Raw genomic sequence first — 129,431 nt, forward strand, 5'->3', positions numbered from 1 at the left:
TGATGCCATCAAGCTTTGTAACCCTGACCTCGACCTGTGTCCTTGGTCTTCCACACATGGGGTAGTTAGGTATATGTTGTTTTTTTTACGGATGTGGACTTGGCTTGCCCCATTGAGGCTTCATTCTGCCCTGTCTTTCTGCTATTTCTGCCCCTTCTCTCATGGGCAGATGCTAGACTCAAGATATTAGGACTGAATATGCACAGTGGAATGGAATAAACAAGTATACAATGTAAGCATAAGTATGTCATGCTGTTATAACTATGAGTAATGTTTATGTGAAACTACAATGAAGTTTTGGTGGGAATTTGGCCTCAACGTGGAAGTGTGCGTGAGACCCTTAGCCAAGAGTGGCTACAGCAGGGTCTCTGCCGTACTTTCAGCCCAAGCTCTACCATATCGGGGTCTGGTTCAGTGACCATCTTTTCTTCCATGTTCCTAGCTTTTAATATATATCTTTACTGCCATTCCCTCACGCCAAAGCTGATACACTAAGTGTGGAGAAGTCTCACCCTCTGTAACAGTGTATAGTTCAGACTCGAAGGTATCAGTTTCTAGTTACATTCCCATCGGCCTGTCTGCCTTGCAGCACCTGCTCAGGTCATTGCAAACTCTTCGAATACAGAAAGTGACACTTTCCCCTCGATATGCTTATTAACCTTGGGGAATGACTTCTTCCTTTTTTGTCACCAAAGTGGATGAGGTTTTGTGGCCTTGGTTTGGCAGGCAGAAAACAACCTCTAGGTTGAGCTCTATCTGAAAAACTCTCCCCTTTATCTAGAGCCACTGGTCTTCAGGTCCCTTTCTAGGTCACACAAGGAAATGCCCCACCTTGCTAAGATTTGCTGATGAACTCTTTCATACCTGTTTAATTGTGTGGGGTGCATTAGCATATGCCATGATTAGTTACAGCATAGTCACTCTTGTCAGTAAATCTTACAGATGGTTCTTTTTCTTTCCAGAAATGCACAAGTGATTGAGCTCTGAGAAAGCAGCCTCTTCAGGAGGGGTTTGGCACTCTGGACAGCTGCCCAAGCTTGCAGTCTTGTAGATAGCTTAAGTTTGAGCAAACAAACCTGGTGATGGACCTTCACACGGAACTCAAAATCCAGGGCAAATAATAGAACTTAGAGAATCTAAAGTGCCTCTTTCCTAAAGGAAAATATTACTTCTCTTCTGCAAGAAGCTGACTGCGTAGAGGGAAGTAAGAGCCCTCTTTCCAGTGTGAGAAAGTTTGGAAGCCAATAAATGCTCACTGGCTATCCTGGTTCCCCAGTTGGAGCTGGTCATGCTTCAGGATGGCATTGCGTCCATGTCAATGGATCTTACTGGCAGCAAATGGCTCATGGAATGAGACCCAGACTCAAGACACAGCCTCTCCAGCACCACAATCTTACCAAGAGGTGAACAGCATTTTCTAGAACAGTAGGCCTCACCTCAGCTGCCCAAAGAAAACCCTTGTCAACATTCAGGGGCCCCGAAACATGGAAACTATGGGGCAGTCTCCGTTCCTATAAATGAAAGACAGACCTTCCAAAGGATGAAATGGCAGGCTGGGCTGGAGTGGGAGAAAGGGGTCTGATGGCCATGGAATGGGCCTGCAGCTCTGTAGCTCTTCAAATGGTGGAGCCAACAAAGGATTAAATGAGAGAGCAGCTGCCGTGCCTTGTAGAGAGCTATACAAATGCAAGCAATTATTGTTATGCTTATATAATTATTTTGTGGTGACTGTGACAATGTCCATACTTTATCATGGAGGACACAGCTGGCAGAGGCTTAGGAAACCCACGTCTTTGATTATTGCCGTAAACGTAAGCCTCCACGGCACAGGCCCCATTCACATTTCTCTCCCCTGTAATGCTAATCCTTTATTTCCAGGCTGCATTAAGGAATACTCTTTGCCTTTTCATTCAGCAGAAATCTCGGTGGCTCTATGGACTGGTTCACTCCTTAGATAAGGTTACCCTCCTTGTGTGTGATGAAAGATGAGCTATATTTCAAAACAAAGTGCTGTGTTGTAATAATTTGCCTGGATTCCCAGGGCATCTTTTATCTGACTTGATAACAATGTAGCTCATTAGCAGACTTGGTTAACTGATAACCTAAAGCGGTAATGCGATACTCATAAGCAATTTTCTGTGTGTAAGATAGAATAAACCATCTTGTAAGGTATCTGTTAATTGATTTGCTTCTTTTAGCAGCATTTTAATTAAGACAGCTGGTTGTGAACTGAAGGTGAATGCATCTAGATTCTCAGTAATCGTTTTAATTTCTGTAAACTCAATAGAATGTGGGATCCTTTCCACCATCCCACTTCATGACATATTTTCCCAGCACCACTCCCGGGCTCTGGTTTTGTTTGTGCCCTACACAAGGTCTCCTGTGTGAAGAACACAGAGAAGTATGCTGAAGACCAGTGCTTTCTCCTTGGCTTATAAAGGCAGACATGCCCTGGGAGCAGCTCCTGGGGATAAAGGTGCCAATGGGCAGGAGCCCTTGGACATGTTTTTGAAGCAACCGCAAGAAGTCATTGTGTCTGTAGGTGCGATGTCTTGAGCAAGGGCCGTTCCTCCTGCCCCACCCTGTGGTTTGGGAGGATGCTAGCAGAGGCCTTCCCAGCCCAGGGGCCCCCAGAACACATGCAGATCCCAGACAGCCCATCTTAGCAGGCAGAACATCCTGCCCAAAGGGGAAGCGACAGATGGTACTCAAATACCAGGAGGAAGAGTTAGCCCTACACAGGGGGAGTGAGCTGCAGATGGCAGCAGCCAGCCAGGATCTAAAGGCATGGCTGTGGTTTGCTGCCTCCAGGGCTCAGGACCTGGAGGAGAAGGTAAGATGGGATTGGGTTATCTGGCAAGATCAACAAATTAGACATATGTATCAATCTCTATGTCGTTAAGTTAAAAATATATTTGACATGTAATCTATAAATCAACACATAAAAATTAAATAAATATGTGTATATACTCTTCTACTTGTGTTAAAAGTATACATATTGTGGAATTCTAATATATTCCATCATAGAATATATGGGGGTTTGAATAAGTAGGTGGATAACAGCTCTTTTTATCTTCCAGGTTTGGAAATAGCTGAGAGGCAGACAAACAACTTAGGCAGATGGAGATGAAAGTATCAGTTATTCTGATTTTTGAATGAGTCATGACATGTCAATATCACTCTGCAGGCCCTAGAGTCCAGATTGGTCCTTGCTCCAGTCCAAGCAAGAGGTGAGCATGGCTGGGGTTGGAGTGCCAGCAGCAAAGACGCAGAGGATGGATGGGTTTGGGATGGGGTTTAGAGGTGGAGATGCCAGGGCTTGCTCACATAGATTCGAGGGAAAGAGTGACTCAGCCTCAGTGCTAGGGTTTGGTGCCATTTATGAGGATGTGGAAGACCCGGGGAGTGCTAGCCTTGGGAAGGGTCTGCAGCTGGTCTCAGGTCTCATGAATCAGCTCTTAGGGAGCCAAAGGATGGGCTGCACTTGGAGAGAGAGCGAACCCCGCGTTCCTACAGGAGTTCAAGCTTGTGAACTGGGGTTAAAAACACACATGTCGGAGATTGTTCTAGAATGTGCTCTGAGATCCATGAAAAAAGCAGGGGAGAATCAGCCTGGAGGAGCCATAAGGCTCTTTTATGGTGAGATGGAGTGTGCAGAGGGGTTGCTTAGGCAGAGGGAAGCTGAGCTGAGCTGAAGATGCAAGCAGAGCGGGTAGTGCCTGTGACATGAAGCCTAGAAGGGCCAGGGCCAGGCTGCGCTCGGGGCTCCTCCCACTGACTGATTCTTTCTCTTCCGAGTCATTTGTCATAATCCCAGACGTGCCAGATAAATTAAGCATCCTTCAAAGAATATGATTTTTCACATGGACATTATCATTGGATGACAAAGAAGTCTCCCAGGCTGTGTATGCAGACTGCGGCGAAGTCATTCAGGCCTGGACGTGAGGAGTTTATGAGTCAGGGAGGAGGGCAGAGCATTCTGGAACCTGGTGTGCCAATACCCAGGAGTAGAAATGACCACGGCAAAGCTAAGACAGGGCAAAACAATCACCGTGCCCAGGCTTAGCCTGCGTGGGAGGAGGGTCAGGAAGTCTGTGATACACAGTGTCCTGCCATTCGGTTGTCTGGATTTGTAAAGTCTGTTTTCTCTTTCATGAAAGTAGTTGCAGAAAGATGGTAAGCGATTATGTGAACTAGAAGTTCAGAGTCATGAAGGAAAGATCCAGAAGTCCTACTCATTTATGAGATGTTCTGGAAGGGAAGAGCAAACAGAACAAAAACAGGGACATATCAAAAGAGAGAGAATAAAATTGACCAAAGTTGCAGAAAGATACTAGAACACAGCTTAAAAGGAAGAATGCAGCGAGACAAATGCAAACCCCACTATATACAGCAAAATCAAAGTAAAATCTGAGAGTACCAAGAACAAAGAAAAGCAAATGACCTATAAAAAATGGGACTGTGACCAAAATTAGACTTCTCATTGGCAGAAGTGAATGAAAGAAGATAAAGAAGCAATATTTTCAAAATTCTCAGGGGATATGATTATGCACCATAGTATTCTCTTCCCAAACAAACTATCATTCAAGTGAAAGGAAAAAAAACCTCAAAAACTCAGAAAATTTACTACCCCAAAATTCTTTCTGAAAAAAATGACTGGAAGATGAACTTCAGCAAAATGAAAAATGAATTTAAGAGGAATGTGTGAGATAAAAGAAGTAGCAGTGAGTAAAGAAACCGGTAAAATTGATATTTAAATTTAAATAAGTAGGGATTATTTTAAAAATTACTATACATTGCCATTCCTGTACATTGAAATCCCACATGATCTCAATATGGGAGGTTGTATGGGAGACAGATATGAAAGCATTATATTGTTCAGGGACATAATATATCAATAGAATATTGATTAATTCTCAGCAATGATAGAAAAATATAGTACTGAATTTGTGTAACGTAAATTCAGGAAGAGCTCCTAGAATAAAAAAAATGGTGGGGGGCTTCCCTGGTGGTGCAGTTGTTGAGAGTCCGCCTGCCGATGCAGGGGACACAGGTTCGTGCCCCGGTCCGGGAAGATCCCACATGCCGCGGAGCAGCTGGGCCCGTGAGCCATGGCTGCTGGGCCTGCGCGTCCAGAGCCTGTGCTCCGCAATGGGAGAGGCCGCAACAGTGAGAGGTCCGCGTACCGCAAAAAAAGAAAAAAAGGTGGGATGGAAAACGTCAAAGCAATTACAAGCATTTAGGGGAAAAGAAAAAGGAGAAAGAGAGGAAGAATTTGGAGGAGGAGGAGGAGGAGGGGAAGAGGAAGAATGAAAATTCTTGTGTATACTCTTTTGGCACAGACATGAGAATTTCTCTAGGGCAGATACAATTTTTATTCCTAAAAATATAGCGTACGTGTGGCATGGCCAGTGTGAGATGATCTGAGCGGCAGTACTGTGTATAATGGTATCATTATACCATTTGGGGAGCCTGGTCTCCAAGGCTGCTGGACCCAGATATCGCAATGGAAGCACATCCCTCTCTGACCTCTTTGCCCTCGTTTGCACCTTAGACTTGGCTCCAATGCCAGACTGCCCCGGGAGAGAGTAAGAGAAATAAATGCTGTTTCTGCCAGCCTGAGAGGGTGGCCTCCAGTGGTCTTGGCCAAGAGAGTCCTCGGGTAGGGGAGCAGACAGAATGAACTGTGAAACCACTTTGGCAGCAAGGGCAGCAACATGGTAAAAATAAGAGTAGGGGACAGGACAGCCCAGTGCCTGGTGAGGCTGGTGAGGCAGAGGGTGGGGATGCTGTGAGGACAGCTGCGGGTATGGGCTGAGTTAGGCTGAGGGCGACCTGTGGGTGTCAGGAGAGGTAGAATAAGCAGGAGGAGGGGCAGGGCTACACTGATGTCTCTTCTCCGGTTTGGGAGGAGTAGCTAGCGTAGAGATGAGGGCTGTTATTTCCATCAGTTGGATGGACTCATATGGAACAGGCCTTCAGTATAGGAATCTCTGAAGTGATGGAAGGCACAGAACCCAGACCTTCTCACCTTGTCATGGTGGCCATTCGTTTATTAATGGTTCATCCCTAAAAGAACCATCAGTGTTGTAGAGGACCATGTGGAGGGTCTCGTGCACCTGAATTGCGGGTGCCTCCCCTGGTCCCCAAGAAATTCCAGGCAGAGGGGTGGACTCCACTTCCCCAGAGAGGGAGGGGGGCAGATGAGGAGAATGGTGGGAAGGGAGTTTGCCCTCAAAGAGAGTTTTTCCAAGCAAATGAAAGCTTTTCAGAGGAAATAATATCTAAAGAAGCTTTATCAGAAGTTGAGCCATGTAAAACCCTGGATGTACGGATAAAGAAAAATGAGTGCCAGCCAAGATGGGCATGACTTGGCCTCAAGCAGGCTAAAATCATCTCCTTTCATCAGCTTCTTAAATGAGGATGGCAATGACTCACCCAGATGAGGGAAGAGGGGTGAGAAGGGGGATGAGGGATGGGCACAATCCCAGGGTGGTGACAGGAGCTGACGGACGCCTGAGCCCTGCAGCTGGGGGCGGGTCATGCTCTTAGACATCACCTGGTCCTGAAGGAACCCCTCCACCTCCTCCCCCATTCTGAGTGGGGATCTTATGTCTGAGCTCTGAAAGCAATGAGTGGGAGGAACAAAAGGTCAGATTTAGGCCAAGGACAAGAGAAAACTTAAGTGTAGTGTAACTTCTAAGCTTCAGCTATTGTTCATGAAATCAGCTAGGCATTTTGTCTCTCCAAGGGAAACATCTCTTCAAATTAATGATAATTTACAACATGTCTTAGCATTTGCCTGGCACGATTGAAAATAAACATTGTAAAGCTGCCTTAGCCTTTGCAAGATGGAAATGACGCCAAGGCTGAGGCTCACACTAGCTCTTTAACGGGCTCAGTTGCTCAGGACTGGTGGATGGCAGGTGGGTGGAGGAAATGTGGGAAGGGGCAGGTGTCCAGAGCGGGTGGGAAGGGAGATGGGGAAGGCACTGGCAGGACTCTGGTGGTCGCCAGTGACAACCCGGCTTTCTGTGATAGGGCAAGCCTGTGCTGTGCCGACGTGCACAGGTCCTAGTTTGGACACCTGGTTCACAGCTCAGCAGCTACTTCACCTTGGGCAAGTTAGGCAAATTGGCAGGAGTGGAAGGGCTTGGGGGTTCTCCGGGACCATCATAAGGATTAAAAGACATGATGAAATGCCTTGCTCTGTGCCGGGCACATGGTTGGTGGTAGATAGATGCTGATTCTTTTCTGTTTATGAACTTGGGGATGAGAAGACAGAATCTGGGTGATCTTTCCTCCCATCCAAGTGACTGGAACAGCTAATTCAGGTCTCAAAATGCCTGAAGGCCAGTCATACGCAATTTCCCCTCTCTCGCCCCCTCAGGCGATGCGTGGCTAGAGAGGCTGCCCGGCCCTGCCCCCAGGCCCGACCCCGCCCCGCCAGCCCCCAGCCCGCCTACAGCTGCCCTCTTCCCTGAAGTCGGGGCCTGCTTGCCCAGCTGGCTTTGATCAGTCTCTCGCTGAGCCACTTTTCTGTTTTCATTCGTCCTTGTTTATGTTTCCTTGCAAACAAATGTCATGTCTTTCCCACGGGCTTCTCTGTAGCCAGTTTATTTTATCCTTGTGTAGATAGGGCCAGGTTTCAGCCCTTTGCCCCAGCCGCATTTCCTGCGCCCAGTGAGCCAAACGCTGCTGCCTTCTGACACCTGTCCCGAGGTCCTGGAGTGAGGGACGTGCCCACGGGACCTGGTATGACGCATCCTGGGGATGGATGGGCAGGAAGTGTGGGGTTTCGCAAAATCTTACTTGTGAGCATATGTGTGTGTGTATATATATATATATATAATATATATCTATATAAATATTTTTTTAATTTAGTATTTTTTAAAAAATCATTAATATTTAAATAAAACTAGAAGTAATTTATTGCTTATTTTCTTACATGTTTATTGTACAAAAATTAGAAAATAAGGGTAAGCAAAAGGATGGGAGAACCCCTTTCCAAAGATAAATGTTGCTCACTTTTTGGTATGTATCATTCCAGACTTTACATATGCGAGCGTGCATATATATATATATACTAGGCTTCCATAACTGGGATCGTATGGTACATTGGACCCTTGAACAACACGGGTTTGCATTATGCAAGTCCACTTATACGTGGATTTTTTCCAATAGTAAGTACTGCAGTAGGTTGAATCCGTGGATGAGGAACCTCCGATATGGAGGGCTGACCTATTTTTAACTTGTGGAGCATGGGTGCCCCCAACCCCCCCCCCACCCCCCCGCCCCGATGTGTTCAAGGGTCAATTGTATATGGTTGTACTTCCTATATTGGGAACATATTTTCCTGAGCTCTTCATGAACTGCATTGCATCGCTTTTTTGGTTGTCCCATATTTTATTCTCAAACTCTAGCAGGCATCTGAATCAATCACACAGAGGGCTTATTTGAACCCAGATGGCTGGAGGCACTGGGGTGGAACCCAAGAATCTGCATTTCTAACAAATTTCCAGGTGAGGCTGATGTAACCCAATCAATTGAACCTCCTTGCTTGAGACACTGGTTGCTTCTGAGTTTGTGCGTATAAATAACACCATATTGAAAATAGGCCAGAGAAATCTTGGCATATTGTTAACTTCCTCAAAGATAAAGTTCTAGAAGTGAGATTGCTGAGACTGAGGGTATCACAGGTTTAAAGTTGTTGCTATATATTGGCAGAACATTTGTTTCAATTAATATTTCTAACCAGTATACCAGTTCTGGACCTTGTGTTTATTTAATTCTTTTTTTAAAGCTAAAATGTGTCCATCTGATCTAGCTAATCTAGCTAAGGAAGCTGAATTCCCCTCCCACAGGCTGTATGACCCCAGGAAACTGCACCCACTGCTCCACGGCTGTTTCTTCATGTTGATAGGGAAAGGATACTCCTTTGCCCACAGGTCTAGGTTGCTGTGAGAATCATAAAATGATGGTGGGAGTAAGTGCTTTTTCTATACTGTGACCCACATGCAGGTGGGAGGGTCTGAGCACTTCCCTGAAGGATTAAGAAACAGCCTCTATTGTGGAAACTCCCAGAAAGTTAGAATTACTGGGGGAAATTTGCCTAAAGGGCTTGTTTTCCCAGCCAGAACTGTGGGCTCCACTAACTGAATGTAGGAGCCTCCAGTGGTGCAACGGTACATGTTTAACAACCTGCTCCCTCCCTGGGGTGGTGGTGGGGTCCGGGGTGGGGGTAGGGGTGGTAGGAAAGGCCTTGACTGTAGCCTTTGCCAGTTACCATGGTGTAAATCCACCCTCCAAGCCCTCTTACAAGCTGCCAGTGTGTCATGAAATGTAGTAAAATAGTTAGGAATTGATGAGTTCTGAATATTTATTACTTTTGTGTATAATATAATCTATTTAATTGGAAGTTTATAAAATTTTAATTGCGATAATGGCTATGTTTCACAATTGGCTTGCAAAAATTTTTGAAAGATTTATTAATTGGCTTTCCTTAGCCAGTCCTAGGTGGCCCCAGCACACCACTGGATGCCCCTCTTGGCTGGGAACTCATTAAAAATGCAAGTCACTTTTCCATCTTTCTGGAGGAATAATGCCTGGTTATGCTGACTTCAGTTTTTACATTTGGCTGTGGGCAACAAACTGGCAATCTGAATTATTTAAGGTTCCAAAGGTTTGGCATTTATATATTAGAATAGTCCAACATTAAGCTGTGCAAGGACTGAGGTCTGGGGTCCTGCTAAGACGTTTGGCTCTCGTGCAGGGCTGCCAAGCTCCTCCTGCATATGTCTGGTACAGAGAGAAACCCAGCAATGTGGGAGAAGCAGGCTTTGTTTCCAGAACCTCATCACTGATGTCTTGAGAGATCTGTTTTCAGTTGCTGCCATTCTTGCCTTTTAATTATCTTTGTTTGGGTTTATTGTGATCAATTTAATTTGTTGTGCGTTGGGTGGTGGATCCTACAGTGTGACTGCTTCTTCTCACATTACTAGTGTTCGTGGCCCGTCATTTTCCAAAAAGCCGACTTGAATTTATGTATACATTGTGGTCCAAATACGAGCTAGTCATACTTCTTTCACAAAGGCAGGTAAATAATATGAAACATTATTTTGGGGTCTCTACAATGCTATTTCACTGTCATGCACCACTGCCTGTGAATTTGTGCTATGTCAATAGTCTATTATGTGTTGTAGCTAACAAAGTAATAATATATTTGCTGGGTTATCTTCAAATTTTAGGGAATCATTTAAAACTATAACTCAGGGCTTCTCTGGTGGCGCAGTGGTTGAGAGTCCGCCTGCCGATGCAGGGGACACGGGTTCGTGCCCCAGTCCGGGAAGATCCCACATGCCGTGGAGCGGCTGGGCCCGTGAGCCATGGCCATTGAGGCTGCACATCCGGAGCCTGTGCTCCTCAACGGGAGAGGCCACAGCAGTGAGAGGCCCGCATGCCACAAGAAAAAAAACCCAAAAAAAAACTATAACTCAAAATTTAAATAATATGCAGATCCTTTTAGTCTTCTCTTGCAAACAATAAAAAATTCATGTATGCTCCCCTCCGATCTTTATCATATTTGTTGAATTTCTGACAGCCAGAGTGGACTTGGGATGGCATCTGTGGAGAGCTGTCTGTCCCCTTGTGAAGTGAATCAGCACTGACTTCCTTCTCACCAACACTGGCGGGGCTTCTCTTTCCTCCCCAGGATTGGTGCTCATAGCGCCAAGGATGCTGGCTGGTTCAGGTGACAGGTAGGAAGCGCACTGATCTCGCTGCTTTCTGCCCATTCCCTGTGCACTTGTGGGCGTGCTAGAGCCCAGTCCTGCCTCCTTGACCCTGAGATCCTCCACTTCACCCACCTGGACATGCTGATCACATGAAGCAGCCTGTCTACCGCAGCAAAGCCAAATGGGGTTTAACCTGGGAAGGCAAGGGTGGTTCAACATTTGAAAAATCAAGCAGTGTAATGCATCACATAAATAGAATGAAGGGACATAATCATGTCAATTGATGCAGAAAAAGCAATCCACAAAAATCAACATCCTTTCATGATAAAAGCACTCAGTAAACTAGGATTAGAAGGGAACTTCCACAACATGAAAAAGGCCCTATACAAAAGCCAGCGATGTTCTCAACGGTAAAAGGCTGAACGCTTTCCCTGAAGATAAGGAATAAGACAAGGATGCCAGCTTTCAATTCAACAGAATACTCAAGTTCTTGCCAGAGCAATTAGGCAAGGAAAAGCAATAAAATGTGTCCAAATTGAAAAAGAAGAAGTAAAACTAGCTCTATTTGCAGATGACATGATCTTACGTATCAAAAACCCTAAAGAATCCACACACACCCCAAAAAACCTGTTTGAATTAATACGCAAATTCAACAAAATTGAATTTTAATAAGTCATATTTCTGTACAACGGTAATGAACAATCTGAAAAAGACATTAAGAAAACAGATCCATTTACACAGCATCCAAAAGAATAAAATACGTAGGAATCAATTTTAATCAAGGAAGGCAGGGTTTGTACGCTGAAAACACACAGACACAAACCCCACTGTGGAGGGGGAGCTGGAACCAGTCTCACCGCACTGCGGGGGTCAGCCAGCAGCAACGGGTGTGGCTCAATGGGCTGCCTCACATGCCGGCCCCTAAGTCTCGGCCTTGGGTTCCTTTCTTGGGAACTTTCCTGTGGTAATTTCACGCAGCCTGATCCAGCCTTCCCAGAAATCCCCCACCTTACCGCCACTGCATTCCCGGAAGAAGGCATGGGATCAGCTGCAAGGCTTTGGGTGGTAGGTTGGGGAGAGACAGTGGCTGGTTTCCCCTGGGACACCTCTACCATCCAATAAGCAACTGCATCATCTTACAAAAGAGCCACTTTCTCTGAAGGACTGGGCTAGGAAAAGCCAGTCTTAAGACAAGAGTCTGCAATAGCCATTCTGATTATGGGGATAAAAATAAATCATCCTAGTTCTGCTCTGGTGATCCGTGAGCTGCTTTTCAGCAGACGTGCAAATACCTTGGATGTTGGCTGAAGGCTGCATGGGGGTAAGCCCAGCACGTTTAGAAACTGTGCTAACTCACTGTTGGTCTTTAGGGTCCTGGGATCTCCCCTTCCATGTGGGAGCCATGCTTCCAGAAGGTTCACTCAGTACGAGGTAGCAGCTGATGTCCTCAGAGCTGGGTCCAGGGTGACCTATGGCCAGCACATTTTGGACATAGAGAGAAGGAAGACTCAGCCCTTTCCCCAGAGCTCTCCACGTGGCTCTCTAAGAACATTCAAGGGGGAGAGACCAGCAGCTGCGATCCTAGAGCTCCTGGGTCACATGCATGGCCTTCAGCTGGGATGTCCTTCCTCCCAGCTGAGGTCACCTTTCCAAGGAAACACAAGTTGGGAAAAGACACTTCTGAATCCAAAAATCTCGTTGACCCTTTGCAGTTCCATGGAGCCAGAGCTGGGGTGGAGGGGCTCTGGGCCAGGTTGGGGCTCTGGGGCCTGGAGCACAGCCAAGGACATGCCTGAGGGCCCTGCACAGGTGTCCCTCACCCTGCTCCCTGATGACAGAGAAGTCCTAGGCTGTTTGTGTGGGTGTCCTGAGGTTAAGGTCAAAACCCTGAGACAGTTCCAAACAAACCACAGAGAAGCAGCAGCCTGTTATTAAGTCTGAAGGAAAACAAAAGCAAAACTCCCTTCCCTGTTTGCTTGAGGAGACTGAGGGAGAACTCTTCGTATTATATTTCTCTGTGGCTGGGTTTTCCCTTATGCGGTCCACTGACTCACTTCTTTTTAAATAGTGACAAGAAGCAACAGAAAATGAACTCGAAAGATGATACTTCCCTACTCTGATCCTCAACTTATCTTCTGGCACTTTCTCTGCAGAGTTAGCACAGGCTGAGGCCGTCAATAATTCCTGGGAATTGGCTTTCACTGGGATGGACTCCCAGGCTGGAGGTCGCCCTATACCTGGCCCGCAGCATCTAAGGCAACTCACCACTTCCCCACCTCCCTCAGTGTTAAGTCTGATAATAGGAGTTTTTCGAGAGAGGCAGCGACAAGGTGGCTGATGTCCCCTCAGGGGGCCCTATTTTCTAGCGTGAAGAGAGGAGTGTTGCCCACTTTAAACACTTTACACAGCGGCTCAGCCGCAGAAATGCTGCGACCGGTGCACCACCCCAGGTAACATCAGGCTCCTTGGCCAAGTGGACAGGCTATTTCTGGAGGCGCATCGGCTCTGGGATGAATGATCTGATTCTCCCTGTAGCCTGGATTGTGGCACAAGCCCATCTCTGGAGTTAGAAGTGAAGGGAAGCAAGAGGTGGCATCTCTGCTTCCTGCTGGGACTGTGGCTGGTTCATTTCCTGTTAGCTTCTTCTCAGCTAAGAAAAAAATAAGTGGGGGGGGGGGGTGCTGAGAAGAGGAGGTTTTGGAAGAAAAGTGGAGACTGGAAAATCCTCCAGGCCTTCTCGATGAGGTTTAAGACTCACATGTGATGTGTGAGATGAGTTGGCCAGGAGTCAGAGCTCCGAGAAAGTGCTGCGTTGGTCCTTTTGGGGTTTTGCACACCAACCCTGCCGGCTTCAGCAGTGGAGCATGAACTTCTTGGCTAGGCTGGAGACCCAGCTGGAAAACTGAGGGGGCTGGGACATAGGGGGCTGGGTGGGTCTGGGCCATAACACCCCCACCCCTGCTTTTCCCCAGGGAGGGCAGAAACCCTGTATGGGTGGCCTTGGCTAAACATCTGCTTGGAGCAGGAAGCAGGGCTGGGACAGAGGACCTTCTTGTGGCTGGAAGCAGCCCAGAGCCCACATGAAAGTGAAGGACAGTGGCACACTTCGGTGGGGCTTTGCTCTAAGCCGCCCCTGCGCAGCAGCCAGAGGGGGACAGCATCGGACTGTCTGACAAAGCAGCCCTGCCTCTGGGGTGAGGGGTCAGCACCCCACCCTCCTATCTCCTGCCTGTACTTCATCTAACCCCTTGGCGTCTCTACCTCCCTCTGAATATGTGGTTAATTGTGTCTCCCTGGTGGGATTGTTGAGAGGGTTAGAAGGAACATTTGCACATTCTGGGGCAAAAAGGAACTGACCCAAGTAACTTTGGAAAATGGTGTTTTCAACTAGAAACTATAAGGCTAAAGGCAAAAGGAACTGTGTGTAAACACTGTACTCTAGTTGGTAAAGTAGTTTCCCAAGGGCTAACGACTTTGAAGCTGTTATACCTGCATAATGGGGTTGAACAAGTGGGTAAATGGACAGTGGGTGGTGGGAGCCTTCCTCCCAGGTAGTGCTGGGGGCCAGCGCTCAGCTGGGCCAGGATGGTGCACTGCAGTCCAGACGCTGGTCGGTGAGCTGTCTCACTAGAACATACTTAAACATTGCATTGAAAATCAAAGTCTGCTGAGTAACAGATTGCCTCCAAATTAGTGTGTGAATCTATGCTCCCAGTTTCTGAGGGTCAGGAATTCAGGCAGGAGATGGCGGAATTCAGAGGTGGTGGCTTACCTCTGCCCCGAGATGCCTGGGGCCCCAGCTGGAAGATTCAAAGGCTGGAAGTTGGAATCATCTGAAGGCTGGTTCATTCACATGTCTGATGGCTGGCTAGGACCTTTGCCGGAACTGTTGGCTGGAACACCTCTATGTGGCCTGGGCTTCCTTACAATGTGGTGGCTGAGTCCAAAGGAGAGTGGAGAGAGAGAGAGAGACAGAGAAGGAACCCAGAGGAAGTCATATTGTCTTTTATGACCTAGCATTGAAAGTCTCCAAGCCTCACTCCTCTACATTCTGTTGGGGGAGGTAGTTAAAAAGTCCACTCTGGTTCAGGAAGAGGGACCCTGTCTCTCGATGGAGGACTGTCCACTTCACACTGTAAGAAGAGCACATGGGATGGGAGCACTGGTGTGGTCATTTTTGGAAAATACCTACCATCTCCCGTAGCCCCTCCTAATTTTCCCCTCCCCTGAGGTCACCACTGTTCCCAGTGAGGTGTGATTATCTCCGCTGTGTCTTTGCATTCATAGACAGTATAGACTTGGTTTAGGGCTTTTGGGGGAGGGGATACATATTTAGTTTTTATATAAGTGGAATTCTCTTACATCTTGTTTTTTTCACTTAACATGGATTTACTTATTAGTACATGTAGATCTCTTTATTGCAGTATAGTCTTCCACAGTTTGGTTATGCTGTAATTTATTTAACTACTTCTTTATTTGGATGGCTCTTTGAAAAGTTTCCTTTTATTTTCTAGTATGGATAATACTGTAATAAATATTTCTCGATGTGCTATTTCACCCACATACACAAAATGTGAACGTTTCCCAGGAAGGAGGTGTTAAGTAAATTGGTGAGTTGAAAGAGCCCACTTTTTTAAAAAAAATTTTTATTTATAATCATTTTTATTTGGCTGAATGGGGTCTTCATTGCTGCACCGCAGGCTTTCTCTAGTTGCAGAAAGCAGGGGCTACTGTTCGTTGGTGCACGGGCTTCTCATTGCATTGGCTTCTCTTGTTGCGGAGCACGGGCTCTAGGCACGCAGGCTCAGTAGTTGTGGCTCACGGGCTCTAGAGTGCACGCTCAGTAGTAGTGGGGCATGAGCTTAGTTGCTCTGCGGCATGTGGCATCTTCCCAGACCAGGGCTCGAACCGGTGTCGCTTGCTCTGGCAGGTGGATTCTTAACCACTAGGCCACCAGGGAAGCCCTAAAAGAGCCCACTTAGAGTTGTAATGGGTGCTACCAAATTTCCTTTGAGAGAGGCAAGTCATGCACTTACCAGTAGAGTCTAAATGTGTTCATTTCCTTTTGTTCTCACCAGCACTTAACAACTGTCAATCTTTTAAATTCTTGCTTGCCTTGTGGGTGAAAACAATATACTATATAGCATGTGTTTTTAATTTGTAGTTTCCTTCCTAGAGTTAGGCTGAACATCTTCTCATATGCTTATCAGCCATCTGCCCTTGTTCTCCTGGGAATTGCCTGTTCATTTCCTTTACTGAACTGTTCATTTCAGTTTTACTGAAAAGCAGAGAAATGCAAATGTAAACAGTGAGATTTTTTTTTTAGCAATGAAATTAAAAAACACTGACATGTATATACACTGATGTGTATAAAATTGATTAATAAGAACCTGCTGTATAAAAAAATAAAATAAAATTCAAAAATTAAAAAAATAATAAAAAAGATGACAAAGATTCTCAGTGCTTGTGATTGATACATTTAAGTTTAGAAAAGCCACCCTATAATTACAAATGTTAACTTATATTTTCTTTCTAAACATTTTAAATTAAAAAGCAACCCCAGTGCCATAAAAAATAGTCTTAGTTGTCTTATATGAGGTGATACCAAAGTTGATTTTTTTTAAAATGAATAAAAGTTTTCAGCATCGTTTTTTTTTTCTCCCAGACTTTTGTTATTTACTTTATCTCTTAAAAATTCAAATACGTCATGTGATCTTTTTCTGGACTATCTTTGTCTTCCATTGATCTACTTAATTTTTGTGCTAGTACCCCTTGTGTAAAGGCAAGTCTCTTAATTTATTAGGCAAGAAAGAATACATTTGCAGTGTTTCCTCTTCCTGCCAGGGAACATTGTCTCTTTGTAGGTGCAAGTGTGACTTTCCATTGCTCAGTAAAGCTCTGTGGTATTTTGCTTTACATAGTGGCTTCTAGTTCTGGAGAGGAGTATATTCCTAGATGCTGGCTGTGCCGGTGGTGTTGGTGTTGCTTTCAGGATATTGGGATTGTTTTCAATCTATCACCTTTCGAGCTGTTGAGAATTTGAGATTCAGAGGAATCGAGTTGGTGAGACTGAGCAGGGGTTGGGGGGGTATGGGGAGAAGTATTCTGGAGGAAGTGTCTTCACATCCTAAGACATCCTGGAGCAGAGAGAGATGGCAAGCTGGAATATGTGCCAGAGTGATGTGTGTGGAGTGAGGTTTGTGCAGGTGGAGAAGCAGGAGGGGACTCCGAGTTGTGGGGTGAGAACCAGCCTGCCTTGGGGCTACAGGGATCTGAGGGGTAGAAAGAAGGCAGCTCCCCTAGGCAGGCAGGCCCCTGTCAGCTCATCCAAATACTGTCCAACGTGTTCATCATTTATTTATTCATTAATCTGACAATTATCTCTAGAATGCTTGTTAATGTGTCAGTGTATTCCAGATGCTAGGGATATAGAGGAGGAAATGAATGACATGTCTCTCCTGGAGCTGACATTTAGGAAGAAGCAGATGAATGCAGGGAAGTTGTTATGTATATACATGCATATGTTATATAGAGTCTGAGGGTGATGGATGCTAGGTGGCTCTGATAGGTGCTGTTTCAGCAGAGATTGCAGTGACAGAGTGAGCCATGCGGGCCCTAGGGGAGGGCACTCCTGGCAGAAGGTAGGGCAAATGCAAAGCCCAGAGGCAGGAGCATCCCTGGTGTGTTTGAGTCCCTGGAGCTGAGCGAGGGTGAGCACAGAGAGGGGAGACTTGAGGAGGTGCCTGGGGACGCAGGCCACGGAGCTCCAAGAGCCCTAATGAGGCAGCAGTGGCGACTCTGGAGTGGTGGGGGGGAGGCAAGATTTCAGGTCACGTGCTGCTGCCACAGTTCAAGGTAGGCCCACTTTGATGTTGGGTGATGATAGTACGTGTGTGAGCATGTATGTGGTTAAGTGAATATGGTCTGAATCTGTATGTGTGTGTATGTTTCTGCATGTTTAAATGTGTGTTTATGTATGTTTGAGTGTATGTGTGCCTGAGTGATTATGTGTGTGTTGGTATGAGTATACATGTGTTCACATGTGTGTAAGCGTCTGTGTGTGTGTTTAGGTGTTTGTGTCTATTTGTGTGTACATGTGTTTATATGTGTGTGTGTCTGTGCTTTATGTTTGAGTCCCTGACAATACACAAAGCAGGAAAGGTCCCGACAGGGAATGAGATCCTGGTGGGGAGCCTCTCTTGGCATCCTGGCTGGGTCTCTGTCCTTGCCATGGGTCACAGAACAGACCAGTGTCACTGATGAGGTCACAGAATAAAGCCAGGATCCTAGTGACCACGGACGCCTAGAGGCCACTCGGCCTGGGGCCAGCGGAGGGCTTCAGCACTGCCCGAGCCAACTCTCACCCAACAGCTGGAGCTCTGAGTCCCTGGGCACTGGTGTCATCATGAAGCGTCACTTCACGGACCATAGGGGAGAACAGTCACCAACGGCCGGGACCGTCCTCAGCCTGGCCAGCCCAGGGTCCATGGAGGAGAGCGTGGAAGTGCACTGGTCATGTAGCTCGAAAGAAGGGGTGTGGCTGATGTGTCCCTGAGAGGGTGGTCCTGGAGGGGATGGGGAGGGGAGGGCACCAGATTGTCACCAAAGTGCTTTGTTGACCATAAAAATGGACGTGGGTCTGACTGAGGCCGCTGTTGTGAGCACATGAGGTGATTTCAGAAGGTATGAGGATGAAATCCTAAAATGTTAGTCATATATTTTAATGTGCTTTGAAAAAAACAATTGACATGTCAGTTCTGTGATTTCAGCAGTGATGTAAAAAATTCCTTTATAATAAATAGATTAAAGTTAATCTAGAACATCAATTTGAAATGACCATGGGCAGCCCCTAAGGGTCACACCGGCTCTTGGGACTGAGTGAGCGGCACCAGCTCTGGCTCCATCAATCATTTCAATGCTCTGTGCCTCAGTTTCTTACTTTGTCAAAAATCATAACAATGGAATTTCTTAGGTTTTTTTTTTTAATATTAAATGAGTTAAAATGTGGCAAGCACTTAGCACTTATATGGTGACGGGATCCAATGGATGTTCAAGAAAAGGGTGAGATGCCCCTGGGGGAAGACGAGACATGTTACAAATGCCAAGGGGAAGGTTGGGCTGAGTGGCCTGGCCAAAGCACTTCCCAAGTCTGGTTTCCTAAACTGGCTTTACTGAGCTGTGATTTAAATACACAAACCTCACCGATTTTGTGTACAGTTTGAAGAATTCTGACATGTACACATTTGTTTAACCACCACAAAGATCATGATGCAGAATACTTTCATCACCCTCTGAAAGTTCTTAGTGACCCTTTGCAGTCAGTTGCCCTGCTGCCCTTAGCTTCCGGTAACCCCTGTTCTGTTCTCTCTCCCTATAGTTTTGCCTTTTCTAGAATGTCATCTAAATGGAATCAAATACTCTATGACCTTTTTACCTGAGTTCTTTCATTTAGCAGAATGCATTAGAGACTCGTCCATGTTTCGCATGTAACAGTAGTTTATTCCTTCTTATCAACAAAGAGGGTTGCCCTGTGTGGGTAGGTGTCCCACAGTCTGTATTCAGCAGTTGATGGCCTTTTCGGGTTTAGTCAAGTGCTTGGATATTACATTCATACATTATTTGATCCCCGTCATCACATCCATAACTTTAAGATATATCTGTTTATACATTTGATCTTTATCCTCGCCCCAAGAGAAAGGCATTTCATCCCCACTTTATGGGGAAACAGGTACAGGGAGCAGAAAGTACCTGCCCAGGGGCCCCTGGAGCCTGCATCCTTTCAGAGACCTGAGGTGGGTTGTGGCACGGATCCCTCAGCACCGATGAAAATGTCCTTCCGCCTCCCAGGGACCTCTAAGAGAGAGGAGCCGTCTCCGCGGCCCGGCCTGGCCGTTTCCCACGAGGAGGACATCTACTTCTCAGGCAAGGGTCGGGGCACGCTGGGCTGGAGCAGCTCGCCATCGTCCCGGCCCTCCTCCGAGTATCAGTCCTACTCCCAGTACCAGTCTTGCTCTTCCAGCACGTGTGGTGGCGAGGACACTGCCCGGCAAAGCATGTGCGCCTTCTACACCCATGTGTAGACCGTGCAGGGTGTGGCCGTGGCCTGGGAGACCGACTGTGGCTTTGAGCTGGTCAGTCGGCAGCCCCGCATCCACGAAGCAGAGTTCATCAAAAGGCAGAGGCGGAAAGGCTCCTCCTTTGAGATGGCTTCCGACACCGACCTGCGCTGGGAACTGGAAGATGGCAAGAACAACACCTGCCCAGAGCCGGACGACACGGAGCTGCTGGTGCCCCTGGAGTGCTGCCTGCAGGAGCTGCGGGCCACCCCGGACTGGCTGGTCACCACCAACCACGGGCTGCGGTGTGTGGCCTGCTGCCGGGTCTTCCCCACGCTGGAGGTGCTGCTGGAGCACGCCCAATATGGCATCCAAGAGGGCTTTAGCTGCCAGATCTTTTACGAGGAGTTGCTGGAGAGAAGGTGGGCCCGGGGCCAAGTGCAGGAGCAAGTCCCAGAGGGGGAGGGACAGAGCACTTTGGACAGGAGTGAAAGTCCAAGACCCCGTGTCAAGTTGCTTCCGTCACAGTCACGGTCAGAGAAGCAATGAGCTGGAGGTGATGTGCCCCGCCCTGCGCTCACCTCCGGCACCGCAGCTGCTCCTTTCCCGGCCATCAGGACCACAGCCACGTGTGCAAGGAGAGAGGATGAGGGCCGGGGAAGGAAGCGTGCCGAGATGGGAGGGCCGTGAGAAGGGACGGGGGACGCACCCTCCAAAGGGCACAGCGTTTCAGCTAGAGTCCATTTCAAAACCCGAATCAAGTGTTTCTGACGGTGGGTGCAAGACCTGAAGCCCGCAAGCGTGTGGCCAAGGCAATTCTTATTTTTTCTGGTGGGTCTAGCGGGCATGACTCATAGGAGAGTCAACTGCAAATGAAGCATCAGCCCTATTTTTTTCATTGTTAGGAACTCATCATAGGCCCTAGTTCTATGTCTTATTTTAATGGGATTAAACTTGAATAACTCAAAGTTTAAGGCAATGACTAACTGAGTGAATCATGTTATTGGACCCACCGGAAATTGCCATTTCTGAAGGTTACACACTGGCACGGACATCCCGAGACAGCAGGTTCCCAGGGGCAGAGATGGGGGCTGGGTAAGTCCTGCTGATGCATGAGTTCAGATATGTCAACTCTGTTTTAAAATGTTGCTACAGAATTTTTCTTTGCCCTTACAGGGGGCTGCGTTCATTCAAGAAAATACATGGATGGCCCACTGTGTGTTAGGCATACTGATGAGACATGTACCCCAATCGTGCAGTGAGAGGCAGGTAAGACAGACAATTGCAAGCCAAGGGGATGAATCACCTAAAGGAGGCTTGGGGAGCCCAGCGGAGGGCCCCCAAACTCATGCTGATTGTTGAGGAAGGAGAACGTTCCAAAGAGGTAGGTGTTCACAAAGGCTGGGAGGACAGGTAGAATTAGTGAGAACCAGGAGTTTTCTTCAGAGTCATTAAAACTAAGAAAGATTGTTTCTAGGAGCGGGTGAGCCATGTTAAAAGTGAGAGTGAGTGGGAGTGAGCTGAGGGTAAAATGTTTGCTTTCATTTGGCACATGGAGGTTGCTGATGGCTGTGATGAGAGCAGTGCCAAGGACTGAGGGTGGCAGAGGCCAGGTGGGCATGGGGCAGTAGTGGGCACACAAAGAACCACTGGACACAAACATTAGACAGCTCTGCTGGCAAGCTTGTCTGAAAAGGAAAGCAATGATGGCTTAGCTGGACAAGAGGAGACTACACAAAGGCAAAGGTGGGGAGAGAGCACGTTTATTTGTAGTGAGAACGATCCGAAAGAGAGAGGGAGGTGGAGAATGCAAGAAAAATGGGGAAAGAAGAGCCAACTAAGAGGAGGCTGGATCCTGACCAGATACGGAGAAACCAGCCCCTGACGAGAGAAACTTCATGTTCTCTGTCGTAGGTAGGTGGGAAGTTAGGTCAAGTAGGGTTTGGGAGCCAAGAGGACGGAACTTGAATTTTTTTCCCCTGAAAACTGCAAGGAGCTCCTGAGGAATTTTCAGCAAATCAGGTTGGCCTTTGTGAAAGATCTCTGTGGTGAGCAGGGTCAAGAATGGATGAGAGAGCATCACTGGTGCCAAGGAGCGCAGTTGAAGAGCTGTAGGCAGGGTGAGTTCAAAGAGATTTAGGAGATGCGAATCACAGGTTTGGGCTAGTGTTTGATGAGAGTGGTAAGAGGAAGTTGTCCACAACAACTTCCAAGTTTTTTTTTTTTTTTTTTTTTTTTTTTTACCTGAGTGGTTGGTGAATGTGGGTTCCATTTTGGAGCACCAAAGGACAAGATTTGCTGGGATGCCCATGAGCCCACTTTTAAATAAGCTCGGTTCATGATAGAAGCCTTTGGAAGGGAGCTAGTTAGAAGGATCTGGGGCTTTGAAGAGTGTTAAACGGGATAGAGATAGATTTGTGGTCATCTGTGTGTGTGTGGTTACCATGGCCCTTTCCGTGGCCTGGTGTTAGATGCATTCTCTGTACCAGTCCCAGTGCAGCAGAAGCTATGGGATCATTTTGGAATGGATGTCAACTGTGGGGATGATATTGCAGCACCATTTTCAAGATGCAGCAGAGTCACAGACTTTCTCAATTCACTGTGAATAGGGCTGGAGGACCTTCAGGAAGAAAAGAAAGGATAGGACAATGGTCCAAACTTTGTCAAGCTCTTCTGAGAAGAGCTGTGTGGTGTTGGAGGGAGCTCAGTAGGCAGGTAGAATCCAAGCACTATCTAAGGGGAGAGGAGGCAGCTGAACCAGAAATAGTGAGCACTGGTGAGGAGGAGAACATTTCTATTTAGAAATCAGTTGCAGAGCGAACAAAATGAGGCATGGCATCTAAGCTCTGGAATTTCAGCCTTTAAAAGACAAGTGTATTTATGTGTTAAACATGGATATTCTAAGGACCAAGCATTGTTCTAAACACTTCATGAATAATAAGTCATGTAATGCTCTCCACAAACCAATGAGGTGGGTCCTAGGATTAGTCCTGTTTTATAGGTGGGTAAGCTAAGACCTTGTCAAGGTCATAGAGCTGGTGTACAGCAGAATCAGTCTTCACACCCAGGCAGCCTGGTTCCAGAGCCTACACTCTAACCATCACACGAAGAAGCAAAATTTTAACATAAAGACAGATGCGAGATATTCAGAATAGCAAACATGTCAACTCCACAGGTTGTATTTTCTTTAGATTAAGCAGTAGCAGCTGCAGACAGGGGGAAAGATGATGGGCATTAAGGACAAATGAAAGATGACAAGAACATTGGGGAAACAAATTTTTAATGTAGAGGATAACTTCAGCTGACATGGATGGAGGAAGGAGGGGATAAAATTGTTCTTCAGATAGTGACTTATTTTTAAAACATATCTCAAACTCAGCTGAGGTAAGTATTCATTCATGGTTTAAACTCATCACTTTGTAGAGACCTGGGACCTCCACCAAATAAGACAAGGATCAGGGTGAGTAAGGGGAACCTTTCCAAAGGATCAAGGGACCTCAAACATTTCAGATCTTGAACCACTTTACACCCTTTATTTTCCCAAACTACAGAAAGAGATGGAACTTATTTTATGAAATTTACAGAAATGTGACAACAAAGCCTGACAAAGATGGCACTAAAAGAGTAAACAATATATTGATCTCACTTATAAACACAAAACGATATCTAATCAAATTTATAGAGTGTGAAAATAACAATTCACCATGATTTGAGTTTGGGCATCTCATGACTGTAAAGACAGAAATTGTTAAATCTAACAATACTTCATATTGAAAGAAGGATCTTATGATAGTCTTAGTAGATATTAAAAAGAAAAATATTCAAAAATAACCCCATACATTTATGGTCAATTGTTTTTCACCTATGGTGCCCAGATAATTCAACAGGGGAAAGAATAATCTTTTCAGCAAATGGGCTGGGACAACTGGATATCTGTATGCAAAACAGTGAAGCTGGCTTTCTACCTCATACCACATATACAAATTAAAATAAAAAAGATCTAAATGTAAGAGTTAAAACTATAAAACTCTTAGAGGAAAACAGAGGTGTAAATCTTCATGACCTTGGATTAGGCAATGATTTCTCTTAGATATGACACCGAAAGCACAAGCAAACAAAAATTATATAAATTGGGCTCCGTCAAAATGAAAAACTTTTGTGTTCAGAGGATACTATTAAGAAAGTGGAAAACAATCCACAAAATGGGAGAAATAGTTGCACATCGCATATCTGATAAAAGTCTGGTATCCAAAATATGTAAAGAACTCTTACAACTCAACAATAAAAAACAAGTATCCCAATTTAAAAATGGGTTAAAGATTTGAAAAATATTTCTTCAAAGGAGATATACAAATGACTAATAAGCATATGAAAATATACTCAATATCATTTGTCTTTAGGGAAATGCAAATCAAAACTACATGAGAAACCCACCAGGATGGCTATAATAAAAAAGGACATAATAAGAAGAGTTGGTGAGGATGTGGAGAAATTGGAACCCTCATACAATGCTGGTAGGAATGTAAAATGGTGTAGCCACTTTAGAAGACATTCTGGCAGTTCCGTAAAAAGTCAAAAATAGAGTTACTAGACAGCTCAGCAATTCTGATAATTGAAAACAAATGTCCACGCAAAAACCTGTACATGAATATTCATAGCAACATTATTTCTAATACAAAAACGTGAAAACAACCGACATGTCCATCAAGTGATGAATGGATAAACAAAATTATTCAGCCATAAAAAGAATTCAGTACTGATCTATGCTATAACGTGAATGAACCTTGAAAATATTATTCTAAGTGAAAGAAGCCAGACACAAAAGGCTACAAAATGCATTATTCTATTTATATGAAATTTCCAAACAGGCAAATTTATAGAGACAGAAAGCAGATTGATGGTTGCCTGGGATTCAGGGAAAGGAGAGGAACGAGAAGTGACTGCTAATGGATATGGGGTTTCTTCTTGAGGTGATGAAAGCATTCTGAAATTAGATAGTAGTGATGATTACACACTTTGTGAATAGACTCTAAACCACTGAATCGCATGCTTTAAAGAGCTGAATTGTATGGTATGCAAATTATATCACAATTAAAAATGTAGTAAATACAACAATAATTCCTATATTATTTTTAGAAATTTTCTTCAGATGAGATAAAGTATTTATCTTAAACCAAGTAGCAAAAAATCTACAAGTGTTCCCACTGAAATCAGGTAAAACATGGCATCTATTACAATTTTTTATTTAACATCATTCCGGAGGTTACAACCAATTCAATAAAACATGAAACAGCAATGTTATATATAATGGACAGAAAATTCTGTTCGTTTTTTTAGAAAAAGACAATATACTTACCTTGGAAACTCAAATGAATTTCCAAAAAAAAGAGGTAATCGAAGGATTGAGACAAAATATATATCGAAAGATTTCTTATGTACTAAATGTGACTGATTAGGAAATAACATGGAAAATATTCCATTCACTAGATACACAGATATTCTTGGAAATATTGCAAGTGCAATGAAACATCAAAGTGATTATCTCCAGTTGATAATTGTTGATAAATTTTGGTTTTCCTGTAACATGCAGTATTCTTTGTTTTCCATTTGAGGAAGCATGGCTTTTATAATAAAAAGGCAATAAAACATTTAATCAAACATTACCTGAGGTTAGAAGTGACATGTCCACATTTGTGTCCACATTTGTGGTCTATTGACCACATTCTGAGAAGCCCAGCTCTTGACATCTTAATCCTTGGCTCTTCTGAATCAAATTAGCTTTGATTTTAAGAGGACTTTATAATGAATGAGGACTCAGCCAACTCAAGAGAGTTAAATTACAAAGCTCTTTTTGTGGTGTGTCCTCATTTCTTATAAAGGTTGAAAGCTGTGAGTGAGAGGGAGATCTCATGAGAAAACTGTGGTGGGAGCTCAACAGCAAGAAAGGGTAAAAGATAGTGAAACTGGGAAGAAAACAAGATCATGAAAACGGGACTTTGCAGGGAGACAGAAGGGGAAAGAGAGAAAGGGCAGATGTTAAGGAGGATACTTCGACAGGGGAATGTGACGTCACAAAGGTGGTCCAGGTATGAGGCTTGGGTGGGGGAAGATGAGGGTCCATCAAAGATGTCAGAGTCCTGACTGACCTTTCCATGGGAGTCTCTGAGGTGCTCAGCTATGGATGCTGTCATGGGCTGAATTGTGTCCCCCTCCCCCAAATTTAAAGGTTGAAGTCCTAACCCCTAGTACCTCAGAATGTGACCTTATTTGGAGATAAGGTCTTTAAAGAAGTAAGTAAAGTAAAACAAAGTCATTATTAGGCTGGGCTCTAGTCCAATATGACTGATGTCTTTATAAGAAGAGAAGATTAGGACACAGACACACACAGAAGAAAGACCACAAAATGAAGACACAGGGAGAAGACAGCCATCTGCAAACCAAGGAGTGAGGCCTCCCAAGACACTAACCCTGCAGACGTCTTGATCTTGAACTTGTCCTCCAGAGCTGGGAGATAATACATGTCTGTGGCTTAAGCCCCCCTGTCTGCAGTGTCTTGTTATGGCAGCCCTAACAAATGAATACAGATGCTGAGGTGGCAGCCAGGAAGGCTTGAGGAGTCCCTGTTTCTGGTGGGGAGGCTTCCGGGTCTCAGGCCCTCAGGAGGGCAAGCACACAGTGAGTGCTTAATCAGTATTTTGTCGATTTATATGCCCAGAATGGCATGACTGAATTTGGGACCCAGAGGCTGACTTTTGGCAAATACGGAGTGGGATTACTGGCCCTGAGCACTCAGAGTGCTTTGGGCTCCCATCAGAGGGGATCTGGTGTGTGTGTGTGTGTGCGTGGTGGCATGTAGGTTGGTTAAGAGAATACAGTATGTTCCCTTCCATTCTCTTCTAAGTCTCTACTGCTTCCCCTGTCAGTGAGACTGACGGGAAGCCCCCACCTAGAAATGAGCTGGGCCAGGGATGATAAGGACCAAGATGTGCTGAGCTGTAGGCAGGACGGAACAAGAGTTCACAAAAACAGTTCATGAAAATGCCATGTCTCGAGCTCAAAGCACGGCGCCAGGAGCCAGACCCTGTGTGTACACGTAAGCACGTGTGTGTGCATTTGTGTGTGAGTATGTGGTATGTGCTGCTGTGCACTGGGCCGTGCTGTGCCTGGCTGGGGTGCAGCACAAGGACCTGCAGAGAAGGTCCATGAATGATGCTCTAACCCCTGAGGGCTTTTTTTTTTTAACATCTTTATTGGGGTATAATTGCTTTACAATGGTGTGTTAGTTTCTGCTTATAACAAAGTGAATCAGTTATACATATACGTATGTTCCCATATCTCTTCCCTCTTGCGTCTCCCTCCCTCCCACCCTCCCTATCCCACCCGCTCTGCTGCTGGACTTCCTGCAGCCCCTCCCAGGGCACACCCAGGAACTGCAGTGTGAGGTACCATCAATCTTAGGAGAAGAGAGTGAGAATTCCCTACAGCAGTATTTTGCAAACTTGAATACTATCCTTTGAAAGGCCAAGAACAGGCCCGGGTTGACTTAGTTATTGCTGCTTACACAATGACTTAAACAACACAAATATTCAAGTTTATAAGTTCCTTGATAACCATAAAAATAAAAACACATTTACACATTAAATACAAACACAATTACAACAGCAATAAAACTCAAACCAACAACATTAATTTTATGTCACTGCTGAGCTTGGTGTTTGCAAAAACAAGTTGCTTCCTAAATGAATATGGGACTGAATACAAGGTAGATTCTTCTGGGGCTGATGGGTTCTCACTGCAGCATGCTAAGATGACACAATCTCCCAGTGTGGACAGTATGTAAAGCGATACCATCGGAGATCATCCCATTGCCAATGCAGGAAAGACACAGAGATGATTGATGGCCAGTGTCTTGTATTAGGTATCAGAGAGTCCAGCAGGGACATTTACGATGCTGTGTGTAGAGATTTGTATAGGAAACCGTGGGGGCTCTGAAGAGGGGACCTAACTCAGCCTTTGGGGGCTTGGAAGGCTTCCTGGAAGAGGTGATACCGCTTCAAGCAGAGTCTTGAAAGGATAGAAACCCAGCACCCCCCTGAAGGGGCAACTAGCCCAAACATCCCAAACTGAGCTAGGACTGGGGCTCTGCATTTCTAGAATAAAGGCTATCACTATAAAGAAGGAAAAGAGGGTTTCTTTTGCCCTCTAGAGAGCTCATCCCTTTGTCCCCATGATCTTCTCTTCAGGCAATTAACAGTTGAGCAATTTCATCATCAGAGAGCCATTCATTGACTTAAGACTTGTCCTCGTCTATTTTAATTACAATATCCTTGGAAAGCGCGCACACTAAGACAATATCAGCCTTTTACGTGAATTATTTCACCAGTTAGCTAGAGGTTCAGAGAAAGTCCCTGAGGGAATGGGAATGGAGTTAGGGCAGGGCTGTGGCAGAGAAGTGGGACCAGATCTTGGAGCTCACCTGCGGAGGGGTGGGTGCCAGGAAGAGGGAAATGTACCCTGAAGATGTCTTGTATCTCTCATCCGTCCGTGTGTGGAGTGGGGTGCATGTGACTGTGCCCTCAGGGGAGTAAAAGGGTAGGTAGGGTGGGATGTCTTCTCACTCACCTCTGAAGGAGGTTACTCTAGATGCTGCGCAAAGCACTAGCTTCTTGCATCTTGTCCTCATCCAGACAGGAAGGCTGGGAGGTACAACCTGGCCTGCCCGAGATAGAGGCTGGCTAAGCTATCAGCCAGGCTTCCCTTTTGACCAGCCCTGGCTCGATTTGGGCCAGTGTTTTGGAGGAGCCTGAGCAGTCCTGACTCTGATTTTACTGGACTCAGCACTCCTCTGCAGAGGCAGAGAGGAAAGCCAGGCTGGCCGTGAGAGACTGGGCTGAAAGATGCCTAGTCCAAGAACAGCATGGTGACCTGGAGCTGCTGGAAGACAATCAACAGCCAGTTTTTCTTGGACATGACTCTGAATCTTGTGCACCCTCTTCTCACAAAGCCCCAGAAGCCCTCGGTTTGCCCCGGTGACTGCGTCAGTGACTTCCCATCGCTCTCTCTGTTTCTAAAGTGCGTGTGATGATTGGCATTTTGCGTGGACTGTTATTTCCCAGGCAGGACTGCCCAGGGCAATGTAGGGCATTCATGTCATGGCCCCTGCCTCTGAATGACAGTAGTTCATCCACCCCTCAAATCATTGTGACAATCAAAAATGTCCCACACATTTCCAAAGACCCCCTAGGGGGTCCAAGCTGCCTACTGAAGGTTGTCTCTCCAAGGACAGCCTCTGCCAACCTCTAGCACTGACCTTTCCTTGTTTGATTAACCCAAAGTAATAAGTACCCACAGGGCACAGGGGATGGAGCAGGGAGATCAGGATGGGCTCACCCATGTGGGGATGATGGGGTGCTGAGGGGGTGGGTGCTGGCATGAGAGCTGCTCCCAGCTCCAGATCTCTGTGGCCCAATAAAGGCTGCTAGTTAGGAACATCTGAAATGCACGAGAGGAGAGAAGTATCTTCTCCCAGACTCCCAGGCTATGTTTTTCAATCCCAGGCTAGGGTGAGTGAATGAAGAATTTTCTTGGTTCTCTTGTTGCCTTTGTTTGGGGATAGGCTGTCCCTCTCCGTGATAGCTGACGTTGGTGGCTGAGTCTCTATTCTCCTGGCTCTGTATCCCCATCTCGATTTGTCAGCCGCCTTCCTCAGCTCCCTCTTTGGCTGCCTCCTTCTTTCCTCCTCCTCCCTTCTTCCCTGCTGTTATGGGCTGAATTGAATCTCCCCCAGAATTCACATGCTGAAGTCCTAAACCCTAGCACCTCAGACAGTGACTGTACTCGGAGATAGGGACTTTAAGGAGGTAATTAAATGAAAATGAGGTCAGTAGGGTGGGCCCTAATCCGATATGACTGGTGTCCTCGTAAGAGAAGATTAGGACACAGACACACAAAAAAGAAAGACCAGGTGAAGACACAGGGAGAAGATGGCCATCCACAAGCCAAGGAGAGAAGCCTCAGAGGAAAGCAAACCTGCTGACACCTTGATCTCAGCCTTCTAGCCTCCAGAACGGTGAGTACAATACATTTCTGTGGTTTAAGCCCCCCCAGTTTGTGGCACTTTGTTACGGTAGCCCAAGAAACAGCTTCCTTTCTTTCTCCTTCGCCCCTGAGATATATATTGATGGCCCGCCATGCACTGGGCACTGTGCAGGAATGGGTTTTCTAGGGCTCAGTACTCAGCCCTTCTCTTGTCTCAGATCCTGGACAATGACACTTGTTTTCAAGGTATCTCACATTGGCTTGAGTCAATTGTCTTTCCTTTTTCTCTACCCTCACTGGGAGTTATAGACTCTGAAATTCAACATTTCTCTTGGATTATTGTCAATAGCATTGGAGATATTAGACTCAACGTAGCCCCTGCCTCCAAACCTAGTGGTGCCTCCTCTGTGATGCCTGGGGGACCCTTGCAACATCTCTCCTCCTTCACTGATGGCAACCACCATCATTGGGATGAAGTACAAACTCCTGGATCTGCCATTTGCGGGGCCGCTAGGGCTTTGTTCCTGCCTGTCTCTCCATCCACATCTCACTCCCCAGACTCAACTGGTCTTTTAGGCCCCCAGAAGCCACCTTCAGGACTTGAAAGTCCTGTGTCCTTTAGCCTCTGTGCTTTGGCACATGCTCCCTTGCCTGGAACAGTCCCTCACCTGCTGCTGGCGGGACTCTCCCAGCATCCTTTAATTTTCAGTTCAAGGGCTGCTTTCATGGTAGATGTTGCCATCAGGACTATAGGAAGAGGAAACAGGCATGGGCTCTGTTGTGATCAGTGATATAGATGACCTGTCCAGTTCCCAATCCCACCCTCCTTCCAGTCCCTTCCATCTGGAGACTTCTAGAATCTGCGAGCCGTTTCTTTCTGCATCCAGCCTGCAGAGCCTGACAACCAAGCTGACGATCACTGCTAAGGTCATGGAATGACCCAAACTTATATACTATAGCTTTGGAGAAGCTATTTCTATCTAGATGTACTGCCAGCCTCATAGCTTCATGTTTCCTTACCTTTAGGGAACAACCAGTGCACTCCACACCCCTTCCCTAGTTGTGCATGGGAAAGATGCTGCAGGTTTCATGAAAGTTCCACCATTGCTGGCTGATGGCTGCTGCTTCTGATTGGATGGATGCGTCCTCTGTAACCATGATCTCTTCTTTCCTATCCTCCCTCCATCAGTCACAGCTGAAACCCTTTCTGTCCGGAGTGTACTCTTTGTTCACTCCCTATTGGTGATAATTCAAGCATGCAACTAAGTGCTTTTGGCTCCAGAATGCCTGCGAGCATTAAGGAGGAGGAGACCTTAAAAATTACTTGTATAAATCCAGACTGAAAAAGCAACAGAGAAACCCACCGAACACCTTAGAAGGGGGTGTTTACTTTTCTTTTGTGCTTTTAGTTTAGGAATATACTTGCTATACACAAAATCAAGCTGATTAAAAAACCGTGCCCTCTTCTTTCATCTCAGACCAGGTTTTAGTAAACAACTGAATAATGGAAGAGGAAAAGGAGACCTCCACTCCCCAGCCTGCCATGTGATCGCAGAACACATTTATTTTGAGGGAATTTGGATTTCTAAGATTCTTTCAGTGGTGACTGATAGAATCAGGATTAGTTGAGTAGGGCCTCCGCATAGCTTAGTGTCCACCGGGACCTGGATCAACTTCAAAACAGTCTGAATGCTCGTCTAGAAACTCCAGACAGGGGGGATTTTTAGAAGAGATAACTTAAAAAAATAATTGGATTGTATTCTTCTTCTAATTTAGAACATAGACCTGATGGAGCCAGGGGTTGGACAAATAAGTTGGTGGAGGATTTTCAAATTGTCCTAAGGTTGTGAGCGAGTGAGCAGGCAGCAGCGTGAAGGTCAGTATCTGGAAGGTCTTTGCTATTGTAGTCCAGAACAACGGAAATACTGCATCTCATCTGGGTCATTGGCGGTGTCTGCCCTGGAGACTGGATGTGGTTCCCGGGTCATGCAGCAAAGGTCTTATCAAGATGGTCTGGTAGATTATTTGGGAAGCTGAAAAGTACTGAGAGAGCACACAGCTGAAAAGAGAACAACGTTACGTATCGCAGAACTGCAAGAAAAGCACTTTCCAGCCCCTAAATCTCCAGCACAGCATCAATTCTGGCAAAGAGAAACCGAGGCAAAGGGTGGGCATTTAAGACTAATGCTGAGTGGAATATCTGCTCAGTTCTGTGAGGAGAGAACGCTATTCAGAAATGATACAATGGGGGACTTCCCTGGTTGTCCAGTGGTTAAGACTTCACCTTCCAATGCAAGGGGTGTGGGTTCAATCCCAGGTTGGGGAGCTAAGATCCCACAGGCGCCTCATGCGGCCAAAAAGACAAAACATAAAACAGAAGCAATATTGTAACAAATTCAATAAAGACTAAAAAAAGGGTCCATATCCAAAAAAAAAAAAAAAAACCTTAAAAAAAAAGTGATACAATGACCAAAGCAAAAATTGGCTCCTTTAAATGTGACTGACCTGTGTAAAGGGCCCTTTCTACTTTCCACCAATGGGGAGTAAATAGCAAGCACAAAGGTTGAGGTGGGAGGCCATGGAGGACACCAAACAGTCCTGCTGCTTCCTTAGCGCCCTACCCACGTGCAGTCATGCTGACATGCCATTTTACATGTGGACAATGAGGTTCAGAGAGGTTGTATTGCCCAAGGACCCACAAGTGGCACCCAGGGTGGGATGTTTGTTGACTTTCAGAACCAGCGCTCCTCCTCTGGCATCCTCTCTCCTGTCTCACCAAGCGCTGTCTTCCATAGTCAGAATCCAAGTTCCCCGTCCAGATACTCTGTGGCCCAAGAGCCCTGGACAGGTCTCCAGTCCTCTTTGAGCCTGAGCTTACTAACCCATAAATTGGAGCCTGGGACCTCACAGGGATGGGGTGTGAGGCTTAGTTGCTCACACATGCAAAGTGGTTTCCAAGCTCTGGTCTGGAAGTCTCCCAGAAATCCAGAAATGTGTGCATTCCTGGGCTGTAGGACCCAGTTCGACATCCGTTCTTGCCCTCACTTCTTGTCCTTGGCATCAGACCCAGCAGCCTTGCAGCCAGTTCCCCGTTGGCTCCCCAGTTCCATCACCCACCTGGTGGTGAGAGGTGGGGCTGCTCCCTCCAGTCAGACTGTCTGGACAGTCAGCCCAGTCCCTGTAGGGCCCTGCTCCTTGTGAGGGTCTCCAGCTAGAAGAGCCCTAGGGAGCCCCTGGCCCCCTGGGAGTTCCTGGCATTTGGAGAGATCACAAGGGCTGTACACCCACTGGCCTGGGCTGCAGGGTGGACGTCTCCTCTGGGACGTGCCCTGGGGCTGAGCACCAGTGGGCAGCACCACCTCTGTCTCCACGCCTTCCCCATCCCCATTCACTGCTTTTAGAGAGAAGGAGAGGGTGCCATGTTCTCTTCCTCTTCCAGGGACCCCAGTCCCAATTAGGCCCCACCTTTTCTGGAACCCCACAAAGCCCTCCCCTGACAGACACGCACAAAACATACCTAATATACACTTTCTTTGCTGTAGAGATGCTGGATTAGCACATCAGTCAGGCTCAAACTTAGAAGCATGGTGAAAAGACCATTGGCTCAGAGTAATCTGGGCTGAATGGCCTTGTCATCACATCCTGGCAAGGATCAGCCCTTTCATCTCTCTGCCTCTGCTTCCTTATCTGTAATAATAAGAGTAAAGATAGGTGACATTCACAGGCCAGGGGCCAGGTGCAGTGCTGTAACTGGAAATGTCTTACTTGATCTTCAACATCCAATGAGGGACATGCCAATTTTCCCATTGTACAGGTGGAGGAAACTGAGGCACATGGAGATTGAAAAGCTGTCCCAGGGTCTCACAGTGTCGGGATTTAGTGACATGGTGCAAAGTATCTAGCCCAGGTCTGTGGCTGAGGGCACCCTAAGCAGCCATTACTGTTTATAGTGTCCACACACTCTGAACTTATCTGTGTGGACCTTCTCAATTTTCCAAGCGTCTCCGTCCCTGATACCCTCCCACCCGCATCCAAATTCAGCTGCTCCTTGGCTCCCAAAGGTCTCTGTGGAGCGACTGCAGGAGGTTCCCTGGGCAGCAGATTAGCCTTAGGTCAGGGAAGCCCCCGAATTTGGGAGTCGCCCCCCACCCTCTTCCCAACCTCCAAGACACCCTCCCCTTAGCAATAACTGGCCTGTAATGCAAAGTGACCTCCAATGTCATTGCATCTAGTATGTCCTGTGTCTGAGCCATCGCCTCTCAGAATCTCAGTTTTCACATCTGTGAAATGGGGGTGGTGAAATGAGCCGCCCACAGATCACAGAGAGGATCGCTGGCGGCTGCCCGCGCCTCCGCCGCTCGGGGCGCCCAGAAGCTTTGGCCCGGCTGGGGCAGGCGGCCCGAGGGGCGGGGGCGGGGGCGGGGGCCGGGGCCGAGCCGGGGGCGGGCGCGGGGCGGGCTGCGCGGCGGTGGGGTCGGTGTGTGGGGGGGCGGGTGGGGGTTGGTTGTGGTGGCGGGCGGGCGGCGGCGCTGCTCCCGCGTCACAGCGCCGGGCGCGGCGGGGAGATGCGGCTCCTGGCGCTGGCGGCGGCCGTGCTGCTGGCGCGGGCTCCGGCCCCGGGTAAGCGCGTTGGGACCGGGCGCCTCGGGGACCCCTCGGGTGGGGCGAGGGCGGCCGGCGCCGGGGAGCCCAGGGCTCGGGGCTTGGGCCTGGCCGGGAGGCCCTGCCGCCTCTGGGCTGTCCCCTCCCGGTCCCCGTCGGCGTCCGTGGGCCCGGGTCTGGTTGGCCAGGCGGTGGAGCACAGCGGCGCCTCCCAAGGGTCGGGGATGCTGCGCCCCTTCCTCGCTCCCCGCCCGGCCGGGACCCCAGCGCTCCGCGGAGACCCTCCGCAGCCCGGTTCCCTTCCAGGGGCCAGGCCTCCAAGTGGAAGATGCGAGCAGAACCGTGCGAGCCCTAGTTTTGGTTTGTTTTCTGTTTTCTTCCCAACAGGCAGCACCGACAGCTGTTGGCAGGTTAGTGTGGGCAGAAACTTCCCTTTAACTCTCTTCGGAGAGTTCCTCGGAGGACCCGGTCCGAAGGGGCCGGATCTGCGCCGCTGGCGGTTGGGGTCTGAGGACTTGTTCGCGGGCGTTTCATGATGACCAGGCCTGGGGAGATAGGGGATCCTCGGCTGCCTGGAGCCGCGGGCCCTTTACCCTTTTCCAAACCACCGTGCTTTAGGGCAGCCCCTACCCGCATTGCTAGCTTTCATTTGGGGTTTCTGCTCCCACTTCTAATTTGCCGAAGAATTTTCTCTCCTTATTTCTCAAGGCTGAAAGGGCTGTGCTGGCTAGAATAATAGTAATAATAAATATATCGATGGCACTCACATTTTCTGGGTGTCCATTGGGAGCTACAGTTATTTCATATCATCATGACAGTGCCCAAAAGTAATAATGACGAGAGTAAATATATATATCCAAGTGCTTTGCAAACATTAACTCAGTTAAGCTTGCCTCTGAGGGAGGTGCTATTATTATTACCCCCATTTTATAGATGAGGAAACTGAGGCCAGGTCCATGCGTTGACTTGCTTGACAAGGCTTATACGTGGTAGAACTGGGATTTGAACGCAGGAGGCCTGGCTAGGCTGTGTTGCTGGTGTTTCGTAAGTAAGGGGCTGATGCGTAGAGTTAAGTAATTTTCCAAGGGTGGCCCAGCTACCAAATGGTGGAGCTGGCATTTGAGCCAGCATAGACCAGAGTTTTAGGGGGGAGGAACTTGGATCACAGTGGGAAGAAATTTACCCATTGTCCCCTGGCTACCAGTGCAGTGGAGTTTCCAGTGAACTTGAAATCGGCCCTGTGGAAAACGTTCCTTTCACAGTTGTCACTGTCTTAGCTGACAGTTACTGGAGGTTTGACTGAGATGGTTGGGCCAGGGCAGCTCTAGTGGCCAGCAGCCAGTGAGATACAGGGGACACAGGGATCTTTGTCGCCTGTGCTCCATGACCACCTTCTTAATTGCAGGTGCTGTCAGAGAGGGTGTCCCCAGAGAGGGGCTTTTTGGGGGTCAAAGACATTCTCATGTTTCCAGGAGACCTCAGGAGCCTAGAGAGCTGGAATTAGAGAACCGTTAGAGTCCACCCTGGCTGTGCCTAAGGCTGTGTAATGATGACAGCCCTTGCTAGTGCAGCACTCATGTGTGCCCGTCTCTTTTCTAAATTTTTCACCCACAATCCCTCATCATATTCCCCCTCAAGAGAGAGCCTGGCAGAACCACTTTATACCTAAGTCTGGACTCTTACCTGGTACACTTTTCTGCCTCTCCATTGTGGGGAGAAGCGGGACTTTAGGGGTTACCTAGTCCCACCTATCATTTTACAGAAAAGCAAAGTGAGGGGCAAATATTTACTGAAAGCCGTGCTGTGGTCCAGATTGGTGAGTGAGTGTTGTCTCTGATGCCAGATGGCCTAGGTGCTAATTCCGGCTCTGCCATGTTCTGTGTGAGCCTGAGTAAGTGGCTTAGCCTCTCTGGGCCTCAGCCCTCTTGTCTGTAAAAATGGGGATAAACATACTATGAGGATAAATTGAGAAAATACATCTGCAGTAGAACAGTACTTGGCCTAGAGGTCACACCCAGCAAATGTTAGCGTTCATCTTTGGTCAGGGCCATGTGTTTGTCCTGGTTGAGAGCTATTTTAAGGTGACCGCCTTAATATGAACACATTACCTACTCTATAGACTGAGTCTCTGCTTGGTGCTCGGGTAATACCGGCTTCTAATGCCATGGGTTTTTAAGTAATACAATTGTATTTCTTTCAGAGATTTATTTGTCATGAATTCAGACTGTCCTTTTAATAAGAATGAGATTTGCACTGCCAGCTGGAACACACAATTTGCATTCAGGGAGCCAGGAGCTCCTGGCTCCCTGAAAGGATGGGGGGCAGTCCGTTCAGGACAGAGAAGAAGTGTGGAGCACGGAGCCACTAGCACATCTCTAGCCAGGTCGGAACAGAGGGGCCCCAGCCTTGCTACCTCTGTGTCCCAGGTGAGGCAGGTGCCTTGCTTTTGTTAGAAGTTCTATACTCCCCTGCACCTGTAAGTTGCTATTTCTCACTTCATGATGAGTGTGAGAGGAAGAGAGAGAGGGACGGAGGGAGAGGGGGAGGTTGAGTACTGCATGAGCTGGTTGTGTACTGTTGGGCCACACTGATGTCCTTTTAGGCTGTTTTGTGAGCTTCAGTCCTTTTCACAGCATTATCCAAATGGGATCAAGAGGATTAGACCCCATAAATTTTATCCACAGGAACTTAATGGTCACTTATAGGCAGAACCAGCTACATAATTTGTGGGATTCAGTGCAAAATGGAGATGCGGGGCCCCTCATTTAAAAATTCTTAAGCTTTTAAGACAGCAACAGCAGAGATTAAATCAAGTGGGGGCACTCCAAGCATAGGCCCGTGTGTGACTGCAGATCATACCCACAAGAAGCCTATCCTGCTTACAGGTCACTGTGCGTGTCACTTTCTGTTATCCCCACCTGTTGCGCCCTCAGGGAGTGTAAATTTTATCGATATTTTCAAGGTGCTTTCTTGTTGGAGCCTTATACCCACCACGCAAGGCATCATCTTCCTATTTTTGAGATGAGGAAACTGAGGCTCTGAGGGCCTCACTCCTAATAGAACCAGGGTTCCAGCCCGGCTTTGCTGGATTCCAACCCCTGGCTCTCTGCCTATAGCCCCGCTACACCACTGGGAAGGCTCTGGGCCTTGAGCGTCCTAGCGCCCAGCCCACGGTGGGGCGGGCACACCCACCTACCAAGTCATGGAGCACGTGCTTGTTGAAGGAATATGGTTCTCTGCAGCAGGAATCCCAACCCTCTGTTTTGGGTCAGTCTCTTTCCTGCCCATGTTGTTATATTCCTCCTTTAAGAACTGGTCTTGGGGGCCCTGACTGAGGTGCAACGGCCCCTCCTGAGGTCAGTCTGCAAACACAGGTGGCTGCCTGGGCGATGGTGTGGTGCACTTCACTGGAGGACACTGCACCATGTTCCTCCTGCCTCAGGGCCTTTGCACAGGTAGAATCGTCTTCTAGGAAGATCATTCTTCACTGCTGCCCTGAATTTATGTCATGAGTTCTACCTCAGCCTTCAGCTCAGGGTCACCTCTCCAGGGTCTCTTTCCTCCCTGACACGCAGAGATCAGAATCTCACCCTGATTTTTTTTTTTTAATAAATTTATTTATTTATTTTTTGCTTCTTTGGGTCTTTGTTGCTGCACACTGGCTTTCTCTAGTTGCGGCCAGCAGGGGCTACTCTTCGTTGTGGTGTGCGGGCTTCTCATTGCGGTGGCTTCGCTTGTTGCGGAGCGTGGGCTCTAGGCACGCGGGCTTCAGTAGTTGTGGCACGCGGGCTCAATAGTTGTGGCTCGCGGGCTCTAGAGCACAGGCTCAGTAGTTGTGGCACACAGGCTTAGTTGCGCCGCGGCATGTGGGATCTTCCCCGACCAGGGCTCTAACCCGTGTTCCCTGCATTGACAGGCGGATTCTTAACCACTGCGCCACCAGGGAAGCCTCTCGCCCTGATTTTCATAAGCCCCACACCTTTTCTCTGTAGCATGTGTTGCTGTTTGTAGCCACATTCTCCTGTGTCTTTTTCCTGATGACCAGTGCCTAGCCCACTGGACTCTCAGCTCTGCGAGGTTAGGGATGTGTCTTCTTCTCCCAGTGTCTGGCACATGGCAGTTCTCAGCAACTATTTGTTGAGTGATTAAGTGAACAAAGCATAAGCTGGGGTGTAAGCTGGAGGAAGCGGAGCACTGAATGTGGAGGTGGCCAGGGGATGGGGGCAGGGGATCTACCTCCCACCTCCTTTCCCTGCAATGCAGGGTCAGAAAGCAAGAAATTAAATTCTCCAGCCTAGAATGACTTCGATGCTTCTCCCTCCTTGGCCGGGAGAGAGGAGACTCTGCCCTGCCCCTGGCTGCTCCCTTACCTTACCTGGTGTCAGAGGGTCTAGTGACACCCCACCTCCCCTGTCCTGTAGTTTGCTTGCCTTGCCCCTCTGCCCTGCAAGGTGTGGAGACCCAGAAGGGAAAGGCCTGAACCCCCATCCCCGGCCCCGGCCCCACACTCTAGTCAGCCTGCCTCCACTGCCTGCCTCTTGGCCCCTCTGCAGCCTAATGACTGCTATGGGGCAGAAGCTGTGTGATGCTCTCACCTAGTATTTAAACATCCAGCTCAGCTAACATTGGCCAAGCACTGGGTCCTCTATCTGCAGTTTCTCCCCTCCCTCAAGCAATGCCACTTCTCACAGCTGCGTGCCTGAGAGCCGAGTTGTGTTCCCTGGGCTTAAGGTAGTCATTTCCAGTGTCAAGGGGAGGGCATTAGCTGGGGCACCAGCTTTCTGAGAAAGGTCGTTGCAGGCACAGGGATCCACACAACCTGAGAGCCTGTGTCTTCTAGCAAAGCTTAATGCGGCCGAGGAGCCTGTGAGCATCATCGTTTCAGTCCCACCCCCATACGCTCTCATTGAAAGTGGGTGTAAATATTCGGGCTGGTGGTAGGACTAGGCCTGAAATGAACCTTCCTGAGAGTAAGGCTGCTATCACAAAGTGCCACAGACAGGGGGCTTCAACAACAGAATTTTGTTTCTCCCAGTTCTGGAGGCCAGAAGTCTGAGGTCAACGTGTCTGCAGGGTTGGTGTCTTCTGAGGTCTCTTTACTTGGCCTATAGATGGCTGTCTTCTCCCTATGTCTTCGCATGGTCTTTCCTCTGACTGTGTCTGCGTCCTAATCTCCCCTCATTATAAGGACACCAGGCACGTTGGATTGGGGTACACCCTATGGGCCTCATTTTAACTTAGTCATCTCTCTAAAGGCTTTCTCTCCAATACAGCCCCATTCAGAGGTCCTGGGGATTCCAGCTTCAGTATAGGAATTTGCAGGGGACGCCGTTCAGCCCGTAACAAGGGTCGTGCACTTCAGTGGGAGAAATGTGCCTGGGCCATTTGTAAGAGAGTATGGGGCTAACTGAAGGCAGAGAGGCACACCAGTAAAGAAAGAACGAGGGTTCCTCTGGGGAAGATAGTTCAGTCCGTCCCCTTTCCTGGGTGGGAGCTGCTGACTCGGCCTGAGCTGCAGAAGAGGAAGAGTTACTAGTTCGCCTGTAGGATGGAATCTGGCCTCTCATGGGGACTGGAGCACTTGGCACGTTCTCCTGGTTTCAGTCACTATAAATAATCCCTCCTTCATGCAGCATTGATAGGAGGAGACTAGGGTGTGGGGTCCTGGCTGTGCTCTCATCCCATCCATATTGTTTCAATTTCCTGCCTTCTCCTTGTCTCCAGTGGGGAGCCCTCGGGGGCGGGCAGAGCGGGACTTCAGTTCTGGAAGCCAGCTGCTCCATCTCTGCTGCTCTCGGCCTGCTGAACCCCCGGGCAGCTAGCGGAGTGGGGTCAGCCTGGTGTTTCCGGCTGTGTGGCCACTCACCAGGGAACTCCTGCTGTGGGACCCGTGTGAACTTCAGCCTGGATCCTGGCATTCGGGGAAAATGCTTTTGGACTAATTTAACATGGTGTGTGGGCAGGGTGGGGGCCGGGTGGGTGAGGTGCGGGGAGATGGTAAGGGCAGTTGCTCCTCTTTTTGTCCTGCGTGAGTGACTTGTGTGGACAGTGAGATTGTTACTCGGAAGCGTGTGCCTTCTTTGGTTACCTGTTGATCTGCATTCCCCGAGTTATCTCCCTGGGCGGCTTTGTCCTTTGTCACTGTAGACCTAGAAGACCTTGTTCTTGTCCACAAAGAGCTGAGTCCAGCCAAGCATCAATCTTTTTCTTCTGAATTCACTTCCATCATTTGTTTTTTTTTTTATGGTGACAAAAGACTATCACAGTGCAGTGAGTTGAATGATGACCCCCAAAGATGTCTGCGTCCTCATCCCTGGAACAATGAATGTCACCTTATATGGCAAAAGGTGCTTCATGGGTGTGATTAAGTTAAGGATCTTGGAGTATCCTGGAGTGTCCTGGTGGCCTGGCTTTTAAGAGATGAGAAAGAAAATGAAATGAAATTGACCCTCAGGTCATATCTCTCAAGGTGTTTAGTTTATTAAATCAATAGTGGAAACCGTACGTAAGGATGAGCTTATTGCCTGGGTTTTTACAATGAAGGATGCCTTGTAGGTCACGCTCCCCCCAGTAACCCCCACCCCAACACACACAGGGCCTCACCTTGTTGACTCACAGCCTCTTCGCAGTAGAAGGTCCAAACCTTTGCTCTCTTTTTCATCCTTCCTCCTTGCTTACCTGCAGCACTGACCAGAGTTCCAAGCTTTGGGTGACTCTGCCATCAGGGCCCAAGTCCCTTCATGTGACCAGAAGGCGGTGTTTGGGGGCCATTTGTAATTTGGGATGACCTTGGGGGCACCTGCTCGAGCACTGGAGTGGGCAGGGAATGGTGCTTCCTGGAGTCGTGTGCTGGGCAGCGCAGGGGTGACGATGTGGGACCTGGTGAGAGGACAGCCCAGCTTGGACAGAAGGAAGCTCTGGACCTCTTGTCCCTTTCTGGGCTCTGCCTGCCAGGCGGAGGTTCCCCCGACCGTGAGCTCCGGGGCTGCACCGCCGCACTGCACAATCCTTGCAGACGCCATGCAGCGCGTCTCCTGGGAGGAGGCCTCTGTGAGGGCGGCGAGGCTGGATGATCTTGGGTGGCCAGGGAGTGGCACTCTCAGAAGTCAGCTTGGGGCAGAATGGCGGCTAGGAGGGGCAGCCCTAACTAAGAAGCCAAAGGACAGGAAGTAGCGGCCTGGGCCTGGAATCCTGGAGCATCTTTTGGGTTGCTGGGAGAGTCTGGCACCCCTCCCTGCTCCTGGGCTCATTCATTCTTTATTCTTGCACTTCAACTCCTTGACCGTGGATCCTGGTCCTAAGAGACTCGGAGCAAGAAACTGAGACACCCCTGTCATTCCAGCTCCCTGGTACAGGTTTAACACCCGCCTGACCGGTACTGATAATCTGCCTTGGTTACAGTTGAAATACCTGAGACAGGGAAAGGGGCTGCAGCATTTTCCACTCAGGGAGGTGATGAAACTGATGGAAGCAGGCCTTGGGAGGCAGGTGGGGAGGGGAAATTGGATGTGAGCTGGAAATTTTTAAGAGCTTCCCCAAATCCAAATCTTTATATGATATCTCCTGAATTTTAAATGTCAGCAGGTAATTAAAATAAAAAGAAATACATCTGGGCCAGGTGGTCCATGGCATCCCGCTTGGCTGGGATCATCTCATAGATGAGGACATGGGTGCCCACAGAGGCACACTCCACACCCCAAGGAGGGCTCTTTCGAGAAGGCAGAGAGAGCATAGAGGGGATGGGGATGGCCCACCTCTCTGGCCATGCAGACCAACCTGGCTCCTGGAGAGAAGACGCCATGTGTGTTCACCTGGGGAAAGGCGGTGGCCTTCCTCATTTTCTTCTTTCCTTTTTTCTCTGCAGAGGTCTGTGGGGCCCTCAATGTCACCGTGTCCCCGGGGCCTGTGGTTGACTACCTGGAGGGAGAAAATGCTACTCTTCTCTGCCACGTCTCCCAGAAGAGGCGGAAGGACAGCTTGCTGGCCGTGCGCTGGTTCTTCGCGCGCCCGGACTCCCAGGAGGCCCTGATGGTTAAGATGACCAAGCTCCGGGTGGTGCAGTACTATGGGAATTTCAGCCGCAGCGCCTACCGTCAGAGGCTGCGCCTCCTTGAGGAGCGGCGCGGGGTGCTCTACGCCCTCTCCGTCTTGACCCTCCGGCCAGCCGATCAAGGGCATTACGTCTGCAAAGTCCAGGAAATCAGCAAGCACAGGAATAAGTGGACAGCTTGGTCCAACGGCTCCTCGGCGACAGAAATGAGAGGTAAGGGTGCATCCACTCTCTGGGGAGAGTGGGAGGGTGACAGGTCAGTGGGCCTCCCTCCAGCTGGCCAGGCAGTGGCCTCCAGGACGGCTGTGCTGAGCTAGAACACATCTTTTTGGCCTCTAAGGGCCAAGCCATATGAGGCAGGCCTGGGAATGAGGATAGATCTTTACATGGTTGCTGTGGCTGACTTGTATTATAGGTGTGGAAGGCTGAACAGAAAGGGGCAAGTGTCTGGCCCCATGCCACCCAACCCACCCCTGGCCAAAACCTGTTTTGCAGCTGAAAGATTGGTCTGGCTGTGTTCTTTGCCTCCAGCTCAGGTCTGCACAGCCTTGATCTCTTTACCTGGCAGGGTGCCGGGCACCTATGGGAGGAGGCCCGCATTGGGAGGTTCTGATGCCTGATGTGAGTTGCCAGGCTTCAGAGCAGGGCAGCCTCCGTGGCTCTGACCCATCGCCCAGAGGAACTGATCCAAGCCTCCGGCAACAGCTCACTGAGAAATTCATCCAAAAGTGGGCAAGGGATCAGAGGTGGCCCTCCCTTCCTGGAGACAGAGAGGAGGCGTGGGCCGCGTTCCGGAACGTCTTAGCTACCCAGTGCCATATTTGAGGGCTATCATTTTTTGCCACTGATGTTCTATTCAAGAAGACGCCTCTCACAATTTTAATAAGACCGGCTACTGTGTACTAAAATTACATCTTTGAGTGCTTGGAACCTGAATTTGGTCTGGTAGACGATCAAAAGAATCACAGAGTAAAGCTGATGATGCCAAGTGTGAAAAAGAATCTACTTTTGTTGTATACGTGTCATATGATATTAAAGGCATTAGTGATGTTGTCGAAGGGATCAAACTCAGTTGTGAATAGGCATTTTTAATATCCTATATGTTAAAGTAAATCATTTACATGGATAGTCCAACTTCATTTGTCTTTGGAGTCTGCTTATTTTAATGTTGTTAAGCACGGAATGATATATCATCTGAAATGTTGTGTGCTTTTTCTCCTTAAGCAAATTAATTCAGGAAAACAAATGACTATTAATATAAATATGTATTTTGGCACAGAAAATAGAAGAGTACATCGGATGACCACAGGCTAAGGAGGGAACCCACTCTGGATATCACTTGGCTCTGAAACATAAGGTCTTATATCTGCCCTTTTAATTTTTATGTCTGGGTGTATTCCGGAACCGTGTAGTAAATCTCTCGGCAGTGACGACCGCTCTGCCAGTTAGAATAGATGAAAGGATTTCCTACATTCAAGTGAGTGCCGTCATCCAGTCCGTGCGTCTGGATGCGTTCATGTGCGTCTACTTTCAGTGAATGAAGCTGGGTTCCTTCTAGAACATTTATTTGGGTACGTGCTGCAAAAACCTGAGGGGGTTCTTAAGACTTCAGTGGAGCTAATCTCTTTTCCCCACTTCTCGGTACTTTGATTTGCTCTTATGAGTGGAAGAGGAAGGGGTGGAGTTACAAGGCGTGTCCAGGGAATTGTGTGTAAACTGCAGCCTGTCACATCCCTGCTGGTCCCCGACATGCTGGCTCCTGACGAAGTCCAGCTCGTTAGCCACGTGCTTGCAGAGTGCTTTACCAGCGTCATGCAAAATGAGAAACTGGAACAGAAATTTAAGAACAGACCAAATAACAATTTGCCCCCATAATTGCAGTGTTACTTGCTTTATTTTACTCTGTGTGTTTTTGAGTTTCCCCCAAATCAGAGTAAGTCCTTGAGCATGTGTGTGTGTGTGTGGTGAAAAAAAAAAAAAAGTAGCAATTATTGGGGAAAAAAACTATGTTAATAAATAAATTTGTCATGACTTTTTTCCTGAAGACACCTCTGAAAGTATGGGGCTAAAAAAATATTGGCTATATTAATTTGGGACAAAGCATAAGTTGCCATTTTATGTTTTAACTGTGCAAATTATTAAAATATGATGGAGAATTGGGGATTTTGAAGAATGGGGAAGTAGTAAATTGGGGTTTGTCTGGAAACCGCATATATATGAGATCGTGGGTGGGGAGAGCTCCTGACTTCAGTGTTGTTGGTACCAAATGATATGATGAATAATGAAGAATGAAAATGTGTGATCCTCTGGGTGACAGTGGAGTCACACTTGGCTTATTTTAGAGAACCTGTCATACCATGTGAACTTAGTGTCATTTTTATCACACAGAGCTGGAAGGAAAGGCAAGGAATGTTACACAGTTTCTTCAGTTGCTTATGCCATGTGACCATTTCACTGAGCCAGAAGCCCTGCCTGCAGAGAACGTGGATCCAAAAGCCCTAAGTGACACATGGTGTTGGAACCCTCTGGAGCGGTTTCCAGGAGGGTTGATGTTAGGTTTGATTTCATTTAATTGTTTTATCAATGACATTGAAAAGCGGGCACACATCACCTTAATGAACTTTACAGAAAGTACAAAATTGGGACGTTCTTAACATCAGCAAGGAGTAAAACATAATGAAAAGGAAATCCAGGGAGGTAAGAAATACGAGCAGGAAATACCAGAATGAGATTCAGTTCGGAAAATGGCAGAGTGATACATTTGGGGAAAACGAATCACAGGCAGTGTTGGAGAGTCAACGGGAGGCTCTCTGTGAAGGGACTTTGGTGATGTCGGTGGTGAATTAGATGCGCATCTGCAGGGTGATATGGCAGCAGGAACAGCCTGTGCTATTTCCATCTGCATACAGTAAGTTGGCCTGGTGTTCCTGAGAATGAAGTTGGTTGTGTCATGTGTACTGTGCTGGGGAGACACTAATGTGGACTACACCGTCCGTTTGGGGAACCTCACTTTCAGAAAGATAGATTCAATCTAGAGCAGAGTAGCAAACATGATGAGGAAATGAGTGGCAGCCTTCAGAGAGACGATCAGTTCAGCTGGGGGAGCCTTGCTGGCCTCAGCGAACACATCACATTGGAAAATAATATGGACTACAGTGTTCTGCAGTGCTCGGTAGATTCATTCATCTCTCACTCAGTGGGCATTTATTTTATGGTGCATCTGCTCTGCTGGACACTTGGGGACACAGGGGCGGATCTGTTTAGAGGGTGGCAGATACAGAAACAGATACGATGTCATGGAGTCAGGGGCAGTGGTAAAGGTGTGCACGGAGCACTGCGCACACGCACAGAAAGGCCCCTAAGGATGAGGCAGGGGGCAGTGCTTGAGCGGACACTGGCTGTTTACGTGGGGCAGGGAGCCAGAGGGGACGGTAAAACAGCGGATGGAGGGCCCTACAGCCGTGGGTCAGGACTGCTGGAGCCTGAACTAGAAGGTCGGGCCAGCAGTGGGTAACGAGGGGAGGCAGGCAGGGCTGATAGTGGAGGGGCCTGTACTGAATATTAAGGAATTTACACTTGATTTTGTAGGCCAGTATTCTCAACCTTGCCTAATGGTAAGAATCTCCAGGGCCATTGTTAACATGCGGATTCCCAAGCATCTGCCCTGGAGATTCTAGTCTATTAGGTCTGGGTTGGAATTTTAATATTTAACATCCAGTCTAGTTGATTTATCATCAGGCATTTTGGGGAATCTCTGCTTTAGTCTTTGGAAACCCTGAGAAGCGTTTAAAGTCTTGACAGACCCCTCTGTTGGCTGCTTGGGACATGGATTTGGGGGAATCAGACTACAGGGTGAAGAGGCAGAGTCTTTTGTATTTTCCCAGGCTTGAAATGTTGCAAAGTTTGGCAGTAGGAATGGAGAGACATTGGAGGTCAAATAAGACGTTTTGGATAACTGGGTGCAAGTAAGGGAGAAAGCTTTGGGATGATAGCCAGGAGTCTCACTCACTGTGTGCAGGATGGTGCCCACGGCTGACAAAGGGAACATAAGAGATGAAGCTGGCCACAGGGGAATTGAGAGTGAGGTTGGCTGGAGGCCATCCTGCACTGATGTCCAGTAAGCATGCAGAAATGTAGAGCTGAAGCGCCCATCTGATCTGGGCAGTGACAACTGATTCTGAGTCAGGCAGGTGAAACCATGGGGGTGGGTAAGATCCCCAAGGGGATCCCCAAGGGGCAGGGGCCAAGGGTGAAGCTCTGGGAAACACCAGTATTCGGGGCAGCAGACTTGGCGTTTGGAACGGGCTCCTCTGGGCCAGCCCCCTGGTGGTCTGGAAAAGGCAAGGTGTTTTCAGTAGGAGAGCAACACTGCAGAGCGAAGATGTAGCAGCTTCTTCCCAGGAGTGCAAAAAGTCAATCTTTGGGAAATCTAGAGGTGCACAGTGTTCCAGGCAGGAATGAGGTGCATTGACCTTGGCAGCCTGGCAGCCTGGTGAGCCCTGTGTCCTCCTTTCTGGTGACAATCATCTCTAGGTAACAGCTTCTGGCTCATTTATCATGAGCAGGTGAGATGCAGGGTTGGGTCTCGCTGTAGGTGAGAGAGGAGGAAGTGAACTGCGTGGGCCTGCCCTGCCCGAACCCAAGACTTTGGGGAGGTCAGGTCCTGAGTGCCCTGTCCCTAACGCTGAGCAGGCTGAGCAAGGCTGGAGTTGGTGGAACAGGGAAGTCAGGATGGAAGTAAAGGGCACGAGCAGGGGTTCGGGGTAGTTTCCAACAGGGAGACGAAGCTGCTCAGCGGGGTCTCTCTCGAAGGGGTGCCTTATTTATGCTTGGGTTGTTCAAGGTTTTCTGAGCTGGAGGCTTCATAGATAGACTAGTGCAGAGTTTTCCAAATGTTCTTGGTTCCTTTAGGCCAAAGGAAATAACTAACAGCTTTGCTTTTTAAGTAGTTGGGTCCAACAACATAAAAAAGGATTTCTGTCCTAACACGTCCTGAGAGCATAACACGTCCCTAGACGTGAAGACAAGCTGTTCTCTTTGGGGTAAATTCCAGTATCACTTTCGAATCGAGTTGAAGCTTGCTATTTTAGGGGGCCAGCATCTCTCCTATAGGTGCAAAAGCACTTTCATTATTTCAGAAGCAGTCCGATAGCTACTTGTGGTCAATTTTTTGGCAAATTGTGATACTTTCTGAAGTTCGCTTTACTCTGTCCCTGTAGACACAGAGGTAGTGTCTGACCCTGCACTCAGTGCTGACTGGTACTTGCTATATGCACAGGCGTGCAGTTTAAATTAAGCCCGCCGTCTTCCCTGAGCTGGTACGGGCAGGTCTTGTTGCCTCTCCACATGCCCTTCACCCTGTCTGCTCCACGTTCCCGTGTCCAGGCACTTGCCCGTTGTGTTTTGTGCCCGCTTTCTTTAGTAATCCCTTGACCTCCCTTTGCTGTCTCTGGTCCCCAAGCTTTGGGGGTCTCCCTACCTTTGTGCCTTCTCCATCCTGCTTGATGTCTCTGTGACCCCCCATACCTGTCCTCCTCAGGCACTGATGTGGCCTGGTCCCTCCCAGGACACACAGACCCTGGAGAGTTCTAAGCGCAAGGACGGCCCTGGCGTGGGTGTGGGAATGGGAGGTTGGACCAGTTCCTAAGCCTGGATTTTCTTCAGGAGGATTTCCGGGATGAAGCCTGAGAGTCCCTGGGGCTCCCGGTCAAGGGCAGGCTGCGGCACGGTCCTGGGTGCCACATGTCCCTAACAGTTGCTGAGCTCTGACATGGCCAGTTTGGTGCTTTGCTTGAGGGTACCACATGCGCCCTTGGCACCAGGGAGTGTGAGCCCCCCGGGGTTCTCAAGAGTGACATTGTCATTCATTTTAAGCTTCTTGTCTTAGGGGTACAACCGCTTGGATTCCCCATTCCCCAGGCCGCGTACAAAATTATCCTCAATGGCTTTTCAGCACAGTTCTGCCACCCACTGACTCAGAAGCAGTCTGATGTTCTGAGCAGAACCGAATCTCCATCTTTTCAGGTGGAGATGTTTTCGTCAACGGTGAAAATGCTAATAAGAGAAGCAATTTGCAAGGGCTGTCTGCTGCAATTTAAACAGTATTTCAGTCTAACCCCAAACAACATATTTTAACAAGCCAAATTGTTCTTTGACTTCAGATTATATAAGTGAGCTTTAAATGTTAGGAGTGGACAAAGCAAATAGAAAACTCTGCTTACCCTAAAAAGTATTTGGGGGCAAAGATGAAATTATAATATAATTTCTTATCTATTTAACCTCAAATATTAGAGGGAATTTAATAATTGGATCTGAAAGTATCACCACAGGGAACCGATATTTCAAGTTTCAGTGGCAGAAATTAAAGAATTCCTTTTTCTCCAGAAACATGGAACAGATAATTAGGAATGAGATTAATGAAACATTTAGTGCTACTGCTTAATTAAGCAAGCTCACATCATGATGTTTAAAGTGTCAACAGGTCCTATACTCAAAAGGAACAAATTGACAACTGGAGTGTAACTTAAACACCACTTCAAACACTTCTTCATTGTATCTACGCTCCTTGCGACTGCCATGTTCTTGGAAGAGTTTAAGAGATTGGAATTTAAGCTCAGCACCATGTATGAAGCCCCAGTTTATGAGCCTGTGGTCCCTGTGCTTTGCCCAAAGAGAGTTATGCGTGGGGAGGTTTGATCCCCTCCCTCTGGGGTCCCCAGCCTCACAATCTGGAGGAGGAGACATATGTCAATATGGGTATAGGTTTGGTAGACATTATCGACAAAGCTAATAGAAAGAGAGTATGAAACAGCCATACAAGAGGGTGAAGCAGGTACGGGGGAGTCAGCGGAAGACAAGGTTACATTCTTTGGGGAATAGGAGAAGGCCACCTGGAGGATGTGGCATTCTGCTGGGACCACAGGGTGAGGAGGGATGTGACGACTATGGGCCGTGCCATGTCAGGAGATGAAACAGCTGGAGCAAAGGTATGGATGAAGGAGAAGAGGGATTTGCAAATAACTTAGCAGAGTTGGATGCATGTTTGTGATTGGTAAGGGCTAAGGTGGGCAGGGATAAGAGGAAAGGTTGGCGTGGTGGCCCTGCCCGGGGACCTGGACTCCAGGGACCCTGCCAGATTCTTCTTAAATGCACCCACATGCCTGACACAGTGCATGGTACACAGAAGGGCTCTGTCACGAAATTTTTAGATGAAGGACTGATGAGTGATCCAAACTCTTTGGTATAATGCCATTTTAATTAATGGCAACAAGGAGTGGAAGGTGGTAGCAAGAGAGTAATATATAGATCTACCCTGGGGTTGTGTCTGGAGAGGGCCCGTTACTAAGCCCTAAGGTTTAGTATTTCCTAACCGCTATGTGGGGACATACACATGGCCTTTGTATTCTGCAGCTGATTCCGTCTCAGAATGTGAAGTTCTTATCTAACTGCCTTGTCACAATGGGAAGTCTGTTTAACATGGTTTTTCGTTTGCTTTTTTGCTTTGTTTTCTAGAATTTGTCTTAGAGTGAATGCAAAGGAAAGAGTGGCTTAAAATAGACAAAGCTGGAGCTTTTCCGTTTCTCATCAGCTGCTCCATCAGTGCAAGTCACTCAGAGGTCCTAGTCACATATATGGCTTTGTCCAGGCCCCAAGAGAGACTGCCTTTGGCCTGAGTCTTGGAAGGGCAAGGGGAAAAGGAAACAATAGGCAAACTTCTGAAAGCAGAAACAGAGAAGTTCTCTGTGTCTCTCTGGGCTGTAGTTGCCTTTCTTGAGAACACTGACCCAGTTATAAATAGTGGGGACACAGCTACATTTAGTTTTTTCCTTGGGAAACCATCTGATGATTGAATAAGAAGGGCCAGCGAACTGACTATATTAATTTTTGAATTTGGAGCAAAAGTGTTGACTCCTCTTTATTTTATTTAAGGGTCTCGTGCATATTTCATATCCCCAGCCTCTTCTGGTCCTTGGAGATTTTCCTTTCCCATTGATGTGTGCAGAATGCTGCCTGAGGAAACTGAGGTAGGGTGTGTCCGCTTTCCAGCTTTCTACACCCCCTGGGTGCACATTAGCAAGGTCTACATGCAAGGTCCAGGGCCTTAAACTTCTGCCCCTCTCCTTTCAACTCAAAAGAGCTTAATCATCTTATGCTTAAGGTTTCTGGGCTTCCGGCTTCCATTCTGTTAGAAACTAAGAACTCAGAGGCCGTAAAGTAAATCACGACAGACCCAAAGCATGCAGCTCCAAAGTTAGAGCGCTGCAGAGAAGTCGGCCCTGAAGGCCTGGTGAGCTAGTGTGTTCCCCCTGCTTCTGAGACAGGTCTTCCATGGGAAGGCAGGTGCTGGGTAGGCCAGGGTCCCCTGCCCTGGGCTTTCTTCCCAGCCTTCCACAATATAGGTTTGTCCCAGCACCAAGCTTTCTTTGGGAGACCTTGATCCACCAATACAGCATCGTATTCATTCCATTCATTTGTGCGCTCAACGTAACTAGGACCTGTCATGGGCCAAGAAGGATTCTGGGAAGTGGAAACAGATGCAATTCCAGCCCGCGTGGAACTTCCCTTCTGCTGGGGGAGGCGGACAATGAACCGGAGAAATGAGTAAAGCATAGTGATGCGTTCTAAGGCAATGTGTTCAGCAGGGACAGAGGGTGTGGAATATTAGAGAATCATTGGAGGAAGGTCTCTCTGACTCAGATTCTCTGTAGTTTCCAAGTTTGAGTCGGCCACTTGGGGAGACGCATCAGCCCTTATAGACAGTCTGCTTTTTTGAAAACAACTTTCTTGAAAGCTGTGTTCTTCACCTCGTATTCCTCTGCTCTGAGACATGTTATTAAGGGGCCCCTTGGGAGTCCTTTGTAAACAACACTTATGTGATAGGCTTATTCCTTAGGTTTTGCTGTTACTCTCCTTTTCCCTGGATTAAATTGAAGAGCATTGGTTGAGTTCTGAGTGCTGGACCCCAACCTAGGCTGGATGGGAGATTGAGGCCCAGGATCTGGCCCCTCAAGACCTGAATCCCCTCTCCCATGTCTCTTGGGACTTGGTGCCCACTGCTGTCTGTAGTAGGGGTATGTGAGCCAGGGCTTCTCCACGTGGGGTCCTGGGACCTCAAGCCTCAGAATTTCCATGACTGTGTGCTCCCTAATCATGCAGGTTCTCAGGCCCTCCCCAAATTCCTTGAACCAGAAGCTCAGGGGTCATGCCTGGGAATCCCCATTTTAACAAGAGGCCTAAGTAATTCTCCCCCACAGTAAAGTTTTAGAAATCTTGGTCTTCAGGTGCTCGGTGAAGGCAACACCCTCTACCATCAGGAGTTATACAATCTGGAGAATGCTTCAGCCTAGCCTGACCGGTAGTAGAAATAGGAAGGTGAAGGTGTGTCTCTCAAACTCAGGGCCAGTCTTTCCCGCATCCGTGCCGCTGCCCCGTACGGCTTCCTCACTCCTCTCTGTCTGTTCCAGGGCCCTCCCTGCACTCCTCTCCGTCAACCTCTGCCTTCCGGAAGGTGTTCTGTGTCAGAAAGGTGCACCCTACTTTGGGTGTAACCCATGGTTGCAATGTAAGCCCCTTTAATTATAGGATTCTTTGTTAAAGGAACTGGAGGCATAGGTGAGCAGGCAGGAAAGAATACTGGGAGAAGGGGAGCCTTCCCAGGGCCTCTAAAAATCACGAGCCATCTGTTCACTGGATGACGGGGGTCAGCCCTTCAGCGCAGGCTCAGGTAAATGCTCTGTATCATCAGTGAACAGGAGACCAGGAAGGAAACAGGAGGTCCCTCAGCCGGAGGGCATTGTCATAGGGTCTTTGGCGTGAACTCAGGGGACATGGTCTGCCACAGCCTGTGAAACATGCCCTCCCCAGGGGAGTCAGTGGGACGGTCTGTCCAAGTCAGAAATCAAGGGTCTCAGTTTTCACACCTCTCTGAGTGATGGTTTCCCCTCAGGTCCCAGCAAAGGGGACTTGACTAAGATTCTTTCTTTCCAACCTGCTTCCTCCAGACATGAGGCTGATAGGATCTTTTTGTCTCGGTGCCTCTGGGCTGTGTTCTTCCAGACTGTTTGATCCTGCAGCACTTTCAACCGGTTCTTCCCAGAGGCCCGAGACGTGGTGGCTCTCACACCCCACCCCTTCTTAGATTTCATCGGATTCTGCTCTCTTGGGGAGGGACCCAGGACGGCCTGCTGCTCAGTTATCCGGGCCACCACCTCAAAAGAAGGTCAGCCAGGCTCTGCACACTGGGCGCCGGGGTCCCCAGGAAATTACAAAGCAGTCAGTAGGTCAGTTGATGACTTAGCTTTTGAGCGCCCTTTACTCTCCTTTTCTACTGTGGCCCAGACCGATTGATGAATGTGCACGGGAGTCAGAAGTCAGAATGCCCACTTTCTGATAAAGCTGTATTGAGAAGAGTGGTTTGGTGCTGAGGCCAAGTTGGGCTTCCTTCTGCTTCTCTGATCAGTTGCACTACCCTCCTCCCAGGCCCCACACCCTGTGGGAGGAGGTGGTCCCAGTACCGCCCTCCCTCACGGGACCTCTGGATGCAGGAAGGATGGAAGAGGCAAGGCTCCCCAGGAAGCAGGGCTGGCATCACTCCCAGCAGCTGGAGTAATGGACCTTCCCCAGGGGGTGCCCACTGCCCACCCCCACATTAGCTCCTGGCTGAGAGGCTGGGCTCAAGACAGAGTCCACCTTGAGCAGGGCATTGGCCATGGTCTGTGGACGCAGACGTGCGGCTTGACAATGTATCGCATTCATTTTGAGACAGCGCGGGATCAGCAGCTGAAACAAGAGAGCTACGTGGAACCTCGGGAAAATTTCAAAAGCTCTGGCAGAGTTCATGTAAAACTTTTTCTTGTAGGAACAGATAAGATTATGGCTGGTGTCGCTGATCATCGTATGCCAAACAGAGTTGCTGCACTTTCCCATAAAACAGCTGCACGGGAGAGAAATGAGGAACCTCCGTGAATTCCTTGCTTAGAGCCCCCTTAGCTTTGAATCCCAGCTTGTTGGCTCTTTCAACACCCATCTCCATAACTCCACTGGGGAGACCTTGTTACCTTCTATCCCACGTAAGGCAAAGGGAATTGTAATTGGACTAAATCAAGGGCCCACAGCTTCTGAAATGAAAAAATGTAAGATGAATCAAAAGTGGTCCAAAGGCAGTGGCCTTTGCCTTTGCTGGAAGGGTAGCAGCCCGACTGAGTTGCAGACGTTTAGCCACAAGGTCAGGGAACTCTTTCTTATGGACCATTTGGACAACTGGAGATTCACATTCTCAGGCAAAGGACTGATAGCAGAGGACCATGCTAGAATTTAGGTGTGGGAATTAGAGCAGTGAATAAAATAGACCAAATCCCTGTCTTATGGAGCTAAGGTCCTTGCGGATAAAAATGGCTCACTAGGTCTCAGGCACTGTTCTGAGTATTTCACATATATTAACCCATCTGGTTCTCACACTCACCCGGAACTTATTATCATCTCTGCATAACAAATGAGGAAACTCAGGCAGTGGGAAGTTAAGTGACTTGCCCAAGGTTACATAACCAGCAAACGGCAACTCAACCCGGTGTACATCAGTGCATCTCACTCTTTAAAATGCATATAATTCATCCAGGGAACCTGGGTTTAAAAGCACATTCGATCCAGTAGACCTGGGTTGGGTCCCCTACAGTCCTGCACTTCTGACAAGCTCCCAGGTGACACTGATGCTGCTGGCCCGTGGACCACACTTGGAGTAGTAAGGCTCTCGACCATGCTGGGCATCCCTGATCTCCTGAAAACTACGGTCCTCAGAGGTCCACTTCTTTCTCATTTCGCTATTGTCTTCATTAGGACTCTGCGGTTATCGCAGCCTAGGCTTAATTGGTTGAAGATGAAAACCCATTCAAGCTAATTCAGAAGAGAGGTGGGGATGGTTGAAGGATATGGAGCTCATGCAATGCAAGGTCAGCAAATAACATGTCAGCCCTCTTGGTACCCAGAGTACCATCAAGGTCAAAATCCTCCCACCTCCATATTCCTCCTGCAGGTTCTGCCCTCAGCTCCGTTTGCTTTCCTGTTTTCCAAACACGGCTGCCCACCCCAGAGTCCACAGGCTTTTTCAACCCCAGGGCCTACAACCACCATATGTACTCTGTTTCTTAGTTTAAATTCTTGATGGGGGAATCTGCTCGGTTGCTCTGGCAGTGAGCAGATTACAGGAGCTGTGGGTGGGGTAAATTAAGCAGGAAAGGTGATGGATGAATTGTCTGACATGTCTAATATCACACGCAAGACCAAATGTCCACTAAGAGTTCATTCCTGGATGTCCAGATTTCTTCCTTTGAGGGGCCGTCAGGAAGAAATAGATCATTCATTTATTTACTGGGCACCTACCAGCTGCCAGGCAGTGTGTCCCAAGATGGTGATACTGAGGTAGAAGACCAGCTTCTGGTTTTGAGGAATTTAGGTTCTACTGGGAGAGGGGTTCTTTCCCACAGAACAGAGCCCTCCTTCTGAGAACAATTAGAAATGCTGAAAAAAAAATCTGTATTTCAGCTTTCCTAATTATATATTTATATTTCATAAGTATATTTGTATTACATAATTACACAATTGTCTGTGTGCATATGTATTTCAGCTATCTTAATTGTTCTCTGAAGGACTATATAGATAGAGTGCAGAGAAGAGCAGTGAATGAGACCAATTGTCAGAGTCGCTTAACTCTTTAAGAAATTCAGCTGTTTTTTCGCAGTGCTTGTTGAGAAAAGTAATGCAGAAAGTGACAATCAGGTTGTTTAGGAGGCAAGCAGAGCCTCTGATAGAGCAGAGTTCTATCAGTGAGATGAAAATTGGAAGCGCTATGATAAATACTTGAGGTTTTCTACTGGGGATCCCTGAAGTAAGGGCAAACCAGAGAGAAACCATATCCTATAAAAACTGAAACCCAGCTTCTAAACAGTTCATATCCTCATTGGGTTAGGTGATCATCCCCCTACTCTAATTTCCTACGAGGAAAATAAAATTTTATCTCGAATCTACATGATTTTCCACATATGACGTCTGGCATTCAATTAAAAAATTATCAGGCACATCAAAGGACAAGATCAAAATCAAAAATGGGTAATAAAAATAAGCCTATGGGCAATGCAGATGTGAAAGATATCAGTCATGTACATTAAAATAATGTGATAAATATGGTTGAAAAATTAGATAACATGCTGGATAAATTCATCAGAGAGCTAGGATATATAAAAAGAATTAAGTGGATGATCTATAACTGAAAAAAATCCATAAATGAAATCTTAAATTTCAGAGATGGCTTTAACAGCAGGTTAGACACAGGTGAAGAGAAGATTAGTGATCTGTGTGGTAGATCAATGGAAATACCCAGTGCAAGGCCTGGAGAAAAATAAAGATGGAAAATTCAGAAGTGGAATCCATGACAATAATAATATAAAAGTTTGTGGGAGGGGCAGTAAATAAAGTTCCAGACCATCTTTGCCATATTCCTTACCTCTCATATTGATTCAATTTTTATTCTAGCCACCTTTGTCTTGTTATTTGGGTCTTAGAGATTCTCTTCTCTGGAGCTCTTCAGTGTGGTAGCCACTGACCAAATGTAGCTATTTAAATTTAAATTAATTAAAATGAAATACAGTTACAAATTCAGTTTCTTAGTCCCATGTGAATAAGCCACGTTTCACATGCTCAATAAAAACATGTGGCCAGTGGCAGCTGTATGTGCCTTGCAGACACAGAACATTTCCATCATCTCAGAAAGTTCTATTGGGCAATACTCTCATTCCCTGACATTTTACATTTTTCTGTCAGGTTAATTTTTTTGATTTTTGCCTACGATTATGTTAGCCCTGTATGTGGAACCTTCCCATGTTTCCAGACTCTTTAGTATGATGTTCAAGGTTTGACATAATGTAACTCAATTCTGTTTCCCTGACAATTGAAAGCAGACACAGTGAATTCAGTGCTCAACCACTGACTGAAAGCAGACAAAATAATCTCAAAATCAGATCTTGCAGCTCTGTGACTGTCTTACATGGAGAATGTGCTCAGAGCACTGACCCTGAGTCATCAGATGACCTCAGGCTTCTCTATCTAGGGATACCCAGGCAAGTACACTACATTTTGGAAAGATGTCCACTAAAATGGTAAAATAAATAATGTTTTGGTTCTTGGAATTCCCACTGGGGAACTCTTTATTTTGCAAATATATGGGGTGAGTGAGGCTTCTAGTGGACTGAGTACCAGCAACTTAATTCCCCTCTCTGGTCTCTTACTTGTTATATGTAAGTCATTGCACCTTCCCCTGGCTTGTGGGTTGTGACAATTAAATGTGTTTTTTGCAAATATGAAAATTACTTTATAAATGTAAGTGTCATATATACCCTATGATATTATTTTGGACTGAGGTGGGCTAGGTCCATGAGCTGCTCCACTTCATGCTATGCCATTTCTCTTTTGTCTTACAGTGATTTCCCTGAAAGCGTCTGAAGATTCATCGTTTGAGAAAAAGAAACAGACCTGGGCATTTTTTGAAGGTAATTGCTTATTTCTTTATTATAAGATGCAGCCTCACTTTTAGATAATAGGAAAGGAATAGACTTCTTAGTTTTCCCCTAATATCAAATGGTTTTCTTGCCCTAAACTTACTCAGGAGTAGGTTGGAAATCCCTGGTGGTATCAGCCCACAGATTTTGAAAAAGCAGACATGAAAGCTCCAGTCTGCATACTTTGGGGTTGTTTGTTTTGTGCCAGAATTTCTGCTCCGAGGTGATATGAGGGAGGGATCTTCAAGTAATATAAAAATGCAAATTACATCTACTGTGACTAATTTTATCTCAGGTTTCTTAAGGAGTTTGGGATTCTGGAAACATCTGTAAACCTTAAGCAATTGATTTTCAACCCATGTTAACATCACTGGGGAGCTTTAAAAATGCTAATGCCTGCACCGCATCTCTAGAGATTCTGATTAAGTTGTAACTTGTTAAAAGCTCTTCATGGGTTGCCAGCATGCAGCCATGACCTTAGGGAGGTGTTTTCCAAAACTGGTTCCAGACCACCAGCATCAGCATCACATCAGCATTAGCACCACTTGGAAGGCTGTTACAAATGCACTGTGTTGAGTGCTACCCTTGCTTATGGAATCAGAATCTCCGGGGGTGGTACTCAGCAATCTGGGTTTTAACAAGACCTACGAGTGATTCTGAAGTACACTCAGACTGGAGCCTTAGAGCAGTGATTCTCAACAGGAGGTGAGTTTATCCCTCTAGGGAACATTTGCCAATGACTGGATACATTTTTGGTTGCCACGACTAGCATTTTGGTGCTACTGGCATCTATCGGGTAGAGGCCAAGGAAGCTGCTACACATCCTCCAGTGCCCAGGTCAGCCCTGACAACAAAGAATTATCTGGCCCCAAAAGTCAACAGTGTCAAGGCTGAGAAAGTATATGGCCTTAGTGTATGGAAAACTCACAGAAATTGTTGTTGTAAAGTGGTTGAGGATTATGACCATAAGCAATGAAAGAATGTATTTTGTGAGTTCTCAGGGAGAACCTTTGATCAGTAAAAAAAACCAAAACACAACAGATTAATGTTAAGATGTGATCAAGAAACTGTGAAGGATTACATCTTGTGAAGGCATTGCATTTTTTGATGATGTATGGACCTAGCCAAAAGGATCTAAGGAGACGTGTGCCTTGGGCCTTCACCATCACCTTTTGTTAATTCAACAGGTGTAGGAACTTGCCCTTGGGGGAGAGCACTTGGATTCAAACCTATGTCTTCCAGTAGCTAGTTAAAAGCAGTGGATTGAGGAACTTTCTGTCTTAGAAAAATGTAACCATAATTATGAACATGGTTTGCAAACCATAAGGTGTCGCTCAGGTAGGCCATTAGAATTGTTTCGTTTTGAGGTCATAAATATTGCATCTCTCGGGTTGCACTTTAACAGTGATTCTTTGTATTCCCTGCCTTTTCTTCTGCACATTTTGTAGATGGCTTTTTCTTTACTTGATGACCTCCAAGTAAAATAATCCCCAATTCCCTCCCTTAGTCTCTCATTCAGTGAATGCCTTTGTTAACAAAGAGATGTGTGACTTTCCTTCTCATAAAGTGAAGCAGTAGAAAAAGCAATTGATGTATCCGTATTTCTGAGGCTGTCCTATGACCCAGGCACTGGGAAGAGGTGGGAGTCTGGAGATGTCCTGGGGGCTCCCTAAGGTAGGCCACTGGCAGATGTGACAGCAGGAGCCCTGTTTATCATCAGATGCATAAGGATATCATGTGGGGGTTGTTAGTAACCCAGACTCTGGGCTGCCCCCCCACCCTGCCCCACCCCCTACCAAGAATCTGATTATTATATTTAGGAAGAGATAAAAGAATTTGCACTTCATCAGGGCTTGAGGTGTTTCTGGTGCAAGCGATCCAAGAACTGTTTGAAAATGCTATGGTACAAAACCCCAGACTTTATATATTTGGCAGGATTGTAGCATTTAAAAGTCCACACACGCCTTGTGGCACAATCAGCATCTCTAAAACGCTTTGTATAATTAATGATATTTTTAAATTCATGTGTAGCTACAGAATATCAGGGTTATTCTCGATCTAACTCTACAAAAAATCTGTAGGCCAACATGCACTGTCTTCTCAACGCAGAGAATTGGGTCCCTTTAGGAAGGCTGAATTGGAATTCTCACTGTGTATCCTGCCTCAGAGCAGCTGTGTCCAAAGTGCTCTTTCCCTGTGATTTCAGCAGCAGCAGCGGCAGCAGCATCTATGGGTTTTGCTTTTTTAACCCAGCCACAGCGTTGGCGAGGTCAGGGGTACAGTTGAAATTCCCCAGCGCCTGATCCCAGGCCTTTGCCCTTTTGTTCCTGGATGGGAGAGCTGCGGCAGGGCTTGAGGACGGATATCCATCCTCCTGGGGCTTAGCTCGGCCTGGCCGTTTGCCTGCAGCACACAAAAAAAAGCATTGTCAGTTCTCTTGGTGAGACGCTGGAGTGAGTTAAAATCCTTCAAGGCTATTGCTCAGGTATTTCTCCCCGAGCAAGATGTTATCACCGGCTGGATAAAAAAATTAGTAGAAGTACGAGGTTTTCTCAACATAACTGTGATCTAGGTATTTGTCGTTGCCCTGGCAATGTAGAGGATGGACATTGACCTTCTGGATTTAGTGGTCTGGGGGGAGTTGGGTTCCTTCCCTGTGCTGAGGAATGCTGGGGTCACTGGGTTTCAAAGCAGCTCTGAATACTCCAGCCGGCCTCAGGGTTGCCGGGCAAGAGGTATGCAGAGCGGGGACCGCTCTGCCTGGTGTGGCCTGGCTTTCTGGGAGGGTGGGAGCTGGCATGCAGACGTTGTGCACCTTGTCTTGGCCTCCCTGCCACGTGCACATCGCTCCAGCCTGCCGGCCCAACCATCTGCTTCAGGGAGGCCCCGGGCCGGGGGCAGCAGGGAGATAACTTTCTGCATGGCGGCTTGCAGTTGAGTCCAACGAAGCAATGTCTTTGGAAGTCCAATGGCAGAAGACGAAACTGCAAGTGAATTTGGAGAATATAACAAGATTTTTAGAATTATTTTGAGTGTTCAGTGTTCTGTGGTATTTTAAAAGCTAAACCCAGATTTGGTTAAGTGCAGATGTTTTGTTCAATTTGAACCTGAAGGTTTGGATTCAGCCTCCAGACAAGCATTGTTTGGATGGGTCTGAGTTTGAAAACCTCTGGCCCACATTTATAATTAGAGAGGTGTTTACATGAAAGGTAAAGGAAAAGACGGAAGATAGGGCAACGTTGGGCCAGTATTCCAGCCTGAGAACGATGTCTGGAGCTGCACTGTGGCTGCCTGTGTCCCCGGGGCAGAGCTTGGCTCTAGCCTGCTGGCAAAATGTATCCCTGGAGTGTTGGGAGTTTGTGACCCCGGCTCAAATGACTCAGGGTTTAACCTTTGTTTTCAGAGAAAGGGGAGGTGGTTTTAGCATTCTGAGTAGATACAGCAGGGAGATTGCCTTTGTGCAGCAAAGGAATGATTGGAACAGAGGAAAAAGTCAGCACCTTGGGGTAGTGGCTGCTGCCCAATCCAGGGAAACTCAGGTGTTCTTCTTGAGTTTTTCCTCCTCCTACAAGGTGACACTTTTTACTGTTCTTGTGGCTTCAAGAATACAATAGAGCAGGCATGATCCATCCTAGGCCTGTGGGGACCCACGTGCGGCCGGCTGGTGCCTGCTGGCCGGTGTCCACAGACTGGAGGGCCTGTGTGCTTGGCAGCGTAGCTGAACCTTCCAGACAGGCCAGATGTTTTATGACTGCAGCTGCGGCTCCCCGTGGCGAGCCCCCTCTGTGCGCGTTGAGGAGGCTGTGATCTGAAACCATCGTGTGGGCCTCCTGGTGCCCCTCGCCTCCTGCCTGAGAGTGGGCCACAGATGTCTGCAGCATGCTTCTGGGGACACTCGTGGGAGAGTCTCGCTGCGACCTTGTTCCCACTTTGGTTCCTGCAACCAAAGAAAGAGTTCTGATGAAGAGGGGAGCTTGTGGGTTAGGTCGCTTCGCTCCAGCAGTGCAGAAACTTTAGGAAGATAGTTCTTCTCTCCATCCCAAGACTGAAGCCAAATCGCTGTTGCCTTTTGGTCCCGGGGCCCGAATCTCTGGAACCCTTTTGAGGCAGATGCTGCGCCCACCAGCCCCCGTTCTGTCTGCCTGGCACTGTGACCACATTGTTTCCCAGCCGCTGGTGCCAGAAATGGCTCTGCAGTCCTGTTCCCAGAATAGTTTGCTCAACAGTGTGTAAATCCAGGACTAGCCTTATGTTCTCCGTGTTCTGTCCTGTCCTGTATCCTGTCCTGAGTCCCAGTCTGTGACCTCTGCTCTGTCCCTTGGAATTTCATGTTGTTTAAATGGAGGCCCAAGCCTGTCTCCTAACTGAGCACTTGCAGAGTTCTCTACTGTATTAAGTTTCAAGACCCACACATCCGAGACACAGGCATCTATTTAGAAAGGCAGTTTTGATCTCAGTTACAGGGGAGAGTTTTCTCTATTTCTGTGTAGTCTCCTCATACCCCATGGAGCTCCTCGACCCCTGTAACCTGGCTTTGTCCCTCCCATCACACTGAAAGGGCTTTCCTCCAGGACTTTTCCAGTAGCTTCCTAGTGGGAAATCCCAGTGGGGGTTTTCCAGTAGCACGTGATGCTGTTAGAGAATCTTTCTTACAGCATTCTACTCTCTTGGCTTCTAGAACTCTCACTGGGTCCTCCTCGGCTCCTGTGACTGGCTCCTGGCTCCTGCTCTCTTTGTAGGACACTCTTTCTCGTTCCCACCCACCTACCGTGTTCCCTAAATATTAGTGCAAGTGCTCCCTTCACCTGCAACCTTGTCCTATTGTGTTTTCTACTTAGTTTAACTAGCTTGAGTGAATATGCTGGCTGAACCTGAGACCAAGGGAGGCACTCCAGGGGCAGGGACATCCCCGGGCCTCCCAGGGGAACCCAAGATGTCTGATTCCATCCCATTCCCCCTCCTTCCCTCTCCTTGACCATATAGCCTTACCTGCTTCTCCAGGCTCGCCGCGGAAGCCAGCCACCCTAGTAGGCTTACTGCTTGCTTTTTCAGCTTAAGCACTTAATCAGCTGCTTCTCTAGGTCCCGAGTGCATTCTTGCTGACTCAGTAATTCCACTTCTAGGAACTTTAATCTTGAGAACACAGTGTGAGAGACTCATTAAGGTTTAAGGTTGTGAATACTTATCATAGAATCATTTATTATAGGGACGTTTGGAACACTTTGAGTAGCCAGTGATAAGATATTAAGTCTCTCATGATGATGTATTAATACCACAAACTTTTATCATAGTTTTCAAAATTAAAATCACTTTTTGCAGAGAGCATAATGAGAAAATGAAATTTAAATAAAAAGATATAAAACAGTAGGCTCTTAATTTAAAAATTATATGTATACATCATAAAGTACAGCAGTAGTTAACTCAAAGTGATGGATGGCTGATGACTTTTTTTCTCTCTCTATCTTTATTCTCTCTCTGTATTTTTGCACTGTCTGTGTTATTTTAACTACAACTCACCAGAGGTCCAGTCCTCTGGGAAGCCCCTTCCCACCGCCCCAACCGGGATGGGTCCCTCTTCTGCGTGTTTCTGGTTCTGGACACGTATTTCTATGGTTCAGGTACCATGCAGCCCTCTGATTTCTTGACGAGAAGACCTTTGGATGTTCATCATTATATTTCTTGTACCTAAGAGCAGACTGAATATGTCTGTTGGCTAAAGAAATTTGTCAGCAGAGAAACATTTTTGCTAAGTTCAAACATTTTCTAAGTTCAAATATCTGCAGGCTTTTGCTTCATAGAAGATTAAAATAATGATTCTAGCTTCCCTTTTGCTTTCTGAGCACTTTGGGCATCGTATCAATCAGATCGGTGACAAAGTTGATCCCTGGAGTTTAAGAAATGGATGTATATTGTTATGGTCTGAATGTTCGTGTCCCCTAAAATTCATATGTTGAAATCCTAACCCCTAATGTGATGGTATCAGGAGGTAGGGCCTTTGGGAGGTGATTAGGTAATGAGCGTGGAGCCCTCATGAATGGGATTAGTGTCCTTATAAGAAGGGATCCTTGAGAGCTTGCTTGCTTGCTCTCTGTTCTCCTCCACGTGAGGATACCAAGAGAAGACGTCTCCAAACCAGGAATAGAGTCCTTACCAGACACTGCACCTGCCAGTGCCTTGATCTTGGACTTCCTAGTCTCTAGAACTGTGAGATATAAATGTTTGTCGTCTAAGTCACCCAGTCTATGGTATTTTGTTATAGCAGCCTAAACTAAGATACACATGAACATGATTGAATCATTGGAACGTAAAACAAACTTATTTTGAGATAATTGTAGATTAACATATATTTCTAATAAGTAATGCAGAGAGATTCCTTGTACCAGTTGGTACCCTTTTATCCAATTTCTCCCAATGGTGTCATCTTACAAAACTGTAGTATAGCATTGCAACCAGGATATTGACATTGATATAGCCGAGATACAGAACATTCCCATCACTACAAGGGTCCCTGATAGCAAGACTCATTTTTCTCCCATCTGTTCCCTCCTTAACCCCTGGCAACCACTAATCTGTTCTCCATTTCTATCATTTTGTCGTTCCAAAAACGTTGTATAAATAAAATCATACAGTATGTAATTTGGGGGGATTTTTTTTTCCACTCAATATAATGCTTTGTGCAATAGTTCATTCCCTTCTGTTGCTGAGAAGTGTTTCATGGTGTGGATGGACCACAGTTTGTTTACCCATTCACACGCTGAAGGACATCTGGGCTGTTTCCAGTTTTGGGTTATTATGAATAAAATTGCTACAAACATACACGTACAGGTTTTCGTGTGAACTTAAGTTTTCATTTCTCTGGACAGATGCCCCAGGGAGCAGTTGGTGAGTTGCGTGATAGTCGTAGGTGTATCTTTTAAGAAGCTGTTTTTCCAGAGCGGCCGCACCGTCTTACATTCTCACCAGCAATGTCTCACCTGTATCTTTGTCAGCATTTGGTATTGTCCTAGTTTTTATTTTGGCTGTTCTGACAGATATTATCCCAATATATGGGATATCTCATTCTTCATATGGGTATTTACAGAGCAAAGTTTTAAATTTTGAGGAAATCTAATTTTTCTAATTTATCAAGTTTTCCTTATATGGATGGTGCTTTCGGTGTCAAGGCTAAAAGTTCTTTGCTCAGTCCTAGATCTCAAAGATTTTTCTTCTATGTTTTTCCCAGAAGTTTTCTTGTGTCTCTTTTACATTTGGGCTTGTGGTTCATTTTGAGTTGAGTGTTGATAACGTGTGAAGTTTTTTCTATTTGGAGCGTCTCCCGTGGTGTGGCCTGTCCTGGCAATCACCTGCGTGTCCCTGCCTTCCAGACCTCTACGTGTACGCTGTGCTCGTGTGCTGTGTGGGGATTCTCAGCGTTCTGCTCTTCACTCTGACCATCATCTGGCAGTCTGTGTTTAGCAAGAGGAAATCCAGAGGTAAGAGAACAGATAAGAGTCATGTGTGGCGTGGGAGCACAGCCAAACCACAGACAGGCGGAGGATGTCGGGCAAAGTATCACTTTTGTTGAAAGATGCACCCTGAGTCGGGGATTATTGACCTGTGACTGGTAAGCAGCGTGAGTGAGGAGATGTGTCTGCCTTAGCCTCTGCTAAAATCAACTGTGGCCACTGTTGACGTCATTTCAGTACCCCCTTTTCTCAAATCCCTTCCTTCGGTGGTTTTTGAGGGCCCTTACCTCTCTCTTCCTTCCCAGAAGAGGCTGTGGAGTCAGATGACCCTGGGTTTGATTCTGGCTCTGCCGCTTAAGACTGAGTTTTTGACACGTTCCTTAACCACTCTGAACTTTGGTTTCCTCATTTATTCAATGACATGGGATGGACACCACCTTCCTTAGAATGAATGTTGTTGTGTGTTCATAATTTAATTGCAGTACCTGACACTGCGCCTGGCAGGCAGATGGGACTGGAAAGGCACCCCTTCCCTTCTCTTCCTGTCCAGTCTGAGTGTTCCCTTCCTTCCGTCTCCTTTCTTGTTGGTGTCCCTGTCCCCTGGGTTCTGTCCTTAGCCCCTTCTTGCTTTACTCTTTCTTCCTTAGTGATTACAGTTCTCATGACTCTGACTCTTATCTCCCTGTGAATGCTGCCTGCTTTCTCTCTCTAGTTCCCGCCTCTCACCAAACCTCCAGGTCGCATTTCCACCAGCTCCTGTTTCCTCTGAAATACCCTCCCTGTGCACCCCGACTTCAGAATTTCTGAAACGGATGGGGACCCTGCAGCTCCCAGAGATGATCTGGGTAAGAGCTGGGCTCTGGAATTAGAATAACTCTGGTTCAAATGGCGACTCTTCACCTACCAGCTGATGACTTACCTGCCGTGCCTCACCTTCTCCCTCTAAATAATGGGGAAAATACCAGTATACCAGTCTCACAGGATTGTTGTGAGGATTAAGTTGAAAAAAAAAAACCCCACAAATAAAACCCTTTACCCATTCCAGCTCCTTGTAAGTGTCCTGCATTTATGATGACTATGGTTATAGTTATATATAATAATTATTACTATTAGCCCAAGGTCATAAAGCTGGGAAGTATTACATTTGGTGGTCATGGCTTAGGGAGACAATTAAACAGGGAAACTGAGCAGAGTTGCCAGAGGGGACTCTCCCCAGAGGTGCAGTCAGGGCTAAAGGAATCTGGGAGGGAGGGAGAGAAAGGCATTCAGGGACCAGCACCCGGGGGAGCTTAGGGGACAAGGGGAGAAGAGGTTTCTGGAACTTTTGAGAGCTGCAGCTGTGGGAGAATTGTCACCAATAAGAGCCTTAGAAGAGGGACTCAGGCAATGCCAAACCAGGCCGCGGCAGGGAGGGAGCCAGGAGCCTACCTTCCTCAGCCCCTCCCTGCCCCCTACCCTCAGGTGTCCCACGGCTGCTTTCCTTTGGTCCTGCCACCCAGACTGGAAGCCAGAGGACGTGCACAGAGGTCAGCCTCCAGGGCCCGAGCAGGGTGGAGAGAAGGGATGGGGAGCTGGACGGGTGCGCAGAGCCATGCAGCACTGGAGGCAGAGCCAGAGCTCTAGCCAGGTCCTCCTTCCACAGCCCGTGCCCTGCGCACCGTGCTCTGTGTGTCTGTGCTGCACTCTGAGAGCCTCCCTCCACGCCTGCGCATACCTCATCCACGGTGCCCGAGCTTTTCTCCTGTTCCAAAGGCTTGATGGCTTTGATGAACTCGTGGCACATGTTGCACACGTGCAAATGTATTTGCCTCCCTCCAGGAGGATGGTGTGTAAGACAGGGACCATGCATCTGACCCATTCTCCTTGGAATTCGGCTCATGACAGCTGCTCAACAAATGGTGGGCAAATGGCTTTGTTTCCCAGCTGCTTTGTTCCCAGCTGTTGGAGTTTTCATGCCACACTGGCAGTCTCCAAGCCCGTTTTGCTCAAAAGGCACCTCTGCCTGGGCTCAGGGGCATGATAGAGAAATCTGCCTGGAGTGCAGGCCCTCTTAGGCCGTGGGGAGGAGCAGGAAAACAAAGTAACGTAGGCAGTTCAGGAGAAGTCCTTCTCCTCCAAAGCCAACAAGGCAGACTGGGACATAAGCTCCTGGCTTCCCACAGAGCCACTGAGAACCCAGATCTTAGCTGCCCTCGTGCCCCCGGGAGTGGGCTCCAGATGGCCTCGTGTGTGCCTGTGCACAGCGTCTGAAGCCCTGTGAGCTGTCAAGAGCTTTGCCTGAGCACCTGCTGTGGGCCAGACCCCTTGCTGGCCCCTCCACGTTCTCATGAGTCCTCACCACCAGCCCGAGTGACAGCCCATATTGCTCCCATTTGACAGAGGACACAGCTGGGGAGCTTGATCAAGTCCTGAAACAAGGGAGTGGCAGAGCCCAAGCCCAGCCCGATCCTCAGCCTCCGTGTTTCTGTTTAAGAAAACCTCAGCCATCTGGGGGCTGACGTTGCCGAGGAATTTTCCTTCAGCCTTCAATGCGGTTGTTGCTTAGGTCCTCCCCAGACAGCAGTTCACGGCTCCCGCAGCTCCTCGGGGGCTTGGCGTCCATCTGGTACAACCGCTGCCCGCAGGCTGGCATCCTGTATCCCTGGCAGGACTGTGCATGTTAGGCCTGGCGTTAGCCCTCACCTGGACCTGCGAGGCTTAGAACAGCACTGCCCAAACCTTCAGGAACAGACTGCTCACCTGAGAACCTGCTCCAATGCAGATTCTGATTCAGAGCGTAAGGGCAGGCCTGACAGTCTGCATTTCTAATGAGAAGTGCAGGCAGTGCCACCCTGATGATGGGAGGCCTCACTCTGAGTAGCAAGGCCTTAGAACCAGTTCTTTTTCACTCTAGCCTACTCAGCGCTTCTCTTTACAATGAATATTTTGAAATGATCCCATTACTATCTTGAAATGAAACTCATAGATAAACTGTGCTCCCTGGATGCACAAAAATCAAATCAGGCCCAGACCCCCTTGTTATATAGACATTTTCTGGGTTTCCTGTGCAAGTGTGTGTTTGTTGGTCCTTCTGCATCCTCCTGCCTGCGTGGGAGCCACAGAGCACGCAGGTTTGCAGGCTCCTCACACACACGTAGGAAGCAGAGGACAGCCTGGCACCCGCTCTCCCGCCTGCTCGGCAAGATCTGTCTGAAAGGAGGATGTCAGAGCAGCTGTCTGCTCCTGCTGTGATCTCCCGCTGGGCCCCTGAGATACACACACCCCATCCTGGAAGCCAGGGGACCTGAGGGCCAGTCCCCTTCTCTCTCACCTTCCTGCTGCCCTGCCCTCACCCTGTCCTCCTAGGGCGCTCATTGTTCATAGAGCTGGAGTTAATTGCACCACGTGTGACCTACTTTCTACTTTCCTCTGAGCTGTGGGTCTCCATCCCTAATCTTTGTGAGTGCCGGGGTGCCCGGAGCTTCATCCCAGGGCCTCTGCAGCTCTGAGTCACCCTGGAATGCACCAATCCTGGTGGCGTTACTCTAGTGGATTTTCAAGCACACTGGTTTCAAAGGCCTTTGCTTCTTCCGGAATGAGTCCATACCTGCTGCTTTGGTGTGGCCCCAACAATCCCTCAGCCTTCCATGTTTGAGCTTTTAAAAGGACGGCTTTGAAGGCACACGCAGCCAGAGGGAGAGGGGTCTAGCCCCTTTGTCTCGGCTCTCACGTTTGTCACGACTGCGTTTAGCTTGCACTCGATGTGCTAAAACCCTGGCTCCAAAGCCAGGCTCCCCACGGCTTGCTAGGCACCTACATCTGCCTGCCGCATACTGGCTCTCTACTTGCTTACCCGTGGTGATGGGATCGAAGGGCCTGTGATCTTTTCTCCCAGAAGTACAAGAAAGAGAGAGCTGGGGCGCTGCCTCCCACTCACAGCCCCGCTTAGTGGAGGGAGGAGGCTGCCAGTTACAGAATGGGGTGGCTGTGGACAAGGTGTCCCTGGGATCTTGGGGAGGATGAAGGGCTCACCAGCCTGGCATCAGAGACGCTTGGACACTGGGACACCCCAGCATTAGCTCTCCCCTCCAACACTTCTGAGACACAGGCTTGGTCATCAGAGCGTGTGGGAAGGCTCGGTGAGCTCTCCTGGGCCCACTGCCCCATCAGAAGGGAGCCCGTCTCCCCGAGTGGGTTCTCGGAAGCCTCCCCAGTAGCTTCGTGAATAGAGCGCTGGACCTAGGGCCTGGATTCAAGCTCCTTTACTTGTAAAGCAGGTCTTCTCAGGCCCCAAATAAATGTCCTGAGCCCCAGGTGTCCTCACTGTGAAATGGGGATAAAAGTTACTCTGCCAGTCCTGGGCCTGGGCAGCTCCAGGGGCCACCTTCTTCTGTGTGTGCTCCACCTCTCCGGGTGGCATCCCTCCATTGTAGTCATGGTGACGGTGGCTCAGCCCTCCCGACGACTAGGGCAGATACACCCCCCCTGTGCACTGTCCCGAGTAGAAATGCAAGGTGGGCTGTGCATGTAGTTGGACAATTTTTTTTTTTAGTAGTCACATTTAAAAAGTAAAAAGATAACAGGTGACATTAATTTTAATCCATTTTATTAAACCCAATATATCTGAAATACCATTTCAACAAGCATCATCATAAAGATTCTGAAAGAGATATTTTACATTCCTTTTTTCATATGAAGGCTGAAATCTAGCAGGTCTTCTCAGGCCCCAAATACACATCCTGAGCCCCTAAGATTTCACAGTTCCAGCACATCGTATTCTGGACCAGTTACATTTCCCGTACTTGATAGCCACCCTAGCTCACGACTACCATACAGGACAGCATGACTCTAGATAGAGAACTTTATGCACTGGTGGTTTCACTGAACGGCTGTGGCCCTAAAATGCTCTTTGTACCAAGACAACAGGAGGTAGAAAACTTGGTTCTCCCCCTCCGCTTTCCACCTGGTGACTGAGGGAGACGGCTTTACCTGTCCTTGTAACTGTGCCGGCCTGGAAACGTGGTCAAGGCAGGGCTGCTTCCTGGAGGGGCTGGTCCTTGAGCTTGGCGTGGCGGGAGCACCCTGCTGCGCAGAGGAAACGGCTGGGGTAGGAAGAGGGCATCCCAGTCCTGACCCTCCCTCCAGAGAGACGCAGATGGTGCTTTTCCAGGCTGCAGGGCGCCTGCCTGTGCTGGGGCGGGAGGATGCTGGGAGAGCACCGTGCAAATGCACCGGGCCCTGTGCAGGGGATGCCACTGTGCTCACCGTGCGTGCAGAATGCTCTGTGAATGGAGCAGGAATATCCACAGGACCTATCTCAGAGTCTCTGCAAGGCCTGGGGTTCTGAAGAAGGTGCAGGCAAGTTGGGGGGCAATGAGGGGGAAGGTCAGCCGTACCTCAGAGACCCTAACACTGCTACAGAGCGTGATAGGATGGGGGGCATGGCTGCCTCCACCCCAGATTAACCATAGTGGGGTAGGTAGTGGTGACAGGGACAGTCCCAGGTGGCATCGATGGCCTCCGGCCTGGACATGTCATCTGGGAGGTTTGGCCATGCGGTGGCCTCTGGGTGCAGCGTGGCCCTAGGCTACAAGGCAGAGGAATGGTGGCTCAGGACCTCGTGCTCACAGATGTCTTCCTATCAGAAGAGGTGAGAAAAACAGCCCTTTCTTTTAGAGTCCTCAAAGTCCTGAAGACCACAAGTCACCACTTAAAGAACACCGTGTCCCGAGTTTTCATTTCTCTGCAGGTTGGTTGCCTTGCGTGGAGCCGGGAGCCTTTGGGTCAAGTGCCCTGGGTGCCAGGCTGTGGCCTGTGGTGGAGACTGGCTCCAGAATTACCCTTCATTGCTTTTCTTCTTTTCCTGGTCTCACTTCCCCACTCTCCAGTGGGTTTCTTAGGATCACCTCCCACATAGACTCTGCACTTGAATCCCTGTCTTACAGGCTCTGCTTCTGGGAACCCCTAGCTAAGACAGGTGACACAGTTATGTAATCAGCAGTGATTATGCTATGCATATTTAAGGGAGATTCCAGGCAAGGTCTATTTCTCAGATGCCCATAATTCTTCCCCTTGGTGCCCAGGATCACTTTTGGCCCCTGGGCTGTCCCTCTTCATTAAAGGGACATCAGCCCTGCATTCACTGGGCTGAGACCTCATAAGCTTCAGTTGGCAAGTGCTGGCCGAGGTGCATGGCCTGTGCCTGGCACCGACTCTCCTCGCCAGGCTCCTGGCCCTTCTGAGTTAGTCCCCCGCCCCCATGGCCAATTACTAAGGAGCCCCGCAGCTGCTCTCCTGCTCCCTGGCTTCCTGATCTGCAGGCTACCCGCCTTACTGCCCCTGGACCGGACTTTCCCAAACAGGTCAGAGCATGGGGTTCTCTAGGGCCCAGTCCCGATTCTGCCCTGCTCCAGCCCTGGGATAGGAGACCAGCTGTTTATCCTGGACACTACTTTTTTCATCTGTAGGAGCCCTAATACCAGCCGCCCAGTTCCTCTGAGAATGGTGTGGAGTAGTTACAAGAGGGCTCTGGAGTCAGGCTGCCCAGTTTTGTCCCTTCACAGGTGTGTTAGTTTCCTCGGGCTGCCATAGCAAAGCTTGTAGGTGGCCATTGTCTCCCTGTGTCTTCACATGGTTTTCCCTCTGTGCATGTCTGTATCCCTAATCTCTTCTTATAAGGACACCAGCCCACCCTAATGACCTCATTTTAACTTACTCACTCCTTTAAAGGCCCTATCTCCAAATGCAGTCATATTTTGAGGTATTGGCCTTTAGGGCTTCAACATATAAATTTGGGAGGGGGTACAGCTCAGCCCATAATATTAGCTGTGTGACCTTGGGCAAGGCCGTTAACCTCTCTGTGCCTCAGTGTCCTCTAGTGTAAAATAGGTATGATGACAAAGTTATTGTGAAGATTGAATTAGAGTACAAAGTTGTGGTCTTCAAACATTTTTGTTTGCATAGCCCCTAAAATCATTAAAAAATTTTTGCATCATTGAACGTTTTTTATTTTTGACATCTAAACTTTTTCATCATAAATATAAATTGTTGTAAAGGATGTAATTTCCAAGGCAAATATTGACATCTTAAAAAGAAATGGTTGGGGCTTCCCTGGTGGCGCAGTGGTTGAGAGTCCGCCTGCCAATGCAGGGGACACGGGTTCGTGCCCCGGTCCGGGAGGATCCCACATGCCGCAGAGCGGCTAGGCCCGTGAGCGGTGGCCGCTGAGCCTGTGCGTCCAGAGCCTGTACTCCGCAATGGGAGAGGCCACGACAGTGAGAGGGCTGTGTACCGCAAAAAAAAAAAAAAAAAAGAAATGGTTAAATCTTTCCTTTACATCTAAGTATCATGAATTTAACTACATCTGTTGATTTAAAAAGACTCCAAAACAAACGTTAGCCGTTAGAAATTTTATATTGTCCCTTCTTCTCTTTGAATTTTTATCTTCAATCCACTTCCCCCACAAAATTTTATCCTATTTTCTTACATTTTTGTTTTGAAAGTTCTTTGTTGATTACTGATTATATTTCTCTGTAAAATAGTATGTGTATAAAAATTTAAATTAAGATTTTAAAAATTTCCTTATTCCACAAGTCTTTAGGTGCTAAATTTTTTTCCTGGATTGAGTTATCAGTAAATACTGCACAATTAGTAAAGATTTAGAAATGAATATAAAATTAATCAAAACCACATAAATACAAGTTTAGATAAATAATCATAAGAAGTAAAATTTTAATGGAAATGTATATTTATTGAAATGGATTTTTATTTTTACTTCCTATATTCTTGTATGAATTTGTAATAGAATTCAGCATCACTTCTATTCCTATATTTTTAAGAGATGTTACCTCTGAAATACCTCGTTCAATATAAAAAGAAGCAGGAATGGATGAAGTTTCCTTATACCACTCAGTACTTTAAATTGCTTCTGAGTTTTATGTCAAAAGTCACAATGATCTATCATCGAAAATGATTTTAATACTCTACCAGCTGAGGACTGGATTCGGTCATATTTCAATCCTTGTTGAAAGCAAAATATTGGAACGCTTTCCTCTAGTGAAAAGTTTATTTGCCCAGTCATTGCTTTCTCAACACTGACACCAATATTTTAAATCATTTATTGATTCATTGGGGCCATTGATATGCCCACTGGCTTTTACCCCTAGGACAGGTCTCTGTAGTACAAGTCAGGATGGGTAAGAGGTATGCCTTGATTTTATGAAGTAGAAAGGGTGATGTAACAGGGAGGGAGGGAAAGGAATACACCCAGACCTCAGGCAAGTTCCAGGGGAATGAATTCTAAGTAAAGAATACCATGGAAGGTGAGGATCCAGAAACAGATGTCCTTAAAACTATTCTTCCTAAGGGTGCCCAGGGGTACGCAAACCCCAGACTAAAGACCACTGATCTATATAATAAGCTTAGAATAGTGCCAGGAACATATGAAGTGTTCAGGAAGTATGAACTATGGTTTTATTATTATTGCATCTATAAATGATCCAGCATATAGTAGGTATTAAGTAAATGGAATGCAGAAAGAGTTCAGATACTATTAGGGGGTTGGACAAGACAAACCAAAAAAACCCCTCCAAAGCTGATTCTGTCATTCTGGTTTGGAGCCTGCATTGGTCACTTGCATCACAGATCACTTCAAGTGTAGGAGCTTGAAACAACAACTGTTTTATTTGCTCACAATTCTGCAGGTCAGCAAGTTGACCTGGGCTCAGCTGAGCGGTTCTTCTGGCCTCAGCTGGATCACTCATGCAGCTGCAGCCTGCTAGTGGGTCAGCTGGGGCCTGGCTCCTTCGGCGCCTCAGCTGGGATGACTTGTGTCTGTTTCATGTGGTGTCATCTTCCAGTAGGCTAGCCAGGCTTCTTCATGTGATAGCAGAAGAGTTCCCTGCAATGAGAGAGAGAGAGAGAGAGAGAGAGAGCGAGAGAGAGAAAGAGAGAGAGAGAGCTCACAAACCTCAGAGCACAGGGCCTTTTATGCTTCTGCTTGTGACTCATTGGCTAATATTTCACTGGCCAAAGCACATCATGTGGCCAAGCTCAGAGTCCGTGTGGGAGGGAGTTACACAAGGATGTGGATATATTAATGTGTGATTCATTGGGGCCATTGATGTAGCACTCTACTACACAACTCCAGGGCCCTGTGGCTGTTTCAGCTTTACTTCTATTTGAGGTGAACTCAACGATGAGCTTAGAGTGGACACTTTTTAGGATAACTGCCTAGGTATTCTTATTTTTCCTCTGTAGCTAGAACATGGTTTTTCTGAAGGAGACCTACTATGGAGGATGTCATTGCAAAAAAAAAAAAAAAAAAAAGGCTGTTTTTTTTCCCAGGACCTCCTCTTAGTCCTGGAAGAGCTTTGATCAGAGAATTAAAACCCATTTTATAGACAGGAGCGCCTAAGTGGAGAAAAGTTGCCCCAGGAAGGCTTTCTCATGGCTAAGGCAGAGCTCAGAAGTTGGGTGACTCTATAACTCTAGGTTAGAACCCAATTCAACCTGGCTTGGCAAAAAAAATGAATTTGGGGGGTTATGTAACCAGGAAGCCTGAGGTGTATGGCTTCATGCCTGGCTTGATCCAGGTATGGAACAGTATCAAGTCACTGTGGTGTCCTTGCCATGACTCTGCTGTACTCACCCAAAGAGAAGTATAATAGCCCTGAGGGGTGGTTTGTGCCAACGTTTGTGCAATACCTGGCCACCTACATTTCCTAGGAATTCCTGGAGAATATATATCTAAAGTAGCATTTATTTACCATCTTCTATTTCTTTTTCCTTTCACAGTGAGACACTATTTGGTGAAATGCCCTCAGAACAGGTAGGAATATTTTCTTCTTGTTTTCAAGTAAAACTCTTTGCTATTTTACTTTCTTTTGATATTACCAAAAAATGGTTAAATTCATATCTTTACCTTAACGTCTGCATATTAGTTCAAAAATTGGCCTAAAATGTGTGTTCTGCATGCACTTGCATGTTTCCAGATTTCATGTTCTGACTGTCACCCTGAGAGGGACCAGCAAACATGTGGCTCAGGCTGGCCCAACATACATGCTGGAGGAGGCTTGACACCTGCCCTTGAATGACTGTTCCCCTGTTTAGGAAGGAGCTGGCAGGTGGACTGAACCACTTTGATGCCTTTTGACCACAAACACTCCTGATCCCCTTCCACCAACGCCTGCTTGTCCTATGTCCTACTCTACAGAATGCGTCCATTAGTGATACATGTGCTAAGATGCTAGCCTTTTAGCTGATGGGACACACCTCACAGGTAACAATAGTTATGGAGTTATGGTAGATATTGCAAACTCATAGTATTTAAAATTTTGAGACTTCTGGTCCAGACAGGATGGATTAGATCAATTTCTCTCTGCTCTTCCCTGCTAATAAGCACAACTATCAATTCTGGAAATAATATAAGAGACAGACAAAGGAGGACTCTGAAAGGTAGTAAGAAGAAAATGATGAAAGACAAAGGCAAAGAGAAATATGTTAAAAGCAACCAGAGAGAAACAATGCATTACCTACAGGGAAACACGAATTTGAATGACAGTGCATATTTCATCTGAATCCCTGGAGGGCAGAAAGAAGCAGCCCGTTTTTCAAATACTGCAAGGAAAGAAATGTCACCCACAAATTCTATATTCAGCAAAACTATCCTGTAGGAATGAAGGGGATATAAAGACATTCTCAGATGAAGGGAAACGAAAAGAATTTTTAGTTTCACTATCAGGCCTACTTTAAAAGAATGGCTAAAAGAAATTCTTGAAATAAAAGGAAATATCGTGATGCATTAGGAAAGAAGAAGGAAGAATTGAAAGAGCAGAAATATGGGTGCATAAGTAGACTATTCTTTTCTTCATGAGTTTAAAAAGTAATATTTGATGATTGAAACAAAAAATTATAAAACCATCTGATACTCAAGAAGAGCATTATGATATGTAAAAATGAGGAGGGTAAGTGACCTAAATAGAAATGAGATTTCCACACTTTACTTCAAGTGATAGAACATTTTTACCAGTGGGCTGTGGTGTCACATGTGTGTATTGCAATGCTCAAAGCAATTATTAAAGGATTATGAAAAGTACATTCAAAAACAGTATAGAATAATAAAGATAAAATCCTAAAATATGTTCAAGTAACAAAGAAACAGAGGGATGAGAACCGCAGAAAACAGACAGAAAGCAAATAATAAAATGGCAGACTTAATTGCTGACATACTATTTATCTTAAATGTAAGTGGTTTAAATACATCAGATGACAGAAGCTGACAGAGTGGATTAAAAAAAAAATGACCTAAATATATGCTCTTTACAAGGAACTCATTTCAAACACAGTGACATAGGAAGATTGAAATAGAAGGATGGAAAAAGGTATACCGTGCAAACATTACCAAAAAATTCAAGAGTGGGCATACTAATACATGATAAAATAGACTTCAGAGCAAAGAAACTTACTAGAGATAAAGAGGGACATTAAATAATGATAAAAGGGTCAATCCACCAGGAAGACAAAGATCCTAAATGTGTACATATCAAATAGCAGAACCACAAAATGCCTAAATCAAAAACTGAAAGAGCTGAAAGAAGAAATAGATAAGTCCACAATGATAATTGGCAACTTCAACATCCCCTCTCAGCAGTAGATAGACCAACTAGATAGAGAATTAGCAAGGATTTTGAAGACCTAAACAACACAGTCACCCAAGAGGACCAAATTGATATGTATCAAACACGCCAACCACCAACAGCAGAACACATGTTTTTCCATCCCCCATGCAACATTCACCATAAGATATGGCTTGTCTTAGACCAAATCCTGGGTTATAAAACAAATCCCAACAAATTTAAAATAATTAAAAATCATATAAAATGTGTTCTCTGACTGCAGTGGAATTAAACCATAAAGCAGAAATAAAACAACAGCAAGAAAATCTCTAACCATGTGGAAATTAAACAACACACTTAAAAAAAAATCCATGGGTCAAAGAGGAAGTCTAGAAGGAAATAAAAAATACATAGGATTGACCAAAAATGAGAATAGACGTAACAGAATATGTGGTATGCAGCTAAAGCTGTGCTAACAGTGAAATTTATAGTATTAAACGCTTATATTAGAAGAGATGAAAGCCCTCCAATCAACATTCTGAGGTCTCACCTCAGGAAATTAGGAAAAGAGCAAAATAAACCTGAAGCAAACAGAAGGAAGGAGATAATAAAGATCAAAGCAGGAACTGATGAAATTGAAAACAGCAATGTGATAGAGAAAATCAATGAAACAAAAAGCTGTTTCTTAGGAAACCTTCGGGGAAAAAATGGGTAACGTGTACATAAGATCTCTCTGCTTTATTTCTTGTGACTGTATGTGAACGTCCAATTACCTCTGTTAAAGTTTCAGTTAACAATTGTATTTGATATCTCTGGGGGATCCTGTTTACAGTCCCAACAGTCCCTATACTGGACTGCTTTGTGTTCCTGCTATTGAGTTTGGGATCCTCAGAAATCCTATTACTCATATCAAAATGCAAAGTTATTTTATTGAGAGCTTACCGTCTACCAGGTACTGTTCTAGGAGCTTGGGAAGCAGCAGTGAAGTAAAGAGACAGAAATCCCTGCCTTCGTGAGTGCAAATGTATGTGTATACGTCCCCAGGAGAGATGTCTGAGTATGGTTGAGTGAGGGGATTAGCAAATCCTCTCCCCTAAAAAGCAACTATAAATCTTAACAAAATTGACAAAAGTAATCATTTTAGAACTTTGGAAAGACCAGAGGTATATATTAACCTGAGAGGCTTTCCTACTTGAAAAACTGCTAAACTGCTGAGAGGAGCAGTGGTACTCTGTGGAGTTTTGGCCTTGGGCAGCTCTGATATTCTCCCCTCCCAGCTTGGCTGGTGAGGAGATTTTTTTATGGCAGGAAATGCTGGGAGGACCATCAGCCTCTCTATTGTGGTAGAAGGGGGCTCACTTGACTTGGAGCAGTGTGCAAAGCCCACGTTCAGCAGTGTTGGCAGTGGAAGTGGCAGTCTTAGCGGTATTGAGCAGGGAGGCCCAGTGGTTCTGCTAGCCTGAGGTTTGGGTCACAGTTGGGTCAAGCATATCTCTGGCTGAGACAACATGCATGTGCAGAGGAGAGTGGAGGGCACCCAAAGGATAGAAAAAGATACATCATGCAAGTAGGAACAATAAGAGAGGTGGTAGCTAAGTTAATAAGACATACTTTAAGACAAGAAATATTACTAGAGACAAAGAAAGAAGTTTTATAATTATAAAAGATCAACATATGAGGATAATTTAACACATTGTATTGGACCAAACAGCAGAGCCTCAACATACATGAAGCAAAAACAGAAAATTAAAAGATGAAAATTTTCAATTATTCTAGAGTAATAGCTGGAAACTTCAATGCTCCACTCTCAATAATTGATAGAATACTGAGAGAGAAAATCAACCAGGACACAGAAGATGAAGCAGTTTTACCTGACAAATAAGAATGCTTTACCCAGTGACTGCATAATGTATTCTTTTCAAGTTTATTTGGCACATTCTCCAGGATAGGCCATATGCTAGGCCATAAAACAAATCTTTATAAAATTAATATTTTATTTATGTAAGAAATCCTATGAAGTCTGTTCTCTGACCACAACAGAATTAAATAGAAATTAGTGACAGAAAGAAATCTGGGAAATTCCTAAATGTTTTGAATTTCAAACAACATACTTTTAAATAATATGTGGGTCAAAGAAGAAATCAAAAGAAAAATTAGAAAATATTTTGAATTAAATAAAAATGAAAACACAGCATATCAAAACTTATAGAATGCAGCAAAAGTAGTGCTTAGAGAAAAATTTATGGCCTTTAAATGTCTATATCAGACAAGAAGAAGGGTCTAAAATCAATAGAAGCTTTCACCATAAGAAACTAGAAAAAGAAGGGTAAGTGAAATCCAAAGTAAGCAGAAGAAAGGTTATAATAGAGATTAGAACAGAAATCAATGGCATGGAAAACACACACACACACACACAAAGAAGTATCAATGAAACCAAAAGTTTGTTCTTTGAAAAGATCAATGGACTTGCCAAACCTTAAGTTAGACTGTCCGTGAAAATAAAAAAGAGAGAGAGAAAATAACCAATTACCAAAATTAGGAAAGGAAAAAGGAATCACTACAAACCCTACAAAAATTAAAAAGTTATAATCCTGATAATTCAGGTTTATTCTAACAAATTAGACAACATAAATGAAATGGAAAAATTCCTAGAAAAACACAAATTTCCAAAACTGATTGAAAAAGAAAGCTATAGTCTGAATAAACCTATAATAAGTCCAGAAGTTAAATTGTTAGCTAAAAAGTTTCCAGCCACGAAAAGCCTAGGCCCGCCTTGCTTTACTGGTGAAGCATACCAAGTATTAAAGGAAAATAAGAATACCAACCCCTCACAAAGTCTTTCCAAAAAGTTGGGAAAGCGTAGTCTTTTCAACAAATGATGCTAGGACAAAATATATAAAGAACACTTACAACTCAATAATAACATGATAAATAACACAATTAAAAATGGATAAAGAAGACATACAGATGGCCAACAGGCATATGAAAATACGCTCAGCATCATTAATCATCAGAGAAATGCAAATTAATCCACAATGAGATATCATCTCATACCTGTCAGAATGGCTAGAATCAAAAATAACACAAATAACAAATGTTGGCAAGGATGTAGAGAGAAGGGAACCCTCATACACTGTTGGCGGGGAGGTAAGTCGGATAGCTACTGTGGAAAACAGTGTGGAGGTTTCTCAAAAAACTAAAATAGAACTACCTCATGACCCAGCAATTCCACTCCTGGGTATATATTCGAAAAAAACAAAAACACTAATTTGAAAAGATACATGCACCCCTATGTTCATAACAGCACTATTTATGATTGCCAAGATATGGAAACAACCTAAGTGTCCATCAACAGATGAGTGGATAAAGAAGATGTGGTATATATATACAATGGAATACTACTCAGCCATAAAAAAAATGAAATTTTGCCATCTGCAGCAATATGGATGGACTTGGAGGGTATTATGCTAAGTGAAACAAGCCAGACAGAGAAAGACAAATACTGTGTGATATCACTTATACGTGGAATCTAAAAAACCAGTAAATATAATAAAAAAGGAACAGACTCACAGATATAGAGAACAAACTGGTAGTTACCAGTGGGGAGAGGGAAGAGGATTAAGAGGTACAAATTCCTATGTATAAAATAAATAAGGTACAAGGATATATGGTGCAACACAGGGAATATAGCCAGTATTTTATAATAACTATAAATGGAGTATAACCTTAAAAAAATTGTGAATCACCATGTTGTACACCTGAAACTTACATAATATTGTACAGCAGCTATACCTCAATTTAAAAAAATGGCCAAAAAAGACTTGAATAGATATTTCCCTAAAGAAGATACATAAATGGCTCGCAAGTTCATGAAAATATGTTCAATATGATTAGTCATTAGAGAAGTGTGAATAAAACCAAAACGTGGTGCCACTGAACACCCACTACAATGGCTATCGTAGAAAGACAGACAATGTCAAGTGTTGGCCATGTTGTGGTGAAACTGGAACCCTGTACATTGCTGGTGGGAATGTAAAATGGTGTAGCCATTTTGGAGAAACAGTTTGGTGATTTCTTAAAACATTAAACATAGACTTAACCATATGACCCAGCAGTTTCACTGGTAGGAATCTACCCAGGAGAATGAAAACATATGTCCACACAAATACATGCATGCAGCTTTTCATAGCTGCTTTATTCATAATCACCAGAAGCTGGAAACAATCTAAATACATCCATCAACTGGTGAATGGATAAACAAAATTTAGTAGTTCATTCACTGGAATACGATTTGATAATAAAAAGTAAGAAACTGCTGATCTATGCTACCACAGCGGTGAACCTCAAAAACGTTGTACTAAGTCAACTAAGCCAGATGCAAAAAATTACATATTGTGTGATTCCACTTATTTGAAATGTCCTGAAAAGGGAAATTTATAGAGTCAGAAAGTAGATTAGTAGTTGCTTAGGGCTGAATAGGGATTAACTATAAATAACTATTTATTTATAGTTTTGGGGGGTGACAGGGATGTTCTAAAGCTGTATTGTGGTGGTGGTTGCACAACTTCATAAATCTACTAAAATTATTGAATTGTACACTTACGATCAGTGAATTTTATGGGGAGTAAATTATGCTTCAGTAAAGCAGTTTGTTTCTTTTTTAAAGCATATGCCCCGAAAAGGCTCCGAGGGCCAGCATTTCAGGTGTGGGGGAAGGTTATGGCTCAGGTGATCAGAGGCTGTGGAGGGACCAGCCTGCCGGCGTTTCTCAGGATCTGCATGCTGTGGTCTAGCATCTGGCCTTACATTCTTAGCAAGCGGTGCGGGAGTTTGGGCTCCACTTCCTTCCATTCCCTGGCCTTCCCCTTCAGTTGCACCTATTCAGAGCTGGTGCTGAGGCTGGAAGTACAGCGAAGATGTCACCCCAGCCTGGTGGGCATTACAGTTTGGTCTCCCCCAGCCCTGTGATGCCTGCCAGAGGTCAGAGATGACCACAGAGTCCCGCTTAAATGCTGCCCCCTCTACCCGCTGGTGCTGTCAGTGAAACTGGTTGGGCTCCTGAGTTGAGCGCTCCCTGTTGGCGTATCTCCTGTTGGGTCAGCCCACAGATATGCCTCTGGAAAAGCCTGCCTCTTCTAGTCCACTGCACCCCAGGACCCTGCAGGGGCCAGGTCTGCCCCCATGAACCTGGTAGCGGGTGCCCTTCTGACTTGCATTCATCTTTCTATTAGAACCTCATGCTGATTTGACCTAGTGCAGCCCATTCCCTGCCACGGGGCCTCACTTGTGAACTGGTCAATCCTTGCCATTTTAACTGGCCTTGACCTGAATTGTTCTCTGCCTCTGCAGCCCAGGCATTTTTTTGTTTGTTCCGTCCCTGTTGTGCCAGAGGGCTCCCAGATCCTGGCTCCTTCATCTGTGCTGTGGCAGTGGGCAGCCGGGCCCTGGAGTCTCAAGCTGTGATCGGGACAAATGTCCTTCTCTGTCCTCTGACCACTTCCTCCTAAGGGAGAATGGGCAGAGAGCACAGGACCAGGACAAGATGCCAGGAACAGAAACCCTCAGGCAGGGGAGGGACCCTCAGGAAGAGGCCACATGCTGGCGCTGAGGCTGTGGTCACTGAGACAGGGACCTTGCCAAGTGACTGGGGCAGAACCCGGGGACTCTAGGGAATTCCATGACTTATTGAGAGAAGCTCAAACAGAAGGAAAACAAGTCTCATCTCGAATGTGTATCATCCTTGAAGTCGGAAGTTGCCGTTTCCTGGGAGGGGCGGCCTTGACCTTTGGGGCTGGGGACAGTTCCTTTCTGATGGCAGAGTGCTGTCTCCCGGAGCAGAGACCCAGGCCTTAGTGAGCGTCTCAGGATTCTGCAAGATTTTAAGCGTGCCCTCCCTGGGGAAAGCAGCCCTGAGAGCAGCTCAACTGGTAGGTATGAAACTGTACCCCAGAGTCCTGGAAAACCAGATTTTAGTTGAAATGCCACCAATTTCATAGAGTTATAATGTGCTTTCATACCATGATACCTCCTCAGTGCACTCAGGTGCCTTTCTTCAAGTACAAGAAAATTGTCAAGAGGGTGGACGGGGGCACCTAAAAGGCGATTCGCAGCCAGTATGTTTCCTGACCTTTTGCTTGACCTCTTCTTATGGGTTTGAGATACTAAATTTTTGCAAATGGGAGCAATTAAAATGGACATTGTGTCACCTGTGCTGATGCAGTTACAGCTGAAGCTGTGTAAGCTTTCTTCATGTTTTCTGGCGCACACACCTTCTCAAGGATAAAGAGTCAGGGCCATAGACTATTTACATGTTGGATAAATTACAGACACAGTTTTACTGTACTTTATGAGCTTAGTTTAAAGCATTTTTCAGTCTTTTCTGAACCATCAGAGATTTTTAAACATACTCCCACAGTCGAAGTATGGGATTTAATAATTGATTTGTTCAGGATTTAGAGTGAAGGCAGAGATGTGATTTCAAAGAGAATATGAAGATACATGCTCAAAACTAAGATATGTAACTACTTGCTTCATTTGTATAATATTGAATAGTAGCAGTGTTATAAAACATTTATTCCTTCTGTGAAAGGCAATCTGCTGTGATGGTTAAAGATTCTGTGGCCAGGCTGCCTCAGTTCACATCTGGGCTCTGCCACTGATTGCTGTGTGCCTTTAGCTAATTTTTCAACCTCTCTGATAAAATGAGGGCAATAATTGTCCTAGCATATAGTGTGTTGGGAGGATTTCATGAGTTAGTCTGTATGAAGTGCTTCCAACAGGTAAATGGTGAGCTCTATGCAAATGGTTCTGTTATTATTCAGTCAGTACTTACGATTGATTCTTCTGTAAGCTTGTAAGGCCCATAGAACAAGGATGAAATGACACACATCCCATGCCCTGAGGTCTGCCTCTAGTGGGAGACCCAGAGAAACAAGACCGTGGCAGCACCCGTGGGATGCCCATGGAGCTGTCACGGACACCCAGAGGAAGTGCTCCTAACCCTGTCCCAGGGGTCTGTGGGTGGTAGGGAAGGCTTCCTGGGGGTGAAATCTAGGCCAAGTCTTGAAGGGTGAGTTAGAGCATTACAGGAGAAGAGGGTTGGGGGAGGGCAGCACACAGAACTGGGGAGAGAAAAGCACAGCGGATGAAGGGATTTAGTCCATGGAGGTGAGGAACCCTGGAGATTCAGGGCAGAGCAGCAGGGAGGTGAGGCTGGAGTTGGTGGCAGGGCCAGATGCCAGGGGATGGCAGTCATCATAGTAATAACAGTAACGGAGCCACACTGTTATTAAATGCCGTGCCCTGGCACAGTGCTAAGCATGGGACACACACCATCTTCTTCCCGCCTCACAACAACCCCGTGAGTGGGTGCTGTGATTATCTCCATGCTATGGATGAGAAACCAATACAAAAAGTGTCGATGTTGGTGAGGTCTCCTGGCCAGTGAGAGGAAGAACGCGAGGGCTGCCAGCCCAGGCCACGTGGCTCCAGGGCTCACACATTAGCATAGGTGTGCTGGGAAGCTTGGGTCTGACTGTGAGAGCTTTGGTGTTGGCATTCACACAAATGAACAAGGAGCAGATGCTGCAGAAATGTTGAGGCAGTGGAAGGAGAAGCGGGAAGGGTTTGGCTATCAATGCTGGGGGTGGCTGCAGCTTCCCTGCATCCCTTGACTTTGAAAAGTGCATCCCTCTGGTCATAGGCATGGATTTGTGGGTGTCTGAGCCTCTGTCCGCATTCAGCTGAGCAAGCAAGGGGGCGAGGGCAGGGATGGCAGACTTGGGCGTGTGTCTCCTGACCTTCCTCCTGCATCCCTGACATCACTGCTGTGCAGTCTTATCCTCGCCCCACCCCAGGGCTCAGGCTCAGCTCCCTCCTTCCAGAGCCCTAGGCAGAGGCAGGCGTGAGGACAGGCCTGTGTGATGGGACCTGGTTGTTATTCCTGGAATAACGTGACAAACATCTACCTGGTTTTAGTGTCAGTTTGAGCTGTGCCACTCAGCAGCTTGTGCCAGTCACTCAGCTTCTCTGGGAATATTTCACCCTCCACAAAATGGGCACAAACCTGCCTCTGTCCCTGTGGCTCAGGGTCGTTGTGAGGATTCAGTGAGATAATACCGGCTGTGGACTAATTCCTCATAGTTACTCAGGGAGCGCCCGTGTACCTCTGCAGCTGAACACTTTATGGGATTTACTTCTGATCCTCATAAAAACCCTGCAAGGTACAAATTACTCTCCCCAGATTAAGAACATGAATAACACTGCCAACTCTTAGATGAAGAGCTAGCCCTCTCTACTATTTACGGACCTTTTGATTCCAGGTAACAGAAAAGCCAGCTCGGATGGTCTTACCCAGGAAGGGACTTGGCTGGCTCACCTGACCCGGGATGCTGCAGTGGGTGGGCTTTGCTCTGGGGGGCACAGGGTCCTTAGGGCAGTGGCTTCTGCTCCCAGCCCTTCTCTGGGCAGTGCTGCCTCCAGGCTTTGATGTGTCCTCGGGCCAGGCCAACTCCCCTTGGGAAGGGAACGGTGGCAGCACGGCTTTCACCCCTGGGCTCATGAAGGAGTCATCTTGCTTCCTAATGAACAAACACAACTGAACTCACTGTTATGGGACCAACCCGAACCAAGCACTAAGGCCAGAGGATAAAACTGTGCCGAGCAGGGGGGGCGGTCAGTGCCACCCAAACATGTGCCTTCAGCCCTAGGGGGCAGGGAGTGGATGCTGGACAGGTAATCCCAGGGACCTCTCCTTGCTTTTATTCTTAGGACCCAAGACCAACACTACATAGAACCACTAAATTTTGGGTGGCCCAAAAGGTTCGTTCGGTTTTTTCCGTAAGCTGGCTCTAGTAGCACTTAGTTGTCTTTAACTTCATTCGAGACAATTTTGTTAGATCATATGTGACAGCTGTCATATCAGCATGCATTTAAAAAAAGATATCAAAATTGGTGGATTTTTGTGTAGCCTTTTTAATATTGAAGTTGTAAGCAAAAAAGCAACATTTTCGGCATATTACGCTTTATTATTTCAAGAAAGGTAAAAACGCAACCGAAATGCACAAAAAGATTTGTGCAGTGTATGGAGAAGGTGCTGTGACTGATCGAACGTGTCAAAAGTGGTTTGCGAAGTTTCGTGCTGGAGATTTCTCACTGGACGATGCTCCATGGTCAGGTAGACCAGTTGATAGCGATCAAATCGAAACAATAATTAAGAACAATCAACATTATACCACGTGGGAGACAGCCGACATACTCAACATATCCAAATCAAGGGTTGAAAATCATTTGCGCCAGCTTGGTTATGTGAATCGCTTTGATGTTTGGGTTCCACGTAAGTTAAGGGAAAAAAACCTTCCTGACCATATTTCCACATTCGATTCTCCACTGAAACATCATGAAAACGTTCTGTTTTTAAAACAAATTGTAACAGGCAATGAAAAGTGGATGCTGTACAACAAGGTGGAACCGATGAGATCATGGGGCAAGCGAAATGAACCACCGCCAACCACACCAAAGGCCAGTCTTCATCCAAAGAAGGTGATGTTGTGTATATGGTGGGATTGGAACGGAGTCCTCTATTATGAGCTCCTTCCAGAAAACCAAACGATTATTTCCAACAAGTACTGCTCCCAGTTAGACCAACTGAAAGTGGCACTCGACGAAAAGAAAAGCAACCAGAATTAGTCAACAGAAAACGCATAATCTTCCATCAGGATAATGTAAGACCGCATGTTTCTTTGGTGACCAGGAAAAAACTGTTACAGCTTGGCTGGGAAGTTCTGATTCATCTGCTGTATTCACCAGACATTGCACCTTTGGATTTCCATTTACTTTACAAAATTATCTTAATGGAAAAAATTTCAATTCCCTGGAAGACTGTAAAAGGTACCTGGGACAGTTTTTTGCTCAGAAAGATAAAAAGTTTTGAGAAAACCATAATTCAAAAAGAGACATGTACCACAATGTTCATTGCAGCACTATTTACAATAGCCAGGACATGGAAGCAACCTAAGTGTCCATCTACAGATGAATGGATAAAGAAGATGTGGCACATATATACAATGGAATATTACTCAGCCATAAAAAGAAATGAAATTGAGTTATTTGTAGTGAGGTGGATGGACCTAGAGTCTGTCATACAGAGCGAAGTAAGTCAGAAAGAGAAAAACAAATACCGTATGCTAACACACATATATATATGAAATCTAAAAAAAAAAAAAAAGTTCTGATGAACCTAGGGACAGAACAGGAATAAAGATGCAGATGTAGAGAATGGACTTGAGGACCTGGGGAGGGGGAAGGGTAAGCTGGGACAAAGTGAGAGAGTGGCATGGACTTACATACACTACCAAATGTAAAATAGCTAGTTAGTGGGAAGCAGCCGAATAGCACAGGGAGATCAGCTCGGTGCTTTGTGACCACCTAGAGGGGTGGGATAGGGAGGGTGGGAGGGAAGCACAAGAGGGAGGGGATATGGGGATATATGTATACGTACAGCTGATTCACTCTGTTATACAGCAGAAATTAACACAACACTGTAAAGCAATTATACTCCAATAAGGATGTTAAGAAAAAAAAAGTTTTGGGAAGATGGAATTATGAATTTGCCTGAAAAATGGCAGAAGGTAGTGGAACAAAAGGGTGAATACGTTTTTCACTAAAGTTCTTGGTGAAAATGAAAAATGTGTCTTTTATTTTTACTTACAAAACTGAAGGCACTTTTTGGCCCACCCAATATTAAGGAAGCACCTCCTGACCTTACCAGTTAGTGTTCAGAGATTTCAAACTTACAGACTAAACCACCTCCAAGCCTTTGTGCAGACTCTGTGAAACTGGCAGGGACCAGGAAGGACGAGCTCTCACGGTGAGGCCCGGCAGAACCTCTGATGTGATGTAAACCGTTTATGATGAAAGGCCATGGGGAGGCTGTGGACAGGGAGGTGCCTTGGCAGCTGCCTCACGAAGGAGCAGCTTTTATCCTGGTGCTCTTCACAAAATGCCATACGTAGGATGAAAGCAGCAGAAAGTAATGCATCAGGACTCCCGGGGTCTGCAGGTCCTTTCTAGGTGCGCCCGCTCTGGCACAGGTTTCTGAGAACCCTGCCATGTCCGTCCAGTCCCCATTCAAGAACTCGGAGAGCAGATTCCATAATAATGATGATAATAATGCTGGTAAGATAGTCATAGGTGACACAACGTACCAGATGCAGTTCTACATGCTTGACACGTGTTACTCATTTATGAGAAATAGTCATCTCGAGGGAGGCACCATTCGTCTGCCTCGAAAGTGGAGTTCTGTAACTTGTACGCAGCTCCTTGGCACGTGCTGTTGATTGACCTCGTGTGGCAAGGAAAGCCCGTGGAGCGCTTTCAAAAGCCTAGAGCGAGATGTCAGGAAATTTGCCCTATTTGCACTAGTTCTTGGCCTTTATCAATGGCAGCTACCTTGGGCGGGGGACCTGTCGTTGTAAACGACAGTGAGATGCTAACATAGTTGTTGAGACCTGCGTTCCTCCTGCAAGATTCCACACTTGACATTGCAAGGTACAAGGTTATAGGGTGATGAGTGTGTTGCGGGCAGTCTTGGAAAGGCAGCCTGGAGCTGCTCGGAGAGGAACTGAGGAAGCCCTCTGGGGGTCCTGGTGAGTTCTCACAGTCTGAACTGAGGTGTGCAGGCTGGAGGAAAGGAAGCACATGGACACTTCGGAAGGTAAAATGAATCAACGGAAACACTGACTTTCAAAGCTGGTGTGGGAGCGGGAAGGGTTCAGGGAGGGCAGGCCCAGAAGGATGCTGGCAGGGCCAGATTGGCACATCTTCCTCAGCCCTGCTCGTGGAGGGCTTTCTCGGTCGGGATCTTTTGCCCGACAGACCACACTTGGCATCCCAGCCATCCCAGTTCAGGCCACACTGAATCCCTCTGCAGCATGTGACGGACAGCTTTCTGCCAGGATGAGGATCCTCTGCTCATTCAGCCGGAAACGGGGTTGAACAGACCCCAAGGGGGCATAGTTCATATGTGGAGGCACAAAGCTTGTCCTGGATCCAGGGAAACACCAGGCACCTGGGGGATGAAGGCTGGGTGTCTGAATGCTCCTCGGTGGGAACAGTTAACTGCTCCTCTGGTGTGTCCCAGTGAGGCAGCTATTTGATGGAGGGGTGGCACTCCTTATGCACAGGCGCTGTGTGCTTTGGTATGAGGGCGCGTTGAGCTCACATCCACTTATGAAAGCAAGGTGTGCCTGGGTGTTTGGTTCTTCATTTTAAAAATGTTCCTTGGTGGGGTCCTCTCAGTTTATACTATTGTTTTTTTTTCCTGCTCCCAGACACACTTCGTTGTAGAGGCACAGAATTTCCACGTGGCTGGCCTGGCCACACCCATCTCCCTTTGGGCCGCTGATACTGTTTATTTCAGACAATCCCAGGGACAGTCACGTGCTCCCCTCCTTCTCTGCCCAATCTTGGGCCAGGATGGCCCTTGGTCTTGGGCACCAGTCACTGCTCCTGCCTCCAGGACCCTAGCATTCAGGATGGCCCCTCTTCCTCCCACCAGGGCAGGGCTTCGAGCAGCTGTAACAGTCCTGGATCTAGTATAGACTGAAAGTGCAGTGGAATGCTGATGTCGCCTTCCGGTACCTTTTTGGGGAGCTGGCTTAAGCCTAGAGCAGCCATTGTAGATCTGGCTTGATTGGCCTTCTTCCTTCCCTAGTTCTCTTGTTCTCTGTTGTCTGGGCTGGGCTCAGAGTCCTAGCTTCAGGGCCAAGGAGGCAGGTCCACCCGGATCAGATCCCAGATCTCCTGCCTGGACCTCTCTGAGGCTTAATTTTCCCATCTGGGCGGGTCAGAGATTATGGATATCAGGCACTTTTCACAGTGCTTTGCATAGGGTAGACAGACATAGCTCTTATTAACTTTAGCTTCTGCGAAATATGATTGCTCACAATTTGTTCAGTGCCTGGTAAAATCCAGGTTGCCTGCTTTACCTGGTGTCCTGGAGTGGCCACCCATTGCTCGGGGGTTCAGCCTTTCTCTACGCCCTGCTCGCCTGCTCTGTCCTGCTTGGTACTTGTACAGCACTGCTACGTCTGTGGCTCTAGGAGGGTGCACTGTGCTCCCTCGCCAGAAAGATTTTCTGATCAAGGTTTAAGTTGAAGTTTGTGCTTCCCCTCAGGGCCAAGACTTGGCATCATGAGATACCCAAGTAGCAAAATTGTTTTCCCTGGGTAACACCATGACATGCCCCTACCCCCCTACTGCATCTACACGCTGGAGATTAGGGTCCATGCTGTTTAGCCATTTCATGCCCCATCTCATTGAGGCTGAGCTTTCTTATCTGACCCTAACTATGACCCAGTGAGATAGATATCAAGGGTACATCTTCCCATTTTACAGGTTGGGGGATGCGGCCCAGGGAAGTGAGTGACTTGTCCTGTATCACCTCTCTAGTCAGAGTGGAAGCAGATTTAGTGCAGGCTTTCTGCCCCTGTCCAGTGCCCGTTTGCTAGATCCAGCCACTACGTGCCACGGAGCAGAGGTGCCCAGTCTTTGTGGGACAGAGACTCCTGTGAGAGGCGGCCAGGCCGGAACTTTGTACATGTCACAACAAGGGTCCCACATGTGCGCCTCCTGCCCCACCCTTGTTGGAGCCAGAAAAACAGCCCTGTTCCCCACAAATAGCACTTCTTTCCGATCACACAGCTCTCTAATTTAGCTGGAGTTTCCGGCCTATTTTCTATCTTCCTTGGTTTGACTGGCTCCAGCAATGCCCACTCCCTTGTGTCAGACACAAAATACAGTCCTGTTGCAACCCAAGATGTAGAATAACTTTTCTCGTAAGTGAATCATAAGACGGACTTTGTCAAAAATTCCTACCAGCCCTGCTGGCTCAACGCGAGACGTAAGATTCTGAGGGAATCACTGTCTATCGTATGTCATTGTGGTGACTCATTGTATCTGAGTGCTCATGATTGAGGTATGAAGTAGAACTAAATTTAGTTTAGTGCAGTTTTACTGTTTTCAAGGAGAATGGTGATGACAAAGCAGATCTTTTTTCAGCTTACTGAAAGCCCTGGGCATAATGGCCTACGTTTATGATGTCTCAAAATTTTCATTTTATATTAAAGAGCTAAAGAATTAAAGCCAAGAAAAGAGAAGAGGAAGGGGAAATATTATTTGATTTTGTGGGGTGTGAGGTGCAACTGGGGAAGATAATCCCAACTCAGAGGCAATAGACAAAAAGAAACTATCAAACGATTTTAGCAAAAACAAATGACCATGCATTTAACAGAAAGCCAAAATTCAGAAGTAGGGAAATGTTTGCAATAAGCATGTCAGGTGGATGTCAAAGATGCAAACAAATCTATAAGAATGACTCACAATCCTAATAAATAATAGCAGAAGGTGTCCATACATCATTCATAAATAAGGAAACACAGACAAACACGGGAAATGTTCCTCCTAGCAAGCAAAGAAATGCAAGTAAAAGGAGATATCACATTCTTCTTCAGTAAGTGAGAAATTTTTTAAACTGATAAATCTGATGTTAAAAAGGATGAAAAGATAAATGCCCTCATCCATTGACCAAGAGGCTATAAAGTAGTACTAACTTGTCGGAAATCGTTTTGACAGTGGGTATTTTTTTTTTTTTGACAGTGGGTATTGAATAACCTTTAAAATGATCCTCCTCTGTGAACTAGTATTTCCAGGTCTAAGAATCCAAAAACAAAAGTCTAAGAATGGAAAACCATTATGCACAAATATATTTATAGGAATGTTATTTGTATATCAAACTGGGAAACAAATTAGATGTTTAGATGTCAGGGGAAGGCTAAGTAAACTGTGGGCATGTCTTCTCACTGGTATAGTGGGAGGATGTGACAATATAGAAAGTGTAGATTAAGTAAAAAGAAGGATGCAAAATTGTAATACAATATTATTATTATTAATTTTTGTGGTACGCGGGCCTCTCACTGTTGTGGCCTCTCCCGTTGCGGAGCACAGGCTCCGGACGCGCAGGCTCAGCGGCCATGGCTCACGGGCCCAGCCACTCCGCAGCATGTGGATCTTCCCAGACCGGGGCACGAACCCGTGTCCCCTGCATCGGCAGGCGGACTCTTAACCACTGCGCCACCAGGGAAGCCCCAATATTATTTTTAAAAAGACAATGTATAAGAACCAAGGAAGAGTTGAAACTTATGTCCCCAAAAAGGCTGCACATGGATGTTGACAGCAGCTTTAGTCATAATCTCCAAAACTTGGGAGCAAAAAAGATGTCCTTCAGTAGATGAATGAATAAATAAACCCTGGTACATCCAGACAATGGAATATTATTCAACATTAAAAAGAAATGAGCTATCAAGCTATGAAAGACATGGAGAAAACTTCAATGCATATTTCTAAGTTAATGAAGCCAATCTGAAAAGGCTCCATACTGTATGATTCAAACTATATGTGACATTCTGGAAAAGGCAAAGCTGTGGAGACAGTTAATAGATCAGTGGTTGCCAGAGGTGGGGGAGGGAGGGATGAACAGGAAGAGCACAGAGGAATTTTAGGGCATGGACGCTATTCTGTATGATACTACAGTAATGGCTACATTATAAATTTGTCCAAACCCATAAAATGTACACCACCAAGAGTGAACCCTAATGTAAACTGTGGACTTTGGGTGATGATGTGTGTCAAGGTAGTTTCATCAATTAAAACAAATGTACCACTCTGGTGGGGATGTTCCTAATGGGGGTGGTCAGGGATCTATGGAAAATCTCTGTATCTTTTGCTCAATTTTGTTGTGAACATAGAACTGCTCTAAAAAATAAAGTCTTTTTAAAAAAATAAAACAAGGAAGAGGAAAAAGGCTGGAAATATTTATGAAGATCATGTTTTGGTTATGATAGACTTATTTTCTTTCGTCTCTATGCTTGTAATTACCATTTTAAAACATGGACGTGCATTAATTTATAATGGAAAGAAAAAATAAACATTTCAAGAGTTTAAAAAGCTAGGAAATGAAGCTGTATGTGTGGTTGTGTATTTAAACAGTTCTGAGGGTTTCTGATCCCTTGTTTTCTCTTTGTGGCCAGAGTTTTGTAAACACACATCCCTTTTGGCTATTTGTAAATTTACACAGTTGACCCTGTACTCTAAAGCCATGGCCAGTTAGAATTTCTGTTCCCAATAAAAATAAGCTATCTTTGGGGGACTCTCAGTGTGAACTGTATTCTTGGAAATTTCCCCACAACGTGACTCAGTCTTTGTTTATTTTTAAAACTCCAGGACTATATTAGAATAGTCTGTTTTCTTTTATTAAATATATGTAAATATTTATTAGTGTTTAATTTACTGCTTTTCAAAGATTATACAATCACATGATTTAATAATTAAAATTTAAAGTTAAATAATTTAAAAATATATGTAATAATTCATATTATTATATTATATAATAATATATAATATAATTATTAATTATATTATTATATTATGTAATATGTAATAATAATAATAAATAATTCTCCTTGTCCAATCTTCCTTCTGTTTATTTCCTCAGCACCCCCGTTTTAAGGAACCACTATTTTTAAATTCTTGTGAATATTTCCAAAGTTTCTCTATTTGTGTACATAAATACTAATATATATTATTTTTCTGTATTTTTATACAAAAGAAATGACACATTTTACACATTGTCCAACACCTAGCTTTTTCACTTAACAATGTGTCTTTTCTTATCCCTGTATAAATAGCTCCCTCATCCCTCATTACAGTTACAAAGGACCCCGTGTGTGGATTTGTGGATTCACCATAATTTCCTTGACCAGTCCCCCGCTGATGGACAGTTGGGTTGTTTCTAATCTATTGCTATTACCAACAGGACTATAATGACTTATATGTACATTTCATACCCGTGCAAGGATATCTACAGAATAAATTCCCAGAAGTGAAATTGCCGGGTCACAGAGTATAAGCCTCTGTGATTCTGATAGCGCCTGTGATCCTGATTGCCGAATTACTCTCCATCAGGAAGGGTTTACACTTGTACCAGCAATACTTCTGAGTGCCTGATTCCTCACACCCTTGCCAAAAGAGTGCTTTGCCTTAAGTTTGTTGCCATTCTGATATGTGCAGAAAGAAAGTGCAGTACATTTTAATTTGGCTTTCTCTTTCTTGAGGAAGTTTTAGCATGTTTTCCTAGGTACGAGCCGTTCCTCTTGTGTGAAAACTGTTTACCACCTTCATTCATTTTGACTGTTAGGTCATATCTTATGGATTTCTAGAAATCCTTTGTATTAGGGAGATCAAGGGAGTTACCAAGCCTCTCTTGGTAACTGTACCTACCTGGCTGGAATATGTGCCTGAGGACGAGAGATTCTAAAAGAGGCTGCCCTCTGGGTTGCTGGAGCCATAGGGTGCATTTGAAATAAGACGATGGCCATTCAAGGAAGTGCTTGGACTCCACCCCACAGGTAGCAAGGAGAACAGGTTTCACATCAGGCCAGTCTGGGTTTGCAGCTTTCGTGTTGTCTGCTTACAAACAGTGTCACTTAGAGCAAGTCACTCAGCATCTTTGAATCTTGGTTTTGTTACCTGTAATGTAAGGCTTACCTATTACTTTGGGTTATAACGGTAACACATAGAATCTGATACTACAGTGATTACACAGGTAACCACCCAGATAATTGAAAACACTCACAACACTCCTGAGGTCTAACTCAGTCTTTACCTTAAAGGTGAAGGTACATACAGCAGGAGGAGAAAGTGTGAACAATCATGGGGGGCCCTAGGGACTCCCAGCTGCAACTCGCCAGGGTCCCTTCTCACTTGCACAGGTGCTGCTCTGTCTCTGGATTGTGAGCCACAAAGATGTGTGCGAGGAACGTTGGTTTTAGGGGAGCTCAAGGAGAAGTTTTTAGTGATCTCTTAATATCCTCCTGGTGATGTAACCAAGCCAGACTGTGTAAACCCATTAACCAGGTGTAAACAGTCTATACACACAATCTATACATCCCAAAACAATGTAGGCAAGCCGGCCCTGGGTCTCTCCAGAGATTTTAGAACTTTACACAGCACGTTACAAATCCCTAACTAGCTCGACTCATCGTCCTTAGCCAAGGGTCAGTACCAGACCTCCAGACATCCTGGAGCTAGGCACAGAGTGATTCCAGTCCGGCTCTAAGAGTACCCTGCCTTACACACAGGTACATGGGGTACCCGGAGACTATTGCTTCCTTTTCCTTTCCCCGGAACAAGCCTGCCTTTGCCTTCACCAGGACCTTTTTCTTCTCCAGCTCAGGGGAGACTGTCACCAGCGTGACCAGCTTGGTCCCACTGCAGCCCAAGAAGGGCAAGAGGCGGAAGGAAAAAGCTGACGTTCCTCCCGCAGTCCCTGCCAAAGGTAGGAAGCCAGCCAGCAGTCATCCATGTGGAGAGCACCTGGGGTCTGATGTGAGATCAGGACAGGAGAGTAGGCAGGTGGAGGATGTGACATCCCTGATTATATGGTCTGGAGAACCCCACCTAGATTCTGGTCATAACTGAGCCCCGTCCCCGAGGTGGGCTGGGGGCATTGCCATTGGACGCGCATGGCTTTAGCGGGGGTCAACCTCTACAGGCTATTCCACAGTGTATTTCCCTTTGAAGTATTAACGTTCTCTGCACATAGCAGGGTGGACCAAGGGGGTGTCAGCATCCTCTTGGTTTGTTCAAGGGAAAGAAGGCTCTATGATTTTCCTAAAGATAAAAACCAGGTGTGTAATTTATTTTGGATTTGTTCTGGGGATTAAAATGAGGGTTATTACTTGATTCCAGTTACGACTTAGAGCAACATAAATGAGGAAGATGGACATTTCCTGAGGTGAGAAGTAAAACTGTTTATAAATCGTTCCTAAAATAACTGGCCAATTTAGGAGAAGGTCGTACATCAAAGGATTTGATATACAGTTAGGAATACAAGGGTTGCCCAGGTGAATAAGAACAAGACAGGATCCATTTTATCCCTCAACTGGGGCTTCCCAGGATGGCCCCTTGGCACCCTTTGCGCCCTGTGGTGGAAGGCGGTGGTGCTGAGACTGTACGTATACTGGGTAGACAGAAGGGGCTGGGAGACGTGAGCGTCCTGCGAGGAATGACACTTGAGGATCTGGGGAGGGAAGGGAGCTGTCCCTGCTCTGCGCCAGGCATTGTACTGCTGTATCACCTCATTCAGTCAGCATAGATGGTGCCCTACTTTACGAAAGAAGAAAATGAGACTCAGAGAGCCACGTGGTTGAGCCTGGCTTTGAGTTCAAGTCCCAATTCATCTAAATACTAGGTAGTTACATGATGTTAGAAGAGCCTCGGTTTCCTCCTCTGTTAGATGGGGACAATAAGACCCTCCCTGCTGACCTCCCAGGGCAACTGTGAGGGTCAAAGGTCACCGCTGTCAGCGTTAGCATGCAACTAGGAGGAAGCCCCACGGAAGGTCCCAGCCTCAGCCTTTACCAAGTGCACCGGGTTCTCACCTGCACATCTGACCTCTTTGTAGCTGGCGGTGTTTTATGCTGTGGTTTTGTTGACCTTGTTGAGAGGAGAGGATGACGTATCCAAGGGTTAGGAGAGGATCACCCTCCCCCGAGGGGCACCAGTCCAGCTGTTACCTGGATCAGAAACTAGAGTTCCTCCACGAGGACAGGAAGTGGCCCTATGTCCGAGGCTCTCTGTCCGTGGTGCTCGTGATATATGGGTTTTAAGAGTCCTGGGAGGAATTGCAAACTAAACCTTTGATGTGCTTCCACAGCTCCCATCGCTGCCCCATTCCATAAACCGAAGCTGCTGAAGCCACAAAGGAAAGTCGCCCTGGTGAGTAACCACAGTCTCTGTGTTGTCCCCTCAAGCCCTAAACACAGCGCTGGTCCAAGGAGTACCTTTATTGACTGAAAACATGCTCCGCGTTCTTGGGGCTTTGTTCCCAAGCAAAGGCATTCTCTCTTCTCGGGTCAGCTTTTGAGTGAGCTTTTCTCCACAGCTAGTTCCCACAGTGGCTTTTTAAAAATCCAAATGGAATTACTTTTCATTATCAATGCTCCTTTTTTGAAAAGAAGGGAAAAAATCGCACTCAGGTATAAAATAGAAAGTGGACCAGCTTGTATAAACTTGTCTTGATAACCACTCTGAAGAGATTGCTGAAGAACTTTCCAGAAAACATGTTATACTTTTAATTTTGAAACAACTTCAGTTTTATGGAAGAGTTAGAAAGATGGTACAGAGAGTTCCCGTCTACCCTTCGCCCAGCTTCTCCTAAGGTTAACTTCTCACATAGCCATGGTGTATTTGTCAAAACTAAGAAGTTACCGTCAGCACATTACCATTAACTGCACTCCAGACTTGGATCAGATTTCAGCAGTTTTTCCACGAATGTTCTTTTTCTGGTGCAGGATCCCATCCAGGCCGTCACATCGCATTTCGTGGTCTTGTCTCCTTAGTCTCCTCCAATCAGGGCCAGCGCCTCCGTCTGTCTGTTTCTACAGCCTTGGCACTTTTAAAGAGTAGTAGCTGCATTTTTTACAACGTCTCTTGATTTGGGTTTCTCTGAGGTTTTCTGATGATTAGAAATGAGGTTATGGATTTGAGGGAAGAACAACACAGAGGAGCTATGCCTTTCTCATAGTGTCCCATGGAGCGGACGTGCTATGATGTTGACCGTGACCACTTGGTGAAGGTGGGTCTACCAGGTTCCTTCAGTATAAAGTCACTATTTTTCCCTTTCCATACTTTATTTGTTAGAAGCCAGTCATTAAGTCCAGGTCACACTCAAGGGGAGGAGAGTGAAGCTGCATCTCCTGAATTCAGGGAGGGGTCTCAGAGACTTTGTGGACACATAGGAAGACCAGCACAGTAATTAATAGGTATTTTAGGGGAGATACATCAAGCCTGTGCAAATAGCCTTTTTTCCTTGAACTTCCGTCTACTCATTTTAGCGTTCATCCAAGGATTTTGCTTGCAGCACTTATTACTATGGTGAACCGATGGTGATTTTCTGTTTTCCTCAATCCACCTCCATTTACTACTTGAAATTCTTCTGTAAGGAAGAGCTGGATCCCTTTCCTCATTGACTTATTCACTAATTTCTTTATATCAGTATGGATGCGCGAAGATTGCATTTCTTTTAAGTTTGTAATCGTATTGTTATTTACTTTGTTGCCAGTTTTGTTCAGCAGCTGTGTATTTGTGTGTGAAAGAGAGAAAGAGAGAAAGGGAGAGAGAGGCAGAGAAACTGACAAACCAATTCTAAAATGTGTATGTAAGATAATAAGATTATCTTGGCCTTGCAGAGGGCCAAGACAATCTTGAAGGAAAAGAACAAAGTGAAGAATTTATATACCAATTCACAAGATTTATATTAAAGCCATAGTAATTAAGCTGTATAGTAAGTAATGGTATTAGCACAAGAATAGACAAATAAACCAAAGGAACATAATAAAGAGCCCCAAACACACCTACATATGTATTGTCACTTGATTTTATGACAAACGTGACATTGCAGTGCAGTGAAGAAAGGGTTATATTTTTAGTATACAGTGACGGGTCTGTAGGATCTCCACATGAAAAACAATGATCCATAAACTGGACTTCACGCCACACACACACAGATTAATTAGAGAAGGTCCGTACACTTAAGTAAAGGTAAAAATAAAACTTCCTAAAATTAGCTTATCTGCATAAGGTCAGGGCAAGCAAAGATTTTTAAACAAGACGTGTAATGTATGAGCCATAAAGGAAAAGATTGAAAACCTCGGATTACATTAAAATTTAAAAGGTCTATTCTGATGAAAGATATCTGTACAAGATTGAAAAGGGAAGCCACCTATGGGGAGAGTGTACCTGCCGCGTGTATATTTGGTGAAGGATTCTTACCTAGCATTTGTGAACACCTACAAATCAATAAAAAAGAAAAAGGCAACACTACAAAAAAATAGGCAGAAGTCTTAAACATGTGCGTCACCAGAGAAGACATACAGATAGCCAGTCAGCACATGAAAAGTATTTAATCTCATTGGTGTCATGGAATGGAGGTTAGAAGCAGAAAACCAGTTCACATCTACCAGGATGGCTACAGTGAAATACTTACATGGTTTCCTTTTTTTTTTTTGCCTGTTTTTCTCTGATCCATTTGGAATTTAGGAATGGATCCAATTTTATCTGTCATTCTTTTTTGTCAGATTCTTTTTTATTTAACTTTATGTTTCATATTTCCATAATCACTACTTGCCAGTTTCATTATACGTCATCACTACATTCCAAACAATTATTTAAACTTAACTTTTATTCGTTCTGTTACTACTTTTTCTTGAATCCAGTGTCTTCCCCCCTAAATATATTTGCCTTTACATTTGAGTAGTTTGTCTGTGAATGGAATTCTAGTTTCCTAAACATTTTCCGCTCTGTTCTGGGAAATATGCTAAGCACTTTGTGTGCATTTCTGTTTACTTCCCACATTGCTCAGCATAAATGCCATGCTCGTTACGGTGGCCTCTAATGCCTTATATCATGCAAGCCACATGTAATTTAAATTTTCCGGTAACCACATTAAAGACGTAAAAACAAACAGGTGAAACCAATTTTCATAGTATGGCTTATTTAACCCAATATATCAAAATATTATCATTTAAACATATAACCAATATAAAAGTTATTAATGAAATATTTTAATGCTTATTGTTCTGCTAAGCCTTCAAAATCCAGTGTGTCTGTTATGCTTCCTGCACATCTCATTTCAGAACCACAGTTCAAGAGCTTAATAGTCACATTTGGCTATTGGTTACCATATTGGACAGCGCAGCCCTATAATGATCTAGCCCCCATGACCTCTTTGACATCGTTTTTACCACTGTCCCCCTTTCTCATTCCCCTCCCATCATTCTGTCTTCCTTGCTAGTCCTTAACCATACCAAGCATGTTCTGGTAGGGCTTTTGTTGTCTTATATGCCTGGACCGTCCTCCCCAGGCTATGTCTGTGGCTTATTACTCACCCCCTAGGGTCTCTATTCAAATATCAGCTCAGTGGAGAAGCCTTCCTGAAACTCTATATAAAACACCACCCACCCTCTGAAGGAACTCCCCATGAGAGGCACCCTGACGTACATGTATCTATGACCTGCCTTTCTCTTCTCAGAATGCAAGGTCCATGAAGGCAGGGAGGTTGTCTGCTCTGGTCACTGCTGTGTTCTCCACACCAGAGCAGTGTCCAACAGGATGGGGATGTGTGATTTTGCACCCCAGCTTTGTGGAGTAGGTTCTGTCATTGTGCTTTTGTAGATGGGCACAGTGAGACTCGGAGTCAGTAAGGTGACAGATGGACGACTAACCCAAGGTCATGCAGCTTGTGGGCTGCAGTCAGGACTTGAACCTTTGTCCTTCTGAAGCCAGAGTGTAAGGTTTTAACCAGCTTAATTGAAGCCTTGTCTCAGAGTGGAACCTGGATCTCTGTGCATGATTCTGACATCCTCTCATGGCTCAGCCTTGCCCCTGACCTTCCTAGTCTGTGCCCAGGTTTCTGCTGTTCTCCTAGACAGGATGGTTCCTCTGTTTTCCAAAGAAAGCCTCCTTTTGCCTGCAATGAGTTGTGGGTCCTGAAGGGCTTTTCATACAGTGTGATTCCATCTGGTTCATATCATCAGAAATTCCTTATCAGTTCTGCTCTGTTGACTACACTGTCTTGTCCTCAAATGTAGCAGTGGAATTTTTGCTGATTTTAATAGATTTCTGGTCATTCAGTAGACTTTGGGAAACTCAACTGAACACAAAGGCTAAAACTATCAACTTTCCTTGGAACATCCTTCATCCCATCCGTTGAGGTCAGTTTCCCCAGATAGTCTGAGTTCACTCTCTCCCGGCTGTCCATATCACTGCACATCTGCGTGTGTATGTGTGTATCTTTTCCAGATCTTTTATTCTTAATCCTGATATTCATCAACAACCTCAAGAATGATTATACTTTGTAAATTTCCCCCATCTTACGTTCTAAGTTGCTCAGGGCCTGTTGTTTCTAATCCAATCTTTTACCCCTGGTAACAACAGAAACCGCTCTTTATTGACATTCCATTGATACATCCCAGGGATATATAAGAAAAAGCGCTTTTTGCATGTCATCATATTCGCATTTTGCGTGTCATGGACCACGTGGACATATTTTGCATGTCATCTCACAATAAGTCCCCCGACTCCCAGATTTGCCTGTGAGGACACACAAACACTCTGTTTCAGAAAAGTAAGTTCCAACAACCCACAGGGGGTAGTGTTTCATCTCCCATGAAGACAGTGCTGCTGACCCAGTAGATGGGGCAGTGTCAGCAGCCTTGAATGGACAACTTTTTTGAGTCCACAGCTATAAAAGCAGTTTGCCTTAAGCAATTTGGGGCCACTTATAAACAAAGTAGATTCAACAGCATTTTCAAAAATAACTGGTCTTAACTGCAGGTTTTTATGGTTGAGTTTTTGTCTGTTTGTTTGAGCTGGTATGCCCCTCTGGATGGAGAGTCAACATAGGAAATTCTTAATTTTCACAGAAAGTAAGTCGGGGCACTTATCTGCACTTCAAAATGGATTCTTTGTTTTGTGGAAATATCACCCGTGACAGTTCTTAAATACCAATTGTCCTTTGATCTTTTAAGATACGAAAAAGCTTGAAATTTTTATACCAAATTTTCCAGAAACGAGTCCATTTGGAGACCAGTTTGCACCTATAACAATACACAGTGAAGTAAAGAGCTGACTTTGAGTGGACCTCTGTCTGACCAGCAGTTTAGAGTCAAAAATACCAGGCCTAGCGTCTGCAGTTTTCGGTTAATATTAAGATTTATTTTCCCAGGAGGCCAGCATTGACCTTGGTCTCAATTTGGTCAATATTTCTCTCTCACATCAATAAGTCTTGATGGCAGCTGAAACTAAAGTCAATAGCTACTTGTCGACTCACACAGGCCTTAGTGGGTAATTTAGAAAATAATTTGGCAACATCTTTTCTTTGGGGTCTGGTACCAGTTTAGGTGTTTAATTCTGTAATTGTTGCATTTTGCCACAAAATCCATAAAAGCATCCTTCCTGGAGTGGTCACAGGCCACAGAGCCCTTCAGTCACCCAGCCGCTCTTTCCAGAGTGATATTGACACACGCTCACCCCAAGGAAACAACCTGCCTGCCACCTCCACTGACTCATTGGCGAAAAGCGAGAACCCTCATTTACTGAGCACCTACTGTGTGCCAACCCCTCTGCTAGGTGCTTTGTAGGCTCCATCTCCCTCATCTCAACCGCACATGCCAACTCCCAGCAGACCCTCAGACTCCAGGTGAAAATGACAAGCCAATGAATAATACTGCTGTGAATATGGATGTACAAATATCTCTTTGAGTCCCTGCATTCAGATATTTTGCATATGTACCTAGAAGTGGAATCCCTGGATCACCTGGTAGTTCTCTGTTTAATTTTTTGAGGAACTGCTATACTCTTTTCCATAGTGGCTGCATGATTTTACATTCCCACCAACAGTGCACAAGGGTTCTGTTTCTCTATATCCTTACCGACACTTGTTATTTTCTGTTTTGTTTTTTAATATAGTAACCCAGCCTAATGGGTGTGAGATGGTATCTCATTGTGGTTTTGATTTGCATTTCCATAATGATTAGTGATGTTGAGCATCTTTTCATGTGCCTGTTGGCCATTTGTATATCTTCTTTGGAGAAATGTCTATTCAAGTCTTTCCCCCATTTTAAAATCAGATTGCTCGTTTTTTGTTGTTGTGTTTATAGAAGTTCTGTATATATTCTGGATATTAACCCCTTTTGGATATACAATTTGCAAGTATTTTCATCCATTCTGTAGGTTGCCTTTGCACTTTGTTGCTATGTCCTTTGATGCCCAGAAGTTTTAAATTTTGATTAGCATTAGTTTTAAAGTCATCGACAACCTGCCCATCACTCTGTCTCCAGTGGGTGACCTGGGATCTGCAGACTGTGTGTGGAATGAATGAACAATTGAGGGCAGAGATCTGAGATAGGAGCTCTAAGTCCTCACTGCTCAACGTGAGGTCCACGGACCAGCAGCCTGGGCATTGCCTGGGAGCTTGTTGGAAGCATGGAAGCTCAGGCCCCACCCTAGACTTACTGAATTAGAATCTGCAATTCAGTAAGGTTCCAGATGAATCTGGTGAACATTAAAGTTTAAGAAGTGCAGCTCTAAGTAACTTAAAAAACAGTAGCCAGCTCTGGTTAGGTCATGGCTGGCGGGACAGAGTCATCCCCGGCCACCTCTGGAGACAGTTGTATTTACATTTTAGTGAGACAGTTCAGCCCACTTAGGAGAATGGTGGGTTTTCTTATTTATCCACAAAGAGAGAATTAAACATGAGAATCTGCTTCTAAAGGGTATTGTGACTCCCTTTCATTCCTGTAAACCTTTCCTGGATAGCTCATCCCCGTCTCAGCTGTGTGTAGCTGTCCTATGATCTCCTAGGACCCCTCACAGTCACAGGTAGAGAATTCTGACACGTAGGGAATGTGTGACCAAGACCTTCTTGTCTGGGATTCCCTTGAGTTCAAAGTCTGCAGTAAACCTGCCTCCTCTCATGGAATCTGAAAGATCAGAGCACTTAAAACAGAGGGATGAGGTTCATTCCATCATAGTTGAAGGGAACCTGTCTTAGGAGTGGGCCTTGCACCCAGTGGTCAGCCCAGGACTGAGATGCCAGCCCTACTGAGTGTTTGCCTGGTGTCAGGAAAGCAGCCCCCTCTTCCAGTTCAGTTTTCACTATCGACAGTGTACTTGCAAGTCCAAAAAGAGTTTTTCTCTGATCAGTAGCAGAAAAGGGCTTTGAGGCACATTAGACACCAGTGATAGAATTCTGAGAGGATTTTAATAATAACCCAAATCCCAGCAAAATTATTTCCAGAGGACACGCATTTCAGGTTTCTTGAAGGATGTTTATAATAAGCTGAAGAATTTCTCTTGTTGTCGTTAAGTGTGCTAGCACTGGTTTCAGTTAAATTTTGCATGAAAAGAATATATTAACCTGCATAAAATATGTTCATAATCTCGATTTAAAATTAAAAAGAAGGAAAAACCCACCAGCACATGAACAATATATCTCCCCAAGTAAAAGCCTTGGGAAGAAAACAAAAACTTTGCTTGTACCACGCTAGTACCATTTTTACAGAGATAAAAATTCTATGCCCCCCTCGGTACACATGCACATCCCATTATTGTCACGGGAAGTTACGTGTGTCAACTGGAGGGAAGAATAGATGCCCGGGCTTCGGAAGGGATGAGAGTCGGGAAAACAGGAGTCATTTCGTTTCATGGGCTTCCTTCAGTCGGGGGAGGGCAGGTGGCTGGGCCTTCCGTAAGTGGGACGTGATCACCAAGGAGGCGAGATCAGGCCTCCCCAAAGTGGCAGTGGGAACATCTCATATTAGAGACTCAGCCCTGATGCAGGGCCGTCACTTCCCCGCAGGCCACGAGGTCCGTGCCGAGGCCCCTCTGTGCTTCACGCTCTCTGAAAACAGCTACAGGGCTGGAAGCTTCTCAGCTTCACCACAGGCCAGTGGAGGTTGGTTGAGGCTCTGATGCTGTTAACAAAGGGCCAGGTGAAGCCGTTACTTTCAGGAGTCTTTTAAGACTGGTAGCACCTTAAGCACTCCTTGGGAACCCCCTTTTGGGAGATGACAGGACTCCTCTAGAAGTGGTGCAGAGGGAGTCTGCCTTGCTCTGTTCTAGAAGCGTAGTGTGGCTTTGTGCTTTCAGGAGGGAGGTGATTTCGGAGTTGACCACCCTGGAGCTGTGTTCCTCCAACTTGCTGCGTCACAGATTCCTTTGGATCATGTTGCAGTCTCCCACTCAGTGTGGACAGGCGGTGTACGAGGCGCTATGGGGACAGGAGCCTTGGAGCCCCCTGACAAAGGTGAACAGGCAGCAGAGGGGTGAGCTGGGCCCGAGGATGGTCCAGGCTGGAGGCAGGCCCGGAAGCCCAGCGGGTCCAGTCCCCTGAGTGACCCTGGCTGGTTGCACAGGCCCACCCTGCTCCCGGGGGTCCTGGGCCCACTCTGGGGCAGGGCCATCTCTGTGTGTCTGCAGGGAATGTCCCTTCAGAGCGGTAGCTTGTTTTGCATCTCGGCTCAGCTGATTTGCTGCCTTTATTGGGCACTTCATTGCTGGGATCATTGCACTGCTGGGAAATTTTTTTTTTTAAACTTTTTCACTCTATTTTATTTTTGTAATCTGCTGGAACAATATCATTTGTGCTCACATTTGATTTTTTTTTTTTTTTTAAAGCCTATTTCATTTAAAACTTCATTTTTTTTTTTTTTTGCGGTACGCGGTCCTCTCACTGCTGTGGCCTCTCCCGCTGCGGAGCACAGGCTCCGGACGCGCAGGCTCAGCGGCCATGGCTCACGGGCCCAGCCGCTCCGCGGCACGTGGGATCTTCCCGGACCGGGGCACGAACCCGTGTCCCCTGCATCGGCAGGCGGACTCTCAACCACTGCGCCACCAGGGAAGCCCCAGAGTTGTTTTTAAAAGACTTTTTCAGTCTCAAATAGAGAATACTAGAAATGAAGCGCCATTTTGGAAAAAAAGAAAAGGAAGAAAAACATCATCAACCTAATCTGTAACATCACGGTGGGCATCCAGAATATCAGGAAGAAAATTTCTGTGTGAAACTCTGAGTTCATGACAAACTAATGGTACATTTAGGGGATTTTGTTTCCCTAGCCAGATTCAATTCTCATTTATTATTATAAGTTCCTAAAGCTGAATTTATAAATTCCAGCAAGTACATGTGATGCAATAAGACACAGTCTTGTGAATTAAGATTACAGTGTGCATAGAAAGATGATGAATACGAACTATGAATTCAATCATATGTGCCCATTGCCCATATTACATATGAATCCAACAAATAAGCTAGCATACCTCCTACTATTTTGTATTTGCTCCTAATGCTTGCCTGTACATTGTGTCTAGAACATAATGCTGGTGGTGATGATGGTGATTGTGATGGCGATGATGATGGTGGTGGTGATGATGGTGATGACGGTGATGATGGTGATGATGAAGGTGATGATGGTGATGATGAAGGTGATGATGGTGATGACGGTGATGATGGTGATGATGAAGGTGATGATGGTGATGGTACACACACTTCCCTTTGACGGCACTTGCCCATGTAGGCACAGTGTTTACCAACATGGACATTGGGATGACTCTGACCTATGCGTTGTAATGTGTCCATCTCATAGATGAGGCAGGGGAGGCATAGGGAAGTAGGACAAGCACAAACCCCCCTCCCACAAAGTCACCACTCCCATGGACCTGGCAGAGCTGGATCTGACCAGGTACTTGGCCCCCAGTCCCTCTTCTTCCTCGCTGGACTCTGGGATCTGCTGCCTCTCATCAAAAGCACTCAGTAAAGTCCTAGGCCACTGGGTCGAGGGTGTTTTCTGTCCTGACTTTACTGGATGGGTTTTCATGATGAAAGCTGTAATGGTAATTCTGCGTGGGGTGCAGGAGTAAGGCTGGCAATTCAGGTTCTCTATTTGTTAAAACAGAAAGTAAAATTCTTCCTTGGGCCTCCTAATAGGTGGCTTCTGTTAGGAGACTGGCTTATATTCTTCTAAGTATTTTTCTATGTACATGTAAACTTAAATCCATATATATGTGTATATTCCCAAAGTGTATATACAGTTGACCCACAGTCATTGTAGGTTCTGTCCACAGATTATGACAAATCCATTTCTGTGTGTTCCCTAAAAACAATCCTAAACAAAATATTCACACGTTGAATTGTCTTCTCATTAACAATATATCAGGCTCATATTTCTGTGTCAGTACATATAGATCTACCCCATTCTTCTCATGACTGCAAAGTGTTATGGCATCATTGTTTCTTTAATCAGTCCCAACTCTAACTTCTAACTCTTTGGATCAGTGCTCTAGTGAATATCCTTTCAAATACAAATTTGCTTAATGGTGTTTCTATAGGAGAGATTTTTAGAAATGGGATTACGATGGGAAAGTATATCTGCATTTTCAATTTTGATAGATTCTGCCCAATTACCTTCCAAAAGTGTTTTCTTAATTTATTCTCCCACCAACAAAGGATGAGAGTGAACATTTCCTCATACCCTCCCCAGTGTAGAATATCTTTCTATCTATCTATCTATCTACCTATCTATCTATCGTCTATCTATCATCTATCTTTAAAACCATAAAGCTGAAAGCCATATGCAAATTTTATATGATTCCAAGTAGTAGAACCCAGGCATCCTACTTCTCAGTAGACTGTCCTCATGGAAACCCTAGATAGGCTGAAAGAGAAATGAGTCCCATGGTTCTGCCCATGATTTCTGAGAGCATCCCCTCCCTACATTCCTGGGACCAAGGATATCCACAGAACAGTTTTTAATGAGTGTCAGACTGGTTTTCTTTCATTTTGTCTTATTCATTCATTCACTCATTCATTTAAAAGTGAGCATTGAGTAACTCCTGTGTGCCAGGTAGCACCTGGGTCAGGTATCTTCCTAGGAGCTAAGTTATAAACAATGGCGTGCCCCAGCCCACTCCTATCCACTAGAGAAAACAGATCTCTTCGGCATCTTGAAATCAGCCATTGCGGGAGGATCTACACATGTAAATCAGCAAATGCTACAAAAGAGAGTTTTCTTCTTGGAGGGCCAGTTGTTCGGCAATTTCCCCGCACACCACTGGGTGCAGCAATGGATAAGTTTGACAAAGTCACCACTCCCGTGGACCTGAGTGGTGTGGTTATAGGCCAGCTCTTGCGCTGGCTCTGTCGCTTGCTAGCTGTTGAGCCCAAGCCTCCCATTTCTTTGCCTTGGTTTCTGAGGTCCAGTGGCATCCAGCAGCATCTGGTACATGATGTTTTCCAAATGACCTCTGAATATCTTCAGTTCTCTGCCTCTAAATATCTCAAAGGGAAATTGTTAAAGCAACACTTGTTCGTTTCTATGATAAAAGTTGTAGTCATAGTTGAGCCCTTGTGTAGCATTTACTGTTGAGCTACCAGGCAATTTTCTAAGTACATTACATACATTAATGCATTTAATCCTCAAAATAACCCCATGGGATCGGTACTATTATTAATCCCACTTTATGAATCCCGTGCCTCTGATGAGGAAACAGAGGCACAGAGTGGTTAAGTAACTTACCTAAGGTCACACAGCCGGTAAATAGCAGTCTTTCAGTCTCCGAGAGTCCATGCTCTTAAGTACCCCTAGACAGACCCTTGCCCAATCCGATGAATCTAGAAAAGTGTTAAAGATTGCAGTTGATTAGAAGATCAAGAGTGTTCAAGATTGAAGACTCTCAGAGTGGACTCTTATGTAGTAGGTAACCAGACACTTTCTTTTTCAAAGCATAAGCATTCTCTTGAATAATACTGCCAGGAAAAGTAATTTTGGAAGGCAGCTGGGAAAACATACATCTATGGTCCACGGGGAAGAGAAAATACGTGACTGTATTAGATCATGGAGCTCTCACTGTGCCACTGTGGAAAGTTTCATGTATCAGGACCCTCCCCAGGAGCGTTATCTATAATCACATTTTAGCTTCCAAAACACATGTTGGTGAAATCTAGAGATATCCATCTGTCTGATGACTCGTAATGCCTCAGGCCTTTCAGTGCAAAGCTTCAGCACTTTCTAAAGCTGGTCACTTCTGTCTGTCCTCAGAGCAATTAGCCAGGGGCATGTGACTTTCCGTCATGTCAGATTCATTCTGGTAATGCACTTTGCTAAACAGCCTTTGAATTCTCCAGATTCAGGAGCATGATGTGAATTTGCTCAGCTCATGATTTCCGAATGACTTCATCCAACCCAAGGTGCCAACACGCCTGGATAAGACTTTAAAATCTTCATCTCCATCCAAGGCTTCTCTGCTGAGTTACAGAGCCTTTCTAAGCCTTCCAGAGTCCTAGAGAACACTGGGTTATTGGCCATTAGTCACCGAGTAACCATGTGGAAGGGAAGCTGGGTGTGAGGTAGGCAGATGTAATTGCAAGGCTTATAGATGGCTGAAACAACAAAGGAAGTGGGCCTCAGAGAGTGCCTCTATCTCCGTGCACAGAAACGAAGGGTCCTGGTCTCTGGGTCCTGGCTCAGATGCTCAAGGTGCATCTAAGTCAGCAGTCACAGCTGCCTGCTGGCTGTGAGAATGCAGCTGGATTCCAGCTCCCAGCTCTGAGGGAGCGGTCCCATTGGACCACTGACCTCAGCCCCAAGGAGACAGTGAGAGCAGACCTGGCATGTGGCTCCAGCGGGTACCTCGGAAAATTCCCCTGGATTTTCCAGTCCTACCCCATTGACACTTGGCTTCACATTTCTGCCTGTTCAATGGGCACCTCTAATCAAGGGTCTGTTGCCACCTCACACGCAGTCTGGCCAAAGCAGAGCCTGCACCCTTGTCACTTCCATCCCATGCTGGTAAGAGGCACACTTGCTCCGTCCTTGGAGGTTAAGAGTCCTTTGTGGGTGAGACTGTGGAGTGAGACAAGTGATCACCTGAAGGGATTCCCTCCTCCTTCATCATCCTCTCGTCATTGTCAGCACCACGTGTCTGCTCTTGGAGCCGCACCCTCAAGTACTCTGTCCCTCCACACCAAGCCAGGCCTCTGTGAGCACGGGGCAGCTCTCTTTGCCCCACTTCCCCTTTAGCCGGAGCTCACCTGCCCACTGAGCAGTACAGACCTGTTCTGAAAACACACTCTCCTGAGATTTGTGCCAGTGAAGCTTCCCCCTTGTCTTTGGAAGGTTACTCTTTTCCCCCTTGGGATTTCAAGGTCTGCTGTCTGCCTGGTTGGCTCACCTGGGTACCAGGCATCCACACCAGAGCCTTAGTCACTGCGGCTGGCCCTGTACTTGTAAGTGTGGGTCACTGCCCATGAGCAGAGGGTGGATTCTGGGCAGGCCTGCCTGGCTCTGAGTCCAGACCACATCCAGCAATGGCTGCAGGACTGTGAGTGATGTATCTGCCTTTTAAAGCCTGTTTGCCCCTCTGTAAAGTGGGCATGGCCGTTGGCTCCACCTCGCATACCTCAGGGCTGGTATGTGAGGATTGACTGAGCTGGTGAAGATTAGTTGACATTTCCTGAGTTCTGTCTCAGAAGGACCACTTCTCAACCCCCATCCTCTGTCGCCTCCCAAAGTCACTTCTGGATTGTGTCCTTCATACCACAGTTTAACATCTCTATCTTGGAAAGGTGTCTCGTTTGTTCAGTTTGATTCTTTATTTTAATTTAATGTGCATACTAGGGAACTCTACTTTTTCTTTCTATAATATGTTTAAATATAAATAAACATATAAACATAAACAGTCAGCAGACCTTTGGAACTCAAAATTAAGTCAAGTTCATTTCCAAGGCATGTTGTTTCTTACAGGACGTATAAGGACCACAACAGTTTTCTTTCGTGAGTTGGGACCTACAGGTATCCATAGAGGGCCCTCCATCAGATAGAGCTTCACTGAATGCACAGCATTCCTCACCCCAGTGGCCATAGTTGCATGTGTACGGATATTGGGAGGCGAGAGTTTGTTTTAGCAGGTACTCCTCTGTTGAATAAAAAATGAGCACTTATCTCAAAGGGGGAAGAGGAAGTCTGCCCTTGATAATATGGATAATATGTAATTCTCTCTTGGGTAAATAGATTCCTGATCGTGCAACTCAGTAGAACTGCAATCACATTTTTAAACTCTAAGGTGACGTTAGCATAAACATCCCATGTCCTAGTTATTGATCTGTTGCTGCGGTAATGGTATTACCCAATTGAACTTCTGACATTGGAGAACTTGCAGTGGCTGCAATTGCATTTTTCTTTTGTTCCTGCAATTTAATTCAACTCGCACGTCCAACTGTGATCTCTGTGAAAAAGTGTTGTTTTGCAGGAGTCTGCATAGAATGTTAAATCTCTCTCTCTCCTAGTAGGAAAGTTCATTCTTGGCTTGAATCCCAGAAACACACCTACAAAATGAAACACTCAAGAAACTTCCAGTTAGGAGCTCGAAGTGAGGTGTGTTCCCAGGAGTTACACAACTTCTGCCTTTTGGGGGTCGACTTTTCTGGTGCTAGTTTTATCCAGTAAATCCTTCCCCATAGATAATGTCCCATAATCATCACCCTAAAACTGGCGGTAAGTGGGGCTTAAATGAGAAGTGGGAGGTCCAGCCTGGAGGCCGTCGTCTGCTGTAGCAGCGTCTCCTCACTGGCAGAACAGAAGGATAGGGGATGGGAGACATGGTGTTTCAGACTTTGAAACTTGCATACTCACTTTGTTACGCCTGGAGTCCAGAAGATTCCATCACTGCCTTGGAAGACTTGTCTGTGTGATAATCCTTTCCCAGTTCTTCTGAGGGGATGTCGTGCTGTGTGGGAATTTAATCTGGCTCAGTGGCCGTCAGTGAGAACTTGAGCGCAAGTCTAGAATTGGTGAGTCCCTCGGGGACAGTGAAATAGTAATTACTGGATCACTAGCACCTACTCGAAGGGCTAAAGTAAAAAACACGGGCAACACCACGTGCCGTCCTGTATGCAGAGCAATTAAAACTCAGATATCGCTGGAGGGAGGGAAGAACGGTGTAGACGCTTCGGACAGGTAGTATGACAGTTTCTTTTGAAGTTCAACGTGCTTTTCATGCAACCCAGCAACGCCCTTCCTGGGTGTTTACCCTGGAGTAATGACACATGACACACAAGCCTGCCAAGAATATTTATAGCAACTCGATTCATAACCACCAAAAACTTAAAACGACCCAAATGTTCTTCAGCAGGTGAACGTATAAGCAAAGCGTGGCATGTGACACACCATGGAATACTCCTTACAATCGAAAGGAGCAAACTGTTGATACACGCAGCCACTTGGATGAAATGTGAGGGAATTATGCTGAGAGAAAAAAGCTGATCCCACAAGGTTGCATACTGTATGATGCCTTTCATAAGACATTCTGTAAGAGAGAAAACCATAGTGACAGAACACAGATCAGGTTGCCCCCCATGGTCAGGTTGGAGGGAGGACATGACCTCAGAGGAAAGCGTGAGGGCATGTGATGGGACTGTCCTGTGTCCTGGGCCCAGAAACCTGTACTTGTGTTCAGATGCATACAACGATCCCCCTAAAAAGTCACTTTTACTGCATGTCTTTTAAGAAAATTAAATTAAAAAGTGAAATAAAAATCTCCTTGGTGTCCCTGGAAGGCATAGTGAGAGGTGTGAGTAGATCTGTAATCCTAGGGCTGGGGGTGCACGGTGCGTGCGTGAACCTGTGGGCTGGGGGGTTATGGGGTGTTGCCTGTGTTGGAGAACATAGCTCAGGAGCATGCTTAGAAAGGTTTAAATATTTATTTATGTAAATAAATAAATAAGAATTTATTATAAAATCTCTTCACTCTTTGGCCAGTGAGCCATTTGATGATTACTATTATTAGAGAGAGGGAGAGAGGGAGAATATGTCATGGTGGTTCCCAGTGCAATCTCAGAAGACCTCACAAGGTTGGGCAGGGGTGTGGAGGAAGATGTGGCCAAAGATAGTGTCCGGGAGGCCTCACCGAGGGCTTGGTTGGGTTTTGAAGAAGGAGGGGTCCACCTTGCGTATGAGGGGAGAGGGAATGCCATGCCGAGGGATCCAGCATAAATTGAAACCTGAGCTCCCCTCGCCTGCTTGGGACGTTACAGGAGGGGAACCTGGGAGGAAGACTGAAAGCAAGTCACGTGGGATAGTTTGCATCTAGAGCATAAGCCTTGGTACTCTTAGCAGTGGCAGGATGTCCAAAGTACATCAGTGCCTTCCCTAGGGGGCTTGCAACCTACAACACGTATTGCTAAAGAACTTCTTTGATATTCCAAACAACACACCAGAAAGATCCAAGAGGAAGGTACTGTGAAAGAATAAATCTAGCCCTGCTTCTGGCTCGTGTTGACACCCATATCCTGAGCCCCACCCAATCCTACACCCACAGTGGGCTGGGTCCTCTTTCTCCGTACCAGAGGCAGCAGACTCCAGGCTGCCATGATTGCTGAGAGCTACCGGAGATCACAGGTCACTGCCCCACACTATCTGGCCACTTCCACTTAGGCCTGGGAGTAGGAATTTCCAAAATCATGGTTTATTTTATGTATTTCATTTTATTTTGAAACACTGTCATTTATTTGTCTTTTACAACAAGATATCTGGGCATAGGCTGGGGCCACTGCTAGTGCATATGGCACTTTTAGGTAGATTATAGAAGAGTGCCCCTTCTGAATAGACATTGCAGAAGGGCTCCCCAGCACTGTTGGAACAGCCCTGCACCCTCTTGGGAAAGCTGAGCATGGAGTGAATTTCAACCCTCAGTTACCTAAACCTCGGGGCCTTGGTTTCCTGAGACCAAGAGGCTCCACATCTTGAGCCTGTGGAGCCTGGTTTCCATTCTTTTTGCCACTAGTCTCAAAATTAATTCCATTTATGTTTCACTGGGAAGAGACAAGACACCTTGCCCAAGAAGGTCTGAGCGCACAGATGTATTATCACTTCCCTGGATCAAGGAGCCCTTTTCTGTGGGATTTCAATCTGTCTTCTACTCAACACTTGCTAAACCTCGTCCAAGTCTTTTCCTGAGGTTTGCTTCTCCTTATATCAGCTGCATGAGAAATGGCAGCAAAAGCAGTGGCTTCAGGGAGAGCTGGGGAGGGGCACGTGGGTGCACGGGGATTCGGGCAAAAGCAACCTGATTCGATAAAGCTGACTGTTCCACACTCAGAGCTCTGTTTGCTCAGTTGTAACGATGAGGAGAAGCGTGGGCTCTGTCTGTGCCCTGGATTCAGTTCAGAGGGCAAGACTGTCTTGCAGCCCATTATTCACATGGAGGCAGCCGTGCCTGGGCCTCGGTTGCTGCCTGCAGTAGCCTCCTTCTCATGGCTGGAGCCAAGCGCCCTTCTTAGCAGGATATAAATGCCAGCATCCCCATCCCATGTTTCCTAAAAGCTAATAGGTATATGGCCCAGCAATGCAGCTAGGTCTGTTGCAGCCCAGGGTCCAGCTACGCCGTGGGGGGCGGGGCTGCGGGGGTGGGAGGGGTGTGTGTGTGTGTCTCGGGGGGTGGGAGTTGTGCCATATGAGAGAGTCCTAGAGCCTCTTTATTCCAATGTTGCTCCTCACCGAATAGGGGGAGAGGACGGCTCTCCTCCCATGTTGACATAAAATGCAGTGACTTCTTATATGCACACACCCCAGTCCTCTCCCACTAAGGCAGCCCATTCCCTCTTCTCTTCTCTTCTGTCCCCATCCTGACTAATCTATCGGTCTGCTCAGCTGTCAGACAAAGTACCATAGATTGGGTGGCTTAAACAAATATTCCTCACAGTTCTGGAGGCTGGAAGTCTGAGATCAAGTTGTCTGCAGGGCTAGTCTCTTCTGAGGCCTCTTGCCTTGGCTGGTAAATGGCCATCTTCTCCCTGTATCTTTACATGGTCTTCTCTCTGTATGTATATGAGTCCTAATGTCCTCTTCTTATAAGGACACAAGTCATCTCGGATTAGGGCCCGCTCTAATGACCTCATTTTACCTGAATTACCTCTTTAAAAACCCTGATTCCAGATATAGTCACATTCTGGGCTATTGCAGGTAAGGGCTTCAACATATGAATTTTGCAGGGACACAATTCAGCCTGTAACAACTAATTTCCTAGAATCTCTTCCTTATGTGTCAGAAGATATCCAGGAGTACTTAGTTCACATAGTTGTTGGTAACTCGTGAAGATCTCAGAAGGTACACAAATGGATATTTGAGCTGACACTCTAGAGAAAAATGATGACACCAGAACATTTATTCATTCAGCAGGCACACGTTTAGCGTCTTCTATGGGGTAGGCCCAGTGGTGCCAGAATCATTCCATACATCATCTCATTTAAATCTTCATTTACATCGGCAGGGTAGATCCTTGAGTGCCAGTGATGGAACTGGCCCAAGGTCCCACAGCTGGCATTTGACCCAATTCCTCCTGCACCCACGCTCTGCAGGCAGCCACCGGGTGACGGCCTCTCTCCTCACCTCCTTGCCGTGAACACTTTCACTGAACCGGGAGCATTTCCTTTTATTCTCACCTTCCTTGGGTGCAGTGACACGTGTCTACATCCGAACCTCCACCCCCCCTTGCTCATAGAATCCCATTCCAGACTAGGGAGTGGATTCTTCATGACTAGGAGGAAATGTATGAAAAGTGAGATTAAAGGCACATAAAACAAAGGGGTTTAGAACCTACGAGACTCCAAGCAGTTGACACAAATACCAGGCCTCTGTTGGAGGAATAGAAGGAGAAATGGACCAGGAGTCTCTTCAGGCTGGGTGAAAGGGAAAAGAAAGTAAAACCAAACAGTCCTGGGAAAGAGGAAATGGCACTATTGCTTCTCACATGTTTAGAAAGTTCTGGAGCCTCTTCTAAAGGACCCTACCAGAACTTCCAGCTGTTGGTCCCCAGCCCCCTCCTGTTTCCGGGAACACAGCAACAGCAGACCTAAGTGTAAAGCTCACGTCTGAGGCCTGGAAGCCGTACCTTCCACAGTTTCCTTTGTGTTTTCCAATGCAATCGAGAGCTGCTGCAGGCGTGTTTGTGAACAGCCAGTTCAAGGGTATTAAACTTGGTCTTCTTGAGTGCTGATGCCGCACGTACTTCCTGCACCACCAGGAACAGGACGGGGGCTTGAAGAGAGGGCCATTTGAGGGCCAGAAGCTGTCAGGGAACTAACAGAAGTATGTCTTGATTCACCTTCGGAGACCCATTCACTGTACTCCAGTTCTTGGATTGCCATACGCATTAGGAGTGATTCCTTATCTTAAATCCAAACAGGTTTGTGTTGGCAAGATGGTGGACATCACCTGACATACAGGTGGGGCCCTGCAGCAGGTCCCTCACCCTGCCTCTGCCTCATTGCAATTGCCCGCTTTAACCTTTACATTCTGCTCCTGGCTCCCAGTTTTACTACCAGTTCTACAGTCTTACCTGGTCTCACTGATAACGCCATTCATTTTCTCTAAGCTACTTCTTAATGCACCTAAACCTTCCACTAAAGCGTCAGTGCAAAAAAAGGTAGCTGGGTGAAAACTGGTGAGGAGTCTACATTTTGCCCATTTCAGTGGCTGTTAGGAATTTATTTCTAGTTAAACAAGCTGGGAAATGTAATTAAGAACATGGTTGATGGGGATAGCCAAGGATGCATGCCAGAAAAACAGTACATTCTTTAAAGGTGCCAAAGGCTAATATTATGCATCTCCTGTTGGAAACTGTATACACTTCACAATTCAGAGCCTCCTGTGTGCTGCCTCATATCTTCAATCAAATTATTATATTCCAGAAATATGCATAAGGGAAATGATTCTACACATTCTATGGTGGGTTGTTGCTTGTAGCAGTAATTGAAGTACCTTTCCACTTATGAAAGTACTAATTTTATTTGTTTTTATTGCTTTTCTAGATGCAATTATTTATTTAGTGTGCTTTGGCTTTATTAAATTATGTTTACTATAGGAACATCATAAAAATGTATGAAAACAACACATCAGCCAAACCAGCCTGGTGACCTGTATTGAGAAAGCTAGTGTTATTTTTCATATCCAAACGTAATGGAATAACTTAAGAATAAACAGATAATCTACGCTAGAAAACAATGCAATTTCAAAGTAATGTAATAAAACACCTGGACAATATGATTTCATAAATCTTGGTCCTAAAATTTACATGAGTTGGCTTTTGTGTGCTTATTTGAGGACACATGGCATTTCTAAATGGAATCGTTATAATGTGAAATGTAATTAAACCGAAAGGCAAGATGTAAATGGTATTTTTGTTGGCTGGTAAGATATGGATGACTAAGAAACAACGTAAAGATTTTTGGTATCAAAAGACAAGCAGGAGGCTCTGATCCCTATAATTGTCCTTAACGTTGAAATTTAAAAAGGGCCAGACAATTTTGAAGGTCGCTCGGCGGTCGACCCTGACCAGTCAGTACTGGCCGTAAGGAGTTCTTTACATTCTCTCTTTGTCTCTTGCTCCCTGTCCTCTAGTGTGATGCTTTATCTCGAAAGAAAAGAGGCTTTTTGCTTTTGGCATACTTTTTAAGAAACGTAAATCGAATGTGTACGATTTATTTGTCCTGAATTCTGGTGCGTTAACCAAGGTATAGCCCCCAAAATAAAAAATAAAACAATGACAACACAGCCAAAGCAGCCAAAACACAAAAGCAGGGCTGCTTAAATGAAAGTGATGTGTCTTTTACGACTATAAATTAGTGACCAGCTTTTATTTTTCTGATTGTGGATTAAAATTAATTAATGTGCTGTTTAAATAATGTACCATCTAGAAAATTGGAAAGGTACCAACAAATGTCTACAATAAAGGTTGAATCTCTCTCCAGCCACCCCATTTACTTCCCCAGAGGGAAGCTTGGAGACCAGGTTCTTGACTTCCAGGCGAGTTCCAAGGGTTTTCTGAGTATATAACATATATACGTGTATATATACTCCCATACACTACACAGATGATAGGAAAACATACAGTATACATGCACAGCTCCATCGTTCTTTTTAAAGACTGTACCGGGTACTCCATTATGAATGCATCAGGCTCCTGTTGATGTCCACTGAAGTGTTTGCAGTTGTTTGCTTGTACCAATAAACACTTCCACCAACAATATACAAGAGGACCTGTTTCTGTTTCTTTTGGAAAACTTTTAGTTTGTTTGTCAACTTGAAAGACAAAAACTGCTGTCTAAGTGATTTTAAATCTCTCTTGTCTGATTTTGAGAGAGGTTGAGTCACACTTAATATGGGTAAGAGCCTTTGTGTTTCTCTTCCTGTGCACTCTCTGGTCCTGTCTCTTGTTCTTTGCTTAATTTTCTAATGGACTGTTGGCCATTATCTTTGTTAAATTGTAAGGCCCTTTCATATGAGTTGCAAATATTTTGCTCATGTTTTCAATTGTCCTTTGACTTTATTTAGAGAATATTCTGCAATATACAGCATGAAAATTTACATATCTTTTTTTTGTTCCTCCTGGATTTTGTGTTAGACTTTGAAACACCTTCCATATGCTGAGATTATTTTTTTGAAAATTTCCCCACACATTCTTCTAACACTTTTATGAGTTCAGTTTCCATATTAAAATTTTAATTCATCTGGAATTTATCTAATGTAAAGAATGACATAAAGGATATGATTTTTTTCAAATGGCTACCCGAGTATCCCAACACCGTTTATTGAAAAATAATATTTGGGTTAATTTCTGAATGTTTTCATCAGTCCCACTGAGGTCTATTCATTTGTTGATACCACAGTGTTTTAATTATAGCAGCTTTATTTTTAATATGACTGAAGTTGGATCACCAATTATTCCTTATTTTAATATTGTTTCTTAATCATGGTAAGAAAAAAAATCCATGACTACATTATCAAGAACTTTTTTTTTTTTTTTTTTTGGCGGTACGCGTGTCTCTCACTGTTGTGGTCTCTCCCGTTGCGGAGCACAGGCTCCGGACGCGCAGGCTCAGCGGCCATGGCTCACAGGCCCAGCTGCTCTGCGGCACGTGGGATCTTCCCAGACCGGGGCACGAACCCGTGTCCCCTGCATCGGCAGGCAGACTCTCAACCACTGCGCCACCAGGGAAGCCCATCAAGAATTATTTTTAACAAAAATTTTAAAATTTTTATTAAATGCCTCTCCAGCATCTATAGAGATAACCATATGGTTTTTCTCTCTGTTACTACTGTGAATTATATTAATAGATTTTTCTAATATTGAACCATCTTTGCATTCCTGGAAAAAAAGTCAACTTGAACATGATTATCTATCTTTAGTGTGCCTTTTCATAGTCTCTGAGTAAATCTGATTTATGCTAATTTATACTAATACATGAAATTGTTCTAAAATATGTGAAGTTTTTTGTTTTCTGTAATGCTCTGGATCAGTTTAATTATATTGGAATTGTCTGTTCCTTAAGGGAATCTCTCTTAGAAATTCTCTCATCAAACTGCCTGTGCTTGGTGCTTTTGACAATATTTTCTTCCCTGCCTTCTGACCTTCTGACCTTCCTTCCTCTGTTCCTTTCTTTTCATTCTTTTTTTTTTTTTTTTTTTTGTGCGGTACGCGGGCCTCTCACTGTTGCGGCCTCTCCCGTTGCGGAGCACAGGCTCCGGACACACAGGCTCAGCGGCCATGGCTCACGGGCGCAGCCGCTCCGTGGCATGTGGGATCTTCCCAGACCGGGGCACGAACCCGTGTCCCCTGCATCGGCAGGTGGACTCTCAACCACTGCGCCACCAGGGAAGCCCATCATTCTTTATTTTTGATGGTAGTTAGTACATTGACATTTTCTGGAGCTAATGTTCATAATTTATATTTTTCTGGACTAGTACTCATTTTATCCTGTATTTCAAGGTTTTTGCAATACGTTGAACAAAGTTGAAGTTTTAAAACTTCTTTCATTTTATTATACCTCCTTTCTCATTTCCTATTTGATTCATTATTGCTTTTTCCCTTTTTATCGGCATTAAGTTTTTTGTTTGTTTCATTGGTGTTTTTCAAGCACAAGCTTTTGGATATTTTTGTTTATTCTTCTGTTTTCTATTTTCTGACTTATACAGTCTAGTGTTTATTTTTTTCATTCTTCCTTCTGCTTTTCTTTATTTTGTTCTTCTTTTTTTTACTAACTTCAGTTGGATGCTTGATCCATTTAATTCATGTTGTTTAATATAGATATTTAAGGATATGATTTTTCTCTGAGTACTACATTCTTTAGGTTCTGGCATGTAATATCTTCATCATTATTTTCAAGATATGCTGAAATTTCAGTTTTATACAGGTTAAGTTACTTAAAACTTCTAGATGGTAGCATTCTACTTTTGTTGTCAATTTTGGGGACTTTTTGTTTCTGTCTCTATCTCTAGTTTATCCTTTTGATGAGAGACTGTAGTTACATTATTTTTACTTTTCAGAATTAAAGTTTACTTTGTGGCCTCATGTTTAATCAATTTTTTGTTAGTATTCTGTGACAACTTAAAAATAAATCATAGTGTTTTTTGCAAGACATAGTGTTCTGTATAAGATAACAAGGTCTATCTTATGTTATTTAGGTTTTACATTTCCTTTTAAATTTTTTGTCCATTTGTTTCCCTTTGAATCCCCAAAGTGCTATGAAAATACATGCCTGATGAATGTATGTGTGATGTTGAACTCCCGGCAGTCAGCTCAAATTGTGTTGTGTTTTGTCTTATAGCCAAAGATTGCCGAAGAGAACTTGACCTATGCTGAGCTGGAGCTGATCAAGCCCCACCAGGCTGCCAAAGGCATTCCCACCAGCACCGTCTATGCCCAGATCCTCTTTGAGGAGAACAAACTGTAACTGTGCATCGTATTTAATATCCGCCACCCCAGTTATTTATGAAACCTTGGATACAAAGTCCTTATTTTTGTATTTTCACTTGTGCCTTCTGTGTGGTGGGAGCCCCATTCCAACGGCATCCCAGGTGCCTTCAGAGAGGTACAAGGCTCCTCTCTGCAAAAGAGCAGGGGCTGCAGCCCTTGGACAAATCTCCCAGAACAAGATTTTCTGGGTCTGAGTCCTGAGCGGTGAGGGCTCTTGATTCTGAGACCATCCAAGGAGATTTTCTGCTGAGCCAAACCCCTTCATGTTTCTTCTTGTTTCTCTGGGTTTTATAATTTTTAATCTGAATTTTAATCTTCTACCCTTCCTGTATCTGTGATATCAAGCTCATAGTATATAGCTAGAGGAAATGCCATTATAGGCCCAAGTGTGAGATGGTAGATATGTACTAATTGGTTTTCAAAGGATCAGATAACATTGCCAGGGCACCCAGAGCGGTGCAAAGTGCTTATTGCAAGCGGTCACTCAAGATAGCATCTCTTGTTTTAAATAGATGCACTGACTCTGGTGATTCAAGGGCAGAGAGACAGACTGTGAGGCAGTCTGACATCTAAGCTGACAGTGAACTATCTGGATACCCCAGTGCCCGTTTCTCTACCCACTGTCACCCACGGCCACTGGACAAGTAGAACATCTTTCATTCTGAAGGGCTTCCACCCCTTTGGCAGGGGGGCTTATCCTGGTATAGAGACTTATATTCTCCAAGAAGTTCTCACTCACCCTTTTCCAAAGGAGCCGGGGGTTTGCCATCGATTGACAGATGGAAGAAGGGGACCTCTTGGAAGTGTGCCGAGGTTACCAACTCTAATTGAATGTCCACTCGTGTGAGAGCATAGTCTTTTGCCTGGTTCCCCAATGGTAGGAGAGTAGGAAGTATGAGCAGGGCTGGAAAATTGTGTCCTGAACACGCTTCTGTTGTAAAGTGCCTTGCCCGACTCAGCTTTGCATGTGAATTCTAATTAGCTTGGCTGGGAGGCAGTGATGCGTACGGCAGATAGATCCATGGGAAGTGGCCCTGTGGGCCTATATGACATCCAGGATCTCACTGAAGGCGGATCCGTTCCGGTACAGAGTCATCCTATCAGCTGTGTTGTTAAGGACACACTTCTTGATGTGTGAGTGTGGTCTGGGTGGATTTTTAGTGCACACTACGGAAGTTGTTTGGCTTTGTAATGGACCGTGTATATATGGTAAATTATATATTTTAAACACAACCTTGAGTGTGAGTTGTGCCCCTCTGTACAGCCATGTGAACTTGGTTGAGTTTCTCATCCCCTAATTGTCTCAGAGTCTATGTTTATACAAAGGTGAGTTAACCTCTCATAGAATTCTTGTAATGGGATAATGACTATTGGAAGATTCTGGACACTATAAATAGCTATACAAGTACACTATGTTAACATACATGCTAAAACCAGTCCATATTTTCAAAATGAAAATGTCTTTACTATTTAAGGCTCTCATTGCAATAACTTTAAAAAGTAAATATTTGTCCGTAAACTTAGCTCTACAGTAACTTTCCCAAAGACCCATGATAGTTTACTGGAAAGGGACCAATCGGGAGCAGGTAATGATTTTCCAGAAGCAAAAATAACCTGACTTTACAAAGAGGAAGTCATTCTCTCTAGCCTGTACCTGCGTCTCATTCCCTCCCTCTCTGCCAGATTTCTAAGGTAGTGAATAAACTGCGCAGTTTTTGAGGAGGAACTTCCCAGAGCATCTCTTTAGGACAGGAGGAAATAAGGTTAGTATACCATTCATATCATAATTATCCTAGGCATCCTATCATATTTTTATCATGGCAGTCTTCCGGCAGAACATGGTTATATGGTGTTTTGGGGAAGGAGGATGATTCCCTGATTTGCACAAGGACCTATTTGGACTGGTGGGGCCCTGGGAGTGCCGGGTGGGAGTGGAGAGTTGGGGTGTGTGAAGAGGCGATGGTGGGGAGAGGGCCATGGAGTAGGAGATCTCCAGGCCTCTGCAGAACTGAACTTCGATCACCCCCAAACCCACCCCCTTAAATTCAGTGGGAGCTCCGTGCCATCACATATGGAAGTGAATGCATTCCACCAAGAAAAGCACAAGCTTTGAAGAGCTGGTAACTGTAGGTTAAGTCCAACAAGTCATTGCTATTCAGTGATTCAATTCAGACTGTCCTAAACTCTGGTCATAGCTGCATAAATCCACACTGAGGTGCGTGAGTGGGGGACCTGCTGACATAGGGTATAAAAGGAGGCGGCAAGACCATCACTGTCTACTGAAAATGCTTCCCAAGGGAATCATGGAAGCTCTTGACAACATCTAAGCAGAGCTTGTCCCACTATTATCTTCAGAAGCAAACTGTCCAAGCCCTGCTCAGAACTGGGAGCAATGGTTGACTTGCACCTGCCGCTTCTTCGGGATGATAAACCTTGATATTATTGTCGTAATAAACTTAAAAATGGGTCTACTTATTTGTTTTCTATCAAATACACCACTAAGTCTGTATTGACATTTCTAAAGATAAGTAAAGGAATACACATCATTCAAATAGAAATTAGGAAAAGTTCTTCAATTTGTTTTGCTATAAAGCATCTGTGGGAACAACTGTAGACAAGCTGTTTTCAACACGGAAAATGGCCTGTGCATCTACGTAAAGTTAGAACAAAGAACCCATTGCACAGAATGGAATGCAGTGGTACTTGCAGGCAGAGTGCACCTACTCTCAGATTTGGTGGTGGATTTCGGCCTAGGCCGTGCATGGCAGAAAGGAGAGGGAAAGGGGTATTCCCCGAAGGCAACCGTCTTGCCAAGTCAAAGCCCCAGGCCCTGAACTAAAGCAGCTGTGGTAGGAGGACAGGGCTGGGATTTCTTTAAGGTCACCTCTTCATTAATTCATCATGTCTCTGTTAGCTCACAGGGCATAGAAGAAAAAGCCAAGCCTAACCCTCCCCCTCGCATTTGTTGGTGTGAAAATGACATGGGGCACTTCCTATTTTTTAGCGCAGAGTCATCATCCCACACGTTGATGTGCCCAAGACTCACTTGGGATAAGAACGCTAAACCAGTTGATGCTTTTAGGAACTACTCGTGGCCTTGTTCATCACTCAGCCCCTGATACGCATGACTACAACCTAGGCTGGGCCAAGAATGGGACTCATGCCCCAGGCCACAAAAAAATGGGCCAAAGCGTGCATGAGGCCGGGTCTAGGCAGATCAGAATCCTCAGGAAAAAGAAAGCATCTTTCCCTTGGGCAGCTAAGCTGGGATGCCGCCTATCAGAACCACCTACAGCGACGTCTCCTGCCAAGCGGAGAAGGCTTGGCGAATGAAGGAGATGCTGAGAAAGCAGCAGGGAGGACAGGGTCCTGGGAGCACGGAATCCCAGCTCCCAGCCCCTAAGATCCCCCAGACTCTTCTTTTTCCTTTAGATCTTCTTTCGATTCAATAAACTACCCAGTTCTCCTACTATCTAAATCCTGGTTTTGCTCAAGCTAGTCAGGTTGCAGTGGAGAGAATTCTGACTAATACAGTATGCATCAAAGCTGTTTCCCAGCCCAGGAAGCAAAGAATTTTACCACCCAAGGAGCCCACTTCCATCACATCCAGCAGCTGAACTGGCAGCCACGAGCTCCTGCTGCCCTCTGTTTCTCACTCAGTGGGGCCCTCACAGGGCTCCGAAGATGCCCTTCTCCATGGAGAGGAACCATCAGGGTTCAGGCCTGATGCTCTCCTAAGAGAGGGACTCTCAGTTTTGGAGTAGGGACCCTGGCAATTCTGAGCCATGCTGGTGGCAACAGGGGAAGGTCACAGGGTAGAGACCTGACAGGGCAAGCCCTGTCATGTGGACCTTGGAGGGAGGCTTTTTGTATTGGCTGGCCCTGAAGTTTAGGCTGGCTTCCACATAGAGCGTCCTGTCTTTCCAGTATCCCTGGGCAGGAGGGAGCCTGTTATAAGATGAGGTAGCCACTTGCTGGGAATGTTGACCTTCTCCCCAACCCAGCATAACACACCCCACCCCCGCCCCATACACCAGATAGAAGCTGTTCGCTGGGTTGGAAGACAAAGAAGGACTTCATGTTTTGGAGGAAGGATCTGCCTTCAGCCTGGACCTGCTGAATTTGGGCTCTGGGAAGTGTCCAGATGGATAGGATAGACTAGTTCTCCCTAAGCTTTAACGTGTGCGTGAATCACCTGGGTCTCTGTTGAACTGTGGCTCGCGGTTCAGGAAGTCTGGGTGGGCCCTGGGAGTCTGTGTTTCTAACAAGCTCCCAGGGGATGCCCATGCTTCTGGTCCCCAGAGCACACTTGGAGTAGCAAGGATGTAAACTGTTGGGAAATGCGGATCTGGACCCCAGGGGGGATGGGGGTGTCCTCAGAATATAGGTCACAGCTGAAGCCCTGGCAGTGAGCAAACTCCTCCAGAGAGAGGCAGTTCAGCCAGGGGGGAAGGTACCAGGCCCGAGCGGTGGGTACTCCCCTGCCCGCAAGTCTGGTCTGGAGAGCAGGCGAGGAGCCTGACGGGCATCAGAGCAGAGCAAGCTCAGAGGAGTCGGAGATGGTCGGAGAAAGCTGTGTCTGGGAGTTTCTGAAAGGAGGTGGGGCTCAGCAGTGTGAACTCTGCAGTGGTCAAGTAGAATAGAGGTTAAACCGCTGCTCATTCTGAATTAATTGTTCATTTCACATTTTAAAAAAGATTTGTTTTGCTGGGGCCAACAATTCCCCGAGTGCACAAGCCTAACAGACTTTGGTGCTGAGCACGTCTGCCCTGCTCAGGGGATTTTTTCCAAAGCAGTCGGTGTCTTTCCACAGGGTGGAAGACTTGGAGAAGACTTAATTAACGCGTAGGGGGGGTGGGAAGCTTGCCACGGAGGGTTTCTGCTTCTGTTGTCATTGATAAAAGATGACCTGGAGCCTGCTTTCTAATAAACACAGCTCAACCAACTTCACGCCGATTGAGTGTCCGGTTGTTAAATGTTAATGTACTGCACCCTATAGTTTTAAATTGAATTAGAGATGTTTACAGCTTTGGTTAAATGCACCTTGTTCTTCCACATTAAACTCTATTACAAGTGTCCTCCATCAGCAAACAGGAGGACTCATTAGGAGCTGGTCTGTGTGCGGCCCGTGGCTGCTGCCGAAAGAGCTAGCGTTCTGTTTCCCTTTATTACACGTTTCTAGCTGGTGGGGCATCGGGTGTGATTGCTTCCTAGAGTATGATTAGAACCTCAGGTTCCTGGGTGTACGGGTGGATCTTAGGGAATCCACAAACACCCAGGGATTTTTTTTTTTTTTTTTGCGGTACGCGGGCCTCTCACTGTTGTGGCCTCTCCCGTTGTGGAGCACAGGCTCCGGACGTGCAGGCTCAGCGGCCATGGCTTACGGGCCCAGCCGCTCCGCGGCATGTGGGATCTTCCCGGGCCGGGGCACAAACCTGTGTCCCCTGCATCGACAGGCGGACTCTCAACCACTGCGCCACCAGGGAAGCCCCACACCCGGGGATTTTTATGCAGAAGTTTGCACTGCGTATCTGAGAGTCTGACGCTCTTTTCAGTTTTCTAAAGGGGCCCACGAGCCACTAAAGATGGGCCTTTGAGAGACTCTCTGCCACGGTCCTGACTGCCAGGTCCCCCAGAGCATCATGATGAAGCTGGTCCCTTTGCAGCTGGGGAAACGAAGGAGACAGAAAAGGACCTGCTAGTTGGTGGCAGAGCCAGTGACTTCCGGCCCAGGGACATACATGAAGCCCACCCATAAGCCCCACGCCCACCATCAAGCTCTGTCTCCAGGAAGCCTACCTGTTTCTACCCTGGCTTGCTGCAGGGCTGGTCTTTGGCCTAGCTAAGGATCAGGGCTGCCCAGCCTCCCCTTTCAGGATCCCCCCCGTCCCTATCCTTCCTCAGCCCCCGTGCGCGTCCCCAGTTCTCAGGGAACCACAGTTGGGGGCACCATGACTGCACCTGGCCCAGCCTGTGGCCAACTTGGAGTCGTTTAAAATGTCTTGCTCCGCTCCCCTCCTCGTCCTCCCACGTCTTCTGGATTCCGTTTCCTGGCTTTTCAGGGGCCTCCTTCACTAGGTATCCCCGCTCTTGTTTTGTACCTTCAGCTGCTCCCTCAGTCTCCAGAGTGACAGGCATTTCTCAGGCTGAGTGGCCCACCTCCCACGCGGTCTCCTCCGCTCTTTCCCTCCATAACCCAGAGTCTACGCTCCCTCTGCCCCTCTCGCCTCTCAGCCTCCACTGGCTGCCTTCATCCCCATCCCTGAACACAGCTCTGCCCCGGGCCTTCGGGGATCGTGGCTGAGCACGGGCTCTACTGTGGAGCGTGTGTTCTAGCATTTGACACAGGCGTCCTTTCCCTGACTTACCCGGTTGCGGCCCCTAGGCCACCCTGTAATCACCTCTCCTCCACTCAGCCCTTCAGGGATGGCTTTCTCTAAGATGCCGTCCCCCCTCTCTCTTTGCATGCACACCTGTGTCTCTGACCACTCTTTAGCTGCAGCCTGAGGACCCCGCATCCACGGCTCCAACTGGACCCCTCTCCCGAGCTCCATGTCTACCCACCAGCCGTCCCCCCAAAGCATCCTTCTCACTTCTCAGAAGCCAATGTCCCATCCTGACCACCATCATGAACATCCCACCCCATCACGCCCTCCCTCACAACCAGCACTTGAGATCACCTTGTTTTATCATGAGGAACTGAGGCCATTCTGAAGTGAGCAAAAGCTACAATAAAAGGGATCATTTGGGATGCCCAAGGGATGGCAGAGAGAACAAAAAGATACTCTGCAGGGAGAAGTTCTCCACCTTCAAGTCCCTAATTGAGGAATTCTTCTCCACTCTCATCCCCGAGGAAGGGGGCTTGGTGGCCTGATTACTTTTGTCTCGGATTTGTTCTCTTGATTTTGACAGATCGGGAATTTATGCAAACAACTGTCCACATGGTTTATGGCTATGTGAATACAGAGACCTTTGCTGAGTTACAAACTCTTCTGTTTATGGCCAGCTTGACTGTTGACGGCATATGACTGTCAAGAAGGGATGTTGTGAGGGATTCATTCCGGGTTAGGGACTTCCTGAGTTAACAGACGCGGCTGTGGTGGTGACAGTTTCCTTGCCCCTTCCGTGGCCGCCCCCAGGCTGCTTCTCCCACCTCCGTCTCTCTTGAGGCCAGCCCTGAACCGTAGCCGGGCTACTCGGGGTGGACAGTGCCACCTGGTGGCCATCGCTGAGAACTTGAGGACCTTCGGCCTCCATCTCTCCTTCTTCACAGGGACCTCCCCTCCCCTCTCCGTCTCTGTCAGCTTCTCTGCCTCTCCTCTACATGCCCACACAGGCCCTTCCCCAACCAACCTTGGCCCAAATCTCTATCGCTTCTTATCATAATCTCCCTGTTTTCGTCTCTCCCTGCCCCTTCATTCCATTTACAGGTAAAGTCATCCTTTGCGTCGTGTACCACGAGCAGACTATGAACCCAGCAGATACGTCCAAGCCATCTCTCTGACTTGGGCGCCAGAGTCAGGATCAGAGTCTCCAGATGAGTTCCGTGTCTGGTGTTCTTTCTCTTCCCACACAGTTTTTTTTCTTTTGCTGGAATCCTGGCTTTTCTCACTCAGTAGCGTGAGTATAGGATTTAGAGGCAGATCTGGTCCAAATCCCGGGCCTGCCTTTTAATTGCTGTGTGTCTTTGAGAAGCCATTTGAGCCCTCCGACCTGCAGTGTCTTCATGTGAAAAAGAGCCCGGGCCAACAGGCTTTAAAGAGCTATCTTCCCGTGTGGCATAAGTTCTCTGGGAGAGAGGGCAGGGATGGGCTCACAGTCACCTCGGATGACAGCAGGGGAGGGCTAGGCATGTGGAGGGTACAGAGAGGCGGCTGCCCCCCAGCGAGAGCCACCCCGCAGGCCGAGGACTGAGAGTGTTCGTGCTCATGCTGAGCTGGGAGGGTCCAGCCCCCCCGGCTGGCTCTCCCATCAGCTTGTTCTCAGCTTAGCTGGGGATAACAACATCTGCTAGTATTTATATGACCCGTGTGAATGCCAGGCCTCGTGCAGAGAGAGCTCTCCAGCGTCTTCCCTGAGCCCTGAGATCGGTCTCTGGCTGCCGGTTGTACTTCCTCAGACTGCTGTGCCTTGGTGAGCAGAGCAATGAAATAATGCCACTAAGGGCAGGCCCCTGTGTGCCTTGTCACCACACTGTCCCTGCAGCCTGTCACAGGGCCTGGTACCCACCTGCTTCTCAGTACTTAGAAAGGGTATCAACAGCCAAGGACTGGGGAGGCTCTTTGAAAACTAAAAAACAACCCATGTGGAACGGATTTTTTTTCCTATAAATTTTGTTCCTCCCTAAAGGCATCCAGATGCCGTGCCTCCGACCACACCATCCAGAGCTTCCACAGCTCAGCAGAAAGGCACTGCTATATTTATCCTGTTGGCAGCCCCCTCCGCTAATTTCCGTCAAAGAACAGCATGAAATAACACACTTGTCTGGGGGGGTGGGTGACAAGGCCACAGTGGCTGCCAGCACCCTCTGGCTGTGGTCCGGCCCAGCAGGGGGAGGGAGGACGCTTGACGGGAATCCTGGGGTGTCTACCACCTCGGGGACCTGCAGAGGTGCCTCTTCTGTGGGACCACAAGGAGCTGGTGTATTTTCCCAGAGAAGCGCTGGACCAGGATGGGCCAGGAGGCAGTCTCAGGACCCTCCAGCAGCCTCTGAAACTACCGCCATCAGAAGACCACAGCAGAGGTCTTGGGCCTGGGGGAAAAGTCCTCGACTTCCTAGGAAGATACCTGGCCTCCGTATGAGACAGTTTCAGGCTAATGCATAGAGGCTTCAGCAATATTTTATTTCCCCAGATGAAATCCCAGCTCTGGAGCAAGGTTGTGAGAGTAGCTTATGTTTGTTAAGTTGCTTACATTTTTACAAAGGGTGTTCCTGGTGTATTGTGTTTCTCCCCCAAATTCAACACATATTTTTTTTTAGAACCCTCTCTGAGGAAAGCCCAGGGGTTGGTCTAATTTCCAGCCACTCTAGCTCTTCCCTGCTATTTAGCAGAAGAAGGGCTGTCTCCTGCTGCTTCCCTGTACCCCCTGCCCACTCGTCCTTCTCCTGTTCCTTGCCCTGTTAAGTTGCCTCTCATACCCCAGTGACGCCACGTCACCACCTGCCCTGCCGCTTGCAACGTCCAGCCCGGCTGAGTTTTCCTCTGAGGAATTCAGTGGGACTCCGCAGCTCATAAAAATCTTGCAACAGAGGAAAACAGAACTTCTAATGAACCCAAGTAAGGCAAACGTAAAATGGATTACAGTCATCCCCCCTCTTATCTGCAGTTTTACTTTCTGCAGTTTCAGTTACCCGTGGTCAACAGCGGTCCTGAAATACCGAATGGAAAATTCCAGAGATAAACAATTCATAAGTTTGAAATTGCAGGCTGTTCTGAGTAGTGTGTTAAAATATCACACTGTCCTGCTCTGTCCCACCCAGGATGTGAATCATCCTTTTGTCCAGAGTATCCTGCCTGTAAGTCACTTAGTAGCCGTCTCGGTGATCAGATCAACTGTTGCAATGTCAGTATCGCTGTGCTTGTGTTCAAGTAACCCTTATTGTACTTAATAATGGCCTCAAAGTGCAAGAGTAGTGATGCTGGCGATTTGGAGAGTCCAGGATATTGCGACTGGCTTACTTCACTCATCATCATGTCCTCAAGGTTCATCCCTATCATGGCATATGTCAGAATTTCCTTCCTTTTTAAGGCTGAATAATAGTCCGTAGTATGTACAGATCAGTTGTTTATCCATTCGTCCATCGATGGACATTTGGGTTATCGCCACCTTTGGGCTACTGTGAATGATGCTGCTACGAATTTGAGTGTACAGGTATCTGTTTGAGACCATGCTTTCAAAGGATGCGTTTTTTTAAGAGGCTGATCGCCACTGCTCAGGACAGGGCTT

The 129,431-nt window shown here is 46.2% G+C and overlaps 3 protein-coding genes across 9 annotated transcripts in view; all 3 read left to right on the forward strand.

Moving 5' to 3' along the window:
* TMEM273 (transmembrane protein 273) overlaps positions 1-702 on the forward strand; it is an 11,628-nt gene extending 10,926 nt beyond the window's left edge. Inside the window, exon 3 of the mRNA XM_073793750.1 lies at positions 590-702. Coding sequence (XP_073649851.1) covers positions 590-702 — 113 coding nt within the window. The remainder of the gene's footprint in view (positions 1-589) is intronic.
* Positions 703-18,062: 17,360 nt separating this feature from the next.
* FAM170B (family with sequence similarity 170 member B) lies at positions 18,063-20,338 on the forward strand. The gene is given in 2 exon segments (XM_004321106.4): positions 18,063-18,250; positions 19,581-20,338. Coding segments are annotated over 2 exon segments (870 nt in total). The 5' UTR covers positions 18,063-18,138.
* A 13,991-nt stretch (positions 20,339-34,329) lies between these two features.
* On the forward strand, positions 34,330-120,716 carry VSTM4 (V-set and transmembrane domain containing 4). 7 transcript variants are annotated; one of them, XM_073793349.1, is made up of 10 exons: positions 34,330-34,447; positions 42,294-42,692; positions 56,948-57,016; positions 64,390-64,497; positions 74,245-74,278; positions 94,349-94,455; positions 95,836-95,897; positions 103,830-103,986; positions 105,048-105,200; positions 119,335-120,716. In XM_073793349.1, the coding sequence occupies exons 1-10, from the start codon at positions 34,393-34,395 to the stop codon at positions 119,367-119,369; spliced, it is 1,179 nt and encodes a 392-aa protein (XP_073649450.1). In that variant the 5' UTR covers positions 34,330-34,392; the 3' UTR covers positions 119,370-120,716. The 7 variants fall into 7 exon arrangements, 6 of the variants coding, with proteins under 6 accessions (XP_073649450.1, XP_033697795.1, XP_073649451.1 ...); XM_073793352.1 differs by lacking the exon at positions 34,330-34,447 and adding an exon at positions 34,472-34,839; XR_012326534.1 differs by lacking the exons at positions 103,830-103,986; positions 105,048-105,200 and adding an exon at positions 94,869-94,914 and having other exon boundaries at positions 119,335-119,364.
* The last annotated feature ends 8,715 nt before the right edge of the window (positions 120,717-129,431 follow it).

The sequence above is a fragment of the Tursiops truncatus genome, chromosome 16 (genome assembly GCF_011762595.2).
Source record: "Tursiops truncatus isolate mTurTru1 chromosome 16, mTurTru1.mat.Y, whole genome shotgun sequence".
Classification (NCBI taxonomy): domain Eukaryota; kingdom Metazoa; phylum Chordata; class Mammalia; order Artiodactyla; family Delphinidae; genus Tursiops; species Tursiops truncatus.

Coding starts and splice junctions, on each gene's coding strand:
- VSTM4 (XM_073793349.1), top strand. CDS start 34,393: ATGCGGCTCCTGGCGCTGGCGGCGGCCGTGCTGCTGGCGCGGGCTCCG. Junction 57,017..64,389: donor GACCTGGGCATTTTTTGAAG/GTAATTGCTTAT, acceptor CCTGCCTTCCAG/ACCTCTACGTGTACGCTGTG. Junction 103,987..105,047: donor CTTGGAGCCCCCTGACAAAG/GTGAACAGGCAG, acceptor CATTGTGTCTAG/AACATAATGCTGGTGGTGAT.